A 111084-nucleotide genomic window follows, 5' to 3' on the forward strand; every position below is an offset into this window, starting at 1 on the left:
GATCGAAGCGGAATGTTCAGTTCAGCTTCTGTTAAAATGTTTCTTTGATTGCGCAATCGATGTATTAGCGTCTGCGCTAGATGCGCATCTTTACAGTTACGTGAATTTTATGAAACAAATGTCTTTCAAAGAATAGGTCTCATCTCATAAGTTGATCATTTAATATACAGATAGGTGAATGCCTTTCCAAGGGTACTCACAGATTTCATACGACGGAAATCCCAATAATATTACAAACTGTAACTGATCTGAACGCAAATTGTCATTGTATTAAATGCGAAACCGAAGTATCTGGCCCTAATCAAAATTTCCAGTTACTCGCGTCTTGAAAACATTGTTGCAGATTCCTCGAAACCACAACAGCAAACAGCACGCAGGCAACGGCTAAGCTAGATTTCTATTTCTAAATAAAATTTACAAACTGTACTCAAACTGTTTCATACCACAGGGTACAATGTGGTAATGCATAATGATAAACAATGGGATGGGGAGAGTACCTAATCCTATGAAATAACATTCCGAGACAACGATTTCAGAATGAAGTATATATTCAAAAAGACAGAGTAGAACTTCGAGTGATCTTAATACATAACGTAGGTCTGAACAGTACTGTGCTTAACAAAGTGAAGTATTATACAAAGAGGATACAGTGCTAAGAGAGAATTCCCATAAAAATCAAACAGCTTAATCAGTTGATATGTCAAAGCATGACTCAGGGGTGGTCTTCTCTCAGCTCTGAGCAGATGAACGAAGTTAACTAGCTGACAATAGTCTCTCCTACAAACTAGCTGCGCTGTGCTGCAATCTTACCTCAAACTTCTTCTCTTCAAAAAATAATAACATTATTAAAATTTATATTTTCTTCGCTTGCTAATATACAGGGTGTTACAAAAAGGTACGGCCAAACTTTCAGGAAACATTCCTCACACACAAAGAAAGAAAATATGTTATATGGACATGTGCTCGGAAACGCTTACTTTCCATGTTAGATCTCATTTTATTACTTCTCTTCAAATCACATTAATCATGGAATGGAAACACACAGCAACAGAACGTACCAGCGTGACTTCAAACACTTTGTTACAGAAAATGTTCAAAATGTCCTCCGTTAGCGAGGATACATGCATCCACCCACCGTCGCATGGAATCCCTGATGCGCTGATGAAGCCCTGGAGAATGGCGTATTGTATCACAGCCGTCCACAATACGAGCACGAAGAGTCTCTACATTTGGTACTGGGGTTGCGTAGACAAGAGGTTTCAAATGCCCCCATAAATGAAAGTCAAGAGGGTTGTCAGGAGAGCGTGGAGGCCATGGAATTGGTCCGCCTCTACCAATCCATCGGTCACCGAATCTGTTGTTGAGAAGCGTACGAACACTTCGACTGAAATGTGCAGGAGCTCCGTCGTGCATGAACCGCATGCTGTGTCGTACTTGTAAAGACACATGTTCTAGCAGCACAGGTAGAGTATCCCGCATGAAATCATGATAACGTGCTCCATTGAGCGTAGGTGGAAGAACATGGGGCCCAATCAAGACATCACCAACAATGCCTGCCCAAACGTTCACAGAAAACCTGTGTTAATGACGTAATTGCACAATTGCGTGCGGATTCTCGTCAGCCCACACATGTTGATTGTGAAAATTTACAATTTGATCACGTTGGAATGAAGCCTCATCGGTAAAGAGAACATTTGCACTGAAATGAGGATTGACACATTGTTGGATGAACCATTCGCAGAAGTGTACCCGTGGAGGCCAATCAGCTGCTGATAATGCCTGCACACGATCTACATGGTACGGAAACAACTGGTTCCCCCGTAGCACTCTCCATACAGTGACGTGGTCAACGTTACCTTGTACAGCAGCAACTTCTCTGACGCTGACATTAGGGTTATCGTCAACTGCACGAAGAATTGCCTCGTCCACTGCAGGTGTCCTCGTCGTTCTAGGTCTTCCCCAGTCGCGAGTCATAGGCTGGAATGTTCCGTGCTCCCTAAGACGCCGATCAATTGCTTCGAACATCTTCCTGTCGGGACACCTTCGTTGTGGAAATCTGTCTCGATACAAACGTACCGCGCCACAGCTATTGCCCCGTGCTAATCCATACATCAAATGGGTATCTGCCAACTCCGCATTTGTAAACATTGCATTGACTGCAAAACCACGTTCGTGATGAACACTAACCTATTTATGCTACGTACTGATGTGCTTGATGCTAGTACTGTAGAGCAATGAGTCGCATGTCAACACAAGCACCGAAGTCAACATTACCTTCCTTCAATTGGGCCAACTGGCGGTGAATCGAGGAAGTACAGTACATACTGACGAAACTAAAATGAGCTCTAACATGGACATTAAGCGTTTCCGGATGCATGTCCACATAACATCTTTTCTTTATTTGTGTGTGAGGAATGTTTCCTGAAAGTTTGGCCGTACCTTTTTGTAACACCCTGTATACATCTTATTCATGCGTCCTGTCCTTTCTTCATCTAACAGGTCCAACCATAACTCCACACAACACTACCAAATACGTTCATCGGCTACCACACTTCAACTAAGAATGTATCAAACTGCGCAGAGCAAAGACAGTGCCACGACAAGACCAAACATTGTTTAACAGTAACGTAACTTGCTCTCTCTCTGACATGCACACCGGTAACATACGAAAACCAAAATGACAAGACCACTCAGCGCCTGGTAGCCGTGTGGTTTAGGGCGCCTTGCATGGTTCGCGAGGCTCCCCCACCGAAGGTTCGAGTCCTCCTTCGGGCATGGGTGTGTGTGTTGTTCTTAGCGTAAGTTAATTAGTTGGTTTAAGTTAGATTAAGTAGTGTGTAAGCCTAGGGACCGATGACCTCAGCAGTTTACTTACCACCACCACATGACCACCTTACACGTCCACCCGAGTCATTTGTTGACTTGTGGAATTATTTAGTGGTAGCACGCAATTTGGCCACAATGTCTAATTTTATTGAACTGTGTTCACATCAGAGGCTGCGAGTTTATCATGATAGTAGCTTGCACAACACACTGTAAATTAACTAAACAAAAGTACTTCCAAGTACCGTTATTTTCTTCCAAGTTATTGAGGACTAGAGATCACAATGGTAATAACTTTTTCGAGAAAATGCAGTCGACATATGAGAATATGTTTCGGTTGGTCATGCCCTACTGTGTTATTAAATGTACCTCTGGTTGTTCAGAAGACGACTTCCCAAGAACTACAAGACACAGAGAACAGTACCCGTGCCCTGATGGTTCCGTAGAAACTTAATTATGTTTATGGATAATAATAACTACAAACTTAGTTACGTTTATAGATAAAAATAACAATACCGCGGTCTTGAGGGTTGATACGTCTCTGTCGTTGCGCAATAACACTCCGACGTCGTCGGCGTAAGCACGAACCACGAAGGACGTCCCGACGATCGAAAGGCCTGCAAGTTTGTCATGAATGGGGCGTAAGACTGGCTCGAACGATAAAACAAATAACATCATGGAGAGAGGGTTCCTCTACGGCACTCCTCTTTGGGCCTCGATGGGCTGAGTAAGCTGTCTATTTACGCTGACTTTGGTTGTAATGCCTGTGACGAAATGTTGCACGACATTAATAACCCGTTGATCAAAACCACACCGCTGCAGTAGCTATAGGAGGTACTCGTGGCGGACGCGATCAAATGCCTTGCAAAAGTCGATAAACAGCAATGCGAGATTCACGTTAGTGACTGACGCTACGGCTATTACATCTCTTTATTCCGAAAGGGGAGTCATAATAGTGCGACCAGGGAAGCATGATTGATGGTTGTGAATCACTTGCTTCATTAATGGAGACAACCTGCTGATGAGTGCTCTGGCAAGGGTTTTGTAATCAAAATTGAGTAAAGTAATCGGTCGGAAGTTATCTAAGGTTTTTCGGTGTTTGCTTTTTGGTATCAATACAATTCGACCTTCCTTCGTTTCGGCCAGCACGTCACTCCCTCGCATCACTTCATTGAGAACATCTGTAAATGCGTGTCCGATTATGGGCCAGAAACGCACATAAAATTCGCGTGGCAATCCATCAGGGCCAGGGGATTTATTCGATGGTGAGCCAGAAATCAGCTCAAGGACTTCGTCTGGAGTAAAATCGTGTACGACTGCCGAGTTATCAGCAGGCGTGACTACGGGAGGCAGAGAACGCACGATATCGCCGCCGTCATCACCATAGGTATCGCATTGCGAGTACAGATCCGTGAAGTACTGGGAAACTGCAGTAAGAATACCACTCTGTCGGGTCAAACGCAGTCCATCATCTGTGTCCAGCTGCCCGATAAAAGTTCGCTTGCGATTGGCACAATGTTTTATGTGGTGATACTGCGATGTAAGTTCGTCCTCTTGAAGCGATTTTGCTTTAAATCTGATCTTCAGTCCATCAAGCTGCGTTCGCTTTACGCCTATAAGCTTCGCCTTTATTTGTTTCATGGTTGCCAGCTGCGTGTTGGTTGGTGACATAGTCGCATACAACTCTCGCACAACTGTCTGGTAAAAATCAATCGTGCGTTTGACATCTTGCACCCGTTGCCAACTGTAGTTTTTTAAAGGATAATCGCATTTTCCGTTTGGCCACAACATTCCACCAGGCTATCTTGCTCGGATATCTGCAGCATTGCTTGAGACAGTCCGCCCACGTCGTGGAGATGACATCTCGTAGCGCGGCATCGGCGAGAATAGAACCATTTAGGCTCCGCAGAATCCTATGCCATTTAGTGTGCTGTTTGGCCAGATTTATCTTGACACAGAGGGTGCAGTGGTCGGAGAAACTAGCCGGAATGACATGAGTCCAGAACATGTTAGCAAATGTTCTCAGAGATGTACAAACGGTCTAGACGGCTACATGCGGTGGAGGTCAGGTACGTGTACTTTACTACGGTAGGAAATTTTAGTTCCCACGCATCCTTCAGCTGCATGTGACGCACCAAATCATGTAGTTCCCTACAGTAATTAAAGTTTGGCGATTGATCTTTCCTGTGGGTCACACAGTTAAAATCACCACTAATTATGAACTGGGTTGGGTTGCGGCGTAACAAGTAGATGATATCTTGTTTCAAGAAGTTTGCTCTTTCTGATTTTAGAGTCATTCCAGATGGAGCATAGATATTGATGAGAGCGACGTTAAAAATTTGGTAAGCTATGCCTCTACCGGAGTCCAACATTTCGACATTTCTCGCTGGGATTCCGTATCGGCACTTCCTGTAACAGAACTATATCAGCGTCGGACTCATAGATAAACTGCCGTAGCATTGCTAATTTTAAATCTGTCCTAAATCTATTAATGTTCAGGGACAAAAGCTTGACTCATGACCGTCAGAGACTTGTGGGTGTTGGGAAACGTTGGAAGCCCAGTCCATCTCACCGTCGGACTTCGAACCTACATCCGCAGGTTTTGTACCAGGTTTTGCGCTGACTTTACTTTTTGACTTACTTCCAGGCACGGAGTCATTTGGTTTAACTTTATTTTGCCGTCGTACAGTCGTCCGAAGCGTCATAGAAGACGGCGGAGTTGACGAGTCTTGGCTGCAAGCAGTATGTGAAAGTCCTTGCTTCGGAACGGGTGACAGCAAGTCCGAAGGCGCGTCTTCGGTAGGCTCAGTGTGTTTGTTTGGAGTCGCACTGGCTGTTTGTATACAGCTTTCCGGTTCCTCGCGTTGTTGGGAAGCAGTTCCCAGGTGGCGGCTGTTTATGTTGTGCTCTACACCGCGTACTTCATCCGCTGTGTTTACGATTTGCAGTTGACTGACTTCCGCCTCTTGTATGTTGACCACCTGTGGCGAGTCGAGAAGCGGCATCGGAACGGATTGCTGTAAACACTCGACTGCACTCGTATTGACAGTTTCTGCGTAGGGAGTTTGAATGTGAATTTGGCGAATCGTAACTTAGCCGTCCGACATATGCGTGTCCTGTGTGGAGACCCGTGACTCTGCGTCATCGGTTTGACTTTTTACGACCTGGTCACCGGAGTCACTACCGTCACTAGTGCGGCGTCGTTTGTTACCGACAAATAATGCAACACCGGCGGCTAAGGGGTGACTGGCCGCGGTTTTCTGAGGTGTGGGAAGGCGCCGTTACCGAGATCGTTGTCCTCTGACACAGACGCACTCGGTTGAGAGTCAATCTCAGAAGGCGTCTGATTCTGAATTAAGACATCAGTCAATGTTAATCTCTGTCGTTGTTGCAGATTGTTCGAAGTACGAAAACAAGCCGTGGTCAATCATCTCGTAAATGGCCACTCGTGTTACAGATAAAACAAGTGCCTACTTGTCCATCGTAAATGAAATGAGCCTTATACCCACAAACCATTATATAGGATGGGATATTGACTTTAACGGCCATGTCGACTGAGCGAACCCCACCGTAACATTGGAGTTTGTGACGGCTCGACCATTTTTCGTTTCTAAGCTGTCGGATGTCACCGTATTTGGCAAGGACGTCTCTAAGAAAACCATTCTCAACCTCAGGTGGCAAATTGAACACTCGCACTTGTTTATATTCGATGTCAGCTTTAGTAAATGAAACTGTACTCACCGACTCATCACGATGTTGGAACTCTGCTTTTCCACCAGTATTCACCACAATTTTTTCCAGTTGTATCTGCTCTAAAAACTTCACACAGAAACAGTATTCCGCCATGTCATAATATGCTGTGTGGACCTGGTCGGACGTGATGCCAATAATATCTACTATCCAGTCATGGATTTCTAGAGAACTCGGTTTCACATTCCTGGAAGATTTCTCAAATGCAATACACAAGGTATTCTTACGGGGTACACTGGGAGCCATAACTGCACTACATGAGCGGCCGAGACCGCTGTGAGTTAATTAATGAGCGTGCGTACGACGGTAGTGAAGAAGCACTGAGAACATCACGGGTCACAATCCAAGAATTTCTGTAAATACGGCTTACGGCGCTACGACTACGGGGAAGCACCGACACGTCCGGTCGCTGTCGCGTCCCAAGCGGAACTGCCCACTCAGCTACCGGAAGCATAGTTATATGAGATAACTCCCTTGCATATAACTGCTGATACGATGTTTAATCCATTTGTTCGAACTTTGTTGATAATTCTAAAAGCAAACGAAGGTGGATCACATCCAAACAGATTGTCAGTCTGCACAGTATTGAATGAAATAGCGATGACTGTAAAAAATATGAAATAATGGATTTTTAATATCCTACAAGGGCGGGCGGAAAAGTCTATCATGTGCAAACTTCTTCATCTCCCAGTATCTACTGCAAACTACATCCTTCTGAATCTGCTTAGTTTATTCATCTCTTGGTCTCCCTCTACGATTTTTACCATCCACGCTGCCCTCCAATACTAAATTGATGATCCCTAGATGCCTCAGAACATGTCCTACCAACCGATCCCTTCTTGTAGTTAAGTTGTGCCACAAACTCGTCTTCTCCTCAATTCTATTGAATACCTCCTCATTAGTTATGTGATCTACCCATCTAATCTTCAGCATTCTTCTGTAGAACCACATTTCGAAAGCGTCTATTCTCTTCTTGTCTAAACTATTTATCGTCCATGTTTCACTTCCATACATGGCTACACTCCATACAAATACTTTCAGAAATGACTTCCTGACACTTAAATCTATATTCGATGTTAACAAATTTCTCTTCTTCAGAAACGCTTTCCTTGCCATTGCCAGTCTACATTTTATATCCTCTCTACTTCGACCATCATCAGTTATTTTGGTTATCAAATAGCAAAACTCATTTACTACTTTAAGTGTCTCATTTCCTAATCTAATTCCCTCAGCATCACCCGACTTAATTCGAGTACATTCCATTATCCTTGTTTTGCTTTTGTTGATGTTCATCTTATACCCTCTTTTCAAGACACTGTCCATTCCGTTCAACTGCTCTTCCAAGACCTTTGCTCTCTCTGACAGAATTACAATGTAATCGGCGAACCTCAAAGTTTTTATTTCTTCTCCATGGATTTTAATACCTACTGCGAACTTTTCTTTTGTTTCCTTTACTGCTTACCTAATATACAGATTGAATAGCATCGGGGAGAGGCCTCAACCCTGTCTCACTCCCTTCCCAACCACTGCTTCCCTTTCATGTCCCTCGATTCTTATAACTGCTTTCTGTACAAATTGTAAATAGTCTTTCGCTCCTTGTATTTTACCCCTGGCACCTTCAGAATTTGAAAGAGAGTATTCCAGTCAACATTGTCAGAAGCTTTCTCTAAGTTTACAAATGCTATAAACGTAGGTTTGCCTTTCCTTAATCTTTCTTCTAAGATAAGTCGTAAGGTCAGTATTGCTTCACGTGTTCCAACATTTCTACGGAATGCAAACTGATCTTTCCCAAGGTCGCCTTCTACCAGTTTTTCCATTCGTCTGTAAAGAACGGCGGAAAAGTAATACCTCTGAATTTCTTATGTGAAAACTATTAAAGCTTATTAATTAAAAAAAACCTTATTAAGATTCTACAGCACTATTCTCACAAAGCACAGTCACTGTGGCGACGATCACACTTCTCCCAATGAGAGACCAGTTTGTTGATACCGTCACTGTAGAATGTTTGACTTTGTTGACGGAGCCCCAACCTCACATCTGCTTGCAGCACTTCCTCACTATCAAAGTGAACTCCTCGAAGGTGACCATTAAGTTCTGGAAACAGATGAAAATCGGCTGGGGCCAAGTTGGGAGTGTGCAGAAGATAATCGGCTACAGTGAACCCAAGACGTCGGATTACTGCAGACTTCGCAGCGCTCGTGTGTGGTTTAGTACTGTGGTGCTGAACGAGAGAGTGCTCCATGTGTGGACGAGCTCTTCGAATAAGGAACTCGATTACAGCACGTTCTTTCTCATACACCGATATAGTTACATTACACACCGCCATGTTACACAGTTAGGAGCCCTCTGCTATCAGAGGGTTGCAAATAGGTAGACATGAAGAACAAAGATGCGGAATGCTAATGAAGTTTTATTTAAAAAGCCTTAAGAGTTTCCAAATAAGAAATTTGGAAGCTTTACTTTTCAGCACGTCCTCGTACATGAACGTTTGGGGTAGGTAACTACGGCGAGTTTGGGACACGCTCCACGTAGACAAGTGCTTGCTTTGTAAGCTTATGTATCATGAAACGTGAAAACACTTCTTCTTATCAGCTGTAAACAATCAAGCAGAAACTATAACTTTGTGCTGTAAATGACAATTATTTTCGTGTGTAGTGGTGACACAGGACACCTTACGAGAGACAAAAAGTATCCTCTAACAGTTATGGCTCATAGCTTTCTCGTATCCCGGAATCTTAACAGCAGATAGTTTAAATGTTTCTTCAGCAGATATCGATGTTAACACGTTCTCCCATGCTTACCGTATTCAGTTACCGTATCTTCTCCGAAGGTCTCATTACAGACAAGCCCACAAGTAGTCAAATAATTTGCAGGTCTTTCAAGCTGTAATGCTTAACAATGGTGAAGCACTCAGAAAGGAATGTAAGGGTCTTCACAATTAAAGTTCCAGTTTGAAAACGCTGTAGAAAGAGAAGTACTGCTCAAAATGACGTCAATTAGAACAGCATGTTACTGGCACAGGGGAAATCGTCGTGGAGAAAGAAAAGTTTGCAAGAAGTTGACCAACAAATGGCGCTGTAAGCATCAGAATATGCACGCCAGCAGCCGGGCGGCACACAGAACTATTCCTCAGTTTGGGTCCGAGACGCCCAAAATGACTGCCTCCATGGACTGCGCGCTGCTGGTAAAGCTCTTTTACAGTAGTGGCCACTGTACACCGGGGGCCACCATAAGCTCCGGACACTATAGGTTTTGAAAAAAGGCATTAGTCTGATGTCTGCTAAGGGTGAGCAGAAAATGATTCCAAAATTCCAAATGACAGCTTCTTTTGAAGAGCAATCTGGCAGAGGGAGTAATGCAGTTGATCCGACTTCTGTCGAAGATGTGGACACAGCATTGCGGGAGGGGTCTAGTGGTGGTGTGCAAACATACAGTACACGGGTAATTGCTCAAAAGTTGGACATGCCTGCGAGCATAGTGCATAAAAACCCATGAAACATACTGATACGCCCGCTAAACCAGCATGGCAGAACAGGTGATTAGGATTGTGGAATGGGCCAAATAAGGTGGCGGTCAGTTTCACTTCAAAATTGTAATTTATTGTAATTTAGTAACATATTTAAACCAAAACGGCACACAGCCGAACCTTTACAACTACGAGCTTCAAAATCCAATTCTTTCACGGCTGAAGGCCTCCAAACAAGAAATCTTAAAAATCAACAAGATAAATTTCAAGTGACTCAAGACACGCAGTTAAAATTGCAAATAAAATAATTCAAATATATATGTATATATCACAGCTACGCCGAAATCCTTAAGGCAAAAGTGGACACAACAAACATGAACAAGGTGCAATACCAACGGCTGAAGGCCACAAGTAAATTTCAAAATTTTAAAATATATTACCATAATCTTTTAAGGCAGAAGGCCACAATGTTGTCGCTTAAGGGGAAATTTTAAGAATAAGGCTTTAAGCGGCTGAAGGCCCACATCTGATTTTCAAAAATTTCAAGAAATAGCTTAAACCTTTAAGTTGTAAGTGGTCAAAAGCACACTAAATGAAAAGGCAACGCAACGACAATAACTAAATTTAAGAATAAGGTTTTAAGCGGCTGAAGCCCCGCAATTGATTTTCCAAAAATGAAAAGTACCTTAAACGTTTAAGTTTTAAGTGGCTGACAGCGCACTAAATGAAAAGATAGCACAACAGTAACTTTCAGCAAAATATCCACTTGCCACAATTCAAACTTACTTATACGGGCTGAAGGCCCTTGATTTACATAAAACTCAATAATAAGTTTTTTCCTTTAAATCATTGGCTATAAACGACCACCAACAGACCATTAAACACCCATGAAAACGACAGTATAGACAACGGCACTCAGACGCCTCCGGGGGGGGGGGGGGGGGGGGGGGGGGGCTGCCCTCAAAACATTAACGTTCACTTAGGTGAGACAGGCGGTGGGCTCAACTACACTTGATCCGTCGGTAACCCAACTAAGAGACAGTCACGAACTGACCGACCAAACGACTTGCTAGCCACCAATCGGTAAATGAAAACTCAAAGACCGAACTCTTACGGACGTGGTTATCCACAAAATATGTATTAATCTGGCAAAACTACACACCGTGTTGGACAGCGAAAATAGGTGAGGAAGGGACACTTCCTGAAATTACATTAGTGGCCAGGGCAGGTAACCGGAAAAGTAACGGCCACAATGCAGAAAAAAATTCCGCTGGTGCACTTGAATTGTAGTGAACCAATATAGTTAATTCCACCACACGGCGGCTCGATTTCACCACTACAAACACTCGGTGTTGCTCACAGGAAAAGCTCCCCAACAGTGAACCACTGAAACGAACGACACAACATGGACGGGCGTGGCTTGGCTACTTAACACACCACTCAACCTTGACGTTCTGGGTCGGTGAGCCACGAAGCTCGTAGCGATCGGGCAGCTCCACCCACGCTCCGACACTGCTCAGGGACCGCCAGCGGACCCAGCCGACTGCGCCGCACGGAGATATCCTCCCTGGTCCGCACCAACCGACCGACTGCCCGCACACCCCCTAGCCGGAAACTATATGCACAACACCAAAGATGGTACACGATGCAAATATCGATACACATCGCTGCTGCTACACGTAGAAGGATGAAGAACCACGGCATAACTTCAATAACGGCGGGAAACCAAACACAAATAGACAGCCAAGTTCAAGGAGAAGCATAGTTCGGAGTGAGCAACGCTCACATACTGTATTGCTATCCGTAAAAAATCACCCATGGACAGGAATTGCTTCCTGCTGATCTTCCAGCAAGACAAACGTTCACTCTGGAATTTCTTGCTTGCCTGGAAATAATGAATGACGAGGATATGTAAATACGCAGTATTTCAGAACATGGACAACGTAAAATCCGCAAGCACGTCAACTGGTACCACTTCATTCTGCAAAGGTGACAGAGGGTGCGGGTTGTGACATCGTTTATTGCAGGGTCGTAGTTTTTCGAGGAGATGAGTCCTGTGGGTCCTGTTACCTGTACGTCACTGGCAAACGCTGTAAGAGTCTATCGCGCACCAGCGTCATTGCAACCCGCAACAGTGTGGATATTCGGTTAGGACATTTTATGCAAGATAGCACTCCTCCGCACATTGCGCAGGCAGTGAAGGGGCTGCTGCAGAGCCATTTCGCAAACGCTATAATTATCAGTAGTCATATACCTACAGCCTGGGCATCCAAATCATCTAATCTTAATCCGTGTGACCAGTGGCTGTGGGGTTATCTGAATGATACGTTCAGTGCTCCAGTTATGAACGAATCTGAATTGAAGACAAGCGTTCCGCAGCGCATTGTGGATGTGATCCCGAGGCGCTCCGATCTGTTGTGGAATACGTTTTTCTCGATTTTAACTTGTGGCAGAAAACTGTGGACAGCATGTTGAACATATCTTGCGTCAGTCTGACGACAGTTAGAAACCGATGTCATTTTGCTTTCTTTGCGGTTTCTGGCCCCAGGGGAATTAAAAACCGATGTCAATTTTACGTGTAGTATTCTTGGCGTTAGGACAATTAAAAACCGATTTTTTCCCATTCAATGAGGTACGATCTTGCCATCGTGCATAGGCTTACGCAACTTAAAGTGCAGAATTTCAGCAGTCATGCACACTGAACAGTACGGATGGTGCAATATGCATCTCAAACCACAGCCGTCGTACTGCGGTTCATGTGTCGTTTGAAACCGACCCCATTTACATTAAGACGCTGATAGCGCCAGGTATTGGCAAAATTTTTGATGATTCTGTTTTGTCCCACGACGTTTCCACCTGCGTCAATGATACGTTGTTCAAATCTGACGTCATTCTGTGCAGTGGTTCTCTTTCTACGTCGTTTTCAAACTGGAATTTTAACTATGGACTCCCTCTACTAGCGATTATGTAAGATGTTTTAAACTTTTTGTGTAAATACTACTTTGCCTATAACGTGGTGTCTAGTGAAGAATGCACAACGGCAAGATACCCTGTGAAATCTAACCGTAAATGACACCACCTCATGTGAATAATTGCAACTGAAGAGTCGTTTATGTCATATTCTTAGATACAATCAAATCAATGTCTGCACGACATTATTACAGAATTAGAAGCTCTCAGGTGTAGAAACACGTATGAGTAAACAAAAGTAAAACGGAACACCTTATTCGTGCTTATCTTCATCAAATGAATGACGGAGAGCCAACGTAAATAAAGTAACATCTCTACCAATTCTTCTCCATGTAGCCTGCCTGCACCTACCTATCTCCGTCACAGGTCAAGCCGTCGCGACGGAGACGCAAGAGTACGTGTGTACTGAAGCCCAGTGGTTAAGGCAGGCCAGCCTGGATTTCCGCAAGCATGGCAAGTTTCAAGGGTCCCATTCAGCCTGCTGCGCCTGACATCAGGTTTCGCGGTCAATTCGACGTGGCTAGAGAATAGCCAGGTATACCGTATGTTTGCGTAAATAGTTTCACTGTAGATCACTTATTGCAACGATTGGAGCAGCAAAATGAACAAATCAAACTTCAGGCAAATAAACCAGAAATTCGAAATACATACTGGTCTCGAAACAGAGCGCAAGTCGAGCATGGGATAAGTTTTCGTTTGTTTATGAGAGAGCTCCAGATAAATCGGTAAGTGTCTCGCAATGCAAATTGTGCAGAATGTTACTCAGCACTCATTTGGGAAACTCGAATATGTTATGGTGCATTCGTTAATTTGACCATCAATTCCCTTACTCCATAAATATTTTGAACGAGGACAAAGACTTAGAGGCTGACAAACGGATGGAAATTTGTGCTAAGGACATGAGGCCATCTAGCAGCACAGAGGAAGGATTTCTAAATTTGAGGTAAACATAGACTGAAATAGGAAAAAAATATGGCTTAGTGGATATTAAAAAAAATATTATGCCTTCTGCCCCCCCCCCACCCCACCCCCCCCACCCCCCCCCAACCCCTAGTGAACCATGGACCTTGCCGTTGGTGGGGAGACTTGCGTGCCTCAGCGATACAGATAGCTGTACCGTAGGTGCAACCACAACGGAGGGGTACCTGTTGAGAGGCCAGACAAACGTATGGTTTCTGAAGAGGGTCAGCAGCCGTGTAAGTAGTAGCAAGGGCAACAGTCTGACTGATCTGGCCTTGTAACACTAACAAAAACGGCCTTGCTGTGCTGGTAGTTCGAACGGCTGAAAGCAAGGGGAAATTACAGCCGTAATTTTTCCCAACGGCATGCAGCTTTGCTGCGTGGTTAAATGATGATGGCGTCCTCTTGGGTAAAATATTCCGGAGGTAAAATAGTCCTCCATTCGGATATCCGGGCGGGGAATACTCAAGAGGACGTTGTTAGCAGGAGAAAGAAAACTGGCGTTCTACGGATCGGAGCGTGAAATGTCAGATCCCTTAATCGGGCAGGTAGGTTAGAAAATTTAAAAACGGATAGGTTAAAGTTAGATAAAGTGGGAATTAGTGAAGTTCGGTGGCAGGAGGAAGAAGACTTCTGGTCAGGTGAATACAGGGTTATAAATACAAAATCACATAGGGGTAATGCAAGAGGAGGTTTAGTAATTAATAGGAAAATAGGAGTGCGGGTTAGCTACTACGAACAGCATAGTGAACGCATTATTGCGGACAAGATAGATACGAAGCCCACGCCTACCACAGTAGTACAAGTTTATATGCCAATTAGCTCCGCAGATGACGAAGAGATTGATGAAATGTATGATGAGATAAAAGAAATTATTCAGATAGTGAAGGGAGAGGAAAATTTAATAGTCACGGGTGGCTGGATCTCGATAGTAGGAAAAGGAAAAGAAGGTGAATAAAGAATGGGAGTAAGGAATGAAAGAGGAAGCCGCCTGGTGGAATTTTACACAGAGCACAACTTAATCATAGCTAACACTTGGTTTAAGAATCATAAAAGAAAGTTGTATACATGGAAGAAGTCTGGAGGTACTGAAGGTCTCAGATAGATTATATAATGGTAAGACAGAGATTTAGGAAGCAGGTTTTAAATTGTAAGACATTTCCAGGGGCAGATGTGAACTCTGACCACAATCTATTGGTTATGAACTGTAGATTGAAACTGAAAAAACTACAAAAAGGTGGGAATTTAAGGAGATGGGACCAGGATAAACTGACTAAACCAGAGGTTGTGCAGTGGTTCAGGGAGACCATAAGTGAACGATTGACAAGAATGAGGGAAAGAAATACAGTAGAAGAAGAATGGGTAGCTTTAAGGGATGAAGTAACGAAGGCAGCAGAGGATCAAGTAGGAAAAAATATGAGGGCTAGTAAAATCCTTGGGTAACAGAAGAGATATTGAATTTAATTGATGAAAGGAGACAATATAAAAATGCAGCAAATGAAGCAGGAAAAAAGGGATTCAAATGTCTCAAAAATTAGATCGACAGGAAGTGCAAAATGGCTAAGCAGGGATGGCTAGAGGACAAATGTAAGGATGTAGAGGCTTATATCACTAGGGGTAAGATAGATACTGCCTACAGGAAAATTAAATAGACCTTTGGAGAAAAGAGAACCACTTGCATGAATATCAAGAGCTCAGATGGAAACCCAGTCCAAGCAAAGAAGGGAAAGCAGAAAGGTGGAAGGAGTTAATATAGATGGTCCATACAAGGGCGATGATTTTGAGGACAATATTATAGAAATGGAAGAGATTGTAATGAAGAAGAAGATATGATATTGCGTGAAGAGTTTGACAGAGCACTGAAAGACCTAAGTCGAAACAAGGTCCCGGGAGTAGACAACATTCCATTAGAATGCCTTGGGAGAGCAAGGCTTAACAAAACTCTATCTAGTGAGCAAGATGTATGAAAGCAGGTGTTGCCAGATGTGAAAATTACCGAAATATCAGTTTAATAAGCCACGGCTGCAAAATACTAACACGAATTCTTTACAGACGAATGGAAAAACTGGTAGAAGCCGACCTCGGGGAAGATCAGTTTGGATTCTGTAGAAATGTTGGAACAGGTGAGGTAATACTGGCCCTACGACTTATCTTAGAAAATACATTAAGGAAAGGTAAACCTATATTTATACCATTTGTAGACTTAGAGAAAGCTTTTGACAATCTTGACCGCAATACTCTCTTTCAAATTCTGAAGGTGGCAGGGGTAAAATACAAGGAGCGAAAAGCTATTTATAATTTGTACAGAAACAAGATGGCAGTTATAAGAGTCGAGGGGCATGAAAGGAAAGTCGTGGTTTGGAAGGGAGTGAGACAGGGTTGTAGCCTCTCCCCGATGCTATTCAATCTGTATATTGAGCAAGCAGTAAAGGAAACAAAAGGATGATCCGGAGTAGGAATTAAAATCCACGGAGGAGAAATAAAAAGTTTGAGGTTCACCGATGACATTGTAATTCTGTCAGAAACAGCAAAAGACCTGGAAGAGCAGCTGAACGGAATGGACAGTGTCTAGAAAGGAGGGTATAAGATGAACATCAACAAAAGCGAAACGAGGATAATGGAATGCAGTCGAATTAAGTCAGGTGATGCTGAGGGAATTAGATTAGGAAATGAGGCGCTTAAAGTAGTAAAGGAGTTTTGCTATTCGGGAAGAAAAATAACTGATGATGGTCGAAGTAGAGAGGATATAAAATGTAGAGTGACGATTGCAAGGAAAGCGTTTCTGAAGAAGAGAAATTTGTTAACGTGGAGTATAGATTTAAGTGTCATGAAGTCGTTTCTGAAAGTATTTGTTTGGAGTGTAGGCATGTATGGAAGTGAAACGTGGACGATAAATAGTTTAGACAAGAAGAGAACAGAAGCTGAAGATTAGATGGGTAGATCACATAACTAATGAGGAGGTATTGAATAGGATTGGGAAAAAGAGAAGTTTGTGGCACATCTTGACTAGAAGAAGGGATCGGTTGGTAGGGCATATTCTGAGGCATCAAGGGGTCAGCAATTTAGCATTGGATGGCAGCGTGGAGGGTAAAAATCGTAGAGGGACACCAAGAGATGAATACACTAAACAGATTCAGAAGGATGTAGGTTGCAGTAGGTACTGGGAGATGAAGAACCTTGCACAGAATGGAGTAGCATGGAGAGCTGCATCAAACCAGTCTCTGGACTGAGGACCGCAACAACAACATGTCTTCTGTAGGCAGTGAAGTCCAAAATTTAGCTGATAAAGGTAAACTACATAGCTGCAAACTATGTGTAATTCTTCTCGTATGAACCTTCGTGCATTGACACATGTAATAAAATTGCTGATTTGTTTTGTGGTCGCCGTCGATAGAACTTTAACACCTTGTCTCTTCTATTTCAAACGCGCTCCGATTTTTATTGTGAAAGCATCGCTATAGGCAGTTTTTGTCCTCCTGCTCTGCATAGACATTTCCTGGATGTAGCCATTCGCTCAGAATTAGCAGTGCGGGAGCCGACCTAAATGGACGGCTGCGAGTCATTGACAAGCGGCGAAAGCAGCGGCGCCGTCCGAAGCAGCAAAATTGTCGTCAGGTCCAGTGACACTACCTTGAGCTCAGATAAAAAGAGTCTTTGACTCAAAGTCCCCACAGCCTCGGTTGCACAGTCCCCAGCGGGACTCTCCCGTTCTGTGGTAGGATGTGCCAGTGTCAGGGGCCCCTTCTCGTCGGATAACCCAGTGCACTGTGGGCATTTCTCTTCTGCCCGTGCTCTCTTGCGCCGCGCATTGCACCTTGTGCTGACAGGTCGCAGGGACTCCCTACTTCTGTACGGCGCGAATTACATCTCTTTCTCTCAAGGTGAACAAGCAGACTCTCTAGTAGAAATCCTTATGCTGGGCAGAGTGCGAATCCCGCGCAGCGCATTCCAGCCCACCACTCGCGGCACGACGCATGCGGCACAAGCGGCGGAAGCGCCGACTCTTCCCGCCAGCATCTCTGCCCCGCTTGGAGAATCGTGGCTCAAACGGCTCTGAGCACTATGGGACTGAACTTCTGAGGTCATCAGTCCCCTAGAACTTAGAACTACTTGAACCTAACTAACCTAAGGACCTCAGACACATCCATGCCCGAGGCAGGATCCGAACCGGCGACCGTAGGAGCAGCGCGGTTCCGGACTAAAGCTCCTAGAACCGTTCGGCCACCCAGGCCGGCAGGAGAATCGTGGCCCAGGAACGGCCGTGCATTGTCCAACTGATGGCTGGCGGCGACAAGTCGCAAACAGTGGCACAACACCTACATCTGCATCTACATGGTTACTCTGCAATTCACACTCAAGTGCCTGGAGGAGGGTTCATCGAACCATTTTCATACTTCTTCTCTACCGTTCCACTCTCGAATGGCGCGTGGGAAAAAAGATCACCTAAATGTTTCCGTTCGAGCTCTGATTTCTCTTATTTTATAATGATGATCATTTCTCCTTACGTAGGTGGGTGTCAGCAAAATATTTTCCCATTCGTAAGAGAAAGTTTGTGATTGAAATTTCGTAAATAAATCTCGCCGCAAAATAAACAGCATTTGTTTCAGTGACTGTCACCCCAACTCGCCTATCATATCAGTGACACTCTCATCCCTATTGCACGAAACGAGCTGCCCTTCTTTGCACTTTCTCGATGTCCTCTGTGAATCCTACCTGGTAAGGATCCCATACCGCGCAGCACTATTCCAGCAGAGGACGGAGAAGTGTAATGTAGGCTGTCTCTTTAGTGCTGACACACAACTACATTCAACCAAATTTTCTGCTGTACTGAATCACTGTTACTGAATACTATACCATCTCTCAATGTGGTCTTTTGATGTATCAGGCACTGGTGGCTACTGAACATCATTTTCTGTAGGCTCGTTGAACGTGAAAATGCTATGTGGACTTCCACGTAAAAGTGTTAATGAATATTAATTCGGACTTCATAAAAACAGCATCTGCATGTTAGACTTGTGGGAGCTAAAATGCTTAAACGAAGTGATGCGACAAGCGATCCGTCTTTATGCCTTCAAGCAATGTGTGCACAATTTCCTGATACAGCTTCTGGTACACATGAAATCATCAGAATAAAACTAATATGGTAATGATAAAAGGTGATTACAGTGAATGCAGACATCAGAAATTATGGATAAAACGATTACTGTTCATAAGTCACATATTACAACACGTGACTCCTAATGCCTCAGAGTCAGAGCTGACAATACATGCAACTTCAAATATCAAAAATGGTTCAAATGGCTCTAAGCACTATGCGCCTTAACATCTGAGGTCATCAGTCCCCTAGACTTAGAACTACGTAAACCTAGATAACCTAAGGACATCACACACATCCATGCCCGAGGCAGGATTCGAACCTGCGACCGTAGCAGCAGCGCGATTCCGGACTGAACCGCTCGGCCACAGCGGCCGGCCTTGAAATATCAACTAGCACGACACATACCCCGTTTCTTTCACGATTTGAGAGTATATGATTCTCACTTTCTTATTGAGCACTTGAGAAATTTTGGTTTCAAAGCAATTAAGGTTAGTGTCTTGGTTGCTAAAGTTGAAAAATACATGTGCTTCGCCAAACGACTCACGCCAAAACTGTCGCTTCGGTTCCTGGGATCCCTTTGTACCACGTACGCACCTCTTCAAAAATTGGCTGAGACACTACGTCAGGAGAACATGCGTATTTCTGCATGTCCTGATGACGCAGTGTTTCAGTTTGTGGTGGAAAGGGGAATCTTTCCTCGCGAATACCTGGATTCGAAGGAGATATTCGACGAAATGACATTGTCTGGGATAATTGGATTCACCAGTAAACTTAACAGACACTGCCATAAAGCCGTCGGCACACGGACCGTGCTGTCGAACGTTAACGTTGAGCGTGCCAAGTTCAACGTGCTGCTGAACGCTCAGGAACGATGCGACTAGTGCATACGGTACGTGGGCCCCAACGTGCTATACGTGATCGCAACGCACTCCAGCGGCAGTTGACGGATGTTTCTAGTTCGTAAATCACACAGTTTACTCAACGGCCAAGGCAGATCACGTAGGCTGTATTAAAACGCACATTTCCTCCCTCTTCCACGAAAAGGAAAGTACCATGTCCAATCAATAAGGACACAGGCTTATAAAAGTTCCATTACAAACAGTGTGTTACAAATTTGGAATACTTCTGCGCATAAGATTAACGTTATTTCATCATTCCCACATTTTAGAAAAACCCCAAGGTCAGACTTACTTGATCACAGTTCCTACCCAGCAGAATTTTTGCAACATGTGAATTACGAAGCGTAATAGAAAAAGGAGCAAAAATCTTTATGCAAGTAGCGCAAGCTGTCCTGTAGATTAAGCCAATCTAACAAAGTCACCCCTCAAAAATAAGGGGAACCTATATTTACATAACATCAGATATATTGTATACTTATATTAAACTAATAATAAAGTATCAGGACTTAATAAAAACACGAATGTTAGGAAAAAATAACTTGGAAGTTTCAGGACACGAACCACTGCCTCCAACAAACAACTCAATACTGGACAGCGAGGCAACTCATTACGCTAAATCAAAATTACACTCCTCGCATCTAATCATATTATGTTACCGCTTGCTGAAAACTTTAATGGTAGATATGTTACTACTTGAGATTTAATTATAACAAATTGTACCAAGAACAATGCGTTTTGGGTGGACTTTCAGTGTGTCGCTGCCCTCAAATAGCCTACTCTCATAATACGCAAGTTACAATAATTCTTTTGCCACGAATATGATGTTTCTCATTATTTTATTGGAACGAATCACACAGTTAACAACGGGTTTTCCAGTGATTCTCAATTTGCTGGTGCTCAGAAGCAACATATATACATATAGGCTTGAAATGAATGCCAATATGGCGCCTCACAACTCTGTACTGAAGGGAGACAGCGTGCTTGTGACGTAGGTGGCGTTTTGCCATCTCATTGGTCAACGCTGAGACGCACGCTCAGAATATCTGACATGCCAGATATTGCTCTGCACGTTCGGAAAGACTCCCGAACGTGTTATTCCACGCTATGACGTCAGAAGCTCGGCACGCTCAACGCTCAACGTTCGGATGCACGGTCCGTGTGCCGGCGGCTTAACGGATCTAGATTACGGGTACGCGGCGAATGTTTGGCAGGAGTTTGTCATCCCTGTTTTAGGGGAATATACCCGACTCTGATTTGACACAGACGTGCGCCTACTCGCCAACATTTTCCAGGAATCCCGGGATGTGTGCATGAACACATACACTCTAGATCTTGCTTATTATTACACAGCACCAGGGCTTTCGTGGGTGGCAAGGTAAAAAAGACACATGTCAATCATTATAGGTTGGACTTTGCCGGGACCATTCTTGAAGGCCTGTACTCCTCCTCCCTCATTCACAGGTTATTCGCCTTGGCGTACCTGTGCACACACTGGTAAAGAGGAACGCGAATCCCGCCTTTCGAAAAAAGCAGCATAACAACATTCGACAATAATTCGATATCGGCAAGTGTCTCGAATGAAACAACAAGTTTACTATTGCCAGTCACTGTTTATTTATCTCTACGACGCATTTCGGAACTTTAAACACCCATCAGCGGATGGACGAATATGTGTTAATACACTACTGGCCATTAAAATTGCTGCCGGCCGAAGTGGCCGTGCGGTTAAAGGCGCTGCAGCCCGAAACCGCGAGGCCGCTACGGTCGCAGGTTCGAATCCTGCCTCGGGCATGGATGTTTGTGATGTCCTTAGGTTAGTTAGGTTTAACTAGTTCTAAGTTCTAGGGGACTAATGACCTCAGCAGTTGAGTCCCATAGTGCTCAGAGCCATTTGAACCAACCATTAAAATTGCTACACCAAGAAGAAATGCAGATGATAAACGGGTATTCATTGGACAAATATATTATACTAGAACTGACATGTGATAACATTTGCATGCAATTTGGGTGCATAGATACTGAGAAATCAGTACCCAGAACAACCACCTCTGGCCGTAATAACGGCCTTGACAAGCCTGGGCGTTCAGCCAAATGGAGCTTGGATGGCGTGTACAGGTACAGCTGCCTACGCAGCTTCAACACGATACCACAGTTCATCAAGAGTAGTGACTGGCGTATTGTGACGAGCCAGTTGCTCGGCCACCATTGACCAGACGTTTTCAGTTGGTGAGACATCTGGAGAATGTGCTGGCCAGGGCAGCAGTCGAACATTTTCTGTATCCAGAAAGACCCGTACAGGACCTGCAACATGCGGTCGTGCATTATCCTGCTGAAATGTAGGGTTTCGCAGGGACCGAATGAGGGGTAGAGCCACGGGTCTTAACACATCTGAAATGTAACGTCCACTGTTCAAAATGCCGTCAGTGCAAACAAGAGGTGGCCGAGGCGTGTAACCAATGACACCCCATACCATCACGCCGGGTGATACGCCAGTATGGCGACGACGAATACACGCTTCCAATGTGCGTTCACCGCGATGTCGCCAAACACGGATGCGACCATCATGATGCTGTAAAGAGAACCTGGATTCATCAGAAAAAATGACGTTTTGCCATTCGTGCACCCAGGTTCGACGTTGAGTACACCATCGCAGGCGCTCCTGTCTGTGATTCAGTGTCAAGGGTAATCGCAGGCATGGTCTCCGAGCTGATAGTCCATGCTGCTGCAAACGTCGTCGAACTGTTCGTGCATATGGTTGTTGTCTTGCAAACGTCCCCCATCTGTTGACTCAGGGATCGAGACGTGGCTGCACGATCCGTTACAGCCATGCGGATAAGATGCTGCTAGTGATACGAGGCCGTTAGGCTCCAGCACGGCGTTCCGTATTACCCTCCTGAACCAACCGATTCCATATTCTGCTAACAGTCATTGGATCTCGACCAACGCGAGCAGCAATGTCGCGATACGATAAACCGCAATCGCGATAGGCTACAATCCGACCTTTATCAAAGTCGGAAACGTGATGGTACGCATTTCTCCTCCTTACACGAGGCATCACAACAACGTTTCACCAGGCAACGCCGGTCAACTGCTGTTTTTGTATGAGAAATCGTTTGGAAACTTCCCTCATGTCAGCACGTTGTAGGTGTCGCCACTGGCGCCAACCTTGTGTGAATGAAAAGCTAATCATTTGCGTACCACAGCATTTTCTTCGTGTCGGTTAAATTTCGCGTCTGTAGCACGTCATCTGCATGGTGTAGCAATTTTAATGGCCAGTAGTGTATGACATGTATGTGTTATGTTAGGATTCTGGAGGAGCTTGTGGCACTACCTAGAGGAGAAACACACTCTATTTCAGAATATGGTTTTGGGGGATTTTTTGACTAAAAGCTAAACATCTATTTAATGTGGAATACCTCCAGTGGTAACAGGTACTTTTCACTGTCGTAACGTGTTACGTGTAAACTGTCACATTTTTTAAACAACTAGGTGCAAACAAACTCCCCAAAACCAAGTTCTGAAATAGTGTTTTGTTTCCCACTAGACAGTTCTACAAGTTCCCCCGAAATCGTAACACTCACATGTCATGCTAAAACGTATAAATGCTCTTGATTATGGAGATTTAAACCTTCTAAACGCGTCGTGGAGATAAATATACAGTGACTGGTAATAGTAAACTTGTTGTTTCATTCGAGACACGTGTCAATATCGAACTATTGTTGAATGTTGTCATGCGTCTTGTTTCCAAAGGCGAGATCCGCGGGGCTCTTTGCCAAAACGAATGAGCGAGGAAGAGTACAGGCCTTCTTACGATCTGAGGTACATCATATACTTTGATGCAAACAAGCAACACTGCCGGTTGGAGAGTTCCGATGGTTGTCCGCAAAGGAAATCATAAGACAGGGTAAGTTCGAAGATGAGGCTGCAGGTAAGGGATATGTCGTGGAGGCAGAACTGTCATATCCAGTCCATTTCCATGGCGAGCACGGTGACTTGCCACTGTGTCCGGAGCAACCAGCCCCATACAGTGGTTCATATGCCCAAGCTGACGACGACGCTGGAGAAAAAACAGAGATAAATCTTGCACTACGGAAGCCTCTAGCAGTGGATCACTTTGGGAATAGAGCTTATTAAAGTCATCCGCACCATCTCCTTCGACAATCATCCATGGTTGATACCGAAAAGAGTGCTGTCGCGAGGTATGATTTTGAAAGCAATTTTTTAAAATTAATAAATGCGTCAATTTTTGGGGAAAAGTGTGGGGAAATTCATTTAGTTAACCGCTGATTTAATTAGATCACCAGGTAAAAGCAGGCTACTATCTTTTGTCAAGGATTAGTCGCTGTCGAGATGGCTAAGGTTGTAGTGGAGTTCTTGAAAGTCGTCTGTGTTCGTATGTGTGCACTGGATCTTTCCAAACCTCACATAAAGCTTTCCAAGACGAAAATTTACCGGTGCAAAGTTACTTTATACGGACGCAGACAGTTTCTTCTAGGAGGTGAAAGGCTGCGATCCATATCAAATAATAAGGTACCACCCTGAAGCTTCGACGCGTTCGGATATGTGTCATAAACTCATGGAAACGAGAAAGTTGTCGGCCCTATAAAGGACGCGGCTAATGGTACACAGACTGTGGAGATTGTGTGGGGCTCGGATCGAAAATATACGCATACTGTATAGATACAGGCGGTGTTCAGAGAGAGGCTAACGGTATGCATTGCGCGGCCTGAAACGTTCTCTCAGTCGACGATTACGAGGGATGCCTGCTAGAGGGCATTGGCACCGGTCCACTAAGTGCTCCAAGTAGTCTTTAGATCGTGAGGCCTTGAGGTCCATAGTCCACTGCAGCTGGAAGTTGGGCTGTTGCGTCATGATGACAAAAGGTTCATCCGTGGGGAGACGATTGGCACCTTGCCATACTCGTCCTGTTAACTGACTGAGAGTGTGGCTGTGTATTTATTTATTTGTAAACAGTGAGTATGTGTGGAATAGATGGACGAACCACTTGTCATAGTTGTTTTGTTTGTGTGTGTATGTGTTGTAAACATAATGAATCTGTATTTGAATATGTTTTTTATATTAAAGTAAAAGTAACAGTTATGTTTTAAGTAAGAATTTTGTTATGTACTCGTTATAATTTAGAAAGAGAAAGACCCTGATCCTTCGAGTACTGGGTACAGACCTCGAATGAATGACGAAACTCACACAAGTAGAATAGTAAAAAGAGGGGATGGGAAACTTTATCCCTATTGGCCCAGTGACCTCGGCACACGAGAACAATGGCCCTTTGTTCCAGTACCGGCCCTCTGATACGATGACCTCGCCTTGTGTTCGAGAGTGGTCGGAGGGTGTTACCCTATTGTTGACCCAGGCATACTAAATCTAAGGACCCCTTTGTTCCAGTACCTAACCCGCCATACTACTTAAGTCATGCTGGTAAGTGGGCTCACACTGCAAAGTTTCCTTGTAAATTTGGCTCGGTATTGTAATCACAAAAATAACCTCACAGGCGGTGTGTACCAGTAGTCAACTATCAACCTGCTGTATCACATGACAAGTCTGAGGTGCTTGACATAACAAAACACTGACCTCATTCTGCAGTGAGGCGTGACATCGCTGTTCATCGCTCTAGCGCGTTTTACTGTACTATATCTGATCATTAATTGTTTTCATTACCCATGTCAAATAACTTTCGAAAGAAGTTAGAGAATCAACATCAACAAGTTTGGTTGGTATTCTTTCGATAGTCAAGTCATTAAATACAGTATGTCAGCTCAGTTTTCTAGCAATGTGTAGAAGTAATGGCCGATGATTTGCTTTGGGAAGCACATTGTGTTACTCGTGGTTTATGTATGTAAGATGGCTTCAGTTGGGCTTGATTAGGTTTCCTCCAGGAAACGATTCCAGCTGTGAAGCGTTACATATGTTATCTCTGTGACGATAAGTTAGCCACATAGTAAGCTACGTATTTAACATCCACAAGAAAATGTATTCAGTATTTTACAAAAGTGTTACTATTCAGTAGACTCAAATTTAATGAAGTTGGATAGGATTTAGAATCTCGAGACAGCCGACAAAGAGTAAGTACTTCATTCATTTGTAAATTCTTAGATGGTCTCAGAGCTTTTCAAAATTTGTTTACACGTTCTGCAAATAGACGGTCTCACCTCCCGACACCCGTTTATTTTTAGTTTGGCTCTAGACAAAGTTATCAGATAATTTGATAATAAGCTTGAAGATAAGCGTCAAGGTTGTATCACAAGTGGGTAATTAGGTGTTTCCGCCGCCCATCCACATCATGTATCGTAGTAGCACTACTATTCAGGGAAAGATTGGAAAATCACGCGTGTAAATTCCCCGGTTATGCCACAATGACATGAGCGGATTCAAACTCCATATCTAAGGAATAAACGCACGCGGAGATCAATGGAGTAGAAGCACAATGATTCTTGTCACGTTGGCTAAAAGCAATAGCCGAACATTACTTAGAGTAATCTCACTCGCGACAGAAACACTACATTTGGTGACAACATTTTCTTCGGTTCAGTGAATCTAGATATAGCAAACAGCAATTTAAGGCTAAAATAACATTATCACTAGCGCTGTTTTCCATATGTTATCGATGATTTTGTGTATTTTGAGTCTAATGCTTTCGTCGTCTCATTTCCAGATTCCTGCAATCACGCTATCTTCCCCAGATGCTCTGTTATTTTTCAATGATTCTATTATTTTCATGATATTCTCGTGTGTTGGGGATTTGGAATGGAGGTTAGGTTCTGGCTTCTCGAACTGTAGACTCTTCATCGAGTTCTCACGGTTTAGTTCTGTCGGAGAATTGCGCCAATATTTCACAGTTCTTTTTCGGGTATGCCTCAAGCGTTCCGTCTTGCCTTTAGAAACGTAAGCTCAGTGGTCCATATACTGAAATATTTTCTCTGAACGTTCAACAAAAACAAAACATGAATTGTTTATAGGAGTCCGCTTCTATCTAATTCGTAACCTCTTTTTCTCTACGAATTATTTTCGAAGTGGTCTTCTTTATCCTGTTGAATTCTTCCAATTTAACGGATGTTCTATGACCATTAAATTTATGGCAGCCTTGCATTTGTCTTCTATGGCTCTCTGACATGTCATTTTCATTTTCAACCAACTGCGTTCCCTCTTTCTCGGTGATTGCCTCAATTTTATCAGTTCCTTCAGTTTTTGTTACAGTTCTGTGCAGTTATTGCTGTCAATATTCTTATTTTTTTCTGTTATTCCTTTCTTATTTAATTCTAGCTACTCTAGGTCTGTTCTGAAAGTTGTTTTGGTTCTCTTGATCTGTCCGTTGGATATAAATTTCGCTTTGATTACTAGTAGGTGATGATCGGCTTCGAAAAATCCTACCCTCGTTCTTACATTCATAATTTCTCTAGCATTTTTCGTAGGTACTGCTATGTGATCTATCTGAAACTGTATTGCTTGGTTTCTGGAATTTCATTAACATGATTCTGAAGTCTCAATTCTTACAGAAGCTTATAATGTTCTCTTCTTGTTTGTTCTGCCGGCCGGACTTGCCGTGCGGTTCTAGGCGCTACAGTTTGGAGCCGAGCGACCACTACGGTCGCAGGTTCGAATCCTGCCTCGGGCATGGATGTGTGTGATGTCCTTAGGTTAGTTAGGTTTAATTAGTTCTAAGTTCTAGGCGACTGATGACCTCAGAAGTTAAGTCACATAGTGCTCAGAGGCATTTGAACCATTTGTTTGTTCTTGTGGGCCGTGCGTATTCCCGTTGAATCTATGAATTATCTTTCCCTGCTAATTGGGCATTAAAAAATCTCCTGGCACTATTTTCACGTGCTTCGTGGGAATTTTGTCGAACAAGTCTTCCCAAAAGTCTTCTGTCATCTGAGGGTTTTTCTTATCGTAGTTATTCGTGTGGGGATAGGCTGTGTTTCCAAATCGTGAGTGTGGGTGTTTTTATTAATTTTGAACTCTATCACAGATTCCAGTACTGATTTGTGTACTGCAAATCCTGTTCCGAAGAGTTTGAGATTTCTTCCTGGAATGACTTCCCTCCTGTATATTCTGTAGTTTTGTGGTTAAAAGTGGTTCTCCTCTGAGAATCGTGTTTCCTGTATTGACATTCAATTTATCCATGGTGTTTGGCAGTTGTTTCAAGTTATCTGGTTCCACTAGTGTGTTGGTGTTGAATGTTCCCATTTTCATAGACTTGAGGATTTTTGAGAAGCTCTGATTCGCCTCTTCAAGAGATGCCTGATCCCCTGGAATCCGATGATCAGGGCTATTTAACCAGTCCTACTAACTGGGGTCCAGGGTAATTGGTTCTTACCCATTGTTCTGACGTTTTTATTGGTTTTTGTTGGGGTTTTGGTAGCGAAAACCCGAAGGACCTCAAATAATTTCGACCGTAGTTTTGAGTTCTAGAAGATTCAATCACGGCCGAGCTTACAGAGCCAACAGACGCCGCCCAGAGTACCGGTGGCAACCACACACACGTGTCTCGTTTTGGGGGGTTTATATACGGTAATAATATTCACACGAAAAAATGATCGGTTGAAAAACTCAACTTATTCTTGGGCATAATCCGACGATAAGGGACACTTAACAAGGTGGATTAAAAGAGGAGCGATACGATTGAAAGAAAGGCTGCACCCATCCCACAGGTTCCTTCGTTACCGTGAGAATGTGACAAAATACTGGAAAAACTGTAGCAGTAGATGACTGCTAGAAAGGTGTTGTACTTCCTACAGAGTCTTACAAAATTCCAAGTGTCCTCTTTAAACATAAATCAAATAAGACACTATTTCCTCCAACATGTCACTCGCACGACCTTTATAAAGAACACGCCGGTAACATTAGAGGAACTTGTGTTTATACAGAGGAATGGCAACAGTGTTTCTGTATGGAAGTCTATTACTCCGCAAATATTTTTAAATGTTTGTATTTGAACATTGCTTCTAAAAACGAAGTTATGAAAAACATTATTCTGGTTTTAAAATGAACGTTTAACATTTACAGTCATTACTTCCAATACTGAAAACATAAATGGCTCGAGAAGACATCACGTTCCTGGCCAAGAAAGTCGGTAGATCTTCATCTCAGTGTTAACTACGGGGGTATCATTGCTCGGTTAATAAACGCAACTACAAGAAAGTTTTATATTAGCTATATATTTAATTATATTAGCCTATTATAAAAATGAATTTCCCTTTATATATGTAACTTATAAATAATTAAAAGGCTTAATTATATGATTAAAATTCATTGGTTTTATTTACACTGAAAAAACACATGAAAAAAATTGTAAATTTGAACTGACTTCTTCTAAGGATTTATTAACAGAATAAACAGTTTCAGCTGTTTATTTGTTCATTGTTTACCCAAATCTTCTTCGAATTACTAGTATGAATGTTACCGTTATGTGCTGTTGGTTGCACTTGTTAACAAACATAGATTCACAAAAATTTCGTTCTTTGTTTTAAGTAAATGTGAGACTTATTAAATTATACACTGTGATGTAGTACAACCCCTAATCGTAAAACAATTACAGTCATCTTGAAACATTTACCGAGGAGATGGTACAGTTTTGATACACGGTTACAATTATGACTGGAATCCAGCTTACCTATTATTTTCAGTTTTCTGACAATGTGAAATATTTGAAATGTAATACGAAATGAAGGAAAGGAATAAAATGTGACCTGACTCATGCGATTTTAGATAATAATTTCAGTAAGATGCAAATAAGATAGATCATTTCTCCAATGACAACATTATTACAAACTGTAAGTTTTTGATACCATTTTACTAGCAAGTACCTGTAAGCAAAATTAATTTCTCTTTTCTACTTGTCTCCTCAATACTGCCGACTGATGGTTACACATGTGTCAGTATGAACACTAATAGCCGTTTCGTACACCAATACAGTTGACAATGAACAGCAATTCTCAGTGTGTGTGTGATCCTATGTTTTATCGGTGGATCAACTGCTTGCATTGACGATTGCATCCGAATGGACACCCAAAAAGAGTATTAACAGTTCCCATTGTGGTTTAAAATATGGATGTTATTTGTCAGATAATAATGCAACTGAAAATGGTTTGAAGTTGCTGAAACCACGCAATTTTCAACCAGTAGTGCAATTACAACTCACCGGTACATAAGAAACTTGATATCAATTTGTATTTCATTTGAGCAATTGCTTTTCACACGTGTTTCTCCATTCACGAGAAAATAATATTACTCTTACTCCAAATCCCATTGCCTGCATGGGTGAATAAGTTCAGTGGTTCATGAAGAGTCCCTTTAAAAGCCCAGTATTGAAGATTGTTGTGTTTTCCCAGTATTACTCAATCTGTAGACTGAGCAAGCTGCGAAGAAAACCAAGGAGAAGATTGGAAAGGGAATTAAAGTTGGTGGAGATGAAACAGAATTACAGTTTCAGTGCTAAACCTCAGAGTTTTTGTCAGAGAGGGGAAAGGGTTTGGAAGAGCGGTCGTCAAAATTTACACTCTGTAATATGAAAAACTAGGAAAGTAAAACAAGGGTACTGGATAGTATTCGCATTAAATCAGGCGATGCTGTGAGAATTAGATGAGAAAATGAAACACTACCCTCTGTGGGCAGTAAAATAACCGAATTTTATATTCTCTGTACTTCGACGGACTGTCAGTAGCAAGGGCAACATTGCTGAAAAAGAAGAACTTGTTAGCAACTGACATCAGTCGGAGTATTAGAAAGTCTGTTTCTGAAGGTATTTGGACGAGTGTAGCCTTGTATGGAACTGAAATGTGGAAGACGAGCATTTCAGACAAGAAGAAAATAGAAACTTTTGAAATGTGCTGCTGCAGAAGAAAGCTGAAGATTGGATGCGTACCACAATATCAAATAGGGAGGTAATGAGTCTAATAGGAGTAAAAAGAAATTTATGGTACAATCTGACTAAAATAAGGAATGGGTTGTGTTGTGTACTTAGTTCCGCGTAGTCAGCGTGTACGCAACTTTCCCACTAGAGCTCGCCCCACTAAGCACAACAGCGCAGGCGCAGCGCTCGTCCATCTCTGCACTACGAGATGGCGCTGCCTTAGAGACGGACCAAATTCTGCTTCCGCCGCTCCACGTATTAATATGTAACACAGCCAATGAGATTGCTGCTAACGTAGAACCTTTTCTCCTCACAGATAACACTCGCGCAGTAATACATGAACGTGCAAGGTATTATAACGAGTGTACAGACCTCCGATTAGTCAGTCTGCATTAGTCTGCATTTATCTGCACCTGTCTGTACCAGTCTACATTAGTCTGTACCAGTCTATAGTCAAGTTTCAGTCTGCACCTAATAAGATTACCATATTCTTGTGAAGATAAATGGTGGTGGTGGTTAGTGTTTAACGTCCCTTCGACAACGAGGTCATTAGAGACGGAGCACAACCTCGGGTTACGGAAGGATTGGGAAGGAAATTGGTCGTGCCATTTCAAAGGAACCATCCCAGCATTTGCCTGAAACGATTTAGGGAAATCACGGAAAACCTAAATCAGAATGGCCAGAGACGGGATTGAACCGTCGTCCTCCCGAATGCGAGTCCAGTGTGCTAACCACTGCGCCACCTCACTCGGTCGAAGATAAATGAATAGACACTTTGTCAAGTATCAGAGACATGTGAGAATAAGATTAACGTACCAAGACCAAAGGAACTTCAGATTGTCAATTGTAAACAGCATCCAGAATCAAGTTACGTAATGTCTATGCTTTTTATTATTTTAATAAATGTGTGTGAAAATTAATCAAGTTCTGTTTAAAGTTGGTCACCGTCAATCTGCTACTCTAAGCGTGCAAGAGGCATTTCTATCGTCTGACCTAACGGCAGAAGATAAACACACCACAATAAGACCACGAGACATATTGCTGACACTCGCCTACTTCGCTAGAGCGACAAGTCAAATAATCTGATGGTGTGTGTACCGAAGGTCTTACAGTACGCACACCACAGGTTGATAGGACACATCCTGAATTATCAGGGAGTTATTATTTTGATAACGGAAGGAAGTTTTGGGGGGTAAGAATTGTAGAGGGATGCCAAGATTGTACGCAGGTTCAAATGAATATAGGTTGCGGTAGTTCTGCTGAGGTGAAGAGGCTCTCAGCGAACAAAGTAGCGTCGAGACCTGCAACAAACCACTCTTCGGACTGAAAACCACAGCAGCGTTCGTTATCAAATCCTCCATGTTGATGCAGATTGTGGTAGGGATCGGGTCGTGTGAGTGACAGAGTGGGGGACTAGGAATAAGTGGGAGAGAAGTTAACAGCGATAACCAGCTCCCCACTCCTGAAAATGACCAACAATTTCTGGTTCGTTTTTTTCCCGCTGACTCACGGCAGACAGTAGCGGCCGGGTCTGAAGCCGCCACCTCACGCTGCGGTGAGTGCCTCACGGATGACGCAACACAGCTGGACCAGATATAAGCGCGCCGTGCGCCGTGCAGGGTCCAGTGGCCGCCGGAGCGGAACTGCCGAGACTCCAGGAACAGGTCCGAGGCGCTGCCGCGCACCGACGGACACGCCGGCTGCGCTGGACGATTCTCAGAGCTGCACGGCGAAGCGCTGGCGTTCTGCCGCCTTACACGGGGATTCCTGGGATCGCGCTCCGAAACACTTGCAGGTACTAGTTTCCATTATCTCTGGTCCCTAATGACTTCAACGCAGTAGGAGATTACTGCAGTGGCGCGTGCATCTCAGAGTCCGTGATAAGAGTTGTTGCTGCTGTCTCAGTGCCAGATAAGGGTCTTATCGTTAAGGAAGTTTCAGATATTTTTAAGCGGTACTCAATCTGTCTGTCTGAATTTGATTCTGCACCGTAAAAGCTTTAAATTTTCAGAGGCCGTATTTCAGCCCTTTTAAGACTGCATTTTGTTGCAGAATGAGATTTAGTGTTGCTTCCAAGCACTGTGGATGAAACGTGTTCTCCTGAGCAGTCTCCAGAATGCGGATGTCTACCGTATCCCATGCAGTTGTGGCATCTCGCACATCGGTCGGACCTTCGAGACCGTGGAAGACCAGTGCAAAGAGCACGAGCCTTACATATGCTATCAATAGCCGAACGGTCTTGCTGAACATTACCTTGAAACCGGTCACCATATGCAATTGATAATGCAGAGATCCCGGCGCCCGCTTTCAGTTACTTGGGTGGTGATACTGAGGTAGCTGTTGAAATTAAATTAGCCAGAGACGTTATAAATAGAGAGCGAGGTTTCTTCTTGAACTGTACCTAGAACTCTGTTCTAGGTACAGGAACACAAATGGCGATACTTGCTCATCCGTTGTTGAGTAACATTCTCAGGAATTAACAACATTCACGACTAAGCCCGAAAGCAGGGTCGTCAGTGAAATACAATATTTAACACAGAAAGGACGTCTATGACGGACACTAACGCACAGTCCGAAAAGAACAGAACTCTTGGACGGAGGGAGCAACTATTTATTAAAACCTCGAATATTCCAGAATGATGGTACTTACACAACCATCGAAAATTCCACAGTATACAAGCATTACACACATAAAATATTGCAACAACCTTCCAGAATTGATACATAATAAATAACTCCTGCTGGATGTGTTTGAACTGGCAACCAGTAGCGCAGCAGGCAGCGAAACTGACCATCACGCCGCAAAGCACGCAACACAGCTGGCGACAGTATTTCAGTACCCGGGACGTGTCGCGTAGCACCTGGTCGTTTTAAGTTCGTCATACGCCGTCTTTTATTTCCCCGCTACCGTTGCTCCGCACACCGTCGGTTTAAGTTGCCGTGCAAAGCAATCGCCCGTTTCATTTGTACCTCGAAAATAACGTAGTGATGACCTGTCGAAATATCGGCTGTTCCCGATCACGTTAACCTATTGTGTCCCCGTAACTTATATAAACATAACGGATGAAAGTTATGACAAAATTCTCGCCTCAAGAACAATTTATTTTGTATTTCCTGTCACATCTGCGTTTTCGTACAGTTTCTTGGCACTTGATTGCATTTAGTTTCAGTTCAGAGAAACTTTCCTTCTTCCGCTCTCTGCTACCGCGCACCACCATTGTTCTTTAAGGAATCAAACACCCATTCATTTCACACACTTCAATTTTTATGACGTTATATTCTCTAAATATGTGTCGTACAATGACACAATTCTGAAGGTACATACATCGGCTTATAAGAATACTGCCTTCAGAATGTGGTACAAATACAGTTGGTAGTGAAGAAGTTAAGATTTAGAACGCCGCTCGTGATGATGCTTTACTGTATCAACAGCGAGAAGATAGTAAGCAATAAAGGTTTTTTTTTTCATTTCACTATTTTGTGAGGTGTGTGGTGAAAGGGGACGGGTGGTGAGTGAGAAAAATGTTCAAAAAGGATTGACATTACGTGTAAATTCTGCTGAAAATCGCTAAGTACTCTTAAATACTGTATAAATATAATCAGAGTAATTTGCACGCGATGAGTTATGCTGCATCAAGACGGTCGTACACAGTTCCTAACTTTGATACCCTCAACGTTTAACGTACAGTTACGTCTCTTAATGGTTAGTCCATTAGAACTACTGACAGCCTTGGGAGAGCCAGTCCTGACAAAACTCTAACATCTGCTGAGCAAGATGCATCAGACAGGTGAAATACCTTCAGACATCAACAAGAATATAATAATTCCAATCCCAAAGAAAGCAGGTGTTGACAGATGTGAAAACTACCGAACTATCAGTTTAATAAGTCACGGCTCCAAAATACTAACGCGAATTGGTTCAAATGGCTCTGAGCACTATGGGACTTAACATCTGAGGTCATCAGTCCCCTAGACTTAGAACTACTTAAACCTAACTAACCTAAGGACATCACACACATCCATGCCCGAGGCAGGATTCGAACCTGCGACCGTAGCAGCAGCACGGCTCCGGGCTGAAGCGCCTACAACCGCTCGGCCACAGCGGTCGGCACTAACGCGAATTCTTTACAGACGAATGGAAAAACTGGTAGAAGCCGACTTCGGGGGTGATCAGTTAGGATTCCGTAGAAATGTTGGAACACATGAGGCAATACTGACCCTACGACTTACCTTAGAAAGTAGATTAAGGAAAGGCAAACCTACGTTTCTAGCATTTGTAGACTTAGATAAAGCTTTTGACAATGTTGACTGGAATTCTCTCTTTCAAATTCTGAAGGTGGTAGAGATAAAATACAGGGAGCAAAAGGCTATTTACAATTTGCACAGAAACCGGATGGCAGTTATAAAAGCCTAGAGACATGAAAGGGAAGCAGTGGTTGGGAAGGGAGTGAGACAGGGTTGTAGCCTTTCCACGATGTTATTCAATCTGTATATTGAGCAAGTAGTAAAGGAAACAAAAGAAAAATTCGAAGTAGGTATTGAAATCCATGGAGAAGAAATAAAAACTTTGAGGTTCACCGATGACGTTGTAATTCTGTCAGAGACAGCAAAGGACTTGGAAGAGCAGTTGAACGTAATGGACAGTGTCTAGAAATGAGGATATAAGATGAACATCAACGAAAGCAAAAAGAGGATAATGGAATGTAGTCGAATTAAGTCGGATGATGCGGTGGTAATTAGATTAGTAAATGAGACACTTAAAGTAGTAAAGGAGTTTTGATATTTGGGAAGCAAAATAACTGATGATGGTTGAAGTAGAGAGGATATAAAATGTAGACTGGCAATGGCAAGGAGAGCGTTTCTGAAGAAGAGAAATTTGTTAACATCGAGTATAGATTTCAGTGTCAGGAAGCCTTTTCTGAAAGTATTTGTATGGAGTGTAGCCATGTATGGAAGTGAAACATGGACGATATATAGTTTGGACAAGAAGAGAATGGAATCTTTCGAAATGTGGTGCTACAGAAGAATGATGAAGATCAGATGGGTAGATCACACAACTAATGAGGAGGTATTGAATATAATTGGGGAGAAGAGGAGTCTGTGGCACAACTTGGCCAGAAGAAGGGATCGGTTGGTAGCACATGTTCTGAGGCATCAAGGGATCACCAACTTAGTATTGGAGGGCAGCGTGCAGGGTAAAAATTGTAGAGAGAGTTCAAGAGATGAATAGACTAAGCAGATTCGGAAGGATGTAGGTTGCAGTAGGTACTGGGAGATGAAGAAGCTTGCACAGGATAGGGTAGCATGGTGTGCTGCATCAAACCAGTCTCAGGACTGAAGACCACAACAACAACAACAACAATGGTTAGTTTATGACAGCTCTTTAAATTCCGTCAATAATTATGGGACGTACTGAAAATCAAACAATTGTCGCTCCTTCAAGCCTGTAGATAGGCGACCTGCGACTGGAACGAGGTAACCGGATGACCTTTCATGCCTTTGCTCGTATAAGGGGCGAGCAAACAGTTTCCGTTTGATGGCTGCACTGGCCAGAATCGGTATGCCAATATGGTGAAACCACCGAGAGCAATGGGGTGGGTGGAGGGGAAGGGGGGGGGGGGCAATCAGCCCACAGACGCCTGAGGTGTGAGTTATGGGTTTAGCAAAACACCGTGCACCGTGTCCCGGGCGAAGAAGTCTGTGACTGCCGGCTGCACATCCTCGTACGACAGGAACCGTCGACCGTGCACGGCCTTTTCTAAGCGACTGAAGTCGTGATAATCGCATGAGGGGACATGAGGACTACACAATGTGTGCCTCTAGTGTCTCCCACTCGTCCGTAACGTGTCAGGCTGGCTTCCCACATCGTCCGGCGTCTGGTGTCGAACCGCGCCCAGTACGGAACTTCACGCACGGTTCCACAACGGTGGTTACGACAGACACACTCTTCACTCTCCGATGGATGTCTATCGGTGTTTGTCCTTCGCAGCCAAGAAAAGAATAACAACACGCTGGTACTGTTTGGATGCAACTGGTAATAACGTCGTCTTCGTTGAAGTTTCGCATTTACGGGACGCACGTTGTAATTATGCGAATGGCACATTAATCGCTTGCTTACGTGACGGTGCTTATACACTGAAGAGGCACAGAAACTGGTAGACCTGCGTAATACCGTGCAGGGCCACCGCGAGCACGGAGAAGTGCTGCAACGCGACGTGGCGTGGACTGGACTAAAGTCTGTAATAGTGCTGGAGGGAATTGACACCATGAATCCTATAGGGCTGTCCATAAAACACTAAGAGTACGAGAGGGTGGAGATTTCTTCTGAACACCACGGCGCAAGACATCCCAGATATACTCAATAATATTCATGTCTGGGGAGTTTGATGGTCAGCGGAAGTGTTTAAACTCAGAAGAGTGTTACTGGAGCCACTCTGTAGCAGTTCTGGACGTGTGGGGTGTCACGCTGTCCTGCAGGAATTGGCCAAGTCCGTCGGAATGCACAATGGACATGAATGCACGCAACTGATGAGACAGGATGCTTACGTACGTGTCACCTGTCAGAGTCGTGTGCAGGCGTATCAGGGGTCCCATACCACTCCAGCTACACACGCCTCTCATCACTAATTTGAAACGAGACACTTATGACCAGGCAACATGTTTCCAGTCATCATCTGTCCAATGTCGGTGTTGACGGGCCCAGACGAGGCGTAAGGCTTGGGTCGCGCAGTGCAATCATGAAGGGTACAAGTCATCAAGCCCCTATCGATGATGTTTCGTTGAAATGTTCGCACGGTGACACTTGTTGATGACCCAGCACTCAAATTGCAGCAATTTGTGGAAGAGTTGCACTTCTGTCACGTTGAACGATTCTCTTCAGTCGCCGTTGGTACCGTTCTTGCAGCATCTTTCTCCGGCCGCAGCGATGTCGGAGATTTGATGTTTTACGGGATTCCTGATACTCACGGTACACTCGTAAAATGGTCGTAGGGGAAAATCAACAGTTCATGACTACCTCGGAGGTCCTGTGTCCCATCGCTCGTGAACCGACTATAACACCACGTTCAGACTCACCTAAATCTTGATAACCTGCCATTGTAGCAGCAGTAGAAGAGGTAACAACTGCGCCAGACACTTGTTATCTTATATAACCGTTGCCGACCGCAGCGCCGTATTCTGCCTGATTACATATCTCTGTATTTGAATGCGCGTACCTGTACCAGTTTCTTTGGGGCTTCAGTGTATAAGAGCATCGGGTTTGCGCTACGTTGCAGCAACGTCCTCATACGGAAACGTTTCGATCGTGCCTGATAGTAATACCGATTAGATGACCGTTAGACACAAGTTAGGTAAGTGATATCTCTGCGTTTCGCTGACCATGCGATACGGTTTGCGCTGTTCGTGCTCTAATCCGAAGGTCGAATGCAGAGTGTGCAGTTGTCCCTCTGTGGCGCGATAAGCGGCGGAGCGTGCGGTGGCAGCTGAGAGCAGGTCGGCGGCGTTTGCTCCTCGGCGTCAGCCGCCACCGCTTGCTTCAGCAGCCGGCGAGGAGCCGGAGGACCGCCCCACCTGTCCGGGCAAGCAGGCGGCCGCGTGCTGAGCACGTGGTCACGCGGGCATAACGACAGCCGTGCGAACAGCAACGGTGTCCACTGTTACACACTGGGAAAAGAGCAAGGCTGACAGTATGCAAAAAAATCGTGTGAATAACCGCTATCTGTACGGGCCGAGCTATCGTAAAGCCGCGTACAACACAGAAAGAATATTTTCTTGTGTAAGTGGATAGTGCTCAGAGCCATTTGAACCATTTGTAATTAAGTTCACAACTAGAAAATTAACATCTCTAAAACAAAGATGGACACGGTGACAGGTGCTATCGAATTGCTACAGACATTAGCAATTAGCCATCACACAGGACACATTGCTAATTATCTTGTCATTAATTCGTAAGTAATTAAAAATAGACACAAAGGTATGCGTCCCTGCGAGGCAAAAATAATACATAGTAATAAGAGAATTTTGCGTTTATGGATTCGTACGTATTTTATGTAATTACAGACTCCAAAAACTTTATGACGCTACTATGCTCAGATAAAAAGCTTTGACGGATACTATGTCCTTCACTGGCGTACCAGCATGTCTATTTTGGGACACTCAGAGCCAAGGTAGCTTGTATTTCTCCAATATTGTAAAACAATTACAGAACGAATCTTCCATTCCGCAGCGAGATATTCGCTGTTTTGAAACACCTGCGGATTAAAACTGTGCGCTTGGAAAGACAATTGCGTAGAGGTGCAGCAACAAGCGATAAGTCCCGAGATATATGGCGGGAGGGGGGGGGGGGGAGTAGCGCACAGATTATGGACACGTGGAGGCAGACAAGAGAAAACACTGACGAGAGCCTAACTAAGAGGAACGCCGATCAATGTACATGGCAGCAAAGCCACAGAGCTATTTCCACATAGCGTATGCCTGTTCGTGGAGAGTAAAGACGCATTTTTCACAGAGTATGACTCTTGTTCTTATGAAGTTTGGGACACGGTCGTATGTCAAGGTAACTTCGTACACATACACTCAACCAGCGGTTGTGTAAATGACTAGAGATGCAAGTTTCCGCTGAAACGTCCCCTTTGGAAAATTAAGAATTACAGTGGTGGAAAAACTCTATGTTACTTGATTTTCAAACAGCGGAGCAAAACTCAACGCACTCAGACTGTTTTCTCTTTAGTTATTCTGACCATCACTAAAGTGACACACAATATTTTTAGCGCAACGCAATCTGACTTTCCATAATCCCTACAATAGAATGGCCCTGACAAACAATAACCTATGCCTTTCATGAATCACTTACCTCACAAAAATCTTCCTTACTCGAACTATTGCAATACAGCGAGCGCCAATACTGCCAGCTAAATAAAAGATTCTAACTACTGAAGGCACCAACTACTGATAGGCATAGTTGGCAAATGAAAGATTTCGATAGAGAACAAACAGTGTATTTACCTTAATAGCATTCAAAAGTCTATAGAGAGAGAGAGAGAGAGAGAGAGAGAGAGAGGATTAGATGCCACTCTTTTAATCAAATGCTTATCATCTGCTAGTTGTCCTGTATATAAAATTTTATTTATCGGTTTGAAGTCGTTGTACACGAGAATGTCACTTCCTACGAATCAAAATACTATGGAAGTCCCTCTTCATTAATATCAGGACTTCTGTAGTTGTCCCGCTATGATTATCCAGAAGGTAGCGTCAATTTGTGATGAGAGATGCAATTTCTTATTAGTCACTCTAACTGTATCGGTAGATTTTCTTTTTTACCTGCGGGCCTGTGATTTGAGAGCGGTGACATCCAACGGCTAATGTGCATTTACAGTGTACCCTGATCTTCCGTTGCGTGCTGCAGTTGGCAATTCGTTACCTCTGATCGTAGCCAATCAGATGATAGTATACGGCTGCCAGTGAAAAGCGTTCATGAAATTTATAATCTTGAAAGTCACAAATATTTGGCTATTTTCTTTTATCGAATATATCTCGATTTCCAAAGTTGTGATTAGGCTGGGACCTAATATCACAGTTTAAATTACTGTTAGTGGAACGAACAGCAAAGAAATTTGTAATCGTGTCCGTATCATACATTCCATTGTCTTTTCGGAATCTGTTATTATTTGTGAGAACGTGGTTGGCGCGGGACCTCAGAGCACAGTACATCAACGATGTTTACAATCATTTTTATCACAAACTTTTCGCTGCTTTTCCGTAGTATATGGTGAGTTAATTGTTCCATAACCACTCATAAATATGTACCATCTATCTTTATTTCTTTTTTCTTGTTGTCTTCCATATAAATTCTGGCCTGATGAAGCTTCCCACAATCGCCCATCCCGTTCATTCAAGCTTCATCATATCTGTGTAACTTCTGCAAACTACATTCATTTCAACCTGCTTACTGTAGTCAAGCCTTAATCTCCCTCAAAAATTTTTATCTCCCGTACTTTGCCTCACTACCAAATTGATTATTCTTTGAATCCACAGCATATTTCCTATCAATCAATCAATACCTTCTTGGAGTCAGTTTATGCTATAAATTTCTTTTCTCTCAGTACTCTACCATAATTTGACCACTGAATCTCCTTTCCTCCCTACTCCCTCCCTTTTCACCCCCCCCCCCTCCCTCCCCAGCAGAGCGCCACCCAATGCTGCTCTAACCTGTCCACACCATGTCCCTGCACACTGCCACATGTAGCACTGCATATTCACCCATCCCTACCCTACAATCCATCCCCCTTCCAGTCCCACGGTCTTCCCTACTCCCATCAACCCCAGCTACACTGCTGCTCACATCAGGTGCAGTTGTAGTCATGCTTCGCGGGTGGTGACAGTGGCCATGTACGCATGAGTAGCTGTTGTGTGAATGTGTAACCGTTTTCTACTTCTAAAACGTTAAATATTTACCGTATTCTTTTTCACTAGGGTGAGACCTAATAACTCACCTTAAACTGTAGTGGGTAAAACCAAATACCTGCTAACTTCACTGACGAACCATACGAAATTAAGAACTAGCAATGTTATTGGCTGTCCCTCATCCCACCCGCGGTTTGTAATGTTTACTTCCCATTATTCATCACCCGAACCATTTTTTTTCTTTATTCATTTTCAATTCCCCCCGAAGGGGGCGGGCTGGCAGCAGCTTAGTACGCTGCTCTACAGCCTACATACTTTTTTTAAAAAAAACGGAAGAAGAAAAGAAACAAGAAAAACAGGCGATAAAACGGTGACATAAAGTGTAAAATGGCGCAAAAATGCGGAAAGTTAAAACAGAAAGCAAAAGGGGGTTGGAAATTTTAATAAAAGACACAGGAATCAGACAAGTAACGTAGTACACACACAATTAAAAAAAAAACATGGCGACAGTCTGGTTTCTGTTCGCAAGAGATAAAAGCACACCCAGCGACAGTATGATGGCCGTTCGCAACACTTCCCAAAAAAACACAACACGGAACACTCACTGTAAAACACTCACTGTAAAACACTGCACGAAAAATGGCGGCACAAAGATGACACTCCCGAGCCAAAGGCAGATGGGGCCCGAACCATTACCAGTACGCTACGGAAAAGCCGCTGACACCATAAGTGCACTTTCACGCATTCAGCATGGAATGGAGAATTAACCAGACTTTGGTATCCTATCGGAAGTCTTAAATTTGCAGGAAACATGGGAATGGCGAGGGTGTGGCTTCTCTTGGTGCTGACCGCGCACTGCTCCCGGTCCGCGGACATCCTGTTCGTGGCGCCCACGTGGGCTGTGAGCCACGCGCTGCCCCTGCACAAGGTGGTGACCGCGCTGCTCGGCAGGGGGCACCACGTCACCTACGTCACGCCGCACCCCCTGCAGGTAAGCTGCCTCTGTGGGTCTGACGATGCTACGCACTATGCACTCCAAAGGCACCTTCTACGTTGTAGGGTGTCAAGCAAATCCAACACCTTCCATGAAAACCCTGACATGATAAGCAAATCCAGTAGTATGTCACATAGCTCCGAATAAATCGAGACATTAAATTAACCAAAGTAATACGAGTAACGAGTGAGCAAATGGAATAGCACAGACTAACACAATAATGCCTAAATGCATGTCATACCTTCCCACCGTGAGACAGATGCAGTTCCGAGGGGAGAAACGAGAACAGAAGCCGAGAGCAGAACCGTGTTAAGCGAGAAGGCCCTACGATAAGGGACGGACACCCAAGTCGCCAGCTAACCACTACGACCACACCACCCGCAAGTTTTTAGCGTGAGACTTTTTCGCTTTTCTGTTACGTTGCATACTTTAAAAACATTGCCCCACCACGAAAAGTATAACGTTTCTCATTGGATAGAATTTTTGTAGGCAGAGCTTAAGGTTAACATTGAGACCCTGATTGGTCAGATGAAAACACAGCCAGATAGTTTTTTTTTTAAACCAACTTGGGTAAATTGTAGTAAGGAGAAGTTAGAAGAGAGTTGCTTCCGAGAGGGCGAGCTGGACGGAGCTGCGCCAGCCGCTGCTCCCTGACGAACACCGACAAGGTAATGAACGCACGCGATACCGCATTTTTGAGCGCATAAGGCTTCACTCGGAACTGCAGAAGTCTCATCTGTTACATCCCCTTTACGTAATACTATTGTCGATCGCCAATTAAAGAATATGGTGTTCACATTTGCCATTTGAAGTAAAAATCTGAAACTCGATGATTTTTCTGTTATATAATTATTGAGAAGCCACATCACCCACTGTAATTTACGACAAGTTAGATAAGTAATTAAAGATAATTGAGGGTCACTGTAGACCATTTTGATAGTTTTCTCTTTTGTGAAACTTAATTTAAACCTAGATTATAGATGTGATATGGCATAGGTCATCCTTCGATCCATTGTAGAACTTGGAAACCCATTCAGGGAATATTCGTTCACATTTTTGTTGAACGCAGTCGGTTTTTACCATCCTGTATTAAAACATTTCCTTTTATCAATAGTGCAATTTATAAACAATGTTTTGTGAGTAGAATAAAATTTCCAATGGTAAACTTAACTGCTTTTTCGACGTTATTTTACCAGCTAACTAAAAATAGGAAAGCCTTGAACCCCGTCCACTAAATTTAGTTAGTATTAAGATTCTTTTACAGGAAGTACAGTGGAGCTGACGCTGAAATCATTAAGTATTTGGTTATATCATCGCTAGTCTCACTGAACTCTTCTGAATTCTACATGTCATGTGTGGTCTGGCGTCTCCTTACCAGCAACAGGTCTCAGGTTCAAACTAGTCAATTCCCTAAAAAACACGCTCAGAGCGTAGTTGCGCGAAAGTGGTAGGGAGACGCGATATAGAACAAACAGACACCGCGCAGAATGTTTAGAACGTAACTAACAGTGCGTAGATTTCCCAATTGCAAGTGTTACATTGTTAGAGCTCCTGATACTCGTACACCCGGGACAATAATTACGAGGGTTGGAACTTAAATAGTGGCAACTATTTATTCACAACCTATTCAAAAGAATTACACGTTTGCACCTGTTACTGTCCTTCAAAGCAGTCACCAGCGTTGTGTAGATCCCGTTGCCAGCGATGTGGAAGTCGTAGTATACCGGATAGCAGGGCCTGTTCTTTCGATAGTGCGCATGGAGCGGTGTAAAGTCATGGTGGTTCTCGTGTACGAGTGTGATGGTGTTATCCTAACGCATTACGTTCGTCCACGGCAGACCGTCAATGCACAGTGTTACTGTTCGTTTTTGGAGCATCACCTGCGAACGGATTTGCGAAAGAAGCGGCAACACTTTCTGTGCAAGCCAGGCATCATTTTGTACGACAATGCGCGGGCGCATACAGCACAAACTGTGGCTGCTCTGTTCGGTCGACGGGACTGGGAAGTACTGTACCATCCAACCATACTCCCCGGACTTGAGTCCTTGTTACTTTGACTTTATTCAGAAGATGAAGGAACCACTTCGTGGCATTCGCTACAGAACTGTTTCCAGAGATTCGACAGGCAGTAGACCGCTCCATTCGCACCATCAACAGAACAGGCTCTGCTAACGGTATACTACGCCTTCCACATCGCTGGCAACGGGTTCTACACAACGCTAGTGACTACTTTCAAGGGCAGTAACAGGGGAAAACATGTAAATCTTTTGTGTCGGTTGTGAATAAATAGTTTCCACTATTTAAGATGCAACCCTCGTATTTACCTTCTTCCTCTATCATAGAGATTAGTCGTTGTAGCATTTTAGGCGAATTTACACGAAACAGTCTGTCAGATTCAGATAGAGATTTTGACCAGACAAGCCTATCGAATGTAGCAGATTGTTTTTGAGTCACAGTACAATGCTGTTTGCTTTGTACGCAGTGGAATTATGGTACTAAACTAAAGTTCAGATTCCCGACTTTTGCCAAGATCAGAGCCGACAGCATTACCTGAAATATTTTTTTTAAGCTCTTACGTGAATGTTCAGCATAATTTTACTTCTGCTATTCAGCTTTAGCTGCTTCTGCTATACAATCAACACTTTGGTGTTGAAAATTCTGCTATTCTGAGAATTTATTTATTTATTCGTTAGTACTGACTTCTGACTTGCTGCCAAGGAGATTTATTATGTCGTCTTACAAGTCGTAGCATTATTATTTTCAATCTATTTTACATTTACACTACGCTTAACAAGGTGAGGATTCCATTCAGCAATGTTGTGGAGAAAACATTTTGGTAAGTTCCTATGGGACCAAACTGCTGAGGCCATCGGTCCCTAGTCTTACACACTACTTATTCCAACTTAAACTAAAGACAACACACACACAGACACACACACATGCTGACGGAGGACTCGATCCTCGCGCAGGGGGAGCCGTGCGAACCGTGGTAAGGCGCCTGAGACCACGCGGCTATCCGCGCGTCCAGCAATGTTATGTTGATATGCTAATATACTATAGCTGCGTGTATTGTTCTAATATGTTAATATGCAAATACATTGCCGGCCGCGGTGGTCTCGCGGTTCTAGGCGCGCAGTCCGGAACCGTGCGACTGCTACGGTCGCAGGTTCGAATCCTGCCTCGGGCATGGATGTGTGTGATGTCTTTAGGTTAGTTAGGTTTAAGTAGTTCTAAGTTCTAGGGGACTAATGACCACAGCAGTTGAGTCTCATAGTGCTCAGAGCCATTTGAGCAAATACATTAAATATATTATAGAACAATAAGACGGAATTACCATATAATCTATACTACATGTTAATATATTCTAAGAAAAGCCTATGCTCTGTTAGCTAGTTTGTGATACTGTAGAGCTGAAACCGGGTGTTAATGTATCAGGGGCTACCAAAAATTTTCCGTTTGAGGGTGTTTCTGCAGCGTGTACGTAACGTACGCGAAGCCGGTGCGCATGCATAAGAACCGTCAAGTAGGCACGGGATTAATGTGTCGCTCGTGTCTTTCCGATGTGCGTGCGGTAAATACGGAAACATGAACAATGGCGACGTTATTACCAAATGCGTCCAAACAGAACCAATGGACTGTTATTACCAGGTGTAGAAATATGAAACCGTAAATTCCCTATAGACGGTGCTAGCCGTCAGTGCAGGGGCCATGAGACCGCGTCAGCAGCGCCGTCTGCTTCCTTTAACGGCTGACGACAAATGTCAACACACAGTAACCCAAGTTCCATGCATCGGTATCTCTTTCAAACCCGTAAAAATGTCGAGCTTTGTACCTACGAACTACTATTTGAAGAAAACTGCTGCAGAATTGCATCGAATGCTTGTCGAAGCTTTAGACGAACATGCTCTTGGGAAAACACAGTGTTTCGAGTGGTTCAAAAAATTCAGAAGTGGTGATTTTGACGTGAGAAACGACGAGTGCAGCAAACCACCGAAAAAGTTCGAAGACAAAGAATTGCAGGCCTTATTGGATGAAGATGATACTCAGACTCAACACGAACTCGCGGAACAATTGAATGTGACGCAGAAAGCCGTTTCTCTTCGGTTGAAAGCCATGGGAAAGGTGGAGAAAATGGGAAAATGAGTCCCACATGAAATGAATTAAAGACAGCAGCAAATCGAAAGACGACTTGTGAAATTCTGCTCGTCAGATACAAAATAAAGTTGTTTCTCCATGGAGTAGTGACAGGTGACGGAAAGTGGATATATTTTGAGAATCCTAAGGCTCGTAAACCATGGGAGACTGCAGGCAAACCATCTATATCCACTGCAAGATAAAATCGCTTTGGAAAGAAGACAATGCTCTGTGTTTGTTCAGATCAGAAGGATGTCATCTATTATGAAATACTAAAACCTGGTGAAACTCTTAACAATGATCGCTACCGACAGAAAACGATCTATTTGAATCGAGCATTACGTTAAAAACGACCGGACTAAGGAAAAAGGCAACACGAAGTCATATTGTTCCATCATAACGCCCCATCACACACAGCAGAAAGGGCAACGATCGAGGCATTCATTTGGGAAATACCAGGGCATGCGGCTTATTCTCCAGGCTTGGCTCCGTCGATTATCATCTATTTGCATCACTAGGACACGCTCTCGCTGAATAACGCTTCAATTTGTATGAAAATGTACGAAAATGGCTCGCTGACTATTTGTTCAAAAGAAGAACTGCTTCTTTAGCGTGGAATTCGTAGCCTGCCGGGGAGTTGGGAGAAATGTATAAATAGCAATAGAGATTTTTTGAATAAAATATCGTTTATCAGTTCCAAACAACAGACGTGTAATTAATGCAACCAAATTCCGGTTTCATACTTCTAAACCTGTTATTTCCATGGCTGCCGAAAGGACAAATACCGATAAACATTAGTCGAAGAATTAAGAACGTGTATAGTGCAGCATGTCTGTCGAAAAGCACACGTTCGGTCGCTTCAAAAAGGCCGTGAATGGTCGATTCTTATCGGACGAGAGTGTGCAGCACGCAGTTACGGACTTCTTCACGCAGGAGGGCACAGTGCTTTGCAAACGGGTATCTTCAACCTGGCGTGTCGATGGGATGACAGGCTCGATGTTCACGACGATTTTGCCAGATTGGCGTACCGATTCTGAACTGCACCGTCTTCGAACGGGCACTTTTCGATCGCCTCGTGTACTTATGACATGGTCCAACAAAGGTCATTATTTTACACGTGAGCGGGAGCGCAGGAAAACTGTCACCTTTGCTTACAAAATAGTGATACCATAATCTGGCCAAACAATGAACTACAGAGCCACCAAACTACAGCTTGAAGTATTCTCACGGCTGGAGAGCTCGGTGACCGCATATACTACGTCATATGGTGTTGATAGCGGGTCGATCATGTGAGGCCGGCCGCTGTGGCCGAGCGGTTCTAGGCGCTGCAGTCTGGAACCGCGAGACCGCTGCGGTCGCAGGTTGGAATCCTGCCTCGGGTATGGATGTGTGTGATGTCCTTAGTTAGGTTTAAGTAGTTCTAAGTTCTAGGAGACTAATGACCTCAGAAGTTGAGTCCCATAGTGCTCAGAGACATTTGAACCATTTTTCACTTAGTGGCTGGAACTGTCTAGAAAACATTGCATCTGTCCGATGTCTCCCGCTTTCCTTTTTTTTTCGTCAGTCATCTGAGTGGTCTGATAAGGCCCGCCATCGCTCCCTGTCATGTGCCAAATTCTTCATCCCGAAGCATCACATACTCCCAATGTCCTCAGTTATTTCGTTGAATATGTTCCGATCACGAAGTTCCCCTACACGTTTTACTCTCTACAGCTCCGTCTATTGCCATGGAAGTTATGTTGATGTTTTCCACATATTTCCATCCTCGCAATTTCTTCGCAGAGCTTCCTCCTATTACTAAGCGCAAAGTCGGGACTGCCTCTCCGGCGCCTTTAACTTTCCTAAGGCCAAACTGATCCTTATGTAACAGGATCCTCAAATTTATTTTCTTCTGTATATTATTCTTTTCACTAGCTTGTACGCATGAGTTTTTAAGTTGATTGTGTGAAGGTTCTTGCATTTATCAGCTCTTGCTATCTTCGGAATTATGTGAATGATTTTTTCCAAATGTCTGGTGGTACATTGCCAGTCTCATAGATTCCACACCAAATTGAATATTCGTTTGCTTGCTACTTCCCCCAATGGCTTTAAAAATTCCTATGGAACGTTATCTACACCTGCTGCCTTATTTGATCTCAAGTCTTCCTGAACGCTATTAAATTTTGAATAATACTGCTTCTTCCATATTGATTCAAACTTCTTCCTGTAAAACTCTTCTTACAAGTCCTCCCCGTCGTAGAGGCTGTGAGTGGACTCTTCCACCTATCCGCACTCTCGTCTGAGTTTAACAAAGAAATTCCTCTTGCACTCTTTATGTTGAGTTCAAATGGCTCTGAGCATTATGGGACTGAACATCTATGGTCATCAGTCCCCTATAACTTAGAACTACTTAAACCTAACTAACCTAAGGACATCACACAACACCCAGTCATCACGAGGCAGGGAAAATCCCTGACCCCGCCGGGAATCGAACCCGGGAACCCGGGCGTGGGAAGCGAGAACGCTACCGCACGACCACGAGCTGCGGACCTTATGTTGAGTCCTTTACTTTTAATTTCAGATGGCCTACAGTGTTCATTTGGTTGTCCACATACGAAAATAATTTGTGCTAATTACATGACCAGGTACAACGGCATTTCACTAGGTTTCTTCGAGTATACACACATACGGCAGTGTCATACTAACCATATGCTCCCCACTTAACCCCCATTACATGCCATAACAAATTTATTGCTTCCCTGCACTCTTCAATAGCGCATTTATAGTGGAAATTCCACCGGGACTTTTTGTCAGAGGAAAGATGGGCATAATCTGATCTTATTTTTATGTGCCAATACTATTTATGTTTAGGATTGACCCTGACATCAATATCTTTCATATTTAGTTCGTTTTCTCTATGCAGGTTAGTGTTTGTGATGTAATTGACAACCTTCACATCTCTTGCTTAGATTTGTTTGGTGTTGGCCAATATAGATACAAGTTTCAAGCCCTTAAGTAAGGGCTGATGCAAAATGTGTTTTATAGCTACATGATTGGTTTTGCACTCCCTACCTTTTGATCTGGAAAGAGCGTGAAACTACTTTCAACTAGGAAAAGAAGAAAAATATGCAAGTAAAATGATATAATATACATTTTTAATTATTTCCGCCAGAAAATGAAAAATGTTAACCTTCTTATGCTACAGCCCGAAAAGAACGAGAATTACACCCTGGTTGACCTGACTCTACCTGTCATGAAACCTGCAATAGTGAACAGGTCAATCTTGGCAGATACGTGGCCAATGAGACTAGTTGAAGCGTACCACGAATCTGGTGTTCTATGCTGCAACAGACTGAAGCACCCAGCAATGCAAGAATGGCTCAAGTAAGTGAAAGTTTCTTTATATTCTGTATAATTTCTGATTTATAGAAATAAAAACAGTGATGCAGTAAGCTGTACATCTGTAACATGTAGCTCACCGCACGCTGTGTCTCGCAGAGACTACTTAGTGCCCCAAGATTATCTCCCTCTTTCCCATTCGGTTTCTGGGAGGCACAAGGGAAGAGGGACTGGCGGCGTTCTTTATATGAGCCTTCATTTTTCTAATGACACCGTTGAGTGCATGTATGTTGGGGGAAGTAAGATGTTTCCTGATTAATTTAGGGATTTTGTAAGGCTCAGACCGCTGCACGGAGACTTTCTTGTGCCCTCCGGCCCCGCAGTCTGTGACGCTCTTCAAATAACTCAACAGACTCGTGACGAAACGTGCGGGTCTTCTGTGAAGCTTTACTACCTCTTTCGTCATTTGAATTGGTAAGGAATCATTATCCGTGAGCAGTACTGAAAGAATGGTTGTGGAGTTTTGTAAGCCAGCAGCTTCCCGAACAGATTGCGTAACCTTAGGATACTTCCAATAAATCTGTCTAGAGTCGCTTAGCTTTATGTATCAGTTTCACCTAGAATCGCTCCGGGCAAATTCTCCTAGACAGTGACGGTAATGACTGATTTCGAAGACTTATCACCAATCACTTAATCAGCTGTTACTGTATATTTTCGTCTTATTATCTGTTTTAAATTACGTTCAATCACGCCCAAAGTAACTGTCAATATTTACATCGAGTGCTCACCAGGCATAAGGTTCCCCGCATTTCCTAGCAAGTTTTAAACGGTGTCGTCTCCCTGTACAAAGTTCAAATGTTCAAATGTGTGTGATTTCCTAAGGAACGAAACTGCTGAGATCATCGGTCCCTAGACTTACACATTACTTAAACTAACTTATGCTAAGAATAACACAGACACACCCATGCCCGAGGCAGGACTCGAACTTCCGACGGGGGAAGCCGCGCAGACCGTGACAAGGAAGCAGCCCCAGACAGCGCGGCGGCTCTACAAGAGAAATACATGAAAGGGTATCAATAAAAGTACATTGGTACAATTACATGAAACTTACTTCGTACAAACGGAAGAAGGAAACAATCTATGGAAAATATTGATAAAATACGGGAAATGCACATCATAAAAATGACAGATAGAGCTCGCCAAAATATGTACAACACATTCTAGAGTAAAACTAAACTGAATTTGTCAGATACGTATACATATATCTGATCTAGATTATTTGATGACATCGGAGTGCAAACTCACTGTTAGTGAATAACAGAAAAACAACATCTGTCTCTGTGTGACCTTCCAGACTTATAACTCGCAACACATTGCTGCTATGTTTTATCTAACGTATCCTGGTTTTATATACTCTTACCTCAGTTTTTATGTATTGAAGATTCTATCACAAGCGGAATATTATTGCACAAAAGCGCTAGATGTTTAGTGGTACGTTCACAGTAGGCTGCACATGATTTGACAGATGCTAATTTTTACGTTTTATCTTGAGTTGCATATTAAATACACACTCATCTGGAGTTTTCCTATCCTTAGATATATTATATTTTGTACTTTACCTCTGCTAAATTGTTACATACCAGATACGCTTCCTGTCATTCTGTGTGCAACCTGGTAAATTTTGTTTTGCCTTATGTTTCGAATGACAATATACCGATTTTGACGTTTTCATGTAAGCATTAATTGATAGTAAATTACGAATTGGGTTCAAGTGGCTCTGAGCACTATGGCACTTAACTTCTGATGTCATCAGTCCCCTAAAACTTAGAACTACTTAAACCTAACTAACCTAACGACATCACACACATCCATGCCCGAGGCAGGAGTCGAACCTGCGACCGTAGCGGTCACGCGGTTCCAGACTGTAGCGCCTAGAACCGCTCGGCCACCCCGGCCGGCAAATTACGAATTTATTGTAATATATTATTTTATCTAACAGATAGAAGTTCACCTATTTTAATTAATTTTTTATACATAAGAATATTTGATAGATAATAAATGGAGAGATGTAATACAATGTTAGTGGCCATTTAAAACTACATTGTATGAATCAGTTGTATCAGTACTTACGTATTTCAGAACATAAATTTTCATTAATGCCGTATGGTACTGCCACCTGACGTCTTCTTCTCTTACTTCGATGTGTACGGAGAATCAGCTTTCACTCAGATGTCATAAAATAATGTAGACCACATATTTTGTATCCAAGTTTGACAAATTCTGTTTCGTTTTACCTAAGATTGTGTTATAGACATTTTGGTGGGTTCTACCTCTCATTTTTATGATGTATATTTCATGTACTTCATCAGTGTTTTTCACTGATTGCTTGCTTCTTCCGTTTCTACGAAGTTTTACGTAACTGTACCAATGTACTTTTACTGACAGCCTTTCATCTGTTTCTCTTGTAGAGCTTTTGAGAATGACGTAAGGCCGAAACGCGTGAGGCAGTATGAAATTAATAAACACTGTGGTCATGACTAATATCAGTTTTTGAATATACAGCCAATACTAACACGTTAAGGATGCCAAACAGTATTAGCACAGGAAGGGGAAGTGACTCCTCGAAGGTACGTGCAGATTTCTTCCGAAGTAGTGCATCGCGAACCGAGGTTAGCAACACAGTTGCATACTACTGTGTCCGTACACATCCACATGGACTGGGAACGCCGAGAAGAGCCCAGTTCTGCGGGTTTTCGTTGGAGCCAGTTGCACGCCTCTCCACCATTCGTTCTCCACGTGCCGCAGGTCTCTTGCTGTACACATCTGAAGCCTCGTCTACTGATGGGATCAAGACACGGTCCATGGATTTTACAAACCTCTCCAGTTGAATAGTGAATTGTTACTTGCTAGTGAGAATGCACAGTTCTCCTCTAGAGTAACAGGATCTGAAAATGGCCGTTTGAGACGCACGAAATCACTCATCTGTTAGGATTATTCTAGCTGAGTCGGAAAATTTTAAACAAGCAGATTATTGCTTGTATTTCGCACCAAAATTCAAAAGAAACAGAGAAGCATATACTTAAACGTAAAAGCATACACTTAAACAAGCTCGGGTCGATTTCGACACTTCTTTTCGCAGGTGACCAAATCACAATACAAGGAACAGTACATGGCCCTCAGACAGTAGCCCATCAGGTAGAGACCAACTACGTAAAATTTTAAATATGAACCGAAAAAAACGTAAAGATGTTGCACATTGACAAGTACCAACTGACAGGAAATACACTCCTGGAAATTGAAATAAGAACACCGTGAATTCATTGTCCCAGGAAGGGGAAACTTTAATGGCACATTCCTGGGGTCAGATACATCACATGATCACACTGACAGAACCACAGGCACATAGACACAGGCAACAGAGCATGCACAATGTCGGCACTAGTACAGTGTATATCCACCTTTCGCAGCAATGCAGGCTGCTATTCTCCCATGGAGACGATCGTACAGATGCTGGATGTAGTCCTGTGGAACGGCTTGCCATGCCATTTCCACCTGGCGCCTCAGTTGGACCAGCGTTCGTGCTGGACGTGCAGACCGCGTGAGACGACGCTTCATCCAGTCCCAAACATGCTCAATGGGGGACAGATCCGGAGATCTTGCTGGCCAGGGTAGTTGACTTACACCTTCTAGAGCACGTTGGGTGGCACGGGATACATGCGGACGTGCATTGTCCTGTTGGAACAGCAAGTTCCCTTGCCGGTCTAGGAATGGTAGAACGATGGGTTCGATGACGGTTTGGATGTACCGTGCACTATTCAGTGTCCCCTCGACGATCACCAGTGGTGTACGGCCAGTGTAGGAGATCGCTCCCCACACCATGATGCCGGGTGTTGGCCCTGTGTGCCTCGGTCGTATGCAGTCCTGATTGTGGCGCTCACCTGCACGGCGCCAAACACGCATACGACCATCATTGGCACCAAGGCAGAAGCGACTCTCATCGCTGAAGACGACACGTCTCCATTCGTCCCTCCATTCACGCCTGTCGCGACACCACTGGAGGCGGGCTGCACGATGTTGGGGCGTGAGCGGAAGACGGCCTAACGGTGTGCGGGACCGTAGCCCAGCTTCATGGAGACAGTTGCGATTGGTCCTCGCCGATACCCCAGGAGCAACAGTGTCCCTAATTTGCTGGGAAGTGGCGGTGCGGTCCCCTACGGCACTGCGTAGGATCCTACGGTCTTGGCGTGCATCCGTGCGTCGCTGCGGTCCGGTCCCAGGTCGACGGGCACGTACACCTTCCGCCGACCACTGGCGACAACATCGATGTACTGTGGAGACCTCACGCCCCACGTGTTGAGCAATTCGGCGGTACGTCCACCCGGCCTCCCGCATGCCCACTATACGCCCTCGCTCAAAGTCCGTCAACTGCACATACGGTTCACGTCCACGCTGTCGCGGCATGCTACCAGTGTTAAAGACTGCGATGGAGCTCCGTATGCCACGGCAAACTGGCTGACACTGACGGCGGCGGTGCACAAATGCTGCGCAGCTAGCGCCATTCGACGGCCAACACCGCGGTTCCTGGTGTGTCCGCTGTGCCGTGCGTGTGATCATTGCTTGTACAGCCCTCTCGCAGTGTCCGGAGCAAGTATGGTGGGTCTGACACACCGGTGTCAATGTGTTCTTTTTTCCATTTCCAGGAGTGTAGATGGGTAGCTAGTCTTGATACGCAGGTGTATAAAAAATTAGAAATTCAGCTCAACAGACGGTGTAACAAGTGCGAAATGCGTAAAGAGCGAATGATAAAACTGTACAAAATACATGCAGTTCCTACTTTAACATCAGGATGCAAGGCATGGGTGGGTGGAAGGAAAGATAAAGTAAGATTCCAGACAATTGAAATGCTGTTACTGAGATCAATAAAAGGCAGAATGACATTAGAAATATGAAATAAGATACGTGCATAGTCACTGACTGAGAGTGTAAATGAACACAAACAGGAATCATATCAATAATGAATAATGATGGAATATCATAAGTGTTGTGGAGTACCAGGCAATCGCCAAAGACTCTCCCGAAAGTGACAGACTTTGGAACAGGCAGAACTATGGAACCTGTGGTTGGACACCCTTGATGAGGCATTCCTGTCCATCAAAATTCAAGCTCAGTGGTTCAAATGTTTCAAATGGCTCTAAGCACTATGGGACTTAGCATCTGAGGTCATCAGTCCTCTAGACTTAGAACTATTTAAACTTAGCTAACCTAAGGACATCACACACATCCATCCCCAAGGCAGGATTCGAACCTGCGACCGTAGCAGCAGCGCGGTTCCGGATTGAAGCGCCTAGAGCCGCTCGGCCACTGAGGCCGGCCTCAGTGGTTCATTGCAGAAAGTTTTTCAAGCCGTGGAAGTAGCCACTCGTTCGCCTTTGACACATACGGTATAGCGCACTGACGCACTGGCATCGCAGTTGACAGGAGCCGGTCCAAAGTCTAGTTCTGCCATCCGCATGTACGATTTTCGACGTTTTCCATGCCTGGTTAGATCATTTCAAAAGACGAAGTCGATTTCCTTTGAAGTCACGTCTTATTCAAGCTTGCAGTCCATTTCTAATCAACTCGTCATCGTCGGAACGTTAACTACTATTCATAATAAAAAGTGTAAGGGCAAAGTTTGAAAAGGGCGCTAGAAACGCTGTATTCAATAGAGGCCTGATAAAGAATAAAGAAATGTGACATTGGACCTGAGCATTAAAATTCGTCAAGGACCACGCGGAACACATTCCTTGCGGCATGATACAACGAAGTATTTCGCAAAATATTTAAATAATGTTCATCTTGTGTGTGAAATCTTACGGGACTTAACTGCTAAGGTCATCAGTCCCTAAGCTGACACACTACTTAACAAACACACACACCCGTGCCCGAGGGAGGACTCGACCCTCCGCCGCGACCAGCCGCACAGTCCATGACTGCAGCGCCATAGACCGCTTAATGTTCATCTTCTTTGCCGCCAGATCAACTTGTAAATTTGTCTCGTCACGTTTGTTTTCGTTACGTCTATTTTTCTACCTACCAAGCTACAGCACGTCTGTAAATCATTTCTTGCTTGTATTGATAACAAGAGTAGTAACAGCCCAGTTTGCGGTCGTTGGTTTCCCTATTTGCATTATGATAGCTGTAACTAGAAGTTGGTTGGCTTTCAAAATATTTCATAGTAATTATACTCCTTTTCCAATCGACTGTAAAGGAAATGTGCCTCATGACATTGTTCGTTCCAGGTCTGACCATAGGTTTGATCTTGTCGTCATGGAGCGTCTGCCGTACCAGTGTTTCTACGGGCTGGTGCACAAAGTAGGGCTGCCCCCCATGGTTGGCATCCTGACACTTCCTGCTATGGCACCAACCTACTACGCCATAGGCAACCCCATAAACCCAGCATATCTGTCAGATGTTTTCATTGGATACACCGACCACATGAATTTCTGGCAGCGGCTGTACAACACTTACTTCATCGCAAGGTTTCTCTATTTCTGGCAGACAACAGTACTGCCTGCCCATGAAGCGATTATGAGGGAAATTTTTGGCCCAGATCCACCATCAGTTTACGAAATGGAGCGCAACTTCAGCATGCTGATAGTTGATGTTCATTTCAGTGGGGATTACCCTAGACCAAATGTACCAAATGTGATTGAAGTCACAGGACTGCACGTAGAAGACAATGTCGAACCATTACCACAGGTAGGTGTAAGGTGATTATATAACATTTATATCTTTGTATCATAATCTTATCTTTTTAATACACGGTATGAGAAAGAACCAAAAAGAGAGGCATTAAAAATTTTATACTTTTATTACACATTCAGATTTTCCATTTTCTAGGATAATGTGTTTAGACAGATTTGTATCAAAATCCTCATTTGCTTCTATCCCGTGCGTATGTCACAATCTCTTGTACATATCACTTTGCGGCTCCGAGTACCGCATTGTATCCGTTGCGTTCATGTAAGGGTTCTTCCATAGCTAAGTGATTGTATTACAGACATCTTAAGACGTGAACCGACACCTAACGCCTTTAGGTACGAGTATTGTGCTCAGGCTTTTCCCCCCACCCGTCTATAAACGCCTCATATTTGCCTACTGAAGTTTGGACGGATCATATCAGAGCTTGTTTAATCTAATCACACCTTGCCAGGTGCCGGGGCTAGCAGTGTATTTAACACTAAATTCTTCTAGAATATTCATATGGAAATGATGTTCTAAGCCCTCCCCCCCCCTTTTCTAACTCCGACTTTTGCTGTTGCACATGGATTAAGAAGAAACGCGAACTGACTGTAACTGGCCCTGAAAGTGGAGTAGGAAAGAGTTTGGCACTTGCAATAATTTAATTTGATAGAAATTAATTTGATAAATGAAAGTTTCATAAACGTAGTAAGAAATGAAAGGGTTGCTCTATAGATCAACAGAATGAAAGTTCTGTCCAAAATAACAATTTGATTTATTATAACTAAACTCAAAATAATAAACAAAACACATGAAACAATTACAATGCGTGAAATTGGGTACTCAAATAAATGCTGTGAAGGTGAAGTTGTCCATAAAGTAGATTGTTACATTTATGACCAAGTGGCATGTGGAGCCAATTCCTTGCAACTCAGATCTTAAGAGGAACACCCAGGTAATCCAACATTAATTGCTGCTACAGTAGTGAGAACTCAGACAATGAACATCCAAGACAGAACCACTTTAGAAAAGACGAGAATAGGCGCGCTCTGCTGAGCTCTGATTGTCACATAGCTAAATTCCCTCATCTGCCGGTGCTGCGGACATACATTACCACGCTGTCTTCTTAACTACAAGGACACGATGTGGCATACCGGAGGTGATGGCTGGTTGCTTCGACATCCCGTCGTGGTGATGATAATGTTGCGAGTATAGCCCGAAACAAATTATCCTGGTCTGGTTGCTCCAGACAAAAGACTTCCTAGCAATACAAATGCGCCTCTGAGGGAGACGAAGAAGGTTCGCTACACAATCACTGACAGTACAGTGATTGATTTTAACAAGCGAAGTCACACAGTAACTCCGATACAGTCAACTTTAGCCAAAACTGCTCAAGGCGGACAACATAGGCCGCTTGTACGCAGAACGCTCAATTGCCAAAAACTCGGAAAGTTACGTTGAAGTCGAAACTTCAACAACTTCGTCAAACAGTTACAATTAAATGAAAGTATATTAGATAGCCAACGGAAGGCAGGCTGTCCAGAGCAGCGAAGGCTCAGTCTTGTAACCTACTCCGACCGAAAGGCGAGAGCCGACCCTCTCAACAGCACCCGTACAAGCCGAACACAGAACATTACCGCCCCCATCACAGTGGCCGTGGTTAAACGTGCCAATCAACAACTCGAGAACCGGCGGAAAATTCCACTTTATTGCCGAAGCACTACTATTCCACCAATGGAGATACTTGGCGCCAATTTCTGCGCCGATTGTGCTACGTCCCGGAGCTATCCCCTGAGCAAGCCAATCACAGTTACGATTTTGCAGAAAACGCTGGAATTTTCCCGCCAAGACTGCCTGGGAACACAAGTAATTCGCACGCCTCGCTGGTAGCCGGTCAGAAAGTGTTTTCACTAAGTTTCTGCGAAGTAACGGAATCTCTAGCCCCAGCCGCTCCTTCAGGCCCCTGTGGGCGTGTCGCCCACGCTCTTATGACAATGTCAGCGTCTGGACAGCATCCACTCGACTCCCTCACACCCGTCGGCTTAACCCTTTCAAGATCAGCAGAACTCGCCTGTCACCGCACCACCCGGATGACGAGAGACGCTGCGTGGGAATTTCGCGTGTCAAGCAATAGCAACTTTTCACCACATGCAATTAGAGAGGAATATATTCATATCTTCTGAGTTCCCAATACTAGCCTTGTAATGACAATACTCGGTCATACTTCCCCAAATCGAATTACTCAGAGTAAGATATAAATATGAGAGAGGGCAAGTCACTGTGTGCATCTAAAGGCATGCCACCTCTCAACCTTAACGTGGCATTTCTTTTGTATTCTGTGGAGTTTAGATTGTTCAGCCAGTAATTAAAAGCTTCAGGTATGTCGGGTATACTCGTTACTTCCAATTTAACACATGAAATGTTACGTACTGTTGACTTTGTTGTGTGGAATGGAAGCTGGAATATTCATGATCTCGCGAAAATTGGTACGATGTTCGATGTGTATGATAGAGAGATGAAAGCATCATGGTTTCGCAGGTAACCAGTGACGAAGTACTTGAACACCCTGAAGTGCTGACCATCACCACACGCTGGAAAGGCTTTCTCTCAAAACTTTGGCCACTTTGTCATCCAACTTATCGGCGAAGAAAAGATTGCGGGCGAATGTAGGCATGGAAAGCAGATAGTTTCATGGTCACAGAATCGTCGATAGGTTCTTGACGTCAAGGCATTGGCATGTTGATCTAAACAGTTGAATATCGAAAACAATATTTCATTACGGTCGCCCACTCTCTGTTGGAACCAGAATCCTGAAGAAACAAAAACGAAAATTATCTGGTAGAAATGTACTCTTTCAGAATTTTCTGAGTTTCAAAGTAGTTTCAACACGATTACATTTATTTTGTTGAAAATGGCTTGCTTCATCTGCTTTGTTCTCTTGTTTGATATAATCTTCGTTGACAGACCACAAAACGCTGTCAGTATTTCTACTGTCAGCTTCTTTCAGTTTTTAATTTTTAACGTTCTAATGGTGATAGGACAGCTTTAGATAACGACTGTTGCTACACCTTCGTTTAAGGTGAACATACTGTCATAGTCTTAGAAATTCGCTTATACTTATTAAAGGTCTCCTAAATTTAAACAATGTGGTTGCATCCTTTGTCAACGGTGACACCTTGTTCTTCTTCCTCCTTTTACTATCGACTCTGCCTTGTACACTCCTGGAAATTGAAATAAGAACACCGTGAATTCATTGTCCCAGGAAGGGGAAACTTTATTGACACATTCCTGAGGTCAGATACATCACATGATCACACTGACAGAACCACAGGCACATAGACACAGGCAACAGAGCATGCACAATGTCGGCACTAGTACAGTGTATATCCACCTTTCGCAGCAATGCAGGCTGCTATTCTCCCATGGAGACGATCGTAGAGATGCTGGATGTAGTCCTGTGGAACGGCTTGCCATGCCATTTCCACCTGGCGCCTCAGTTGGACCAGCGTTCGTGCTGGACGTGCAGACCGCGTGAGACGACGCTTCATCCAGTCCCAAACATGCTCAATGGGGGACAGATCCGGAGATCTTGCTGGCCAGGGTAGTTGACTTACACCTTCTAGAGCACGTTGGGTGGCACGGGATACATGCGGACGTGCATTGTCCTGTTGGAACAGCAAGTTCCCTTGCCGGTCTAGGAATGGTAGAACGATGGGTTCGATGACGGTGTGGATGTACCGTGCACTATTCAGTGTCCCCTCGACGATCACCAGTGGTGTACGGCCAGTGTAGGAGATCGCTCCCCACACCATGATGCCGGGTGTTGGCCCTGTGTGCCTCGGTCGTATGCAGTCCTGATTGTGGCGCTCACCTGCACGGCGCCAAACACGCATACGACCATCATTGGCACCAAGGCAGAAGCGACTCTCATCACTGAAAACGACACGTCTCCATTCGTCCCTCCATTCACGCCTGTCGCGACACCACTGGAGGCGGGCTGCACGATGTTGGGGCGTGAGCAGAAGACGGCCTAACGGTGTGCGGGACCGTAGCCCAGCTTCATGGAGACGGTTGCGAATGGTCCTCGCCGATACCCCAGGAGCAACAGTGTCCCTAATTTGCTGGGAAGTGGCGGTGCGGTCCCCTACGGCACTGCGTAGGATCCTACGGTCTTGGCGTGCATCCGTGCGTCGGTGCGGTCCGGTCCCAGGTCGACGGGCACGTGCACCTTCCGCCGACCACTGGCGACAACATCGATGTACTGTGGAGACCTCACGCCCCACGTGTTGAGCAATTCGGCGGTACGTCCACCCGGCCTCCCGCATGCCCACTATACGCCCTCGCTCAAAGTCCGTCAACTGCACATACGGTTCACGTCCACGCTGTCGCGGCATGCTACCAGTGTTAAAGACTGCGATGGAGCTCCGTATGCCACGGCAAACTGGCTGACACTGACGGCGGCGGTGCACAAATGCTGCGCAGCTAGCGCCATTCGACGGCCAACACCGCGGTTCCTGGTGTGTCCGCTGTGCCGTGCGTGTGATCATTGCTTGTACAGCCCTCTCGCAGTGTCCGGAGCAAGTATGGTTGGTCTGACACGCCGGTGTCAATGTGTTCTTTTTTCTATTTCCAGGAGTGTATATCACTTTATTTTTTCCATCTGTAGCACGCGTCAAAAGAGATGTTCGTATTCTTTTGTTGACGAGATTATTTGTCACGTTTTGTTTCCTGGGTGTCACAAATTTCTCATGACAGTATGATTTCCCCTACTCGCTTCATTGCATTATGTATTGTGTGAATCCGGACACATAAAGAAACGCCTTATAACTGAACGTTTAACATATAAATTTATTTTAGTAACTGCTAGCAATGCTTGGCTGCGAAATCTAGAAGTATATGGTAAATTTAGTTGTATTCCTTAAAAACGTTTATTTACAGCAGTACGAGCTGTTAATCTGTATTAATTGTAACGTGATCTCCACCTGTTCAAATATTTAAACTTGCACCACACTGGTTGTTGTTGTATGTCTTACGTTATGGAGATAGATGAAAATATGGAATCTGTTTAAATAGCTTTCTGAATATTTGACACTACAGACATGTGACACGTGAGTGTTGCGATGCCCTGCTGTGCAGGATATCCAGAAGTTTCTTGACGAAGCAGAGCACGGAGTCATCTACTTCAACCTGGGCTCGAACGTCAAGAGCAGCACGCTGCCGGAACATAGAAGGCAGGCGTTCGTGGACGCCTTCAGAGAGATGCCGCAGAGGGTTGTCTGGAAGTGGGAAGACGACAACATTCCTGACCTCCCAGACAACGTACTCGTGAGGAAGTGGCTCCCACAGCAGGGCATTCTGGGTATGTGAACTCTGCGTCACTGTACGACTCGCGCAAGTATATCACCAGCAATGCGCGAAACGTTAGTGAGAGCAGTTTTATACGGTGGGTTACATTTGTAACGTGTAACATTTTTTATAATTCGATTAATTAACATTCAAGGAGTAAAACTCGAAGTGAATGACGCTTTATACAGGTAAAAATTTGCAAACAGTAATAAGTAGCCTGTCTCGTGATTATCTACTACAGTTTAAATATTTCACTAGTTTACCAACACTTTCGATGTATGTAAAATTTGTCGCAAAGTTTCAAGCGAATAATCCTCACCAATTCGGAAGCAATAATAAATTCACACAACACTAAAAAGTTAGTGTTACACAACTGGCCATTAAAATTGCTACACCACGAAGATGACGTGCTACAGACGCGAAATTTAACCGACAGGAAGAAGATGCTGTGATATGCAAATGATCAGCTTTTCAGAGGATTTACACGAGGTTGGCGCCGGTGGCGACACCTACAAAAAGCCGACATGAGGAAAGTTTCCAACCGATTTCTCATACACAAACAGCAGTTGACCGGCGTTGTCTGGTAAAACGTTGTTGTGATGCCTCGTGTAAGAAGGAGAAATGCGTACCATCACGTTTCCGACTTTGGTAAAGGTCGGATTGTAGCCTATCGCGATTGCGGTTTATCGTATCGTGATATTGCTGCTCGCGTTGGTCGAGATGCAATGACTGTTAGCAGAATATGGAATCGCTGGGTTCAGGAGGGTAATAGGGAATGTCGCGCTGGATCCCAACGACCTCGTATCACTAGCAGTCGAGATGACAGGCATCTTATCCGCATGGCTGTAACGGATCGTGCAGCCACGTCTCGATACCTGAGTCAACAGATGGGGACGTTTGCAAGACAACAACCATCTGCATGAACAGTTCGACGAGGTTTGCAGCAGCATGGACTGTCAGCTCGGAGACCATGGCTGCGGTTACCCTGACGTTGCATCACAGACAGGAGCGCTTGCGATGGTGTACTCAACGACGTTCCTGGGTGCACGAATGGCAAAACGTCATTTTCTCGGATGAATCCAGGTTCTTTTTACAGCATCGTGATGCTCGCATCCGTGTTTGCCGACATCGCGGTGAACGCACATTGGAAGCGTGTATTCGTCATCGCCATACTGGCGTGTCACGCGGTATGATGGTAAGGGGTGCCATTGGTTACACGTCTCGGTCACCTCTTGTTCGCACTGACGGCACTTTGAACAGTGGACGTTACCTTTCAGATGTGTTACTACCCGTGGCTCTACCCTTCATTCGATCCCTGCAAACTAAGGCGCTGCAGTCATGGACTGTGCGGCTGATACCGGCGGAGGTTCGAGTCCTCCCTCGGGCATGGGTGTGTATGTTTGTCCTGAGGAAAATTTAGGTTAAGTAGTGTGTAAGCTTCGGGACTGATGACGTTAGCAGTTAAGTCCCGTAAGATTTCAAACACATTTGAACATTTTTTTGAGACCTGAAAAACCGTACATTTCAGCAGGATAATGCACGACCGCATGTTGTAGGTCCTGTTTGGGCCTTTCTGGATACAGAAAATGTTCGACTGCTGCCCTGGCCAGCACATTCTCCATATCTCTCACCAATTGAAAACGTCTGGTCAATTGTGGCGGAGCAACTGGCTCGTCACAATACACTCTTGATGATCCGTGATATCGTGTTGAAGCTGCATGGGCAGCTGTACCTGTACACGCCATCCAAGCTCTGTTTAACTCTATGCCCAGGCATATCAAGGCCAATATCACGACCAGAGGTGGTTGGTGTGGGTACTGATTTCTCAGGATCTATGCACCGAAATTGCGTGAAAATGTAATCACATGTCAGTTCTAGTATAATATATTTGTCCAATGAATACCCGTTTATCATCTGCATTTCTTCTTGGTGTAGCAGTTTTAATGGCCAGTAGTGTAAATTAACAATAAAATGTTCGTGGTATTTGCATTTGTTGAGTCCTGGTTTTGACACGTTAAGGACGTCCTGGCGTTGGCCTGCAGAGTCGACGTTTTGTATGGCCTGCTGCAGTGCGGTGTAAGAGGGCCTTTACACACCTTGTTGCCTGATGCTTGGATCTCTATATATTCAGCCGCGACTGGTGGAAGTTGGCTATTTCTCCACTATCTTCTTCACACACAGTAAGATGTTGATTCCGAAACTAAAGTTGGCCGTCGTTCAGAAACAGCTGGAATATACTGCTCCAAATGAACTTGTTCCATTTAAAACTCCTGCTGCAGTGCTTTCTGTCTCTTCCTGCCCAGAGTCTATTGCTCCAGTCATGAAAGCGTATCCCTAAGAAAGAAACTGAAAGCTGTTAGTCTGATGCGCAACGCTATAAACTGAGTGGCTGTCTTCGGCTCGTTCGAATCTCGTCGCCGAATGCTGCGTACTAAGCGAGCCCAGACGCCACGCTTGGGCAACCTGTTGCTACAGACGAGTGTGTAGTGGACATGCTTGACACGGTCGAAATGCGGCAACATAATCGGGACGAGAAACATGGGTTACGGCACGTTGGACCTTACGAACATTTTGGCTTTCAGAGGTCAGCAGTGTTCTGGCTGGATCACGAATATCACAGAGACGATGTTCTCGCACTCGTAAAACCGCCGCACAGGACGACGACTAGTGATCGACGGATTCCCCCCGCGGCGCTCGTGCAGTCGTGGAGGCGGTGACGGTCCGCTGCCGCCACTCACACCGCCCCTGGTTTCAATGCGGGGAACACGGGGCTGTCCGGAGGCGACCGCACCGACCACCGACTCGAGTCCCAGAGTCTCCCCACGACCTGCGCCACACGTGCTACTGTACGTTCTCTACGCATGCGAAAGGCAAAACAGGAGCATTAGAGACATTTGTTCCGACGCAGTATACCACTACTTGAAATTACGACGCATTAGCTTTTCAATAAGAACTCCTCAATTCTGAAGATGGTAGTAAGCCTAAACACAGAAACCTTCCATTACATCGGCGATCACTGGTATTAAACGGAAAAGTATTCGACATGATTTCTGATAATGGTGTCTTCTACTCACATACGAAAGCTCGTAGAAGCAAAGTTTATTGGCTTAGACAGGTTTTTAAGATATAAAAATTTCACCACATCTGCAGTTTATTCAGTGGTACATAACACCTTCTCCGGCTGTCTTGTGAAATGGTTTAATTATAGTATTCAATGCTTGATTCCGTTACCAGAAGGGTCAGTAGATAAATACTGCACAAAATTTGATTCCAACAATTAATATTTGTAGGGCGGCCGTACAGGTCGAGCTGGCTGAGGTACCGTGTGGAACCCTCGTTCCAAAAAAATGGTTCAAATGGCTCTGAGCATTATGGGACTTAACATATTAGGTCATCAGTCCCTTAGAACTTAGAACTACTTAAACCTAACCAACCTAAGGACATCACACACATCCATGCCCGAGGCAGGATTCGAACCTGCGACCGTAGCAGTCCCGCGGTTCCGGACTGCAGCGCCTAGAACTGCACGGCCACCGCGGCCGGCCCCCTCGTTCCAGTCCTACACTGGCCGCGAGACCACTTAGCCTGCTATCAAATGAATACAAGCGATCTTTCTCGGGGGTAAAAGGTGGCTGAAGTGGTCGCCCTCCTAGTGCTGCGGCGAAAAGAGATGAAAGACTACTCCACTTTCAGTCCGGCCAACGGTTCAGTCACGAGCTGTGGGCCGCTGTCGGTGTGGGGTGTCGGTCGTGGTTGGAGGATAACCCTGTTACGCACAATACCAAACTACAGCGTAAGGAACCGTTCCCAACGGTCGTGCAAAATGATTTAAAACAAGGATACTGTTGCACAGTGTAAATGCCTTATTTAAAGCCACGCGGGGTAGCCGTGAAGTCTACAGGCGCCTTGAAACGGTTCGCAGGGCTCCCCTCGGCGGATGTTCGAGCCCTCCCTCGGGCACGGGTGTGCGTGTTGCCCTTAGCGTAAATTAGTTTAAGTTATATTAAGTAGTGTGTACGCTTAGGGAATGATGGCTTCAGCAGTTTGGTCCCATAGGAAGTTACCACAAATTTCCAAAATATTTCTTATTTAAATGAATATTAACAGAGGTGGCTCAATTAAGAACGAAACTAACGGAAGCCACACGACTCATACAGATAAATTAATTAGAGGAGAGATCTCTTAGTTACGAGAGGAAAAAAAGTCGTTATAAAAATAGATTTATTGGCTTTAAACATGAAAATTAACTATTCATGCATTAAAAAGAACCATTGGCAAGCATATAAGGAATCATAACTCTAAAACACAACCTTGGCGTAGGTTGCTACGTACTGAAAGCACACGGAAAGATAAAGGCGAACACCACGAGGTTGCCAAAGTGCGAGCTGAGAGCAACCAGCTGGGTGCGCGACTATGAAACAGGGTTCTGGTCTCCTGGAGGGGGCGAGTCAACTCCACGTGTGAAGGGCATCAGCGGGTGCGACCATGGCGCACCTTACCAAACACGTGGGGGGGGGGGGGGGGGGGGCGTGAATACAGCAGGCGGAGCGGCGGCTGCAGCGACTGGAGGACACGGTTCCAGCCTCCTCTCCGCACCTGATGCTCGACTGCACACATCCTTCCAGCGGCACCCGGGTTCGTCCCATCACACGTCTCTTAAGAGTCTCTCTCCTGCCTAACCTCAAGTCAACACTCTACCGAATTAAAAATCCAAGCCTTTTCTACCCGAAAATCTAAAGACCAGTGTGCCGGTGTGAACACTCTACAACGTGGCTGTCTTTTCGCCAGACCGGTAACTCACAGCCTAATGAGCACAGAGACCGCGGTTCAAAAGTACCGTACGTAACTCAATCAAGCACTCTCCTACCCTCCTCTGTCTCATTATTCCTAAGCCAACAAGCGGTCAAACAGAACCAAGGGACTTCCCCAGCTCCACGACACGGTTCTGCAACGGTCGAACGCCAAACTCGCCACATAGGCCCCAGGTAAAAACCGCGCGAAATCGTGAGAGGGAGAGAGGGTGAGCCAATAAGATTTCTGTAGTCTGAAAATTTTGAACAAGCCGCGGACACAGCGACGCCTCCCACACTGAGCCAACGAAGCGGTCTGTGTACAAATTTTTTATCTCTTAGTCATGTCACAGAACTCTACGAATTAATTTTTCCCGGAAATGAAAAAAAATCACTAGGATGAAAATGCTTTCACGCTACATGCATCACCATTCCCAACGTAGGTGGCCTCTTTTATTCCGTCACAAAGTTAAAACCTCTGTGACATGCAGCATAGACAGACGGCGAAAAAGATGTGATTCACCAGCAGGATACTACGTGGAGATATTACAAGAATTTTCAACTCATGTCCTTTCGTTTTTCGTATACGCAACATACACCACCACGTTAAGAAAGAGAGACCTGGTACTTTGAGTAAAATAAGACTATTGATGATAGAGCACATTAATTATTTTATATCAAGTATGCTTGTATGGTAATGGCGAGATACTAACAAATTAAAAACTTATCTAATAGCGTTGCTGGGGGAATGTATATGTCCTATACGCCTCAACAATATCGTCTCTCCAGAATGCAGTAAACAATCCATGTCATTCAGAAAATATTAAATCCAGAGACACAAATTAGTCTGAAGATTACATTTCATTAGAAAAACAGAGCATCTCGCCATCGCAAGACGTCTATAATTTGCGGAACGACAGCTATTCTTTGGCAGCTGTAGATTAAGAAAGAATTTTTAGTGGTTCTGAAAAATCTATGCTCCCTGAAACTAACAAAGCTTACGTTTTTTTCAGCTCATCCAAAAGTGAAACTGTTCATCATGCAAGGCGGTATACAAAGCCTAAACGAAGCAGCGTTTCGCTCCATTCCGCTGATCGCCGTGCCGTTCTTCTCTGACCAGCGTCACAACTGTGCCAAGATAAACGCAGCAGGAATTGGTGTCCGAATTTACCTCAAGGACATCACGAAGGAATCTGTTCTTGATGCCATACACAGAGTTCTGGAAGACCCCAGGTAAGTAGCGTAAATGATAGACGCCTTTATTACAAGCACGTTCCACAAAGATACACTCATGTTCAGAAAAAAAACAGAACATCTTGAACGACTAGATATAGAACATTCATATTCACACCACATGTACATTAGTATCTTCTACAGAAATGATTAGCAATGGAGTCACCTCGGTTCAGCGTGTGTCCTGGTGCGGAATAGGTACAGGGTCCGCCATGGCCCCTGGTAAGCTCCATGCGTGATGCCATCGAAGCATATCGGGCACGAATGGCGTCCTCTGGTGTAGCCATCCATGCAGCATTTACTTGGTTACGAAATTCTTCTGTGGTTGTTGGCACTGGGTCACAGCGCCGCACCCATCGTTTCAAAATATACCACACATTTTCGATTGGCGAGAAGTCTGGTGATCCGGCGGGGAAGGGCAAAAGGCTGACATCCTATGGCACGAAAAGGCACGTGTTCGTGCAGCAAGAAGTGGTCATGCATTGTCTCGCTGAAAAATGGCGTCTGGGATTTTGTGCAGAAAGAGTGTGGCTACGGGTCGCAGGATGTCATTCATATACGTCACGCTGATCACAGAGCCCTGGACACGCACGAACTGTGATCTGTGGCTGCACCCAGTAGTACCCCATACCATAAGACGTTGAGCTGGAGCTGTGAGGCGTATGTGAATGCAGTCACTGTGATGCGTCGAACAAAAATGCGGCAATCATTTTCAGATAAACAGAGCCAGAATTCCTCCAGAATAGCTACCTGATGCCATTCCTGTCCCCAGTGACGTCGTTCCATACATCGTTGCCATTTAGCATGTTTCTGCACATTCGTCAAAGATAGTAGGAGAAGTGGAAGACGCACACGTAGCCCATGCTGTAATGAACGTCGACGGACTGTCACCCGTGATAGCGTACGATGTGTTCCAATGTTGTGCCAGAGCCTAGGAGGACTCTAGGTTGTCTGACGTGACCCATCTCGTCGTATTCTACGACCATTCTGCACACACCCGTTGCACTGCCTAAACACTTCGTCCCACACGAGCAGCAGTTTCCTGGATGCATGCTTCACATTCCCTAGCGCCAATAATGCGCCCTCTTTCACACTCATTGATTTGGCGGTACGATTCGCACATATCTCTGCGAGGCATCCTGCACGTCTATTCAAGTCACACTGATCCAGTACCTTCGGTTTACAGCGACAACGAGCGCCGCGTGCATGTTTTACCGGTAGGTGGTGTTGCGCCGCAATATCGATGTTGAACTTGAACACGCGACATGGTTCAAATGCTAGTCATTTCTGTAGAACATACTAATGTACGTGTCTTGTGAAAATGAACGTTCTATCTCTAGTCGTTCAAGGTGATCTGTTTCTTTTTTTTCTGAACGTGAGTGTACAGTGGAAGGAGTTTAGGCTTATTGCTGCTAATTTATTGCCCAGTTCTCTGAAACGCTCGAGCAGTTAAAAAGATGGATTATCTCACTGTAACTGAACACCTTTACAGTTTGTGCAGTGAATATTTGAATTTAAACTGTTTTACAGTGAAGCATGTTTACCGGCATGCTACAAAATTAATTAGTAATTCATCTAAGGTCTTGCTAAATATTGTTAAAAGATGCCAAAGAAAATATCAGGACTGAATAAAACTCTTCCGTTTTCTCTCCTGTCTCTCATTGATATTGTTCTGTATGTAGGCTGACTGGGCAGCTTATGCAAATGTAAACGACGACCAGGCACTGTGCTTTAATGGTTAGTAAAAAGTGTCAGTGCAGGTGAGCAAGCAGATGCGATATGTAAGGCTGAACGTGCAAATCTCCAGTGCCAAATTTATTAAGGCTGGTGTCCATGCAACTTTAACGTAATTTCTACTCGAACAAATAATGCATTTATAATGTGCACAATGAAGGAAGGCTGGCGAGCCGAGTTACAGTTTGTCAGCTGTTAAGCTAACAAAGGTTTCGCTATTTCTGTTGAAAAGTTTGGAGAAGCATATTCAAAGTCAGCTATGCAGATTTGGCCCAATATAGTTAACTGTGTTAACGTTAGGTCTTGATGCATTGTATATGAAGATGAAGAAATCAGAAGACAGTATCGTGTAGAATATAGGTTTGCAGTTCTGCGGTGTCGTCTATTGCGTTACTAATTTCACCAGCCATGTCACCAATTTGACATGGGGTGAGCCTATGAGAAATATGAGATGTGTTATATGTACAGTCTTAGACAATAAAACTGACCGCCGGCCGGCCGCCACCGAGACTAAGTCCGAGTCATTCACTTAAGGTGGCCAATAAAACTGACCGCCCCTGACAACTCTAAGTCCGGCCATATGCACAATCTGGCAACACTGTAAGATGCGGAAGTGTTAGGAGGAAGTATTGTCTACTACCGAGACGTTGTCGGAGTATGTGAGCCCGTGGTCTAGTGGCAAGCGTCGTGCGTTCTAAGCTTATAGTCGCCTGTTCGCGACCAACTGTTTTTTTTTTTTTTTTTCCACAGTCGGTCTAAAGTTGTGAGTCTGACTGAACATCAAAGATAATTCGCTTAACATTCTACCCACCAGCAATAGCAAGTATTCCAGAAATAATTCCGCAGGACAGCTCGTGGCTGCGTCGCGATCATAACAGCTTACGCTCGAGCGTTTCCTCGCGCTGCAGCGGCTACCGGCCACAGGCCAGGCGCCACCCGCCGCCTGAAATCCGGCACCACTCAGGTGAACGCGGCGCGACGCTGTCAGTGTATGTATCAACTGTCATTTTCGAATTTGAAGTTCTAGTTATCATCTTGCAGTTAAGCATTGGATTTTGCATACTTGAGAATCATGAACTACAGTTAAGCATTGTAAAATTGAGTCGCAAGTGGAAATAGGTGTAACATCTGCAACACAACGTTTACTTTTGGTATAACAGAGGGGTGAATGCAGAGGAGGCAGCTAGAAAGATTTGAATTGTGTGTGGAGCGAGTGCTTTTGGGAAAAATACGCCAGAAAAAGATATTCTTGTTTCAACAAAGATCGTTCTGGCATCAATGATTTTCCACATTAAGCAAGTCTCGACTACTGATATATGTGATAGATTACCATTTTACCATCATGCGACATTTGCATTCAACAGGCAAAGTTCAGAAGTCTGGTGTACGAGTACTACATGCTCTAATTCGAAACAACAAAAATCAACGGAGTGACTATTATTGAACGTCATCAGGTCGCTCATTGAGCATTCGTATGCAGTACTGTAACTGGTGACGTGTTATGATGCCTTTATCATTAACTTCCTAAGAAGAAATGAAAGGCTGAGCCCCTCCAAAAGACATAAACTCGAGCAAAGAGTAGTGTGAACATAATATTTTACATCTGATAGCTCCAAAAGTGAGTTTTGGGCTACGAATTCTACCAAAACACAGCTGGAATTTGTTGCCAACAACTGAGACACCTTTCGGTCTCAGCGTAAGAAAATCGAGCAACACAACTACATCACATGTTCTACTGCATGATAACGCACTTCTTTATTTGAGAAACAAAACTATCCAGGAGATTGAAATTAAAGTCGTCTCTAAGGCACTTGTATTGATAGAGAAGTCCTCTCTCAAGCACTTGTCCCTCTCGTCATATATTCGTTAAGCTTTACCTTTCCCGCTCTTGATCGATCAACCGTCGACGCAATTCATTTCTAGACGAAAATACTCTTAAAACTACTCTGGTATAATTATATCGTTGAAACCAGTAGGTTTCTACTGGCGTAGAATTTGTAAACAACTTTAGCATTGTCAGATCGTTTTAGATATCGTGAAAGAAAATTCTTTTGCTGATTAATTTCTCATTGATGATTACTGTTGCGTTTAGTAAACTATCGGAAAATCCAATTAAAATATTCACTGTACTAATACAAAATAAATTCAGCTTACTACAGAAACATCACGACGGCAGACTATCTTAATAAAGCATTAAGTATCTGTGAGACGATTGAGCGTATTTTAACACGAATTAGTAGGACATTACCGACTTTTGACTTCGAAAAGATCCGTATTTACTTCATTTCCTGTATCATCCGCTATTATTAGGAAAAGTGGCATTTCATAGATATAATTATGTATTCACAACAACAAAAAATATGTCGTCATTATGAATTTGGCAGTACCGTAAGGTTTTCGCTCTGACACTAAGGGTTACTGAAAGTAGCAAGGCGCGTTGTCTTACGATTCCCTTATTGCGTTTGTATCTGCCTGCTTGTAGCTCTGCTACAAAAGAATTAAAAATCTGGCTTTCAGCGAGTCTCGAAAGGCGAACGAAAGCAGCTTGCAGCTGGTAGCCAAACATGTTTCTTGGGAACAGGCTACTTCCTAAGTGGGAAGACATTCTTTTGTGGTTGAATTGTTGGCAAATGTCAGTCAGACGTGTGCTGTTGGTCTAAGCGTTTCGGTGTGTTGAATTTGTACCAATGATTTTTCTACAGGTTTTTTCTGTCCCAAATAGAGAGTTGAAGCCTCCCATTAGTATTTTCACGTCATCTTGGTAAATTTTGCTCATAGTATTTTCGAGTGTGTTCCACAATTTTTCGACATTTTCGGTGTTTCCTTATTTTCGATGTTGGTGGGGGCATGTGCATTTATGAGTGTATATTTTTTATAGGGGCTCTGAATGAGCATAGTCATAACTCGATTGTTGATGGGTGTGATTTCTTCGACAGAGTTGTTGATAGATCTGTGTTCGAGAAATGCAATGCCGAGGATTGGTGCGAGTTTCGCTACCTTTTGTTGTATTTTGAAGATGCCATGGTTTCCGTAATGCAAGTTTTAATTGTCAATTAATCGTGGTTCTTGAAGAGCAAGGATGAGAATTTTTTGGCGGACGATTTCTTTTGTGAGATTATTTAGGTTTCTTGTTTGGATCAATGTATCGATGTTTAGTTTTCAAATGAATGTTTTCTGCTTGTAGGGAAATTTACCAGAGATCTTCGATATTCTCTGCCGTGCTAACCTGGACTCCCCAGAGTGCGAAAATCCAACTGCCGCCTATCGGTGGCCAGGTTGTGTACCACCTGGGATAAAGTTACCTTTGCTTGCATAGTTCATGTTTTCTTGTGTTTCATTGGTTTGGCCTGGGTGATACCAGGACCGGACAGGACCAGAGGGTGTTGAAGCCTTTGGAAGCAAATATTTTCAGCCAAGCTCGTTGAGCTAACAGACGGTGACCAGAGTAGCGGTGATTTTCACTCAGATGTGTCTGGATTTTGGGTTCAACGGATTGAGTAGCCGTTCAGGATTGTGTTAGTATTTGGTTCACCACAAGTATTTGATTTCCACGGTACCATCCATATGGGGGAGGGTTTCCCCTATCGGCCACACGGGATTTTTATTATTATTGTCATTATGTCATCAGCAAATCCGATATGGTGTATCTTCCCTCCACTGAAATAGATGTGTGTTGTTCGATTCAGTATTTCCATCACATAAACATGGTTTATAATTACGTTACATTGCTGCTAGTAGACATATTTCTCACTTTTTCTTAGACAGTTGCTAGCTGTTACCCCATCATAGGAATTTATGTGCGCAGCATTGTTGCAATACAGACGTTCAAATTATCCGATTTCTGTAATTTCATTTCGATACAAGATCGTCCTAATCGGATTCAGCCAGTCAGTCTTAATGTGGCTATCCGACTACGACGCTCATCATATGATAGACTGGGTGAACCACATTCTTAATCGGACTGTTGAATCCAGATCACTTATCTATGACAGGGAATGAATTCTTAAACACTGTGCTTATTTCAAATACGTTATTTAAATATAAATATATGAACTAACGACATAACAATGTATTTACAGGAGCAGAGACCCATCCATCATAGTAGAGCAGTGCGAGATTGGTTTCAGGGCCAAGAGAGGATGAAGCTGTAGCCGTTTGTTCCACGATCACCGAACATCAACCAGATAGAGAATATGTGGGCAGAGGTAACAAGGTCATTGCCATGTGTCCCTACAAATGCAAGCGACCTTTGGACGAATATAGAAAACGTATGGTGGGAAGTAAACCATCACGCTACACTGTCGACGACTTAATGAAATCAATTTCCCTACGCCCTCGAGAAATCTTACGTAATGATCGTGGGTGGGTTGGTTACTAAAAGTATACTCGTCCAAAAATCCCATGTGGACAGTTATCTGATAATCGGTCAAGCTTTGCTTTGTCGCAGCCCTTTAGCATACATCAAGTCCATTTACATTCAGTCCCCTCCTTACAATTCTTGCAGTGCAAGGTAATTGAAAAATCTCATCCACTCGACGCCAACTGAGGAACTGACTGGTGCATGTGTTGTTCAACACACAGTAGTTGTCACCCTCACAGGAATCAATGACTGTTTGTGTGTGTGTGTGTGTGTGTGTGTTTTCGTGTTAACGTACGATGTGAATCAATACTAGTAACATTAGAGAGACAACCAACAATAAATATTGCATCAAATATGACTGTAAAGTATTTTAATGCGATGGGAAGCTACAAACTGAATTTTTACCCATCCCACGTCCTGCGTATTCCGTTAAGTAAGATCTATTAACTCCATAGTATCGTTAGCAGAGACAGTGCGCTCTTGTTGTCGAGGCTCGCGACAAGTGCAGCGATTAGCAGTGCCCAATGCCGCCGCGATTTGTTTATGTTGGCTGAGCGTGGACACTGCAGCAGACGCTTCGCCCTAAACAGAAAGAAATCACCTTGGCTCTGACTCCAGTGAGCGGATATCACTGCCTGCGTGTTCTTATAGTAACCAACGTGAGACTCTACTCACAGGTGCCATGGAGCAATTGCAACGGGTATCATGTCATTAGTCATCAGAATATTAACCAGTGATGAAACGTCCACTCTATTTGAATCCCAAGACAATAGGAACATTGTCACAAAGGAATGTGAGGTGATATCAAAACTTATCCAACATACAAAAATTAACTGCAGGGCTTTCATGTTTGCAGTAATAGCACACAAGGAAATATTATGTCTTGGAAGCGTATATTTCATTTCCTCTTCTCATATTAACGCCCTTGTTTTAATATGAAGTGAGAAAATAAACACGAAAAACTAAAGTTCCTGAGAAGCATATAAGTCATTTCCTCGTCTCATATCACAACTTTTGTTTTAGTATGAAGTAAAAAAATAAACAGTTTAGAGTTCTGAAGCATAATATGACACCAGATTCTTATCGTAGGCGCTATCGGAAACGCCAAAAGCAGGGAGCTGTCCATTCTTTCGTCCAACAGTCTGTTTCCTTTCATGTATTTATTCCTCCCGCTAGGAGATTATTATTTAAGGACTTGTGGGCATCAAGTTCTTCAGCAGAACAAGCCTTATGTTATTGTGCTAATTACCGTATGGAAAAAATGCAACAAAGACGAGTTCCGCTAGAGCAGTGAGGTTATTTGCACATGTGTGTATTCAGCAATGACTGCCAGCTGCCACAACACTTCACAGAATCCTTGCGGCAGGCAACACAACTGTGCGTGCACTTCAGACTTCATTCAGTGAGACGTCAGGAGATGGATGAAAACGTCAAATTAACGTCGCTTTCCGAGTCGTATTCAATCCAGAATGAGGTGTTATTAAGGTAGTTGGGTGATCTAGCAATTCCACTTTTATGATTCCCATATGAGTATTTCGATAGCCAAAAGAACCCGTTAGTGTGAAACTATCGGGAACTGCATTATATCAAACTGCAAGAACTTCAGACAATACGTGGACTCTACTCTTCGCTGGGTGACCTATTACTGTTATTTAGCATTCTCTCCGTCCTAGTCAAATGGTTCAAATGGCTCTGAGCACTATGGGACTTAACATCTGTGGTCATCAGTCCCCTAGAACTTAGAACTACTTAAACCTAACTAGCCTAAGGACCTCAGACACACCATGTCCGAGACAGGACTCGAACCTGCGACCGTAGCGGTCGCGCGGTTCCAGACTGTAGCGCCCAGAACCGCACGGCCACTCCGGCCGGCTTGCCATATGAACCATTTGAACTATTTAACACAAAATGACATTAAAAATTTAAGTTATTCACGAGCAGCTAGTTGAGAATATGTATGAACATTAAATGACACGACGAACCGTCTTGTTCTGCATATGGATTCAAACCCAGCTCATGCAGACTAAGCAAAGATTTCGTGACTGACGGAAACTAACAGTCATTCCTGATTAGGCATACAGAGAGTGATATACCTCGATTTTAGACAGTATCAGTTAGCAAATATCAACTTTAAATTGCATAACGCAAACATTTTTAACAGACGCGAATTCCTACCCAGCATCTATTGTCCCTGTTAACGAACTACGAGAGATGTTAAATATTGCTTCTTCACAAGTAACTTACTTGAAATGCCGTGAGGTAAAGCTGTGTGTTGGACACGGATTCGAACCCGGAACCTAATCGGATTGCTATCGAAGCACAGTCAAATGTGACATATCGGAATTTCGCGGCAGTAGCTAGATGTTTTAACTGAAATGACGAGACGAAACATTAATTTTTTCCTTCCCAGGACTCCAACCCGGCACCTATCGCTGTTATATTCTAGAGAAAACGAACGTTAAATATGGGTTTGTTGCACCAGCAGTGACATGTGAGCATGTTTGAACTGAAATAATATGACGAAGAGTTCAGCGCTCACTGGGAATAGAGCCCCACACATATCGTTGTTGACTACACACAAAGAGACGTCAGCTACCGAATTTTTCTCCACCAGCTGCTCAGAATAGCATCTTGAACTTACAGTCATCTCGCAAATAGTTCTGTGTCTCACTGGGAGTTAAAAACGTCAGATATCGTTAGTGTTGACAGCGAATGAAAATACATTAAAAATCGAAATTATTATCCACCAACAGATAGGTGTTCTCATGCTAGAGCTTGATAATACATAATTAAATCTTTAGTGCCGGGCCAGGATTCGATCCCATTCACGCGTAATATGTGAAGGTGTTGAGGAATCTGCAGTTTTGAACAAACAACAAATTGTAGCCGAGCTGTATTGCCACGAAGGGACCAAATTCCGCGTTAAGGGCGGTCTGAGTTGCATTCCCAGTTCAGAACCAATTTTATCGACATACAGAAGCTCAAATAAAAGATGGAATAAGTGTCGTCACTTGAAATAAATAACTAGTATAAGAAAGGTTACTGGTGATAGAGTTTCTACATGTCGCCACTCCAGACTTTATTGTGGTTCAACCTACCGTCTACTTGGTAAAGAAGGAATATCATCTTTAATGTGAATTTCCAGACCACGCAGCCATTATATCTCCTTCACTTGGTGTAGCCAGGAGAGAATGGAATCTGTCTCTCCCTATCTAAAATCATTGACAGAAGTGGGAGTCGAACCCAGACCATAGGTATAACAACCTACCATCCGTCCAACAGACCACGAAATCCTCTTCTCTGCGAGTCATTTTTCTATCGTAACGCAGTTGCGCCACACTGGATGAAAATTCTGACACACAGGCTCCCTGTAGTAATTTGCAGCATGTTCAGTAAATTCATTTACTTGGTTGACCGAATCACCATGAACTAGCTGCCTCGCCTACCCAGTGCATACATTCGACTATTTTGTAATCACAGAAATAAAATCACGTAACTGCCACCTACACACAACTGCCAACAGTGTAGGATGCAGAAGTTTAGCTCAAGTGGAAAGGAACACTTCCTATTTATTCTATTGCGCTATCTGTTACTAGAAAACGTCGTTCAGTCCAAAAGAAAAGCTGTAACTGTTTGTCTCTCAGAAGTCAAGACCTGGCCATATGCATAATCTCACAGTGCTGTGGAATCCAAAAGTTCTGGAGGAATAGTTGCCGAGCTCTGGAGCTGTTGTAGCTACGTGTCAGCTTGTAGCATAGATAAGATGTCGCGAGTTCGAATACATTCAGTGCTACATTTTTTAAAACGCAATTCTGCTCTCTGCTGAAGTTATCAATCTAATGGAACTTTGAACATAATTCCCTTCACTTCTCAAACCAAAGTAGTCGCATGTGGAAAAAGGACTATTAAACCTGAATAGAGCAAAATGTCACAGTAGTTAGACAGCAGGCAGCAGATGCATCTCGAAGATGTGCAGGGAGAGCGCATCGTGCCATAATATGTCAGAAAAGTATTTTCTACATTAGCCGTCGTGTGGTAGTGATATTTTAGTCTTCTTCAAACTTTGTTTGACAGCTTCAACTCAGTCTGACAATGCACATGCAGTTTATTGATTACATGCATGTAGAAAACTTGTTCTGTCATAGGTAACATCAGAGAATTCGCATATATCGTTGATGATTAATGTCTCTCTCATGTTTACTATTGTTTTAACAACACTAAAGGAAACCTTACGAAAATTGTGCACTGTATTATAAGAAATGAAATAAAACTAACCATGATAACCTTACGACGAAAGTATCTGTACACAAGCATGCCTCTATCGACACGAATTAGTAAAATACTACTCACTTAGATTTTGATTGGGTCTGTGTTTAATTGGTATGCTGTGTCATACTCAAGAGGGATGCAAATGTGGCATTTCATAAATATAGTTACGTATTCCTAGAAACCCAAAATTCGCTTGTCAGCAGTGGAAAGAGGCGTTACCTGTTATGCAGCATTGTAAGTTTTTCAACATTGCACTATGAGCTGAAAGCATTTTCTTGCGATTTACTTATTGATGTTTGATCTGACTGCTTGTAGCTCTTTCACAGAAGGGATAAAAACGTTACCAATCAGTGAGACTGGAACTGCGAACCGTAAAAGACGCTGTTTCACAGGTCAGCACGTTACCACAGAGCTGGCGAGGAAGTATGGGTCTCAGCTTCCTATTACGAAGGCAATAGTAACTAGAACTCGTAAACCGCTATTTAAAGGTCGAGATTAGTTGCGATTTCCACTTGCAACGACTTTCCTGGGCTGAAAACCGTAAATTTTCAATCTTTTGTTACCCTTCAAGCGATAATAACTCAGATTATTCAATGGAAATGACAGGTAAAAATCAAGTGAACTTTGAGGCTTAATTCCGTGCACACCAGGAAGTAACTCGTCGATCACAGAGTTGCCAAACATACGTTGCCTTGTTGCCAAATCTCAGTTACAGTACCAGCAGGAAGAAGACGAACCGATGTGATCCTACAGCGGTCTGGGAAGTGACCATAGCTGGTGTCTCCAAGTCGCGGCTGCTACGGCCTGGAATACGTAATGCGTCTGATTCGCTTTCTGTAACTAGGTTTAGGGACTGGAGCGTAGTTACTAATAATACTCAGAACTGACTGCAAACTGAGCATCATAAATCAGTAACTCTCATTGTTGTTTTTATATTTCTTTCGTAAGTGTACTCAAAACTAAGAAAGTCATTCACAGGCGTTTTCGTGCCTCGCCGATAGTCGAGCACAACATACAAATAAAAATAAAAAAGAATGTGTGTGTGAGTGTGTGTGTGTGTGTGTGTGTGTGTGTTTGTGTGTGTGTGTGTGAGAGAGAGAGAGAGAGAGAGAGAGAGAGAGAGAGGGAGAGGGGGAGAGAGAGAGAGAGAGAGAGAGAGAGAGAGAGAGAGAGAAATAAAAAGCAATGAGAGAGAGTGTAAAAAATTGTTGTAAAGAAATTGAATCATGGTATTTAAAGAAATCTTTCATTAAAATGACACGTTCCACATCATTACGAAATGTTGTATTCATGATCCATGGAACAAGAGTTAAGCTAATGTAATCTAATGTAATCTTCTCACATCATATTGATGATTAGCCATGAAGAGTCATGAATTACCGAAATTTTTGCCAATACCAGTAACCAAATCTAAACTTGACAATAAAAGACGACAATTTTTGTAATAAACCGTGACTCCTATCAAGACCCTTTCGTCCCTGTTATCTAACCACGAAAGATGTCTGATATACCTCCATTCTGAAGTAACAAAGTGTGCATGCATTTAAAGATGAAGTGCATGATGTGAAGTTCTGTGACGGAGATACGAACCCAACACGTAATCCGATTGTTAACTAAGAAAAATCAAATGTTACGTATCGGTTTTTCTTACGAGCCGCTAGGTGTCTGAATCTAAAATAAGGATACAAACTTTTGTGCCTAAGCGACAATCGAACTGCACACTTACCGTGCATCCACGAATATAGCTTAAGTATCAGTTGCCTACCCATGAACAGTAAGATGTGTGCGTGTTTGACCAGAAATAACGACACCTGTTGCGATTGTTGGCAACACATGAACAGACATTGAAATTGCGCGTTAATTTTCACTAGCAGGTGGGTGTGCACTTGATAAAGCTAGAAATGAAATTATGAATATTTTTGTACTGGATCAGGTTTCAGACCCACATACTTACCTTTGGAGGAGACCTAGAGAAGATTGCAGTCTTGGGAAAAGGAACGAAATGACTGAACTACTGTTCCGAGAGAGTCAGATCCTCGAAAGAGGAGATACGAATTCGAATCACAGTCCAGCACCAAATGTTTAAACGTCTCTAGTTCAATCAAGTACAAGTAAAATAACAGCCCCGTCCCTTTAAATGGCTATCGGTTCATCAAATAAAATAAAATTTTCTAATGTAAGTAAGCTTACTGGCGACTGTATTTCTGGTTACCATGACTTCCGCTGTGTCATTTCCCAACGTAAACCGGCTCTGCCTAGTTGGTAATGAAGGAACGTGATGTTTAATGCGGATTCTGGATTATAACGTCTTTCTCTTGAGGTTACCAGAGGTAAAATAAATCTGTTTGTGCCTCTTAAAAGTAAATGCCTGAACCCACGCATTGCACCTGTGATAGTTCGTTCCACCAGACCATTGTGACCATATTACCCAGCCCCAGGAGTGTGCTGTAACGGATGATGTGCTTAGCTTACAAAATTAGTCACCGGTGGAAAAAAAGCGAGTCTATTAAATGGTCAAGTAGAAGCAAGCTTCTGACGCAGAGATTATGCTATTCTCATGTCAGCAGGATGTAAAGACTCTTCTAGGCATCATAGGCTGGATGTGAAGCCATTTTGATTTTTCACAAATTCAACAAATTTCTTAGTTCGAGAAAATCCACTGTGAAGCGTGAAGTTGCCGGATAATTCGATTATTACTGTTATTATTAATATCATTCACAGTGGATTTTCTCGAACTAAGAAATTTGTTGAATTTGTGAAAAATCAAAATGGCTTCACATCCAGCCTATGATGCCTAGAAGAGTCTTTACATCCTGCTGACATGAGAATAGCATAATCTCTGCGTCAGAAGCTTGCTTCTACTTGACCATTTAATAGACTCGCATTTTTTCCACCGGTGACTAATTTTGTAAGCTAAGCACATCATCCGTTACAGCACACTCCTGGGGCTGGGTAATATGGTCACAATGGTCTGGTGGAACGAACTATCACAGGTGCAATGCGTGGGTTCAGGCATTTACTTTTAAGAGGCACAAACAGATTTATTTTACCTCTGATAACCTCAAGAGAAAGACGTTATAATCCAGAATCCGCATTAAACATCACGTTCCTTCATTACCAACTAGGCAGAGCCGGTTTACGTTGGGAAATGACACAGCGGAAGTCATGGTAACCAGAAATACAGTCGCCAGTAAGCTTACTTACATTAGAAAATTTTATTTTATTTGATGAACCGATAGCCATTTAAAGGGACGGGGCTGTTATTTTACTTGTACTTGATTGAACTAGAGACGTTTAAACATTTGGTGCTGGACTGTGATTCGAATTCGTATCTCCTCTTTCGAGGATCTGACTCTCTCGGAACAGTAGTTCAGTCATTTCGTTCCTTTTCCCAAGACTGCAATCTTCTCTAGGTCTCCTCCAAAGGTAAGTATGTGGGTCTGAAACCTGATCCAGTACAAAAATATTCATAATTTCATTTCTAGCTTTATCAAGTGCACACCCACCTGCTAGTGAAAATTAACGCGCAATTTCAATGTCTGTTCATGTGTTGCCAACAATCGCAACAGGTGTCGTTATTTCTGGTCAAACACGCACACATCTTACTGTTCATGGGTAGGCAACTGATACTTAAGCTATATTCGTGGATGCACGGTAGGTGTGCAGTTCGATTGTCGCTTAGGCACAAAAGTTTGTATCCTTATTTTAGATTCAGACACCTAGCGGCTCGTAAGAAAAACCGATACGTAACATTTGATTTTTCTTAGTTAACAATCGGATTACGTGTTGGGTTCGTATCTCCGTCACAGAACTTCACATCATGCACTTCATCTTTAAATGCATGCACACTTTGTTACTTCAGAATGGAGGTATATCAGACATCTTTCGTGGTTAGATAACAGGGACGAAAGGGTCTTGATAGGAGTCACGGTTTATTACAAAAATTGTCGTCTTTTATTGTCAAGTTTAGATTTGGTTACTGGTATTGGCAAAAATTTCGGTAATTCATGACTCATCATGGCTAATCATCAATATGATGTGAGAAGATTACATTAGATTACATTAGCTTAACTCTTGTTCCATGGATCATGAATACGACATTTCGTAATGATGTGGAACGTGTCATTTTAATGAAAGATTTCTTTAAATACCATGATTCAATTTCTTTACAACAATTTTTTACACTCTCTCTCATTGCTTTTTATTTCTCTCTCTCTCTCTCTCTCTCTCTCTCTCTCTCCCCCTCTCCCTCTCTCTCTCTCTCTCTCTCTCTCTCTCTCTCTCTCTCTCAGATACACACACACACACACACACACACACACACACACTCACACACACATTCTTTTTTATTTTTATTTGTATGTTGTGCTCGACTATCGGCGAGGCACGAAAACGCCTGTGAATGACTTTCTTAGTTTTGAGTACACTTACGAAAGAAATATAAAAACAACAATGAGAGTTACTGATTTATGATGCTCAGTTTGCAGTCAGTTCTGAGTATTATTAGTAACTACGCTCCAGTCCCTAAACCTAGTTACAGAAAGCGAATCAGACGCATTACGTATTCCAGGCCGTAGCAGCCGCGACTTGGAGACACCAGCTATGGTCACTTCCCAGACCGCTGTAGGATCACATCGGTTCGTCTTCTTCCTGCTGGTACTGTAACTGAGATTTGGCAACAAGGCAACGTATGTTTGGCTACTCTGTGATCGACGAGTTACTTCCTGGTGTGCACGGAATTAAGCCTCAAAGTTCACTTGATTTTTACCTGTCATTTCCATTGAATAATCTGAGTTATTATCGCTTGAAGGGTATCAAAAGATTGAAAATTTACGGTTTTCAGCCCAGGAAAGTCGTTGCAAGTGGAAATCGCAACTAATCTCGACCTTTAAATAGCGGTTTACGAGTTCTAGTTACTATTGCCCTCGTAATAGGAAGCTGAGACCCATACTTCCTCGCCAGCTCTGTGGTAACGTGCTGACCTGTGAAACAGCGTCTTTTACGGTTCGCAGTTCCAGTCTCACTGATTGGTAACGTTTTTATCCCTTCTGTGAAAGAGCTACAAGCAGTCAGATCAAACATCAATAAGTAAATCGCAAGAAAATGCTTTCAGCTCATAGTGCAATGTTGAAAAACTTACAATGCTGCACAACAGGTAACGCCTCTTTCCACTGCTGCCAAGCGAATTTTGGGTTTCTAGGAATACGTAACTATATTTATGAAATGCCACATTTGCATCCCTCTTGAGTATGACACAGCATACCAATTAAACACAGACCCAATCAAAATCTAAGTGAGTAGTATTTTACTAATTCGTGTCGATAGAGGCATGCTTGTGTACAGATACTTTCGTCGTAAGGTTATCATGGTTAGTTTTATTTCATTTCTTATAATACAGTGCACAATTTTCGTAAGGTTTCCTTTAGTGTTGTTAAAACAATAGTAAACATGAGAGAGACATTAATCATCAACGATATATGCGAATTCTCTGATGTTACCTATGACAGAACAAGTTTTCTACATGCATGTAATCAATAAACTGCATGTGCATTGTCAGACTGAGTTGAAGCTGTCAAACAAAGTTTGAAGAAGACTAAAATATCACTACCACACGACGGCTAATGTAGAAAATACTTTTCTGACATATTATGGCACGATGCGCTCTCCCTGCACATCTTCGAGATGCATCTGCTGCCTGCTGTCTAACTACTGTGACATTTTGCTCTATTCAGGTTTAATAGTCCTTTTTCCACATGCGACTACTTTGGTTTGAGAAGTGAAGGGAATTATGTTCAAAGTTCCATTAGATTGATAACTTCAGCAGAGAGCAGAATTGCGTTTTAAAAAATGTAGCACTGAATGTATTCGAACTCGCGACATCTTATCTATGCTACAAGCTGACACGTAGCTACAACAGCTCCAGAGCTCGGCAACTATTCCTCCAGAACTTTTGGATTCCACAGCACTGTGAGATTATGCATATGGCCAGGTCTTGACTTCTGAGAGACAAACAGTTACAGCTTTTCTTTTGGACTGAACGACGTTTTCTAGTAACAGATAGCGCAATAGAATAAATAGGAAGTGTTCCTTTCCACTTGAGCTAAACTTCTGCATCCTACACTGTTGGCAGTTGTGTGTAGGTGGCAGTTACGTGATTTTATTTCTGTGATTACAAAATAGTCGAATGTATGCACTGGGTAGGCGAGGCAGCTAGTTCATGGTGATTCGGTCAACCAAGTAAATGAATTTACTGAACATGCTGCAAATTACTACAGGGAGCCTGTGTGTCAGAATTTTCATCCAGTGTGGCGCAACTGCGTTACGATAGAAAAATGACTCGCAGAGAAGAGGATTTCGTGGTCTGTTGGACGGATGGTAGGTTGTTATACCTATGGTCTGGGTTCGACTCCCACTTCTGTCAATGATTTTAGATAGGGAGAGACAGATTCCATTCTCTCCTGGCTACACCAAGTGAAGGAGATATAATGGCTGCGTGGTCTGGAAATTCACATTAAAGATGATATTCCTTCTTTACCAAGTAGACGGTAGGTTGAACCACAATAAAGTCTGGAGTGGCGACATGTAGAAACTCTATCACCAGTAACCTTTCTTATACTAGTTATTTATTTCAAGTGACGACACTTATTCCATCTTTTATTTGAGCTTCTGTATGTCGATAAAATTGGTTCTGAACTGGGAATGCAACTCAGACCGCCCTTAACGCGGAATTTGGTCCCTTCGTGGCAATACAGCTCGGCTACAATTTGTTGTTTGTTCAAAACTGCAGATTCCTCAACACCTTCACATATTACGCGTGAATGGGATCGAATCCTGGCCCGGCACTAAAGATTTAATTATGTATTATCAAGCTCTAGCATGAGAACACCTATCTGTTGGTGGATAATAATTTCGATTTTTAATGTATTTTCATTCGCTGTCAACACTAACGATATCTGACGTTTTTAACTCCCAGTGAGACACAGAACTATTTGCGAGATGACTGTAAGTTCAAGATGCTATTCTGAGCAGCTGGTGGAGAAAAATTCGGTAGCTGACGTCTCTTTGTGTGTAGTCAACAACGATATGTGTGGGGCTCTATTCCCAGTGAGCGCTGAACTCTTCGTCATATTATTTCAGTTCAAACATGCTCACATGTCACTGCTGGTGCAACAAACCCATATTTAACGTTCGTTTTCTCTAGAATATAACAGCGATAGGTGCCGGGTTGGAGTCCTGGGAAGGAAAAAATTAATGTTTCGTCTCGTCATTTCAGTTAAAACATCTAGCTACTGCCGCGAAATTCCGACATGTCACATTTGACTGTGCTTCGATAGCAATCCGATTAGGTTCCGGGTTCGAATCCGTGTCCAACACACAGCTTTACCTCACGGCATTTCAAGTAAGTTACTTGTGAAGAAGCAATATTTAACATCTCTCGTAGTTCGTTAACAGGGACAATAGATGCTGGGTAGGAATTCGCGTCTGTTAAAAATGTTTGCGTTATGCAATTTAAAGTTGATATTTGCTAACTGATACTGTCTAAAATCGAGGTATATCACTCTCTGTATGCCTAATCAGGAATGACTGTTAGTTTCCGTCAGTCACGAAATCTTTGCTTAGTCTGCATGAGCTGGGTTTGAATCCATATGCAGAACAAGACGGTTCGTCGTGTCATTTAATGTTCATACATATTCTCAACTAGCTGCTCGTGAATAACTTAAATTTTTAATGTCATTTTGTGTTAAATAGTTCAAATGGTTCATATGGCAAGCCGGCCGGAGTGGCCGTGCGGTTCTGGGCGCTACAGTCTGGAACCGCGCGACCGCTACGGTCGCAGGTTCGAGTCCTGTCTCGGACATGGTGTGTCTGAGGTCCTTAGGCTAGTTAGGTTTAAGTAGTTCTAAGTTCTAGGGGACTGATGACCACAGATGTTAAGTCCCATAGTGCTCAGAGCCATTTGAACCATTTGACTAGGACGGAGAGAATGCTAAATAACAGTAATAGGTCACCCAGCGAAGAGTAGAGTCCACGTATTGTCTGAAGTTCTTGCAGTTTGATATAATGCAGTTCCCGATAGTTTCACACTAACGGGTTCTTTTGGCTATCGAAATACTCATATGGGAATCATAAAAGTGGAATTGCTAGATCACCCAACTACCTTAATAACACCTCATTCTGGATTGAATACGACTCGGAAAGCGACGTTAATTTGACGTTTTCATCCATCTCCTGACGTCTCACTGAATGAAGTCTGAAGTGCACGCACAGTTGTGTTGCCTGCCGCAAGGATTCTGTGAAGTGTTGTGGCAGCTGGCAGTCATTGCTGAATACACACATGTGCAAATAACCTCACTGCTCTAGCGGAACTCGTCTTTGTTGCATTTTTTCCATACGGTAATTAGCACAATAACATAAGGCTTGTTCTGCTGAAGAACTTGATGCCCACAAGTCCTTAAATAATAATCTCCTAGCGGGAGGAATAAATACATGAAAGGAAACAGACTGTTGGACGAAAGAATGGACAGCTCCCTGCTTTTGGCGTTTCCGATAGCGCCTACGATAAGAATCTGGTGTCATATTATGCTTCAGAACTCTAAACTGTTTATTTTTTTACTTCATACTAAAACAAAAGTTGTGATATGAGACGAGGAAATGACTTATATGCTTCTCAGGAACTTTAGTTTTTCGTGTTTATTTTCTCACTTCATATTAAAACAAGGGCGTTAATATGAGAAGAGGAAATGAAATATACGCTTCCAAGACATAATATTTCCTTGTGTGCTATTACTGCAAACATGAAAGCCCTGCAGTTAATTTTTGTATGTTGGATAAGTTTTGATATCACCTCACATTCCTTTGTGACAATGTTCCTATTGTCTTGGGATTCAAATAGAGTGGACGTTTCATCACTGGTTAATATTCTGATGACTAATGACATGATACCCGTTGCAATTGCTCCATGGCACCTGTGAGTAGAGTCTCACGTTGGTTACTATAAGAACACGCAGGCAGTGATATCCGCTCACTGGAGTCAGAGCCAAGGTGATTTCTTTCTGTTTAGGGCGAAGCGTCTGCTGCAGTGTCCACGCTCAGCCAACATAAACAAATCGCGGCGGCATTGGGCACTGCTAATCGCTGCACTTGTCGCGAGCCTCGACAACAAGAGCGCACTGTCTCTGCTAACGATACTATGGAGTTAATAGATCTTACTTAACGGAATACGCAGGACGTGGGATGGGTAAAAATTCAGTTTGTAGCTTCCCATCGCATTAAAATACTTTACAGTCATATTTGATGCAATATTTATTGTTGGTTGTCTCTCTAATGTTACTAGTATTGATTCACATCGTACGTTAACACGAAAACACACACACACACACACACACACAAACAGTCATTGATTCCTGTGAGGGTGACAACTACTGTGTGTTGAACAACACATGCACCAGTCAGTTCCTCAGTTGGCGTCGAGTGGATGAGATTTTTCAATTACCTTGCACTGCAAGAATTGTAAGGAGGGGACTGAATGTAAATGGACTTGATGTATGCTAAAGGGCTGCGACAAAGCAAAGCTTGACCGATTATCAGATAACTGTCCACATGGGATTTTTGGACGAGTATACTTTTAGTAACCAACCCACCCACGATCATTACGTAAGATTTCTCGAGGGCGTAGGGAAATTGATTTCATTAAGTCGTCGACAGTGTAGCGTGATGGTTTACTTCCCACCATACGTTTTCTATATTCGTCCAAAGGTCGCTTGCATTTGTAGGGACACATGGCAATGACCTTGTTACCTCTGCCCACATATTCTCTATCTGGTTGATGTTCGGTGATCGTGGAACAAACGGCTACAGCTTCATCCTCTCTTGGCCCTGAAACCAATCTCGCACTGCTCTACTATGATGGATGGGTCTCTGCTCCTGTAAATACATTGTTATGTCGTTAGTTCATATATTTATATTTAAATAACGTATTTGAAATAAGCACAGTGTTTAAGAATTCATTCCCTGTCATAGATAAGTGATCTGGATTCAACAGTCCGATTAAGAATGTGGTTCACCCAGTCTATCATATGATGAGCGTCGTAGTCGGATAGCCACATTAAGACTGACTGGCTGAATCCGATTAGGACGATCTTGTATCGAAATGAAATTACAGAAATCGGATAATTTGAACGTCTGTATTGCAACAATGCTGCGCACATAAATTCCTATGATGGGGTAACAGCTAGCAACTGTCTAAGAAAAAGTGAGAAATATGTCTACTAGCAGCAATGTAACGTAATTATAAACCATGTTTATGTGATGGAAATACTGAATCGAACAACACACATCTATTTCAGTGGAGGGAAGATACACCATATCGGATTTGCTGATGACATAATGACAATAATAATAAAAATCCCGTGTGGCCGATAGGGGAAACCCTCCCCCATATGGATGGTACCGTGGAAATCAAATACTTGTGGTGAACCAAATACTAACACAATCCTGAACGGCTACTCAATCCGTTGAACCCAAAATCCAGACACATCTGAGTGAAAATCACCGCTACTCTGGTCACCGTCTGTTAGCTCAACGAGCTTGGCTGAAAATATTTGCTTCCAAAGGCTTCAACACCCTCTGGTCCTGTCCGGTCCTGGTATCACCCAGGCCAAACCAATGAAACACAAGAAAACATGAACTATGCAAGCAAAGGTAACTTTATCCCAGGTGGTACACAACCTGGCCACCGATAGGCGGCAGTTGGATTTTCGCACTCTGGGGAGTCCAGGTTAGCACGGCAGAGAATATCGAAGATCTCTGGTAAATTTCCCTACAAGCAGAAAACATTCATTTGAAAACTAAACATCGATACATTGATCCAAACAAGAAACCTAAATAATCTCACAAAAGAAATCGTCCGCCAAAAAATTCTCATCCTTGCTCTTCAAGAACCACGATTAATTGACAATTAAAACTTGCATTACGGAAACCATGGCATCTTCAAAATACAACAAAAGGTAGCGAAACTCGCACCAATCCTCGGCATTGCATTTCTCGAACACAGATCTATCAACAACTCTGTCGAAGAAATCACACCCATCTACAATCGAGTTATGACTATGCTCATTCAGAGCCCCTATAAAAAATATACACTCATAAATGCACATGCCCCCACCAACATCGAAAATAAGGAAAACACCGAAAATGTCGAAAAATTGTGGAACACACTCGAAAATACTATGAGCAAAATTTACCAAGATGACGTGAAAATACTAATGGGAGGCTTCAACTCTCTATTTGGGACAGAAAAAACCTGTAGAAAAATCATTGGTACAAATTCAACACACCGAAACGCTTAGACCAACAGCACACGTCTGACTGACATTTGCCAACAATTCAACCACAAAAGAATGTCTTCCCACTTAGGAAGTAGCCTGTTCCCAAGAAACATGTTTGGCTACCAGCTGCAAGCTGCTTTCGTTCGCCTTTCGAGACTCGCTGAAAGCCAGATTTTTAATTCTTTTGTAGCAGAGCTACAAGCAGGCAGATACAAACGCAATAAGGGAATCGTAAGACAACGCGCCTTGCTACTTTCAGTAACCCTTAGTGTCAGAGCGAAAACCTTACGGTACTGCCAAATTCATAATGACGACATATTTTTTGTTGTTGTGAATACATAATTATATCTATGAAATGCCACTTTTCCTAATAATAGCGGATGATACAGGAAATGAAGTAAATACGGATCTTTTCGAAGTCAAAAGTCGGTAATGTCCTACTAATTCGTGTTAAAATACGCTCAATCGTCTCACAGATACTTAATGCTTTATTAAGATAGTCTGCCGTCGTGATGTTTCTGTAGTAAGCTGAATTTATTTTGTATTAGTACAGTGAATATTTTAATTGGATTTTCCGATAGTTTACTAAACGCAACAGTAATCATCAATGAGAAATTAATCAGCAAAAGAATTTTCTTTCACGATATCTAAAACGATCTGACAATGCTAAAGTTGTTTACAAATTCTACGCCAGTAGAAACCTACTGGTTTCAACGATATAATTATACCAGAGTAGTTTTAAGAGTATTTTCGTCTAGAAATGAATTGCGTCGACGGTTGATCGATCAAGAGCGGGAAAGGTAAAGCTTAACGAATATATGACGAGAGGGACAAGTGCTTGAGAGAGGACTTCTCTATCAATACAAGTGCCTTAGAGACGACTTTAATTTCAATCTCCTGGATAGTTTTGTTTCTCAAATAAAGAAGTGCGTTATCATGCAGTAGAACATGTGATGTAGTTGTGTTGCTCGATTTTCTTACGCTGAGACCGAAAGGTGTCTCAGTTGTTGGCAACAAATTCCAGCTGTGTTTTGGTAGAATTCGTAGCCCAAAACTCACTTTTGGAGCTATCAGATGTAAAATATTATGTTCACACTACTCTTTGCTCGAGTTTATGTCTTTTGGAGGGGCTCAGCCTTTCATTTCTTCTTAGGAAGTTAATGATAAAGGCATCATAACACGTCACCAGTTACAGTACTGCATACGAATGCTCAATGAGCGACCTGATGACGTTCAATAATAGTCACTCCGTTGATTTTTGTTGTTTCGAATTAGAGCATGTAGTACTCGTACACCAGACTTCTGAACTTTGCCTGTTGAATGCAAATGTCGCATGATGGTAAAATGGTAATCTATCACATATATCAGTAGTCGAGACTTGCTTAATGTGGAAAATCATTGATGCCAGAACGATCTTTGTTGAAACAAGAATATCTTTTTCTGGCGTATTTTTCCCAAAAGCACTCGCTCCACACACAATTCAAATCTTTCTAGCTGCCTCCTCTGCATTCACCCCTCTGTTATACCAAAAGTAAACGTTGTGTTGCAGATGTTATACCTATTTCCACTTGCGACTCAATTTTACAATGCTTAACTGTAGTTCATGATTCTCAAGTATGCAAAATCCAATGCTTAACTGCAAGATGATAACTAGAACTTCAAATTCGAAAATGACAGTTGATACATACACTGACAGCGTCGCGCCGCGTTCACCTGAGCGGTGCCGGATTTCAGGCGGCGGGTGGCGCCTGGCCGGTGGCCGGTAGCCGCTGCAGCGCGAGGAAACGCTCGAGCGTAAGCTGTTATGATCGCGACGCAGCCACGAGCTGTCCTGCGGAATTATTTCTGGAATACTTGTTATTGCTGGTGGGTAGAATGTTAAGCAAATTATCTTTGATGTTCAGTCAGACTCATAACTTTAGACCGACTGTGGAAAAAAAAAAAAAAAAACAGTTGGACGCGAACAGGCGACTATAAGCTCAGAACGCACGACGCTTGCCACTAGACCACGGGCTCACATACTCCGACAACGTCTCGGTAGTAGACAATACTTCCTCCTAACACTTCCGCATCTTACAGTGTTGCCAGATTGTGCATATGGCCGGACTTAGAGTTGTCAGGGGCGGTCAGTTTTATTGGCCACCTTAAGTGAACGACTCGGACTTAGTCTCTGCGGCGGCCGGCCGGCGGTCAGTTTTATTGTCTAAGACTGTACATACTTGGGCACTGACGTATAGATATTGAAGAAAGCTGATGGTGCATAGTTGACTTTGATGGAAACTGCCGCAAAATTTACGTTCAGAACGATTCAACTCGATAACAGCTGAAACCTTATGAGCCATAGGAATCTGTCATGACGAGATCGGCCGGCCGAAGTGGCCGTGCGGTTAAAGGCGCTGCAGTCTGGAACCGCAAGACCGCTACGGTCGCAGGTTCGAATCCTGCCTCGGGCATGGATGTTTGTGATGTCCTTAGGTTAGTTAGGTTTAACTAGTTCTAAGTTCTAGGGGACTAATGACCTCAGCAGTTGAGTCCCATAGTGCTCAGAGCCATTTGAACCATTTTGACGAGATTGTGCACTAGAGGAATTATGGTTCTTGAGGGCCAGATAACAGCTGAATTTGATGAGAACTAATGTCAAACCCACATTAAATGGTGCGGTAAAACTCACCGAGGGGTAACCATCTCGAATATTAGGTGTAGAATAAATTGTTATGGTGTTTGACAAATGAGTGGAGGAAAGATGGTGGCTTAAAATTCTTGATAGAATCCTGAGTTACAGTTCATTCCCCTGTCAAAGGATGAGGGCTGATACTGTTAAAGGTTATATGTGCATCGAAGTGGACAGTCCCTTTAGCGAATTAAACAGAAATAGGCTGTGGGACACCAACGCAAACACTATACTCGCCATACATTAGTTAATATGACGAAGACTGGGGGAATATAATAATAATCCAGCGCCACTAGGTCGCAGGTAAGAGAAAAATGTGGAAACCAGCAAATTCCCATTGTTTTTCGATTAATCTCGCTTACACATTTCATACCGGAATACTCTCATGTGTGTTAGACATAATCTGGCAGCTCGTATTGATTAGCGGCTTTGCACCAGATGTTCTGAGCTCAATCCGAGCAGAAAACAGCTTCCTCACTGAGGTTATTGCCACTCCATCAGAATACTTCTGACGCCGTGTTTAAATGTAACGACTGCCATCCACTTGTGGCGACGGATGTATAATCAATTATCTTCGAAATTTGGCTTGTAACACTGCCCTTTTTACTGCCTTTTTTATCTGGCATGTTGCCCATCGAGTATGTGTGGGATGTACACTCCTGGAAATTGAAATAAGAACACCGTGAATTCATTGTCCCAGGAAGGGGAAACTTTATTGACACATTCCTGGGGTCAGATACATCACATGATCACACTGACAGAACCACAGGCACATAGGCACAGGCAACAGAGCATGCACAATGTCGGCACTAGTACAGTGTATATCCACCTTTCGCAGCAATGCAGGCTGCTATTCTCCCATGGAGACGATCGTAGAGATGCTGGATGTAGTCCTGTGGAACGGCTTGCCATGCCATTTCCACCTGGCGCCTCAGTTGGACCAGCGTTCGTGCTGGACGTGCAGACCGCGTGAGACGACGCTTCATCCAGTCCCAAACATGCTCAATGGGGGACAGATCCGGAGATCTTGCTGGCCAGGGTAGTTGACTTACACCTTCTAGAGCACGTTGGGTGGCACGGGATACATGCGGACGTGCATTGTCCTGTTGGAACAGCAAGTTCCCTTGCTGGTCTAGGAATGGTAGAACGATGGGTTCGATGACGGTTTGGATGTACCGTGCACTATTCAGTGTCCTCTCGATGATCACCAGCGGTGTACGGCCAGTGTAGGAGATCGCTCCCCACACCATGATGCCGGGTGTTGGCCCTGTGTGCCTCGGTCGTATGCAGTCCTGATTGTGGCGCTCACCTGCACGGCGCCAAACACGCATACGACCATCATTGGCACCAAGGCAGAAGCGACTCTCATCGCTGAAGACGACACGTCTCCATTCGTCCCTCCATTCACGCCTGTAGCGACACCACTGGAGGCGGGCTGCACGATGTTGGGGCGTGAGCGGAAGACGGCCTAACGGTGTGCGGGACCGTAGCCCAGCTTCATGGAGACGGTTGCGAATGGTCCTCGCCGATACCCCAGGAGCAACAGTGTCCCTAATTTGCTGGAAAGTGGCGGTGCGGTCCCCTACGGCACTGCGTAGGATCCTACGGTCTTGGCGTGCATCCGTGCGTCGCTGCGGTCCGGTCCCAGGTCGACGGGCACGTGCACCTTCCGCCGACCACTGGCGACAACATCGATGTACTGTGGAGACCTCACGCCCCACGTGTTGAGCAATTCAGCGGTACGTCCACCCGGCCTCCCGCATGCCCACTATACGCCCTCGCTCAAAGTCCGTCAACTGCACATACGGTTCACGTCCACGCTGTCGCGGCATGCTACCAGTGTTAAAGGCTGCGATGGAGCTCCGTATGCCACGGCAAACTGGCTGACACTGACGGCGGCGGTGCACAAATGCTGCGCAGCTAGCGCCATTCGACGGCCAACACCGCGGTTCCTGGTGTGTCCGCTGTGCCGTGCGTGTGATCATTGCTTGTACAGCCCTCTCGCAGTGTCCGGAGCAAGTATGGTGGGTCTGACACACCGGTGTCAATGTGTTCTTTTTTCCATTTCCAGGAGTGTAGTTGGTTAGCAATTTGATCGTCACATTGATGCTGCTACCAAAGTTAATGGTACGCAGAGTCTGACCCGTTCTCATTGAGCACACATTCCACGACCTTATGCAGGCTCCTCTCGATCCCATGCCAAGTTATTTAGATGCTCTCATCGCAGCGCTTGTGGTTGCACATCGTACTGAATCTCAAAGTCACAACACGTACTGTTATGTAATGATAAATACGTACACTACGTGATCAAAAATATCCGGACACCTGGCTGAAAATAACTTACAAGTTCGTGGCGCCTTCCATCAGTATTGCTAGAATTCAATATCGTGCCAGCCGCTGAGGCCGAGCGGTTCTAGGCGCTTCAGTCCGTAACCGCGCGACCGCTACGGTCGCAGGTTCGAATCCTTCCTGGGGCATAGATGTGTGTGATGTCCTTAGGTTGGTTATGTTTGAGTAGCTCTAAGTTCTAGGGGACTGATGACCTCAGATGTTAAGTCCCATAGTGCTCAGAGCCATTTGAACCATTTTTAAACATCGTGTTGGCCAACCCTTAGCCTTGATCATAGCTTCCACTCTCGCAGGCATACGTTCAGTCAGGTGCAGGAAGGCAGCCCATTCTTCACGGAGTGGTGCACTGAGGAAAGGTATCGATATCGGTCGGTGACGCCTGGCACAAAGTCGGCGTTCCAAAACATCCTAAAGGTGTTTTACAGGATTCAGGTCAGAACTCCGTGCAAGGCCAGTCCATTACAGGGATGTTATTGTCGTGTAACCACTCCGCCACAGGCCGTGCATTATGAACATGTGCTGGATCGTGTTGAAAGAAGCAATCGCTATCCCCAAATTACTCTTCAACAGTGGGTAGCAACAAGGTGCTTAAAACATCAATCTAAGCCTGTGCTCTGATAGTGCCACGCAAAACAACAAGGAGTGCAAGCCCCCTCCATGAAAAACACGACCACACCATAACACCACCGCCTCCGAATTTTACTGTTATCACTACACACGCTGGCAGATGATGTTCACGGGACATTTTCCATATCCACCCTCCGCCATCGGATCGCCACATTGTGTACCGTGATTCGTGAGTCCACACAACGTTTTTCCACTATTCAATCGTCAAATATTTACGCTCCTTACACAAAGCGAGTCGTCGTTTGCCATTTACCGGCGTGATGTGTTGCTTATGAGTAGCCGCTGGAACTAGCAAATCCAAGTTTTCTCACCTCCCGCCTAACTGTCATAGTACTTGCGGTGGATCCTGATGCAGTTTGGAATTTCTGTGTGATGGTCTGGATAGATATCTGCCTACTAGACATTACAACCCTCTTCAACTGTCGGCGGTCTCTGTTAGTCAACAGACGTGGTCGGCCTGTACGCTTTTGTGCTGTCCGTGTCCCTTCACGTTTCCACTTCACTCTCGAATCGGAAACAATGGACCTAGGGTTGTTTAGGAGTATAGAAGTCTCGCGTACAGACGTGACACCGAATCAGCTGACCACGTTCGAAGTCCGTGAGTTCCGCGGAGCGCCCCATTCTGCTCTCTCAAGATGTCTAATGACTACTGAGGTCGCTGATATGGAGTACCTGGCAGTAGGTGGCAGCAAAGTGCTCGTGATACGAAAAACGTATGCCTTTGGGGGTGTTCGGATACTTTTGATCACATAGTGTATGTATTATTACGTGCTATAACACAATCTTGCTCTGGTATTCAGCCTGACGGATGCTTTGATGCTTCTCTCCACTATAGGCTATCCTGCGCAAGCGTCTTCATCTCTGCACAGCCACTGCAACAAACGTCCATTTGCATCTGCTCTTTGGTTTGAAGTCTTGGCATCCTTCTACAATTTTTATCCCGCACACTTCCATCGATCAACAAACTGATGATTGCTGGATGCTTCTGAACGTATACCATCAACCAGTTCCTTCTTTAGTTCGAGTTCCACAAATATCTTTTTTTCAATTCGACTCAGTACCTCTTCATTAGTTATTCGATCTGCACTATTTTTCTGTAGTACAGCATTTAAGAATCTTCTATTCTCATCTTGGTTTAATGGTCACCATCCAAGTTTTACTTATATACAGTGCTATAGTCCAAATAAATACCTTTGGAAGAGGCTTCCTAACACTTTATGTTTGATGTTAAGAAATTTAGGTTTTTCCTAAATGCTTTTCTTGCTATTGCTATTTCACTCTCTACTTCATCTGCCATTTGCTATTTTAATGCTCAAATAGCAAAACTCATCTACTACTTTCACTGTCTCATTTCCTCAGCTAATTTCCTGCATTCCATTACCTTTGTTTTACTTTTGTGGATGTTCTTCTTATAACTTCTTTTCAACTGCTCATCCACGTTCTCTGCCATCTGTGATAGAATTACAATGTCAGTGGCAAACCTCCAAGTTTTATTTGTCCTTGACTTTTAATTCCGTTTCAAATTTTCTACTTGCTTTCCTTAACTGCAAGCTGCTCATATTGTCGAGTATATATTTTATAGTGCAGGGGAGTCATAATAAGACTAGCCCGACTAAAATACGAGTATTCCATGTGTCTTAAGGGAGGCATCCTGTGGTGTGGGTACTGTAAGACCTTCGGTACACACACCATCAGATTACTTGTCGCTCTAGCGAAGTAGGCGAGTGTCAGCAATATGTCTCGTGGTCTTATCGTGGCGTGTTTATCTTCTGCCGTTAGGTCAGACGATAGAAATGCCACTTGCACACTTAGAGTAGCAGATTGACGGTGATCAAAATTGACAATCTGAAGTTCCTTTGGTCTTGGTACAATAATCTTATTCTCACATATCTCTGACACTTGACAAAGTGTCTATACATTTCTCTTCATGGCTATGTACAGGAATATGATAATCTTCTTAGGTGCAGACTGAAACTTGACTATAGAGTGGTACAGACTAATGCAGACTGGTACAGACTGGTGCAGACAAATGCAGACTGACTAATCGGAGGTCTATACACTCGTTATAATACCTCGCACGTTCCTGTATCACTGCGCGAGTGTGATCCGCGAGGAGAAAAGGTTCTACGTTAGCAGCAATCTCACTGGCAGCGTTACATATTAATACGCAGATCAGCAGAAGTAGAATTTGGTCCGTCTCTAAGGCAGCGCCATCTCGTAGTGCGGAGACGGACGAGCGCTGCGCCTGCGCTGTTGTGCTTAGCGGGGCGCGCTCTAGTGGGAAAGTTGTGTACGCGCTGACTACGCGGAACTATGTACACAACACATCCGAACTCACATCGTCAGCATAGGGGCACCTTAAGGTGCGTGGAATAGTTGCTGCGCCAGTATTACTTTGCCCGTCCTGTACAAAGTGAATTCCTGTCTCGTGTATCGTGCTCGGTGTTCTTATTTTGATAGGAGTTGTTATAGTTTCAAACCTGATAGTGTGACGTCCTAAAGTTTTAAGTTCAAATGATAAGGTTTAAGGTTTTAACTTTAAGGTTAAAATCCAAAGTTTTCAGTATCTCTCTTTTACTTACAGCTACAAGGAGAGGATGGCGCAGTATTCTCGGCTGTTCCGCGAGCACCGCGAGCAGTCTGTGGAGACGGCGGTGTGGTGGCTGGAGTACGTGATCCGCCACAAGGGAGCGCCGCACCTGCGCAGCGCCGCCCTGGACCTCCACTGGTGGCAGCTGCTGCTGCTCGACGTCATCGCCTTCGTGCTGGCCGCAGCCGCCGCCGCCGTCACCGCCCTCTGGTTCGTGGCCAGGAGGCTGCTGGTCGCCTTCACAGCGCGGAAGGACAAGCTCAAGACCCACTGAGCCACACCTGCCTGCGAGAGGTTACAGTAGCGCGATGTACAAAGTTACCGCAAAGAATGCTGCACGCAATAACTGATCAAATATTGTGATGATCCCCTCATTAAGGCAACACTGTGACTCTAATTATGTGGTGATCTACTGTAAACACAACCACAAACAATAGCCGTAAGTGTGGTATTTGCCATCAACGGAAGTAAAATGGACTGGTGTAGAGCTGCAAGACTGTAATTAATGTATATCATAGTTGTTTGCATTTCAAGACAATACATTTGTTTTCGACAATTGGCGGTAGTTACCGCGCAAGGTGGCGCAGTTTTAAGAAAATGGACTCTTATTCTGGAGGACGCCAGCTCAAATTCACGTCCGGTCTTCCCTGATTTCAGTAAATCGCTTAAGAGAAATGTTACGATAGTTCCTTTGAAGGGCAAGGTTGATTACTTCCTCAGCATGAACTTGTACTCCTTGTCTTATGAACTCGTCTTCGATGGGATACTGAAATATTATCTTCCACTTTTATTGTAGTGTTGTGGTGACGAGTTCGTTAGTGAAGGTAGACGGGCGGCATAGGTCACGAAGTCCGCCCCCGGTAGCTGAGTGGTGGTTAGTTGCGCTCTGTAATAAAAAAACTGAGTTAATGGGTCAACGACGAACTAAAACGGGTGTCTTACGACGTCCGCCTCGAGCACATACAACGAACAAAAGCGAACAAAACGATATTTAAAAAAAAAAAAAACAAAAAACAAAAAAAGTGGTCAGTGTGACAGAATGTCAATCCTAAGGTCCCGGGTTCGATTCCTGGCTGGGTCGGAGATTTTCTCCGCTCAGCGACTGGGTATTGTGTTGTCCTAATCATCATCATTTCATCCCCATCGGCGCGCAGGTCGCCGAAGTGGCGTCAACTCGAAAGACCTGCATCAAGCGAACGGTCTACCCGACGGGAGGCCCTAGCCACACCACATTATTATTATTATTATTATTATTATAGGTCACGAACAGCTCTGTGACAGTTTAGTTGATTACAGAAGACGAGTGCACGTGGTAGATAGTACATACAGAACCCGCGATGCACTGTGCACGATGTGCGGACGGGACGTAGCCAGCGGTCGCTACGCCCAGCTTAACTCGACGGCGGAGCGACCTCGCGAGGCCACCAGTACCTGGTGGCCGTGGTATGTGGTGGACACCTGCTGGTGGGGCGGCTTTGTACGGCCGGGCTTCAGGCTGGCACACCGCCCCAGCGTATGGAGGACGCCCTGTGGAGAGATGGCTGGGAGGGCCTCAGACGAACCCTCGTCTCATTCATGCTGCAGCTAGACCCATACGCCAGCGGACCTATCAGGCTGGTGGTGGATCGATGGCGGTCTCCTGCCACAAGCCCACAGTACAGTGGACGCTGACTCAATGACTCGCCAATGCGGCTAGTATTTACATGCACCAGGGCGGGCACGTCGTTGACTGGACACCCCAGACGTCAAGTAGATCACTTGCTGCACCGCCACCAATGCGTCTCACGTTACAGTAATGCCGCTGACCGTTGACCAAACGGCCCTGCTGGCCTACCGAGACAGACATCGCGTCTAGACGATGTGCTGGCTGCTCACCGCATTACCGCAAACACAGCAATCGCGGCAACGAGCCCTTACCTCCGATCGCGCCGCTACAGTAGTTAACCTTTACAAAGTTCCATATCAACTACAATTCAACTGTAGTGTTTGTACCAGTCTCTGAAACTGCCTGGCAGATTGGTACTCAAACATTGGACCTTTGCCTTTCGTGGGCAAGTGCTCTACCGGCTGTGCTATCCGAGAACAACTCACGACCTGCCCTCACAGCCTGACTTCCCCCAGAATCTCGTCTCCTACAGTGAATAGCTCAACCAGTAGAGCATTTGCCAGTGAAAGGCAAGGATACCAGGAGGTCTGAACCCCGATCTGACACAGTTTGAATCTATCACAAAGTTCCAAATCAGCATACACTCCACTGCAGAGTGAAAATTATTTCTGTGTACCAGTATTTGCGAGAGTATTTTATATCCTGTTTTCCTTCGCCAGTGTGTGTGCAGCAAGCTACACCTAGCGAGGAAACTTCTTGGCTGTTTCTGCCACAGCTGTAAGCACGGTGTGTTGATAATTCGCCCATAGCATAAGTTACACGAAATGTTAGTCCTTCAGTCTTATCACACAGTATTTTGTTTCTGAAAATTGTCAATTTTTGTGTTTCTTATACCAATACATTAATTCATGTATGTTGTTCTGTGACTGCACTATTCTTTCTCACGCCATACCTTTCCCACACTACATGCACTCCGTCTTCAGGCCACAAATGGCCCATCGGGACCATCCGACCGCCGTATCATCCTCAGTTGAGGATGCGGATAGGAGGGGCGTGTGGTGAGCACACCGCTCTCCCGGTCGTTACGATGGTTTTCTTTGACCGGAGCCGCTACTATTCGGTCGAGTAGCTCCTCAATTGGCATCACGAGGCTGAGTGCACCCCGAAAAATGGTAACAGCGCACGGTGGCTGGATGGTCACCCATCCAAGTGCCGGCCACGCCCGACAGCGCTTAACTTCGGTGATCTCACGGCAACCGGTGTATCCACTGTGGCAACGCCGTTGCCCACACTATATGCGTGTATAGATATTACTGTTCATCATTTCTAGTCATCGTACACTGCTTACAGTTGTAATTATATTGTGTCTGCTAGACTGATGACGATCACAGCTAATGCAAACTGACCATCACATAAAATAGAAGAAACTCGTGTAATGAAACACTGATATAAATACTTCAGTCTCAAGTATGTGGATCGTAGTGCTTTCGTCATGACAATGTCACACTCCATCAACATACCGTTGTTTGAAGCAAAACAATTAACCCCTTTTCTATCACACACGAGGGTTAAAAAGAAAACAATAATATGCCCATTCTATTAATCTTTTCTCTGGTGTTGCTATCCTTTTTGTTAGCTATTACTTTGAGAGAAATGGAGCTTTACTAGACCAACTTTAACTCAATTTCGTCGGTATATTTCATCACCAGGCGGTGTACAGTCAGTGCATCGACGCAGACAGACCTGCGACTGTTACGCACCGTGCGGGGGAGTGCGGCGTCAATGTCTCTAAATTGTCGTCACTGCCTGCACCCCTAAGCCTCGAGGAAGTTTGAGTGCCTCACATAAAGACCTTCTACAGGGTCTTTTCAGTGTTCTCCCCCATTCCGCTTTTCATAATCGCTTTTTGATGTATTCTCCCTTCTGCTTCTTCATCTTAGATTCTTCATTTCACCCATCTAATTATTTCCAATCAATTCTTGTTGTTGTTGACTAAAACCCTCCATTCCCATATTGAAGGAAACACCCGCTCGCTTAAATATGTTTCCCATAAAAGCAGTCCAGGTTAATGCTTTGTTTTCAGTCTCCCTCCAATAATTTGTAAACTGCATATTTTGTTGAGTCATCGTAATTTTTGCTTCGAGGCTCATCCATGTTCCACTATCACTGACATGCAGATCAATAACTTGCAAAGTTCTTCCCTTCTGGACAAACAGTGGCGTCGGGAAACCACTCCTGGGGCACCACTGTGGTTTCAATAATGACATCGCTATGGAATGAGTATTAGTTATTAAATTTTGATTCCGATGTTGAGCAGTTTAATTCAAAGTTGTTACATGGTTGCCTGCAGCACTGTGTTGCAAACAATACCTCATGTATTAATACTATTTTCTGTAAAGGTTGTGATATTTTATGCAAACTTATTAAATAGACTGAATATCAATGAAGTTTTGTGTTCTTCTTTAAATCGGCCGCGGTCCATTAGTATACGTCGGAACCGCGTGTCGCCACTGTCAGTGATCGCAGACCGAGCGCCGCCACACGGCAGGTCTAGAGAGTCGTCCTTGCACTCGCCCCAGTTGTACAGCCGACGTTCATAGGAATGGTTCACTGACAATCACGCTCTCATTTGCCGAGACGATAGTTGGCATAGCCTTCAGCTACGTCAATTGCTACGACCTAGCAAGGCGCCATTACCAGTTAATATTGAAATTATACTTTTGTATCGTCAAGAGCGATGTACACCGATTATGGATTAAAGTTAAGTATTACATCAACTACGTACTTTAATTGCTACTATTAATTCCTTTAATTGTTCCAGACCTCACGCCAGTCTGCGTGAGCTTTGAACGCGTGTATTTCGGCCTCTTCTAGCAACACGGTGTTGGCTCTTCTGCCAACACCACAGAAAGCGTGCTAGAGTGTTGATAAAATAAATAAGAATCATGGGCAGTATGTCATTCGTCGCGAATGTTACCAATACATAACGATCACAATTTCGGGCGGCGAGCTATAGTTACATTGCGATTTAATACACGGTGTACTACTTTAAATCTCCGGTGCCGACTTGTTCCACTAAGTTGAAATAAAATTTTCTGGGAGGGGCCGGAACGTCATGCGTGCCCTGGCTGCCTCTTCCACGGAACGCGGGAAGAATGACTACTCAAACTCCTCTGTGCCGTGGTCGCTGTGATTTCCCTCGCCATCGCAGTACCTACGGGAACAACACATACACGTGACTGTAGCATATACTAGGTTACCGAATAATATTTATTCTTGAAATTTTGTAAATAGCTTCTAATGCGAGGGATCCAGTCTATCTACAAGGCTGCAGTTCGGGTTTTCCAGACCTTACGTGGCATTCTACCGTGAGTCAAACAGTCACATGGCCTTTTGTGATGGAGATTTTCTCCACTGATAATTAATATACCACATTTTAGTGACAAACGATGCCTGTAACGTTGACTTAATGTATCTTTTGTCTCAGTCATTTTTGTATGTATTTAAGTATCGACACAAATGTAAAGAAAATGTAACGTAACTATATGTATGCCATGTTTTATGTTATTTCTGTGTAATGTCAAGGTAAAACAGAGTACTTTCTTTCAATAACTGGAATTTAATCCTTGTTGTTCTTTCGAAGACGGAAGTGAGAGTTGAAAACTAACAGCTGAACACGGAGGTAGAAGTGTGAAGATGAACTGGGAGGATATATCAGATTGTTAGCGACATTTTGTGCAAAGAATTGAATTTCTTTGTGGTAAAAGTTGTATCACGCAATGTGGAGTAAGGAGACAAGATGGAAGTGGAATACGTCGTAAATGAAAGAAATTACTGCAAAATGTTAATTACTCCAACTGCTGTTTCACACCACTCTCTCACTGATGCCGGCCGCGGTGGCCGTGCGGTTCTAGGCGCTCCAGTCCGGAGCCGCGCTGCTGCTACGGTCGCAGGTTCGAATCCTGCCTCGGGCATGGGTGTGTGTGATGTCCTTAGGTTAGTTAGGTTTAAGTAGTTCTAAGTTCTAGGGGCCTAATGACCACAGCAGTTGAGTCCCATAGTGCTCAGAGCCATTTGAACCATTTTTTTCTCTTACTGATAAATCTTCTTCAAAACCCTTCAGAAGGGAGATTTAAATGCATCTTGCTAAGATACACAGACACTCAGTTTTCGAGTATAACAACGGATGCCCATGTGACAATGTAGTTGACTGGGCTGCATTTAATTTACACTACTACCCATTAAAATTGCTACACCACGAAAATGACGTGCTACAGACGCAAAATTTAACCGACAAGAAGAAGATGCTATGATATGCAAATGATTAGCTTTTCAGAGCATTCACACAAGGTTGGCGCCGGTGGCGACACCTACAACGTGCTGACATGAGGAAAGTTTCCAACTGATTTCTCATACACAAACAGCAGTTGACCGGCGTTGCTTGGGGAAACGTTGTTGTGATGTCTCATGTAAGGTGGAGAAATGCGTTCCATCACGTTCCCGACTTTGATAAAGGTCGGATTGTAGCCTGTGGGTTCAGGAGGGTAATACGGAACGCCGTGCTGGATTCCAATGGCCTCGTATCACTAGCAGTCGAGATGACAGGCATCTTATCCGCATGGCTGTAATGGATCGTGCAGCCATGTCTCGATCCCTGAGTCAACAGATGGGGACGTTTGCAAGACAACAACCATCTGCACGAACAGTTCGACGACGTTTGCAGCAGCATGGACTATCAGCTCGGAGGCCATGGCTGCTGTTACCCTCGACGCTGCATCACAGAAAGGAGCGCCTGCGATGGTGTACTCAACGACGACCCTGGGTGCACGAATGGCAAAACGTCATTTTTTCGGATGAATCCAGGTTCTGTTTACAGTATCATGATGGTCGCATCCGTGTTTGGCGACATCGCGGTGAACACACTTTGGAAGCGTGTATTCGTCATCGCCATACTGGCGTATCACTCGGCGTGATGGTATGGGGTGCCACCATTGGTTACACGTCTCGGTCACCTCTTGTCTGCATTGACGGCACTTTGAACAGTGGACGTTACATTTCAGAAGTGTTACGACCCGTGGCTCTACCGTTCATTCGATCCCAGCGAAACCCTAAATTTCAGCAGGATAATGCACGACCGCATGTTGCAGGTCCTGTACGGGTCTTTCTGGGTACAGAAAATGTTCAACTGCTGCCCTAGCCAGCACATTCTCCAGATCTCTCACCAATTGAAAACGTCTGGTCAATGGTGGCCTAGCAACTGGCTCGTCACAATACGCCAGTCACTACTCTTGATGAACTGTGGCATCGTGTTGAAGCTGAATGGGCAGCTGTACCTGTACACGCCATCGAAGCTCTGTTTGACTCGATGCCCAGGAGCATCAAGGCCGTTATTACGGCCAGAGGTGGTTGTTCTGGGTACTGAATTCTCAGGATCTATGCACCCAAATTGTGTGAAAATGTAATCACATGTCAGTTCTAGTATAATATGTTTGTCCAATGAATATGCGTTTATCATCTGCATTTGTTCTTGGTGTAGCAATTTTAATGGCCAGTAGTGAATTATAAGACTTATTATACTGAAGACACTGTGATTCACGGTGATCCCCTGGACATTACAAAAGCCGGGACGTGGTTCTTAATGGAGTGTGCAGTAACCACGATCGGCAGTACGTGCTCTGGAACGTGCTTCGCTGCTGGCCACGAGGTTGTCAGGGCGTGCCATCCCCCCACCAGAGCGGCTGTCAACTTCTGGATAGCAGTTCGTCCATGTGGACGCGCTGCGGAGCGTCTGCTCAACGCAACCGACAGGTGCTCCATGGGATACAAGTCGTATGAACGGGCGGGCCAGTCGTTTCGCTGAATATCATCCCGTAAGAAGAGCGTCCCCATCTGTGCTGTTCGATGCGGTCACGCATTTTCATCCATAAAAATAAAGTCAGGGGCGAATGCATTCGTGAAGGAGTACAGCGTCACAGTAGCGCTCACTGGTGAGCGGAATGGGAGTGAAAGATTTGGAGATCAGCAACCTATGCAACATCACGTCATGCTACACCATAAAACCTGGAACACTAAAACGATCATGTTCGACAACTATCCTGGTCGCGTTGTGTGCTCCCACCTCACGATATACACTCCTGGAAATTGAAATAAGAACACCGTGAATTCATTGTCCCAGGAAGGGGAAACTTTATTGACACATTCCTGGGGTCAGATACATCACATGATCACACTGACAGAACCACAGGCACATAGACACAGGCAACAGAGCATGCACAATGTCGGCACTAGTACAGTGTATATCCACCTTTCGCAGCAATGCAGGCTGCTATTCTCCCATGGAGACGATCGTAGAGATGCTGGATGTAGTCCTGTGGAACGGCTTGCCATGCCATTTCCACCTGGCGCCTCAGTTGGACCAGCGTTCGTGCTGGACGTGCAGACCGCGTGAGACGACGCTTCATCCAGTCCCAAACATGCTCAATGGGGGACAGATCCGGAGTTCTTGCTGGCCAGGGTGGTTGACTTACACCTTCTAGAGCACGTTGGGTGGCACGGGATACATGCGGACGTGCATTGTCCTGTTGGAACAGCAAGTTCCCTTGCCGGTCTAGGAATGGTAGAACGATGGGTTCGATGACGGTTTGGATGTATCGTGCACTATTCAGTGTCCCCTCGACGATCACCAGTGGTGTACGGCCAGTGTAGGAGATCGCTCCCCACACCATGATGCCGGGTGTTGGCCCTGTGTGCCTCGGTCGTATGCAGTCCTGATTGTGGCGCTCACCTGCACGGCGCCAAACACGCATACGACCATCATTGGCACCAAGGCAGAAGCGACTCTCATCGCTGAAGACGACACGTCTCCATTCGTCCCTCCATTCACGCCTGTCGCGACACCACTGGAGGCGGGCTGCACGATGTTGGGGCGTGAGCGGAAGACGGCCTAACGGTGTGCGGGACCGTAGCCCAGCTTCATGGAGACGGTTGCGAATGGTCCTCGCCGATACCCCAGGAGCAACAGTGTCCCTCATTTGCTGGGAAGTGGCGGTGCGGTCCCCTACGGCACTGCGTAGGATCCTACGGTCTTGGCGTGCATCCGTGCGTCGCTGCGGTCCGGTCCCAGGTCGACGGGCACGTGCACCTTCCGCCGACCACTGGCGACAACATCGATGTACTGTGGAGACCTCACGCCCCACGTGTTGAGCAATTCGGCGGTACGTCCACCCGGCCTCCCGCATGCCCACTATACGCCCTCGCTCAAAGTCCGTCAACTGCACATACGGTTCACGTCCACGCTGTCGCGGCATGCTACCAGTGTTAAAGACTGCGATGGAGCTCCGTATGCCACGGCAAACTGGCTGACACTGACGGCGGCGGTGCACAAATGCTGCGCAGCTAGCGCCATTCGACGGCCAACACCGCGGTTCCTGGTGTGTCCGCTGTGCCGTGCGTGTGATCATTGCTTGTATAGCCCTCTCGCAGTGTCCGGAGCAAGTATGGTGGGTCTGACACACCGGTGTCAATGTGTTCTTTTTTCCATTTCCAGGAGTGTATGAGGGTAGGACATATGAGGTACAGGTTAAAAGTCTGGCGAACGAGGCCTGTTCTCGGTAGCTCGGACGGTTTTCACTTTAGATTCGATGCACTAGCAGTTGCACGAAGTTTCTTACCCAATTCAATGTCGTTCCACGAGCAGGAATTGGACATCGCACCTGAATCCTGTAATGCTTACGTAAGGTACATTGCACGCCCACGACAGACTCGCCGTAGCGAACATTGCAGTCTACCGCGAACACACAATATTGCCTCGACAAGACGACATTATTACTGTCGTGTATGTGAGATGAAACTTGACACTACGCACTACAAAGAGACGGCGCCTCCGTCGCCGTTCTTGTTTTTAGCGCCCGTCATTTAAATCTGAAATCGTCAAAACATTGTGAAACGCCTCGTGCCTGAAGTAATAACTGTCCAAATTGTAGAGTGGTGCAAATATTAGCAGCTTACTTTGCATATTCAGAAATTTAAAATTACGGATTAAAGAAACGAAAAAAAGTATCTTCCTATGTCTATTCTTTTTATGAGTCATAATTGGTGTCAGGCAACATCGTATTAGCAATCTGTGGGAGCCTGATCGTTTTGATGATCGAGGTGTTATGGTCCAAGATGCTACTCCAGGCGGGTGTAAAATGAATGTGCCCAATGGAAAATACTGAACGCGAAAATGAAGATTTGGTCATGTCTGGCTACCTTAGGATCTCTTAATGGTGATATTATCTCCTCCTTCTTGCTCTTTAACATATAAATTATAACATACACATAAATGAACGATTAAGGGAACTAGTAACTACAATTGATAAATGCGGTTTCTGTTTATACATATATTAAGGATTAAAACCCCTTTATATATTACAAATGTTTGTATATCAATGTCCAATGGACATAAAGAGATACAAATGGATTTTATAACTAATATGATTGATCACTTACCCAAATCTGTCCCTTTTTATGGATAACTGATCTAATATAAATAATGCGAGATGGCTGACAAATGGCTCTGAGCGCTATGGGACTTAACATCTGAGGTCATCAGTCCCCTAGAACTTAGAACTACTTACACCTAACTAACCTAAGGACATCACACACATCCATGCCCGAGGCAGGATTCGAACCTGCGACCGTAGTAGTCACGCGGTTCCGGACTGAAGCGCCTAGAACCGCTCGGCCACTGCGGATGGCGATGACTGACATCACCTGTGTACCAAACACTAGAAGAAACTACTTTCAAAGATCATCTATAGTGTTGTTCAACCCCAGTGGAAATAAAATTTACATTACCTCAGCTGTTTAGCTTCATAGCCCTAATAAACTGAAGCAATCAGCAATATTACCATATGTACTGCGTTCGGTTCGTTGGAGTGATGGTTCTCGTACACGTCTGCCATGACAGAAAAACTCCATCCACAAAGTGTAAAAAGAAAAAAAAAAAAACCTCATTGCAACACTAGGATAGCAGAAGACGCTCCTTTGACTAGTATAATCTAATAATGTCTTCTCCTCTCTGTGGTCTACAGACGAGAAACGCGAATTCCCAGCCACAAGGATGGAGTTCAGACAACGTCTCAACGTGTGTATAGGCAGAAGAAGTGCTCTCAATCACTGAACGCTGCGTACTCAATGACGACTCCCCACCCAGGGGCGAAGTCCAGAATCGTATAAGTTCGCAACAGTACAGTGCCTAACCGTTCTAACTATAAAATCTCCTGAGAGCAAAGACGGCAAGTCCGTCTGTACCAACAAAAGCTGATACTGAGCGACCGTCAAACACGGGCGCTCAAAACGGAAGACCTCTTTCTCTCCACTGCTGGCTTCCCTGCAAAGCTCAGCTCCATTCCCTCATAACTGCAGAAGGCGAATCATATTCTCAAAACCACGGAATATTCTCCCTCTCTACAGATTCTTCCGAACGCCGACCAACCATATTTTAGTCTTTCGGCTTCCAGCACGGAAAGTTTGCGAGGAAATACCTATCCTGGTTAGTTAGGAATACATACAATAGTATGCTTCTCAGAGTAAAACCCCTCCGAAATAACCCAGCCTGGCCGGCCGGTGTGGCCGTGCGGTTAAAGGCGCTTCAGTCTGGAACCGCGTGACCGCTACGGACGCAGGTTCGAATCCTGCCTCGGGCATGGATGTGTGTGATGTCCTTAGGTTAGTTAGGTTTAATTAGTTCTAAGTTCTAGGCGACTGATGACCTCAGAAGTTAAGTCGCATAGTGCTCAGAGCCATTTGAACCATTTGAGCCGTAACCCAGCCTGCGTGATTTCCGAGGTAACGCTTTCTCGTTCCCCCCTGCTGCGTCCAAGATTTTCTTTCCAAAGTATTATCTGATTATCCTACTGGCCCCGCTACAACACCGGCCAGCCACCGCTGTATTGTGCTTGAGCATTCAGGTGCCCCGACTGTCCGTCTTGGCTACTTCCTGTGTTAAGCAGGACCAACACACATTTGCGGGCTTTTCCACCCAGGGCTTGAGTTACGCCTGCCATTTCATTTCTCAACCACTACTAGTATAGGCAATCACTCATTACGCCGTTTTGATAACAAAGACATTCCGTCACCTTTCATGCAATAAGCGTTAACAACTATTTACAAGGTGTATGTGACAATGTCAGTCTTCTTTAAATATTTATATATGCTATGTACAACCTATCAAATGGTACCTAATTCCGGTTGTAAATCACGGCAAAGTATGTAATGTGCAAAATCATAGCCACCTTACAATGCTCAGGGGACGCATAATGTGCAGGGGCATACTGACCACCCAATCTTTGAACACGATGTACTCAATGGTTAGCGTTATTACAACACAGTACTCATTCCCCATGTGCGACTTGTCAGCAGTTTTTCCGGCCCAGACTTCATTTTTACGGATGGAAATGCGCAGCAGCAGGTGGAGGAGCCCTCGCTGAACAGACTGTCCTGTCCATCACCCCCCTCCCCCCCCCCCCACACACATACACTTCCTATTTATTATCCAGTCGACCACATGTGAGATTCGTGAGACGTATTGCAACACGGGCACATGCGCCAATGACAATTCAGAAATTGTCAACCGGGCTGGTGAGGAAATGGAACGCCCTGCCACAAGAACTGCTCCTGGCCAGCATGGGAGCTCGCTCCAGGACATGCACTGCCGTCCGTGGCGATCGCACAGCCAGTTAACAAGCATGTTCCGATTTTTGTTATGTCCAGGGGGCTGTCTTAGATTGCGGTAATTTCAGTGTGGTTATTGTTCATGAATAAAGATATCGTTTCTCTTCGTCTCATTGCGTATTTCTTCTGTATTATACTGCAGTAGTTCTTTACATGTACAGTCCAAGCTATGTTACTTGACAGTGCCACATCATGCGAAAGTTACTTTCGTCCCTAGGTTTTGCACACCGACGTAGATACGAGGGCCATTCAGAAAGTAACCTCCGGTTGATTTAAAAAAATACACCAAGTTAAATAAAAATATTTTAAAACATACATCTTACAACTACATCTTTGCACTATTTTTCTACATAGTCTCCATAGCGATTGAGGCACTTATCGTATCTCTTCACAAGCTTTGAAATTCCTTCTGCATAAAAATCACCCGCTTGTGCCTGGAGCCAGCCTGTGACCGCATCTTTGAGCTCTTCGTCGTCATCAAACCGCTTAGAAATCTGTGGAAAACCAGTAGACAACTCCAACATTGAGAAACGTCGATTTTCACAAACTTTTGCATCAACTGTCTGAACGAGTTCGTCAGTCACCAATGATGGTCTACCACTCCTCTCTTCATCATGAACGTTTTCTCGTCCACTTTTAAATAAACGTACCCATTCACGGACAACTCCTTCACTCATAACTCTTGGTCCGTACACGGCACAAAGCTCACGATGAATAGCTGCTGCAGAATATCCTTTGGCTGTAAAAAACCTTATGACAGCACGCACTTCACATTTGGCGGGGTTTTCTATTGCAGCACACATTTCAAACTGCCACAAAAACTAAACTAGCGTATGTACGACGTTCACTCGACCACGGCTTGATGCCGACTGACCTGTTGAGTGCGTGAACGCACAGATGGCGTCGCTACTCCCCGCACAACCCGCACTGTGACCAATCGGAGGTTACTTTCTGAACCGCCCTCGTAACTTCAACATTTGAAAGAAGTCTGGGGTTACTGTTAATATTATCCGGTAGGCAACTAATACGAGGGTGAGTCAAATGAAAACCTTAAATATTTTTT

At 44.2% G+C, this 111084-nt stretch overlaps 1 protein-coding gene across 1 annotated transcript; it reads left to right on the forward strand.

The window, feature by feature from the left end:
• Positions 1–28218: 28218 nt before the first annotated feature.
• LOC126199138 (UDP-glucosyltransferase 2-like) lies at positions 28219–102047 on the forward strand. Its single transcript, XM_049935894.1, has 8 exons — positions 28219–28283; positions 32453–32628; positions 42041–42225; positions 49547–49725; positions 55962–56421; positions 61540–61762; positions 67553–67772; positions 97694–102047. The coding sequence occupies exons 1-8, from the start codon at positions 28219–28221 to the stop codon at positions 97971–97973; spliced, it is 1788 nt and encodes a 595-aa protein (XP_049791851.1). The 3' UTR covers positions 97974–102047.
• The last annotated feature ends 9037 nt before the right edge of the window (positions 102048–111084 follow it).

Source organism: Schistocerca nitens, chromosome 8 (assembly GCF_023898315.1).
Source record: "Schistocerca nitens isolate TAMUIC-IGC-003100 chromosome 8, iqSchNite1.1, whole genome shotgun sequence".
In the NCBI taxonomy this organism is placed as follows: domain Eukaryota; kingdom Metazoa; phylum Arthropoda; class Insecta; order Orthoptera; family Acrididae; genus Schistocerca; species Schistocerca nitens.

Coding starts and splice junctions, on each gene's coding strand:
- LOC126199138 (XM_049935894.1), top strand. CDS start 28,219: ATGCCTGATCCCCTGGAATCCGATGATCAGGGCTATTTAACCAGTCCT. Junction 56,422..61,539: donor ATGTCGAACCATTACCACAG/GTAGGTGTAAGG, acceptor CCTGCTGTGCAG/GATATCCAGAAGTTTCTTGA. Junction 61,763..67,552: donor CCCACAGCAGGGCATTCTGG/GTATGTGAACTC, acceptor CGTTTTTTTCAG/CTCATCCAAAAGTGAAACTG.